Source organism: Sphaeramia orbicularis, chromosome 20, assembly GCF_902148855.1.
Source record: "Sphaeramia orbicularis chromosome 20, fSphaOr1.1, whole genome shotgun sequence".
In the NCBI taxonomy this organism is placed as follows: domain Eukaryota; kingdom Metazoa; phylum Chordata; class Actinopteri; order Kurtiformes; family Apogonidae; genus Sphaeramia; species Sphaeramia orbicularis.
The window spans coordinates 25,346,834-25,491,012 of NC_043976.1; the positions used below are offsets into that span (position 1 = coordinate 25,346,834).

At 36.6% G+C, this 144,179-nt stretch overlaps 9 protein-coding genes and 1 long non-coding RNA gene across 13 annotated transcripts in view; 4 read left to right on the top strand and 6 right to left on the bottom strand.

Moving 5' to 3' along the window:
• ipo4 (importin 4) overlaps positions 1-9,857 on the bottom strand; it is an 11,975-nt gene extending 2,118 nt beyond the window's left edge. The window contains exons 1-25 of the mRNA XM_030123765.1: positions 9,485-9,857; positions 9,128-9,214; positions 8,932-9,011; positions 8,769-8,810; positions 8,491-8,620; positions 8,015-8,194; positions 7,186-7,251; positions 6,976-7,077; positions 6,783-6,866; positions 6,326-6,481; positions 6,131-6,184; positions 5,792-5,901; positions 5,516-5,624; positions 5,238-5,367; positions 4,934-5,047; positions 4,609-4,722; positions 4,391-4,514; positions 3,695-3,806; positions 3,470-3,597; positions 3,303-3,380; positions 2,971-3,028; positions 2,617-2,722; positions 2,173-2,366; positions 443-493; positions 224-349 (exon numbers count right to left, since the gene is read on the bottom strand). Coding sequence (XP_029979625.1) covers positions 224-349; positions 443-493; positions 2,173-2,366; positions 2,617-2,722; positions 2,971-3,028; positions 3,303-3,380; positions 3,470-3,597; positions 3,695-3,806; positions 4,391-4,514; positions 4,609-4,722; positions 4,934-5,047; positions 5,238-5,367; positions 5,516-5,624; positions 5,792-5,901; positions 6,131-6,184; positions 6,326-6,481; positions 6,783-6,866; positions 6,976-7,077; positions 7,186-7,251; positions 8,015-8,194; positions 8,491-8,620; positions 8,769-8,810; positions 8,932-9,011; positions 9,128-9,214; positions 9,485-9,550 — 2,601 coding nt within the window. The 5' untranslated portion in view covers positions 9,551-9,857. The remainder of the gene's footprint in view (positions 1-223; positions 350-442; positions 494-2,172; positions 2,367-2,616; positions 2,723-2,970; positions 3,029-3,302; positions 3,381-3,469; positions 3,598-3,694; positions 3,807-4,390; positions 4,515-4,608; positions 4,723-4,933; positions 5,048-5,237; positions 5,368-5,515; positions 5,625-5,791; positions 5,902-6,130; positions 6,185-6,325; positions 6,482-6,782; positions 6,867-6,975; positions 7,078-7,185; positions 7,252-8,014; positions 8,195-8,490; positions 8,621-8,768; positions 8,811-8,931; positions 9,012-9,127; positions 9,215-9,484) is intronic.
• Positions 9,858-19,818: 9,961 nt separating this feature from the next.
• nanog (nanog homeobox) lies at positions 19,819-22,480 on the top strand. The gene is made up of 4 exons (XM_030123945.1): positions 19,819-20,221; positions 21,249-21,670; positions 21,744-21,887; positions 22,130-22,480. The coding sequence occupies exons 1-4, from the start codon at positions 19,819-19,821 to the stop codon at positions 22,478-22,480; spliced, it is 1,320 nt and encodes a 439-aa protein (XP_029979805.1).
• A 669-nt stretch (positions 22,481-23,149) lies between these two features.
• tm9sf1 (transmembrane 9 superfamily member 1) lies at positions 23,150-32,960 on the bottom strand. The gene is made up of 9 exons (XM_030123572.1): positions 32,439-32,960; positions 30,472-30,683; positions 29,845-29,976; positions 28,618-28,740; positions 28,033-28,391; positions 27,517-27,671; positions 25,316-25,501; positions 24,960-25,233; positions 23,150-24,307 (listed from the first exon to the last, which is right to left on the bottom strand). The coding sequence occupies exons 2-9, from the start codon at positions 30,676-30,678 to the stop codon at positions 23,914-23,916; spliced, it is 1,830 nt and encodes a 609-aa protein (XP_029979432.1). The 5' UTR covers positions 30,679-30,683; positions 32,439-32,960; the 3' UTR covers positions 23,150-23,913.
• A 102-nt stretch (positions 32,961-33,062) lies between these two features.
• On the top strand, positions 33,063-40,915 carry fen1 (flap structure-specific endonuclease 1). The gene is made up of 12 exons (XM_030123573.1): positions 33,063-33,166; positions 34,245-34,349; positions 34,458-34,560; positions 34,957-35,059; positions 35,244-35,307; positions 35,527-35,636; positions 36,714-36,850; positions 37,926-37,992; positions 38,694-38,825; positions 38,918-39,069; positions 39,396-39,510; positions 40,610-40,915. The coding sequence occupies exons 2-12, from the start codon at positions 34,268-34,270 to the stop codon at positions 40,685-40,687; spliced, it is 1,143 nt and encodes a 380-aa protein (XP_029979433.1). The 5' UTR covers positions 33,063-33,166; positions 34,245-34,267; the 3' UTR covers positions 40,688-40,915.
• An 8,948-nt stretch (positions 40,916-49,863) lies between these two features.
• Positions 49,864-69,267, top strand: LOC115410959 (B-cell receptor CD22-like). The gene is made up of 10 exons (XM_030122814.1): positions 49,864-50,000; positions 52,438-52,500; positions 52,608-52,991; positions 53,556-53,861; positions 53,938-54,204; positions 64,858-65,163; positions 65,240-65,506; positions 66,311-66,395; positions 66,518-66,557; positions 68,833-69,267. Exons 2-10 carry the CDS (start codon positions 52,461-52,463, stop codon positions 69,067-69,069), a joined length of 1,932 nt encoding a protein of 643 aa, XP_029978674.1. The 5' UTR covers positions 49,864-50,000; positions 52,438-52,460; the 3' UTR covers positions 69,070-69,267.
• Positions 69,268-78,511: 9,244 nt separating this feature from the next.
• Positions 78,512-99,366, top strand: LOC115410961 (myelin-associated glycoprotein-like). Its single transcript, XM_030122816.1, is given in 9 exon segments — positions 78,512-78,796; positions 79,238-79,648; positions 80,075-80,380; positions 80,457-80,723; positions 85,665-85,970; positions 86,047-86,313; positions 86,426-86,510; positions 96,688-96,721; positions 98,175-99,366. Coding segments are annotated over 9 exon segments (2,079 nt in total). The 5' UTR covers positions 78,512-78,705; the 3' UTR covers positions 98,487-99,366.
• Positions 80,489-94,403, bottom strand: LOC115410963 (uncharacterized). Its single transcript, XR_003934158.1, has 5 exons — positions 94,243-94,403; positions 88,819-88,915; positions 88,346-88,667; positions 86,140-86,196; positions 80,489-80,549 (listed from the first exon to the last, which is right to left on the bottom strand). It is a non-coding gene; the product is annotated as an uncharacterized LOC115410963 (long non-coding RNA).
• Positions 99,367-99,710: 344 nt separating the features above from the next.
• LOC115410958 (vascular cell adhesion protein 1-like) lies at positions 99,711-108,438 on the bottom strand. 4 transcript variants are annotated; one of them, XM_030122812.1, is made up of 8 exons: positions 108,059-108,438; positions 104,064-104,141; positions 103,568-103,951; positions 102,476-102,781; positions 102,135-102,401; positions 101,330-101,417; positions 101,110-101,152; positions 99,711-100,804 (listed from the first exon to the last, which is right to left on the bottom strand). In XM_030122812.1, exons 2-8 carry the CDS (start codon positions 104,101-104,103, stop codon positions 100,754-100,756), a joined length of 1,179 nt encoding a protein of 392 aa, XP_029978672.1. In that variant the 5' UTR covers positions 104,104-104,141; positions 108,059-108,438; the 3' UTR covers positions 99,711-100,753. The 4 variants fall into 4 exon arrangements, with proteins under 4 accessions (XP_029978672.1, XP_029978670.1, XP_029978671.1 ...); XM_030122810.1 differs by having other exon boundaries at positions 104,064-104,421; XM_030122811.1 differs by lacking the exon at positions 108,059-108,438 and adding an exon at positions 104,312-104,801.
• Positions 108,439-108,530: 92 nt separating this feature from the next.
• LOC115410960 (B-cell receptor CD22-like) lies at positions 108,531-121,165 on the bottom strand. Its single transcript, XM_030122815.1, has 10 exons — positions 121,051-121,165; positions 120,888-120,954; positions 120,303-120,692; positions 119,490-119,795; positions 119,147-119,413; positions 110,272-110,577; positions 109,932-110,195; positions 109,149-109,236; positions 108,888-108,930; positions 108,531-108,701 (listed from the first exon to the last, which is right to left on the bottom strand). Exons 1-10 carry the CDS (start codon positions 121,063-121,065, stop codon positions 108,651-108,653), a joined length of 1,797 nt encoding a protein of 598 aa, XP_029978675.1. The 5' UTR covers positions 121,066-121,165; the 3' UTR covers positions 108,531-108,650.
• A 4,987-nt stretch (positions 121,166-126,152) lies between these two features.
• Positions 126,153-144,179, bottom strand: part of LOC115410962 (B-cell receptor CD22-like) — an 18,163-nt gene continuing 136 nt past the window's right edge. The window contains exons 2-10 of the mRNA XM_030122817.1: positions 144,027-144,093; positions 143,449-143,838; positions 142,693-142,998; positions 142,346-142,616; positions 128,707-129,014; positions 128,364-128,630; positions 127,227-127,314; positions 126,958-127,000; positions 126,153-126,652 (exon numbers count right to left, since the gene is read on the bottom strand). Coding sequence (XP_029978677.1) covers positions 126,599-126,652; positions 126,958-127,000; positions 127,227-127,314; positions 128,364-128,630; positions 128,707-129,014; positions 142,346-142,616; positions 142,693-142,998; positions 143,449-143,838; positions 144,027-144,093 — 1,794 coding nt within the window. The 3' untranslated portion in view covers positions 126,153-126,598. The remainder of the gene's footprint in view (positions 126,653-126,957; positions 127,001-127,226; positions 127,315-128,363; positions 128,631-128,706; positions 129,015-142,345; positions 142,617-142,692; positions 142,999-143,448; positions 143,839-144,026; positions 144,094-144,179) is intronic.

The window sequence follows — 144,179 nt, forward strand, 5'->3', positions numbered from 1 at the left end:
AATCTAGGAAACATTCCATTTATAATACTGACAGACAACATAATGAACTAAGGTCCTTTCATGTGTTACGTCTCCACCCTGTGCAGGTCGATCTGGGTCGGACTGCACTATGAGGACACATTAGCTGCAGACTTGCACTGGCGTAATTACAGACCCAGAAAACATGGCTGATGAAATGGGCTGCTGTTAAACGGCTGTTCGTGTCAGTTGGAACTGGACTCACAGCTTTGCTCATGATAAGAGGCAGCAGGTCGTTGAGGAAGGGCGCGAAACTGTCTGCAGGCACAGAGGACGCCACCAGGGGAATTCCCTCACCGGCAAACTCCAGAAGCATGGCATCATACTCTGCCTAGAACACACAAGGCAAACAGCACACACAGCTCCACAGTGACACTCTGTGGCATGTTTATAGGCTTCTATGTTTAAAGGAAAGACTACAAACCTGTTGTTCATCATCATCTGCATCGTCACCACCACTGTCCTGACAAGCTGTCTAAAATGATGAGAAGGGAAAGAAAACAAAAGGTTTACACCAACAACTTCCAAAAACTGAATCCATGAACACTTCATTTTTACCTCCGCCAAGGAGGTTATGTTTTTGCCAGGGTTTGTTTGTCTGTCTGTCTGTTTGTCTGTCCGTTAGTGTGCAACATAACTCAAAAAGTTATGGACAGATTTTGATGAAATTTTCAGGGTTTGTTGGAAATGGCATAAGGAAGAAATGATTAAATTTTGGTGGTGATCGGGGGTGGGGGGGCCCACAGGGGGGGCCACTGATCAGCCTTGGCGGAAGTCTGCGCTCTCCGAGTGCTTCTAGTTATGAAATTATTTTAGGCAACTATGCTTTAAGTGTCAGTTTGGCGTTTTTTTCTTTAAATTGCAAATACAGAAGATTATAAGAAATGTCTAAAAATACATTTCAAGTAGACAAATCCAGACATACAGTGGTGGAAAAAAGTATGCATTTTTGTGCTCTGTAGGGTACAAAAGTATCAAAGTTTTACTTAAAAAATGCTGTCCAAACTGTATATCTAAATTTAAACCAGGCTCTTCTCCAGTGTTTCAAATGTAGAATATATGAAGGCAGCCTCACACATTGTCTCTGGTCATGCCCCAACATTCAGGGATACTGGGAGTCTGTCCTACTTGAAATTAGAAAAATTCTCAAAACCCACATTGATTTTGACCCTCTATCTCTTCTCCTTGGCTTACCAAATAGGTGTATCAGTAACAAACATAATAGGAAACTATATAATATTTTAACTTTTTGTGCCCGAAAGAACATACTACTACACTGGACTTCTGATAAACCCCCTTCTATTTCTGGATGGGGGAAGCTGACACTGGAGCACATTCCGCTTGACTTTTTGACATGCCTGACACACTCTGGGATCGACATATTCAATCACATTTGGAAACCCTTCCTGGACTATACTGAGGGAAATGTGTCCTAAATTCTGTCTCGAGCTTTCATCTGCTCTTGAATGAACTTTTTGTTGTATTGTATAGATATGAATGTGATGAGTATCTGTCTCCATGCTGACTGTGAATCTCTGTTTCAGTTTTGACTGTGGTGCTGTTTTGTTTTGTGTTGTTTTGAAAAAATGAAAATTGAATAAATATATTCTTAAAAAAAAAAAAAGCTGTCCATTGCAAAGGACATTCCATTAAAAAATAAATTAAAAAAAAGATAATTTTAAAAATGCATCTGAAAGAACTGTTGCATTACAGTTTCCAATCAAGACAACTGTTTAATGTAAAACAAGCTAAAACTTTCACTTTTCTGGGTCTCAGGAGGATACTGCATTAAGAATCATTCTAAAGTCATTGAACTGTGCCAAGTATTGTTAAATACTCCAAACCCTTATGCTTCCTTCTGCACGTGATCTGTTCCATCGAGGTCAAAACTAGACGTTTCAGCAAGATAATGAAGCATATCCAGGACATGACATGTTGAAACTGTCAAGCATCTAAGTATTGTTATTTTTTTCTTGTTAGCACAAAAAAAATATTTGCATCCAATTGTCTCTGATGCAGCCTCACCTTTTGAAACAAAAAATATTTTTCAGCAAATACTTCACGATAATATTTGAGACTGTAAAATTTTAAGGGTGTCCAAGAACCTTTTTTTTTTTTTTTTTTACAGCTGTAGCATAATGTGTTTTTTCTCACCTTTTTCTTGAGCACGTCACGGATAGCGTAGCTGATTTCCTTGAGCCGTTCTGGGTTTTTGAAAACCTCCCCCTGGCAGGACTTCACTACACCGTTCATTGTTTCAAGGATGCCCATCACAACATGTCGCTCCAGTTCTGTCTTAATCGCTGCCAGGAAACATGGCAGCACCACATCCAGCAGCTTGTGTAGGGCTGCATATTAAATACAGGAATGACATGGGAAAGTCAATGTTGGAGGTAAATTCACTGAACATGTTTTGTCTTAAAAGTCTTAAAACTGCTTGAGTTAGCTGGACTCTTACTATACTTCAGGCGTTTCCTTAAAATATCACTTGACTCTCTTAATTAATAATCTCCATCTAAGTAAAGAGGACACTGTCCATTCCTGTTTTCCCTAAAAATATTTACAATAACATGAGGCTCCAGAGGAGACAGACATTACCCTGGTGGTTTGCCTCAGTGGGATTCTCCTTCCACACTTTGTGCTGAGCTTGACAAAACTGGCCCAAGGCTCCAAACGCTGCCCTGCGGACGTCGTCATGGGGAAACTGGAGAAAAGAGGAAAGTGAGGAGGTTCTCTCTGGTTTATAATGGTAGAGAGTGGGCATCTTTAATCAAATTCCAGGCTGTTTGTTGCAAATTCTTATTAGTAAAGGTAATGTGCGTAAAGACATTTATTAAGTGACACAAACACATAGTGACACCACGCAGCACAAATATAGATCGCAAGGTGCCCTTCACAGCACATTAGGCAGACAGGGATCACAGGGCCCTGGAGCCCAGCGGACTGACTTACATCTCTCATCTCGTACACCTGCTGGAAGCTCGACTCCAGGAAGGGCTGGAAGGCAGTGCTGTCAGGAGAAACACAAGCTCAAACATGTACACAGAACTAATGTATTAGACCTTTTAAAAGCATATTTCTCAAAATAGACATGAAAGACATTACACTTTTTCTCCTACCATCCAAAAAACAGCCAAAGATTTTGGTCATAACTGCACACGCAATAATCAAATGACTAATATTCGTGAAAAAAAAAAAAAAAAAATCCCTCAGACTGAAACAAATACAAAAAAACTCAGTATAACCGCTTGTACTAATAGATCTCCTGTGTAAACTCCTATTACCCAGTGTTAAAGGCAATTTCTCCCAGGGCATCACAGGCATCCTCTTTCTCATCTATGTAGGCGTTTTCCACACTGAACCTGAAACAATGACAGATGCGTTATCAGACTCACAATGTTCCCCCAGTGACGGGAACGACGTCTGCATGTGTGTGGTGTGAGACTTTTACCCAGCAACATCATGGACGTCAGTCTCAGAGTCATCTTCCAGGAAATCGCTAACATCTTTTTCTTCCTCGTGGTCATCATCGTCGTCGTCGTCCAGGAGAACAAATGTCTTGTCCTCCTCAAGGTGTGCCTTTACAGAACCAAACAGAGTGATAAATGAAAAAATAAATAATATTAATATTATTATAATACTATTATTATTATTGTTATGGGTGCACAATTCATACTGTGATGCCTTCGTTGGACTTCAGGGCGAGCATCATGACTGTTGTTATGGCAACCAGGTGAGGTGTCAGGCACTCAGGACTGACTGTAGATACAGAGGAGTACAGACTGTACCTGATGGAAGGAACCAAATGGAGAGGTTATAATAAAACAAGAATATCTGCATAGTTTTATGTTTGTCTTTACAACGTTTCAGGAAAACTAGAACTACAAATAAAACAACAGCTGTATTGGGGTAAATGGACAAAGGAACAAAGACAAATTTAGTTGCAATATTAGTATTGATCTGGAAATCTTAAAGTGAGCTGTGAACCTACAGTTGGGCAACCAATTGAACAATCCTCACCCTAGCTTATACTACCTGAAAAAAATGAAAGCCCTTGGTAGACCACATGTTGCTTTTGTGGATTAAATTGAGATCTGGGATTAATTCATTGATGGAATATTCTGATCTGGTCTGGTCCAAACTCAAACATAACAGAAGATAATGCACCTTAACACTGGATGCCACTGGCTATACAACAGAAAAATGGAGATGAGGAAGTCTGTTTTGAGCTACTTTAGAAAGATGGTGGTGATTCTCCTAAATCCAAAAACTGGACCAAGTTTGTTTCATCTTTTAAACTGATAATGTTTGACAGATCCACTGAGTAGAGACAAAAATAGCTTTCACACAATTTCACACACAAGTCACATACGTGCAGCGCCTAAGGTCAGGGTCATCGATAGTGTCGGTGAGGTTGAGGCCCAGCTGAACACACTCTGCAGCGAGGGGACTGAAGACATCTTTGCCGATTGTCCGGGCAAGCACAGACAGAGTATCTAACAAAACAAAACAAAACAAAAATTAACATCTATGTGTCTGCTGAAGCTCACAGACAACAAAAAGTACAACAAATATATCAGATTTACCTACCCAGGGACTGAGTTTGCAGAGACCTCATTTCCTCTGTGGTGGTGGTCAGGAAACCCTTCAAGCTTTCGATAACTGGGGGGAAGTAGGGAACCAGCAGCTCCTTTGCAGCATTGGCTGAAAACACAGTGAAACACAGAAGAACCTGAGTCAGTCAGGTGTCCACGCTGATGAATACAAAGCAATGCCTTCAGAGATGGGTTTTCACACCAAAAAGTCTGTCTAATGTGAGATGTACAGGTTACCTAGATATGATGATGACAGCACACAAGAAAAAAAAAGAAAATCACACCCTGACCACTAAAACGAATGTCTGATCATTCCCTACCTATGGCACCTATTGCAGAAACGGCCAATTCTTTTATCTTGAGGTTGTCTGCATTGTTGAGGGCAGACAACATAGTTTCCATCAAGGTGGGCAGATAGGGCTCAATGTCTGTGCCTGTTAAGAAAGAAAAGAGAGGAAAATTAGTTGTTGAGTTACTAAATAAGTGTGTACCTAATATTCTGAACGAGAGACTCCACAGTGTTTGGAACAAAATCTGACATTTAAAAATCAAGTATGAATGATGTATTGTACTTTTAACTAATAATAGGGTAGTTGATCAAGTATGAATCCATCCGCAGCTTACCTAGATTCTCCATGAAGTTCTCTAGGGCATAAAAGGCCTTGGTGACATGACCGACTTTGGCCTGGTTTAATGATGACAGGTATCCCAGCAGGAGAGGCATCAGCTCTGAACAGTACTTACTGATATCAGGCTGGGCAGCAAAACAGAACAAGGGTAAACAACTGAGAGCCGAGAGGATTTCAATAGCAGTTCATTAAAAGTGTCCATCAATTTTTAAAGAAGAATATACTACACCATCAACGAAAACACGTTTTAGCAAAGAAAAACACCACATTCACCTGTAAATGTTCAGAGAACTGTCCAAGAGCGAAAAGCCCAGCACTTCGCACCACCTGGTTATTGTCAGAAAGACTCTGGCACACAGTCTGTAGCACTGATGACAGCATACTAACACAAAAAAAAACAAAAAAAATAATAATAATACAGAAACACAAGTAAAGACACTGATTTGGAATACACTATACACTTTGGGGGAAATTGTGGTCTCAAAAGAATAAATGAATTAAAAAAAAAGAAAAAAAACCCAACAGTTTTTCTTTGTCAACTGGACGTACTTGGTGCGTATGTGATCAGCACATCCTTCAGCCAACACAGCAAGGCACATGAGACCCCCCTTCCTTTGATAGGGGTCTCCACTGGTGAGGCAGGCCTGAGTGAGAGGCATCTGATACACAAGACACAACATAGCACTGTCACCAAGCAAGTACTTACTTACTTTCATCAATCACTCAACTGTTTAAGTTGGCATTTCTAAATAAATTTTCTAAAATCCCTGAATTTAATCACTCACTGCTGCATTTTAGAAATTTCTCGAGACCAAAACATAAAACTGAAACAGATCTGCTTACCATAAGGAGTTATTATTGCTCATTTTAATTATGCTGATTACTCACCAGTTGTTGGAACAGCTTCTCTGGAGGCATATGAAGCGCCATAGTGTCAATGATCTAAAAAGAGACAATATATTTAAGTTAACACAGTTTGTCTTATGATCTCATATTGCATTCTCAGGTTTGTTCTGAATAAGTGACTAACTTTAAAAAACGGAATATAATGTATGAATACAGTTTATACAACATATGGCCTACCTGAGCAGCACAGTGTTTGGGATTGTCATTGGCTGGCTCTCCTCCGTCATCATTCTCCTCATCCTCTGGGTCTTCCTCACCAGGTGGAGGTGCGGCACTCAGCACTGGGAAAATGGACTGCAGGATGGGGTTCAACAGCTTCTGCTTCATTACCGTCTGTAGAAGAGAAACTATTCATTTTAGTTTATTATTTTCCCCTTTCCCCATCTTACTAGCCAATGATGGCTTTTACCTCATCTGTACAACAACAGACTGTGTATGTCACCATGATAATATTTAGACAAGTTAGGCTTGAATATTGAATTTTTTATGTGACCATAAAATTTGGACAGAGATACCACTACCCAGTATCAGCTTAGGAAAACGGCATATTGTTCTCTTTATGACAAAATATAATAACAAAAATATGAAATATTAAAAAATGCTCTTATAAAGTTGTGAATAAGGGACACTTTACCTTGCTCTTTAATTTTATGAGGAAGGCAATGCAAGAGAGAGCTTTAACTCGCAGAGAGTCATCCAGTGTGGTGTCACTGCCCACCTGACAGAACACACACGTTAAAATCAATTTACACATTTAGCAGCTCAGTTAGCAAATGTAATAACTGAAACTGGGATGAACACAAAAAAAACAGATCCTCAGCTCCCACCTCCAAACAGAAGCTGACAATGTCAGCAACATGGGGAACGATGATAGAAACCTCACTCTCCATAAGCTCATTAAACACCTCCATGGCTTCACTGGCTTGGTCCTGTGTAAACACACTCAATATTAATGAACATTTTTCTCCAACCATTTACATTTAAAAATGACAGATGCATCAATAGTACATGTAAGTATTTAAAAGATTAGACTTTACCTCATTTGCCTTGATGAGGTGTTTCAGAGCAACAATCAGACTCGGGATGATAGACCGCATCTGGTTCTACATTAAAAAAAAAAAAAAAAAAGCATAAAAGCTCATTAAAAATAATTTTTTATGTGTAATGTGCTTAATTTGTACTGTATTATGTATTATCACATATAACTTCATCCCTATATCTTAAAGAGTCAAAATAAGTTAATTGCGTGAATACTATGAGTGAGGTTGAAAACTCCACTAAGTAGGTTGACTTTTGCAATGGTTCATCACTTTCTTCAGTGCCAGAGAGCCCCTGACTAACTTAGACTGGTAGCGGTTAAAGATAGAAAGATAGCATCCAATTAGTACCAAGTGACAAATAAGAAATAAGTCCACAAGTTTGATAGAATATTAACAGTTTTTTAAACGACTACACAGTTTTGACAAAGAAAAATAAGGAATGTGTAGCTGATAAACTTTGGTTTAATCATTTTGTGGAACAAGATGAAGAGTGGACTGCTGCTTTTTAGAAGTCTAAAGAGCTATAATTAATAATAATTATTATCATATTAATATAGTAAATATGTTGTTATTAATTTGTTAATACCTTTCCAAATGAATTTTCCAAATTCCCAAAACTCAAATGTACGGTTTTCGTCACAACACAAAGATATTCAATTTACATCAATTTAAGAACGAAAAATAACCATATTTAACCTGGGATCAGAGAATTTATTATTTTTATCTTTAAAAAATACTCAGTAGTCAGGTCTGTGCTCTTTCAGTGCCCTTATACTTAGAAGTCTGTCTCTGCTATATGCTCAGGCAGATGGTAATACATCCTCACCATCTCCTCTGTGCCGCTGTATGCAGTTATGGCTGTGAGCGTGAGGATACTGTAGTACAAGGCAGTGGGGTTGTTGACATCCTGCAGCACAGTTGCCAGCAGCTGCAGCAGCTGGCGGTAGTGAGGCTTGAAAGATTCAGGGTTTGATTCCACCACCTTATTCAGCAGCAGCAGGCCCACCTGGGAGGGGAGAGGAACATTAACCATCAAAAACTATTAAGAACTGGAACATAAAAATGAAAGTAAATTATAACTCGAGAAAAGTTCAATTTACAACGCCCCCATTTTATGTTGATCACTACTACAGGGAATATCTGAATGGCTTACAATAATTATTAATTAATAATGATGGTCGAATCTTTTCTTTTTTTTTAATTGTGTAATATTTTCAATTTTAACAGATTGTTAAAAAGCACTGAATGCAAATAAGATGTATATAGATGATCTTATCTGTGGCTGTGAAATGAGCCCTGTACCTGTCTGTCATTAGGATTGCTGCTTTTGGTAGACTCGTTCAGCAGCTGTAGCAGTGCAGGCCAATGGTCTGGTGTCTCATGTTTAACCATCACAGCACAGAGTTGGGAGAGTGAATGCTGAACTGTGTGCCTAAAATATAGACATGTATAAATGAGTCCATGCTCAGACTTTTGTAAGCAAGTTATATTTGAAATACAAAGTTAATTTTTTAACAATACATCTGTTGCAATTAATAAAAATGAATTCATTTGATTTTAGAAAATAATGAATAGCTTACTCTGTTTCCTGCATGAAGGCCTGCAACACCACTGCCTTAAGGCTGTATTAACAAATGCACGACACAATAGGCAAGTCATTTTCAGTTCCTACATTTCAGTTCTGACAGTTAAGTGGAGTGTTATGATGGTGTGAAATTTAACAGGGATAAAAATTCAGCAGACCTCTCTCTGTCATTGGGAATAATCTTCTTCCAGTGCTTCTTCACTCTCAGTCTCAGCATCACTGCAGCTGACTGACGGATCTGTAAGGTCAAGTAAAGTTTGCAGGGAGGACAGGAAAGCCAATAAAATCCCTCTAACTTCCACACATACAGTAAATGTACAGGCATTAGCTTTCTCTTTCAATCTCGCACAATACCTGTGGATTTTGGGAGCCACTCATGACAGCACACAGGGCTGGGATAATGGCAGGGTCTTTGAAAGCCTGTTTAAGCTCGGCTGTGGCCTGAAAGGGGACAAAGGACATTTCACCAAGTTAGTTCCTCATCAGTAAAAAAAAAAAGCACTATCTTCGTCCAGCTTGTAGAAGGAGCAAATCTTTCATGGTGATTATCATGTCTATTTTCTTAATGCGACTGCTGGTAAATATTAGTAATGAGGACAGCTCTTGGCCTTAGCTAGGTTAGCTAACCGAACTCAATTACTGTCAACTGTCATTTCTCTAACTGTCCAACTACCTTTACTTTACAGAATTAAAAGTTTTTTCGAGTGTTACCTGCTGAATAACTGCATTGTCCGGCTGTGTCAGCTGGGAAAGAATCTGTTCAAGTTCCTCTGTCATCTCGGCACGTCAAGGCTTCCAGTCACACCAGTTTTAACCGTTAATATTCCCAATAAATCTAAGTTTGATAACGGGCTTGTCCTTTAGCAGCGTCCAACTACAGCTAATGTAAACAAGGCTATGCTAGACAGTTTCACTCGCGAGCTTCCCAGTCTGAAAATCTACTTGGAAAAAGTCGGTTAAGTGTGAAGTTTTTCCGCTGGTGAGGAGACTCTGACAGGTCCGAGTGGACCAACCGGGTCTGGGTCGTTACCGTCTCAGATGCCAGCACGCGGGACCGTACCCGGCCAACAGTTCCATGTGAGTTCAGTTAAAGGGACCGCCGGCCCCAGTCTGACCGAAACGCACAGCGCCCCCAGGGGGACAGGAGGACACGGTGCAACGTTACTGCTTTCTTACCAATTATTTATTTTTATTTATTTATTTTTTTCGAATATCAAAAAAAAAAAAAAAAAAATTCGAAAATGAGTGGGATGAAGTAACTTATATACTCCCACCCCCTTACCCCATCTGTTTCTATTGATCACAAAGTCCCATGTCAGTTCCTCAAAGTACCTTAACAAATCCTACACGTGTCAAAATAAATTCTAAATAATCCTGCATAAAACTCAAAAAATATTGTACATATCAAAAATAAACTCTGACCATTTCATAAGTGTTTGACATATCAAAATAAACCGTCCATTTCATAGCCGTATTACACATGTTGATAGACTTCACCTCAAACATAAGTAGGCAAAAGAAATTCCAGATCCAAAAGGACACTCCAACACATAGACATAAATCAACCAAAAAAGAAAACAAATATCTCACAAATGTACAACAATTTCACTGACTCTTCCACAACACTCAGTGTCCGAAAAGGAATAGGAAAAAGTCGAGCCCAAATTGTCCCAACCCAATTCCACATTTATTTACTAGGGACAGTTCATAATAATGAACATCTACAATAACTGCAACTGTAAATATGCCAGACTGTAGCAACAGTGCTGATTTCCATCTGTCCTTAGGCAGGTGACAAGAAAGACAACTGACAAAAGACACATAAAAACACACAAAACAACACATGAGGACAAACTACTGATGGTCACAGGCTTGACCTGGCCGATCAAGCCAATGGATACAGTCCATTACAAAGAACAGGTCAGTCACTAAATTACAAAACAGAGAACTAATGATTACATACCATCAATAACCATTACTGTTGTACTTGTGTTCACTGCCACAATATCTCTGAAAAATAAGGTTTTTATATACAACTTTTTAAATTTCATGATTTTTGACATTTAGTTCCGTTCTATACGACAAAACCGCTCCACAACATGAAATGCACATCTTTTTAAGATTTGTGCTAGTGAATGTTGTTTCATATTTAGTCTCTGTCTGTAGTCATAACTTCCTCTCTATCTGTGAATATTTTCTGTATGTTACTTGAAAGTAATTTATTTCTTGGTTTGTACAATATTTGTGCTAATTACATTACCATTACCCTACATATTACACTTAAGGTAAGACCATGAGACCTTTATGCACAAGTGGTCGTAGCTAAATGTACCTCGTGGCCCTCTGTACACAGAGGTGGGCTTCAGATATGCATTTAATTTCTTTACAGCATTTAATTATATTTTACTGGGTGGTATACTACTACTACTACTACTACTACTAATAATAATAATATTACTGAACATTAATGTATAGTGTTGTTCAATCATGTGAGCCATTATACATTTCATCTTCAGTATTTGTCAATGTGGCCACAAAATGCCGCTTATTTCCAGTTCAGTAGTTCTTATTTGTAACAAGATACTTTTAATGTATTTGTGCCCAACTCTATCTATACAGTTGAGAAATAGTCAATACAGCTCATCATCTCTGAAGGAAAGACACATTTTAAGGGTTGTTTAGGGTTATAATGGTCTGCCTCACTTATTTTGATTGCAGTATGTAACATAATACTTGGTATGCACTATTGTCCAAATTATGCTTCAGAGGGTTTGAAGTGAATTAATAAAACTAGAAAAATGGGGTAATCTAAACTTTTGACATATTAAACAATAAAACCTAAGAATAAGAATAAAACCTCTAAGAAGCAACAAAGTATGAATGATTGCGACCTTGTATCACTGTGCACATTTAGTACTTTTTTCATCCTTTAGAGTGCACTACCTGAAAAGAACATAAGGAGTACAAAGTGGTATTAATAGAGGGGATGCAAATCAAAATGCCATTTGGATGCAGACTAATGTCAGAGGAGGAAAAGTAGGATCACCACCTCCACCTGTGGGTAAGGCAGCCATATGAAAGATCACATTAACACTGCCTACACAATAGACCACTAATTAGAAACTGACGACCTAATCATTCACCACAAAAGCACCTACAGCTGGAAACACCCCTCTAGCAGGTAATCTGCACTCCAGACACACAGACGTAGATTAAAGATGAGAGTTACTTAAAACACATTTTTCCCACCAGAGAAAAAAACATAAAAGAGCAAGATGACTTTTAATTTTAGAAAGTGCTATAACATAATATTTTCTTATTTCCAAAATATGCACTATGAGCTCATTCAAACACTGAACAGTTAGTGGAAAACATTATTCCACATAACATTGATGCTTTAACAAAGTCTCTGATCAGTGTTTCAATCAGTTCAAGTTAAACATGTATTAAGACAAGTTAGATATTGCTAAAATCATCTCAAAACAGATATGTTATGAATGGCAAAAAATTCAATACACCTACTGTGTGAGCTGTTAAAGTCCTAGGTCTTATGAATTAAACTAATACACTACATTTGACAGCCTTACTCAATTATATTCCATTTTACTAAATTGTCACCCAGTGTCTGATTTGTGTGTTTTCTTTTTCATAAACATATTGCTATTAAAAAATAATACAGAAAAGGAAAAACAATGCATTAAATTCACTACAATGCAGGAATGTAGGCTATGTAGGCTACCTTGTCATCTAAAAAGGGCTGCAAGAAATCCAGTCAGCATCAGTATTTAGATATTTGGTAAACAGTATTTACTAGTAAGTTAAACAATAAGTTTGATAATGTGACAAACAAAACAAGTGGTGATATATGCAGACAAAATACAGTAAGATAAATACATGGCTGAATCATTATTACAGTTCTGTAACAGCAATGCCTTTTTCTCTTATTAAAACAACTCTCCTAACACTATGGTTAATTTCACCCTGACTGCACTATGCAGTCAGGTCAGATTTACTGATCTTCATTTTTAGAAAATGTTGCTTGTATCAGATTCCAGTGTGAAATGGTCACGGTACTGAACTCAGTCATATGAGTAAAAGCAGATACTTTATATCATTTTGATCATTAAAAAGTATAAATACACACTTTGCAAGCAAAAATACTGTATTAAAAACCTTCAAACAAATCATGTCAGTGTCTTATCTGATCTTATTTATCTATTATTAGCCAAATGTGTGAAAAGTCAAAGCACTCATTGTGCCTCTCAGTGTTTTACTATTATAGATGACGATTAAAGGATTAGATTCCATGTGATTTGAGTCATGAGACAAACAGATCTAAGCCACATAAAAGACCAGATGTGGGACACTTTGGCCTGTGTCTGCATCTTCAAAGGTCTCCCCTGCAGTGTTCTGAACAAATACCAATGCTAATGCGCTCCACAGTGATTTGTCTGAACCTCAGATACACCTATACAGTCAATCCAGATAAGTTATGGCTCATACAACATCACTCAATGACACCCTAGAAGTGTAAATGCACCCATTAGGCCCCACGTCTTCCCACTGCCTGAAGCATTAGCATGTCAATGCAGCCAAGGAACAGGAATACAAACAACAACTCGTACTATCACTGTTCTTATACTGACTGAAATCAAACCAAGCTCCAACAGAGGGTGCCTGAACAGAAATATGTTACCAGGACCCAAAACCCTAACTATCCCATTGCAATGTGTTACAAAACAATGGCAACCCTAACCCAGACACTTGAACAACAGGCGTCCCCCACTATCATCTAAGTGACTGAAACAAAACAAAACAAAAAACGTTCGCACAGTACTCACGCAATGATACTGTGGCATATTTGTTGCATTGCACTGTGGGGACTGGACCTTTTTCTCATTGTGTTCTGCTTTATGTGCAGGGGTTCAAGGGGGTTTTGTGTTCATGTTTATTTCAGTTGAGTGTGTTTTACAATGTTTATTGGCCTTTCTATGTTTATTTTTATTAATGTGACACCATAAGTCAAACCTGTAAGCCAACAATGCCTTACATGTTTGTCGCTGTCAAACCTTTGTTTATGAGCTAATAATGTAGCCCTCACTTCACACATAATGAAGACACTTGAAAGGCTGGTCCTCTCCTGTCTAAGTCCCAGTGTGAGGGTGCACATGGATCCTCTACAGTTTGCATACCAGCGTAACATCGCTGTGGATGATGCTCTCATCCACATGTTACAGAGGGCCCAGGCACACCTGGACACCTCGGATGCAACTGTGAGGATCATGTTTTTTGACTTTTCAAGTGCCTTCAACACAATCCAGCCGGGGCTGCTTGGTGTGAAGCTGAGAGAGATGCAGGTGGAATCATGGATGGTCTCCTGGATCATGGACCTGACCTGCAGACCACAGTATGTGAGACTGCAGAACTGTGTCTCAGGAAAGGTCCTGTGCAACACTGGAGCACCACAAGGAACTGTTCTGTCCCCCTTCCTTTTCACTCTGTTCACATCAGACTTCCAATACAACTCAGACAGCTGCTTTCTTCAGAAATTTTCTGACGACTCAGCAGTTGTCGGTTGTATCAGAGGAGAGGAGGAGGGGGAGTACAGGGGCCTGGTGAAGGACTTTGTGGACTGGTGTGACCTCAACCACCTCCAACTGAACATTTCCAAGACCAAGGAAATGGTTTTGGACTTTAGGAGGAAGAGGTCCAGACTGGTGCCAGTCACCATTCATGACACAGAGGTTGAAGCTGTCTCCAGTTACAGGTACCTTGGAGTCCAACTGGACAACAAGTTGGACTGGTCCTGTCATATGGAGACTCTGCACAAGAAGGGGCAAAGTAGACTTTATTTCCTATGGAGATTAAAGTCTTTCAATATCTCCAAGCCTCTTCTGTGCAGCTTCTACCAGACTGTGGTGGCTGGTGCCCTTTTTTTTGGTGTGGTGTGTTGGGGAGAGGGAGCTCGCATTTCTGACAGAAACAGACTGAACAAACTCATTAAAAAAGCGAGCTCCATCACTGGGACTGGACTGGAAACAGTTCAGCAAGTGGCTGGGGTGAGAATGCTCAGGAAACTGGACTCTATTTTGAAGAACGCATCTCACCCACTGCACCATCTTGAGGTGTTCAGAGAGAGCACCTTCAGCCACAGACTGATCCCCCCTCGGTCCAAGACTGAACGCAGTAGGAGGTCCTTCCTGCCTGCTGCTATTAGACTTTTTAATATCGCTGTGTGATAAATTATTGTATGCTGTGCATACTTAGGTGTGTTAGGTGTTTTAGGTTATTGTATTATATACATTACTTGTATTGTACATATATATATATATATATATATATATATATATATATATATATATATATATATATATATATATATATATATTTATTAATTAATTAATTAATTAATTTATTTATTTTTATTCTGTTTATTATTTATTTGTTCCATTGATGGCTGTTTGTGGGATGTTCACGCGATGGGTCAGAGTGTTTTTCTTCTTGTACTGCTGCTGTTGTAACAAAGCAATTTCCTGCAAAGGATCAATAAAGTATCTATCTATCTATCTATCTATCTATCTATCTATCTATCTATCTATCTATCTATCTATCTATCTATCTATCTATCTATCTATCTATCTATCTATCTATCTATCTATCTATCTATCTATCTATCTATCTATCTAATCTAAGCCAGTGTTTTTCAACCTTGGGGTCGTGACTCAAGTGGAGTCATCTGAAATTCAAATGGGGTCGCTTGAAATTTCTAATAATTGATAAAAAAAATTTAAAATTACATATTAAAAATATATGGTGAGTTGAGAGAGACAATACATAAAGGACATGACAAACTCTGAAGCTGAAACTGAAGCACTGTGGTACTATTTATCTTTCAAATGTTCGTTGTGGTCAGTTTAAGATGCTGCAGCTCTTTCATAATTCATAGCATGAGTTATTGTTTGTTCAGTATTAATTTGCAGCCTTGTAAATACAAGGTCGACTGACTGTACAAATTGACCAAGGAAAGTTAAATTCTCACTTTTTGCAGTAATCTGCACCTGACTTTTCTGCCTCCGTCCATAATAATATATATTATATAACCTAAATATCGTCTAAAATTAACGTTTATTAGCAACATAGTATAGCAAACTATTACATGATCAAAAACAAATTAATTTTAGCCGAAAACTGTCTGAGGTTGCCTGAAATGTGTGATGTTAAAATGAGGTCATGAGCCAAAAAAGGTTGGGAACCACTGATCTAAGCTTTAAACTTGCAAAGAAAAAGCACTTCCAGTGTCTCTCTGAAATTACAAAGCAAACTTCTTACCTTCAAACTACTAGCGCTACAATGTTACCTTTAATCTGTCAAAATTCCCTCAGGGGTCACATCAGAGGGATTCTGGAAATCATCTCATGATCCCATGATGATGTTCTATAACCCCCCCTAGGGGTTGCATCCCCCCATTTAGGAACCCCTAAATTAGAATATCCCATCAACATCACAGATGTACGCACCCTGCTCTGCATAATGGAAATGCAAATGCACCATCAAGATTACAGTTTTCACACCTCACCCTAACTGACCATTACCATGTCAATATATCCAAGAAAGGAGAACACAAACAACCAGCAAGATGGTAACACGTAGCCTAATCTGTTTCATCTTTATGAAAAGGCTTAGTTAGTCTTAACTTCAACTGTAACAAAACACAATCATAATTCAGTTATCTACTTCATCTTTATGAATATGGCCAATGGACATCAGCAAAATTTGTATCAACATGTTCAACACAAATGTGACTGTAAATTACATCTCTTTCTTATGGTGTAACACGCTCAAATGAAAAAAAAAAGATGTTTCAAGCCCATTCATGAGTAATACATTAAAAATAAAAAAAAAAAGCCACAGTCTTATGTGACCATAAAGCAGTATATAAAGCTTATTCACAATATCTTAATGTCTGTGTAAGTTCTCATTTGCCCAGGTCATCATTTGGTGGTTCTTCTAGGTTCAACTGGACTTGTTTAGCTCTTTTGAAAATGTTTTGTCTCTCATCCAAGAGAGTTCTTCAGTCCTGAAGAAGAATCACCAAGAAAAAGTATCTTAATGTGTCTACATCTGAATAGCTTAATTTAGTTATTTCCAAATGTTCAAAGTTCAGCTTTTTATATGGTTTTATATTAAATGGAGAACAGAAAATTGTGTATTACACAAAAGTGTTTCTTTAGATTTTTCCTTCCCTCTATAGCAGGGGTCACCAACTATGGTCCTCCAGATCTACTATCCTGCATGTTTTAGATGTTTCCCTCTTTCAGCACACCTGATGATCCTTATCAGGCTTTTGCAGAGCTTGATGCTAGGCTTATCATTTGAATCAGGTGTGTTGGAAGAGGGATACATCTAAAACATGCAGGATAGTAGATCTCAAGGACCAGGGTTGGTGACCCCTGCTCAATAGGAATGTTTATTATAGCAAAAGAAATGAAGGCAGAGAAAAAAAATTACAAGAACAAATCATTGTGTTGTCCTGTTAGACATTATTTTGGGCCTTATTTTTACTTTGTTTTTCATGTTCTAGAGGCACTTTGGGTTTTATTTCAAAACCACACAAAACTACACCACACTAAACTGACAATATAGGTTGGGGAAAAAATTGTCATTTCTTTTAGATGTAGCTAAAACATTTAGTCAACTCTTGATTCAGTTTACACCCTTAGACCTATGAAGAAAAATGCACACTTTCCCTGTTAATAAACAAAATCAGTAACTAAATCACTTGTTTTGGACTCATTTAAGACTTGGGAGTAGGATTCTCCGAGTCACTCTGAAGAGTCCAGTTAGAGCATCCCCTGTGTCGTCCATGGGTTTTACCACATCAGAGAGGGACGCGTCCTGAAAATGCTCATGCTCCCATTAGACTTAAAATTCTCGCATATTAACTTAACTCAACTGTTATCACATCAATGCAGCCAAGGAAGGAAAACACAAACAACAAACGAGGTGGTAACACGTAGCCTAATCTGATTCATCTTTATGAAAAGGTTTAGTTGATCTTGAGTGTAACTCTGACAAAGCATAATCATACTTTTGAAGTCAGATGTGACAATACCTGATGAACCTTCTGTCAGCTTGCACCAACATTACATTACATAATTCTAATTGTAGGTATCAGATATGAGTTATGATGTCAAAACTGGATACCGGTAACCCTCTGCATTTTGGCTCCAGGGTTGAAATTTTCTCCCACTTTGTTGGTATTTCAGCATTCCTTTCTTTCAATATTCTGATTGTTCATAAATGTCACACAGCCAAAATGTCTGATGCATTTTAAACTCAGCACATCGTTCATTACTTCATGTCGTGATGATAACTAACTCATCCTTTGGTTTATCCATGATGTGATAAACTTAAATAATAGCCTCAGACTCCTTTTGGACATAGCCTAAGTAAATGTGTGAGGTAAGATTCTTCAAGTCACTGTGAAGAGTAGAGTTAGTGCATTCTTTGTGCCATTCATTGCTCGTCCAACATCAGAGAAAGCAGTGCCCTATTCAGCATCCTGAAAATGCAAATGTTCCCATTAGACTTAAAGAAAGTTCTCACATCTCACCCTAACTGATCTATTACCACATCAATACAACTGATGCAGGGGAACACAAACAGGCAGTGATATGCCAACACGTAGCTTAATCTACTTCATCTTTATGAAAAGAAAAGCAAATGGACATTAGAGTGAGGTCTGTATCAACCGTTCCCCACAAACTGTAAACTAGGTGTCCGAATCTGTACTTAGTGTAGGCTCAAATAAACAAATGCAGTTACTCTGTATAATCTGAACATGTAATTAAATGTTAGAAAAATGCCTGTGAGGGGATCTGACACAGTTAAAAACACAATTAACATCAGGTACTAATAAAACATTATATGATGCTTATGTGCAGCAGTTTTCATTATATGTACAACTTTGGAAATGAGACATATGTTATATATGAGACACATCAAACCATCAAGGTTTTGCTGTGTGCAAATGAGAATCACAAATGTTGCAAAACACAAATGAAATATTTAAAATAAGATATATTTAAGTTAAAAACAGTGAAATATCTTCAATTTAACTGTAATCTTTTACATTTACAATATATTCTGATATTTTGCATGACATTATGAATATCTGGATTTCTCATTTTGATTTTGGAGACCACTGGAGATATGCGTTATCTTTACCTTGGATACCAAAAATGTAGGCTAATTGTTTATGTCTGAAGTTCACATGTACAGCAATGGTAGAAATGCAATCATCTGAAAAATTAATTTGAAGTAACTATGTAGAAACCAGAGCAGATTTGTGCACAGAAATCACCTTGGAAAACATTTCCTAAAACTCAAACTGAGGTTAGAACATTTCGTTCATGCATTTGAGATATGAAGGCTATACGGCAGAGTATCATACAAGCCTACTGAAGAGCTGATTTTTTTTTTCTGTTTCTATAGATTCTATGTAATGAATCTCCAGTCAATGCCGTAAAACTACAAAAAGACACTTAAATGAGATGTAGATCTCAAAACAAAACTTCTTTCTCTATTTGTTGCAACTAATACTGAACTGAAAATAAAGACTAAATAAAAATAAATAAATACTCATACCTATAATCTATGACAAAAGATTTTTGTGAAAATAGTTTTAGTGTACATATATTGTTTTGTTTTTGGGGTTTTCTGCATAAATTTTGAAAGAAAAGGATTTACTTGGGCAGCCAATCAAATGCCTCTATCTTTACCTGTAGGAGGTGGCTCACGACGATTAGCTTAGTCAAGCTCCTCCCACTCCCATGTCCACACCCACACACGTCCTTATAACCAGCCTGTGGACAGCGGCTCAGCGTTTGCGTGTTACTGGTCCCGAAGTGGGTATTTCAATACAGTTTTTTGTTTTTTTTACTTTTTGTTGTAAGGCTGGATTTTTAGCTTAAGGCAGTAGCTGAGTTTCTCTCAGTTATTTTGCAGTTTTAATATTTTCGCCTCTATGCCCTAAACTGCCGACAATGGCAGACTGGAAGACACAGATAAGTTACAATTATAACCAGTCTTACGCCTATGCTTATGGGCTCATGTACCCACCCGGGCCGGAGCAGACCAACGGGAATCTGACTGGCTGGACCAACGGCGGACTCACCGATTTAAACAGCTTTAACGCGGGGGTGAACCAGGCCTACTATGCCACCCCTGCCAGGACCCAGGAGGAGACCCCACCTGAGAGCCCAGAAGAGGCATCCTTCAACGGCCTCTACCCAAATTCCGGGCTAGTCTACTTCGGGGACACCCAGACAAGCCGCTTGCTCCTGACTGGACCGCCCCGGGATTCCTATGAAGTACATGAAAATGAGGGCAGACGGGCCGGCAGCGATACCGCCAGCGACAACTCTGAGCATGCCTCCCCATCCCCTGGTATGTATGCTAAAGCTAATGCTGATACACAGGTAGCGCTGAGTAATCATTTACTGAACTGTTTGTCAATACTTACACCACGGCTTCTTAATTCGAGAAAGTCCTCCAAAATGTGTGAAGTCCATTTTGGATCCATTGCTAGCTCCATTTTTGGGTTCAAGTGTTTTTCAAATTGTCCCGCCGCTGACTTTGGTAAAGTTAAAATGGCGACATCTCGCGATAAAATTAGGGAACAACGCACACGTTTTCTTTCATTCTATTGTTACCTCCGCCAAGGAGGTTATGTTTTTGCCAGGGTTTGTTTGTTTGTCTGTCCGTTAGTGTGCAACATAACTCAAAAAGTTATGGACAGATTTGGATGAAATTTTCAGGGTTTGTTGGAAATGGGATAAGGAAGAAATGATTAAATTTCGGTGGTGATCGGGGGTGGGGGGGGCACTGATCAGCCTTGGCGGAGGTCTGCGCTCTCCGAGTGCTTCTAGTTTTGGTCAGATTTCAATTCGTAAATCCCAGCTATGGGTTTTCTGTCCACATTTGTGGACAAGAGTTTCACAACTTCATACAAAAAAAGAAAGAAAAGAAAACTGTCCACCACAAAGGACATTCCATAAAAAATTTTAAAAACTGCATCTGAAAAAAACTGTTGCATCATTATGTTTCCAATATAGGCACTTATTTAATAAAAAACAAAAAAAGCTTGTACTTTGCTGACATTTCCTGGGTCTCAGGAGGTTAAGTACTAAGGAGAAACTCTCATCATTATACCATGAACTTTATTATTTTTCATTCATTTCATTGTGAAATAAACGAAACTTGACAAATATTTAAAAAAGTGATTTGTTTCACAAAAAAAAAAAAAAGATTTGGTCATTAAATTAATGGAGTCAATAATGGAAACTAAATTTAATATAACAGCTTCCTAAGGTAATATGGTGTATATATGATGATGTAAGCTGTCATTGTGGTGTTGCACTAACACTCCAATTTGCTATAAAAACAGACATGTCCTTTTCCCCCTCTGAATTAGACTCATGGAGCTCTGGAAGTGGAAGCAGCCAAGAAAGCAGTCTTCCTCACGCGGATCCTGCTACTTGGGTGACAAAAAACCTTAATGATGAGGCCGACCCTGCGATGTGGGTGAAGAAGGAAATCAAAAGTGAGGTGGACAACAGGAGTCCTGATGCCACTGTGGAAGTTTCAAGCTCTCTCAAGAAAGATCCTCAGACCTTTGCTGCAATGGGGAATGAAACTGCTGATACCACTACATCTTCTCCACAAGCATCCATGACAGCCCAAAAGAATCCAAACTCTAATCCCAAAGGAAAGGTTCGGGTTGCTTTCACTGAGAGTCAAATGGATGTACTTCATACACGCTTCAATGTGCAGAGGTACCTCACCCCTGCTGAAATGAAGCAGCTAGCAGAGGTCACAGGGCTGACCTACAAGCAGGTGAGTAGAGAAAGTAGAGAAAGAACATACATAGTGTTATGAGTTATGCAACTCAATTCAAACTGTTTTGCAGGTGAAGACTTGGTTTCAGAATCGCAGGATGAAACTGAGGAGACACCAGAAAGACAAAAATTGGGTGTCTGAACGCTACGCTGTTCACAAGAGTGGCCCAGTTGGAGGACCAGTCTTCCCCAACTACTCCTCACACATCCAACCAGTAAGTACCCCGCCTCTTCTCTTCTCTAATATAGGCATTTTGTACAGTTGTGTTATTGTCCAGCTCAGGATTTCTGCTTGCTTGTAGCAGAAACGGCAGTTAGGACATAGAAAAATACGTCCATCATGGAGGCCTAAACATAGTCTAGTTATGGCCTTAAAGGCAAGACGAAACACAACCAGCCTTTGACTGATATTGCAGAGTATAAATCTGACATGAAGCATCACTTGTTTGTGTTTCAGTATCCGGGAGAAGCCAGGCCCCCGGTCAACCAGCACATGATGGAGGCGGCCTTTAAGAATCCTCCCCCAAACCTGGCCTTCTACCTGGCTGCTGTGGGCAGTGCTCCTGGATCTGCTGGCTACTCCTCATGGTCTCCTGGGACCCCTCAGACTACATTTCCCAACAGTCCTCAGACACCCAGCTGGCCTGTGCCTGCAGTCGTTGGTCCCTATGAATATCCTCCCAGTGCATTCAACCCAGTCATCGTTAACACCACCAGCCAAGATACCAGCTTCAGCAAGGATCAGGAGCAAATCAACCGTAGCCCCCTTGGTGCTGCCACAGAGCATAACGTCACTCATAACAACTAATATGCAGCTTTACTTTTATGAAAATGTCAACTAACAACTATGCATTTTTAGTCTAGAGACAAGTTTTCTAATTGCAGTTTGTAAATACTTAAGCCTCTTATCTGGGTGGGTGTACATACACATTGTTTTTACCAGTGTTCCGGTCTTTTTATCATGACGTTTTATTTTTATATGCGACTATTTAATGTATGTTTACATGTTCCTGCGCTTGCAACATGGATCCGATTTGAGAGGATTCTTTAACTTTTTTTTTTTCTAGGGGAAAGTTAGATTAACAAAAAAAAATAAAAAATCAAATAAATTGTGCACACTTTTTTCTATAAATGATTTCACTGCCAAATTGAAATATTGTCTGTATTTCACTAATTGTCATTACAAAACATGGAAAAACTTGAAACTTGTCTTTTTTTTTTTACACTACACACCATTCTGCATGAGTTTCTTCAGGTTTCAACAAGTTAAAGAAAGACTTAACTGATAGCCCTATGCAAGTACAGAAAATATTAGGTTACTGCAGTGTTTCAGTTTAAAGATTTGATCTCCAACTCATTTAAACAATTTTAAGTCTCAAAATTCATATGGACCCTGCTTTATGGTATACCCTTAGCAATTATTGCAAAGTCAAATGATATTCAAAAGTAACTAGCAAGAAATCACCGTCCATTACTGTTTTGCTGGCAAGATTGTATTAAAAAGCATTTTATTGAAAAGACTATATTTACATCAGAACCAAAATCACAGTCAATGGTGACCATAGAATACAATGACAATATTGCTCCCATCACCAACATCACACAAGGTTTCCAGTCTAAAAGGCATCTTTCTCTTACCCACTGTGGAATATGGCTCAATAGGGCCAGCTGATAAGTTTTTACCAAAATATTGTAATATTTTGCCAAAATTTAAAGAGTAGGGGAATGAGATTGCAGAACTACTGCAACACAATAAAAAGTCTGTGTATAACCAGCAAAATGCTGGAAATAAAGCATTTGTTGATCCTGCCAAGTTCTGACAGACTATGAAGAAGGAGCCAGAGCAAAAGATGCCACACTGCAAACCGTCGGCAATGATTACACCCACTCACATAATATCTCATTTTAATCATGTGCTCCAGATGGGACAAACTCATCCCTTTGTACTGCAGTACCCCATCGTATCCTTTAAAGCAACTTGTGATCAGTTCTATATATTCATCATGACCTATCCCTTTTTCCAGCAATGACAACTCCTCTTATCATTAGTTCCAACACAAGTTAAAGGCCCCTTTTTCTCCTCCCATTAACCCCATAGGAGGTGTGTGTCTGTGTGTGTAGTTAGGTGTGTCCGTGTATGACAAATAGCGAGACAGGAGAATGCGGATTGTCCATGTGTACTGTGTGGATGTGTGTTTGTTTAGAGCTGTGTGTGAATGTATATAAGTGAACACTTCATGTCTAGTCCATCTTGAGGCTACGATAGATGTAGCGAATAAATGCCAGTGAGGCCCAGAACGACACACTGCCCAACATCAGTGAGAAGACCAGCGCTGTAAGCAGAGAGTAGCCGAAGAACTCCGTGCTCTGCACCGCCCCGCTCATGGACGACCGGTTCCGATAGTAGAAAACGGAGTAAACGAAAATGAAGAGGCCAGTGGAACCAGTGCTCAACACGCTCCGCCACCACCACCGATAGTCCTCACCAGATAACAAGAAGTATGTGAGAGCCACAGAGATGCAGGCGCCCACTGAGAGGAGGATGGCGAAGACACATAGCAGGATACCATACAGAGTATAGTGCTCTCTGCCCCAAACGGTGGCGAAGATGTAGTACAGCTCGACTGAAATGGCACTAGAGGAGAGAAACAGAAGGAAAGAGAGTGCAGTAAAGGGTGTAGTCCGTTATTATTTCCCCCAGCTGTGTACAAAGCCTTGCAGAGGATTTTGTCTCAAACTGTTTAGCAGTAAGAATTACTAGACTTATGTCTTCAAAATATTATTCCATGATTATCATTGACAACACAAATAAACTGTCCAAAAGCAATTTAGAAATGATATTTGAGGCTTTGAACTAAAATGATAGAGACTGTGTTGTTAGTTCTCTAAAACCATGACTTTATGTACTGTAAATTATGCTTTATTAACAGAAACATTTTCAAAACATGAAAATCCCAAAAGTGCACAGATGTCACACAAACAAGTTTCACAAGAGCACACCCAAAAGTATAAAAGCATGAATGTGTAGATGGATGGATGTATAGTTAAGTAACAAATTTAACCAATTCATAATAACATTACCATATATAGAGGTCTGTGTATATATTTAAAAAAAAAAAGATAAAACCTGAAGCAAATAAATTCAAAAAATTTAAATCAAACTGAGCATAAAAAATTACCCTGCTTTTAACATAAACTACCACCTGACAAAATTAATAGTAATGCACAAATGAACAAAAAAATCTAAATTTCTATCAAATCCCCTCTTTTTCACACATGAACCTCACCTGAAAGGCAGGAAGCCGCCGATGGCCATGTGAACCGCTGTGTGTTTGTACCAGGGCTGTGCAGGAATCTGCCGAGGGATGTTACGTGTGCGGCAGGGCGCCTGGAAGCTGCCTGCACGGTTCTTTCCCACAATGCCACCAATGACAGTGAGGGGGAAACCCACAAGCACCCAGGCACCCAGCAGGAGGAACACCGTAGTGGCTGGCAGAGCCTGAGTGGAGCCGCTCCACCAGTGGACTGAGTTAACTACGCTCCACGTTAGGAAAAGCGGAGCTACAGGAAGGAATGAGTAGAAGTGACTAAAAAGTTGAATCTCAGTTACACCATCCTCATTCCCAGTATGATCAGGACTCACCAGAAAAAAGAGACGAGGTGAGGATGATGTTCCAAACCCAGCGCTGACCGTTTATTTGTGTGTAGAAGCTGCATGAGACGTAACCTGACACACAGCTGGTCAGAGCATAAAGGACGATGGCTGCCGAGTTGATGGCTCCATGACGGTGAACATTGAACATCCCCAGCAATGCCATAACAATTATACCTGTACACAGAGAAAATAACATGCACAGAATTATGTGATGTTATTATCATTGCTAGGTTTGCTGTTTGTTGATCCACGGTTCAGACTAAACTGACACTTCTGACCTTATTTGGGTAAATCCAACTAAAAAAGCTATAATGTAAACTATCAGCTGATGCAGCACATGAAATGTATAGGACACAGTGTTATTTTGACCAATAATAAACGGCTACAAGTTTTGTTTGAAGAAGAAAACCTGATGATACCATAATACAGATGTGTGTCAAGAATGACTTTTATACTTTATTCAGTGAGTGAGTCAGTCTGTGTATACATAGCATTGAATAGTTGGTTTTGGTAGTCTGTAGGGTGTTTCAGTACGTCATTTCCCTGTGCTGGTGAAAGTTTTGAAAATCAATTTAAAAAACAAAAACAACCCCTTTAAAGAAGTACACATAATGGAAAACTATTTCACATTACCTACAGAGGCATAGTTATGGTCAAAACAGACACAACTTTTATTAGTTATCAGAGACACAACCTTACTATCTGAGGAAAAGTTGCCTCATGTTTTTATTTACTTTCTTGCTTTTCTACTTCTATACATCTTTCTTGCCATGTCTTTCATAATATGCATAGTTACTGAAAATGAAACAGCTGAAATAAGGATAATTGGAGTGCAGATGTTCCATACAATATGTATTTATATCAGTGGTTCTCAATCTTTTTCTGTGGGGCCCCCCTTTGGAGGACGAAAAATCTCCAGGCCCCCTCAACCCCAACAACATTGTAACAGTGGTGCAATTCTAACTTTTATTGAAAGAAACATCAATATTGTAACAATACTTTTTTCTTTTCCTTGTATAATTTGTTGTGCAAATTAAAAATAACTTAGATTTTTGCTTGAACAACATAAATAAACTCAAGAAGACTGCCCGCTGACACAATATTTTTCAAAATAAAAATAGTAAATGCACAATTATCTTACAACTATGACAATAAAGTTGTTTTTTTTTTAGAACAACAAACAAATTTCAGTAACAAAGATAAACATTTGAACAATATCAGTGGCTGCAATGAGCCTGCTTACACTGCACATGTCAAAACATTAAAGTGCAAACTGTACAAGTTGTGCAAAAACAGAAACATTGCACATTTTTCTTTTCCAGTAAAATCCTTCTCCATTCTCCAAACCTAACACTCCAATGCTAAAACATTAGTTGCACCTGCTTCATGTATACCTGAGGAAAACAAAATACACCCAGGAGTGATCCCATGCCCCCCCTGGCAAGCCTTCGCGACTCCCCTTGGGGGCCAGCCCCACAGAGAAACACTGATTTATATGTATTTGGTGAAATGCGCTCAATTATCTGCAAAATAGAGTATATAAATAAGTGAAACATAGCTGCCTCAATCTGTATTTTGTGGCTACAGAAGTAAAAAAGCTAAAATTACAGCTTAAATCTCTTTAGTATTTGTCTTTTTAATTTATTTCATACGTCAGTTGAGGATTTTGGCTGAATATAAATTAATTGACTCAACTTTCAATTCTTTTAGTTGTGCCAATTTTACCAGTCAGCCCATACCTGGCATCCTGGTGGTCAACGTCCCATTTGGAATAACTTTGAAATATAATTGCCTTAGATAAGAATGAGGGGCAAAAACGAATTAAAACTAACCTCAGACTGAAACCAAAAAGTCATAAGCAAAATCAAAATTATTTTGAAAAAAAAAAAAAGCTTAATATTCAAAACCTTGAACATAATACTGTATCTGAAATCTTGTTCATCACAGGTGTTTGAAAGCATCATTCAGGTAAATTATAATACATCACACCAGTGACTGTAACATTCACACAGCATCAACTTGTGTGTATGCCATTATCAGGTTTCTAATTTGTTCTGTCACTCTGCTAAGGGTCAGTGCTGCTCAGGAAACATGTCCACTCAGTTTTCAGTCACAACAATAGTAGCCCCTGATTCTCTGCTACAACAAATGTACGTGTGTGTTTCTGTGTATATGGGAATAATACTCACCCGTGGCAAGAGTGAGGAACTGTGCCCCGACTCCCAGCACGGCACACAGCAGGCTTTTGTACGGGGGAAACCTGAAGACATCGGTGTGTATGATCTTCCAGCCGTTGTCTCCCTGGTCCAGATCATCACAGCCGCCCTCCTCCTCCACGTTGTACCTGTAGATGAGGAAAAAGTGCTTTCGTTCAGGATGTTACTATGTGCCTCATACAAAAGATCTACCGGGCTCAACATTAAATTCTTTGAATGTGATGGATGCTGGCACAAATAAAAACTACAAGTGAAGCTGTCAGCGCCTACAATTTAGTCTGTAATACTTCTTCGTGCTGTTTCCAGACTGAATGATGTCGGCTGACAGCTTCATTTATAGTGTCTCATATCGTGTACCCAACAGGCAAACAGAAAAGTGTTCCTCTCTACAATTACTCAGCAATACCGCTGCAGGGAACTAGTCTGCAAGTTTAACGCACTGGGATAAAACATTATGAATTAATCACTTGAGCTATATTACCGACTGACCTGGCAAAGTCATTCTTGAGAACCCGCATCAAGATGATGATGACAAAGCCCAGCAGCAGCACCACCAGCACCAGTGAGTTAATGATGGACAGCCAGTGGATCTCCAGTGTTTTGGGGAAGAAGGAGTAGTCACGGAGACGCTCAGCTCTGCGTGCATGAGCCAAAGGAGACTCAAACCAATGCACACTGTAGGTATGGGTAACCGTAAGGCTGCCTCCGCCCACCCCTACTCCGCCCACCGCTGCACCAGCCCCCTCCTCTAAGGGAACAGGTTTGACGTCTTTTACAGAGACATTTGCGAAGATCACGCTATCGCCGTTGTACTCTATGTTAAAATCGAGGTGAGTCCACAAACCAACCTGATGGTGACAAAGGCAAAAACAGAAAAGTAAAAAGAGAATGAGAGCCAGGAAGAATGACAACTGAAATTATGTGGTTTGAAATGTGGTTTTAGTCAAAGAGGAAGTCAGCATTATGACAGAGGCAGGAACAAACACACAGGTGCCTGTTTGTTTTCTTTGTCTGTCTTTCAATATGTCACCTACTGCACGAATCCTGCAAAGATCAAATCAAAGAAAGATTTACCTTGTGGCTATGAGGCAGGAAGCCGCTCTCCTCTATGTAACCCACAAACCCCCATATTGGGATATCATCCAGGACAAATTCAAAGTAGTACAGCTCCTCAATGGCCTCACGAAGCTGGTCCACCTGACACAGATAGAACATATTCAGGATGACATCTGGTGTGCTTTAAAATCAAGGCTATCATCTCCAGTTCAACCAGAATTTTAATGATTTGTTGAAAAGGATGAAAGACACAGCTTTATTTATCACTGATCAACTGTCAGTTTCTTAGATGTTGCATCAGATTCTCATACTGATACACATCAGTCTTGAGTTGCTGCTTTTTAAAAAAACAGCGACAAAAAGCAAGCACATGATTAAAAATTAATTTGGTTTGGCTGGTATTTAATGAGCAAAGACTGAAAATAAACTCAATGTCAATTAGTTCCAATTTGAGCAAAGGGCTGCACAATTTGGTAAAAAAAAATTCATTTAATTTGCTATATACATTATATCTCCCTGCTCAGCATTACTAAATAAACAATATGACCAAACAACCAAGATGGTGTTCATTTCATTTTCCCTGTGTGCAGTTGCATCACCCTGAATTCAGCCTTTTGTGATTAGGCTGATAGTGTGATTATAACTGAAATATGTTTAACTGTGCAGCTTCAGTAAGAGTCTAAATAATTACCTGTTTTGAGGCAAACCACACCCACATTTTTTGGTCCTGTATGAAAATTACAACTTTTTGGAAAGATGTTGGAATAAAAATAGAACAGATTTTGGGTTTTAAATAACAGCAACCCACTTTGTCATGATTGTTAGGAGATCTTCCTGACGATTTGACGACAAGTGATAAATACCTTCTGAAAATCTCGTAATGGCTTCAACTTGATCCACCAGTGCAGGAGGACTGGTTGAAAATTGTTGATGAAATTCACAAAATGGTGAGATTAACATTTATGCTGGGGCTGCAAGATGAACTTTCCATAATAAGATGGAACAAAGGAATTAGTTTCTTTAAATACAAATTAATGTGCAGTTTGTCTCATAGTCCTGTGAAATGCTATATAAACTGCTGCTCTAAAAATTTGATTAATTAGGTAACCTGATTGCAATTTCATAACTAACCTAAATTACAGACTGGGTCTATTATGTGTTGCAGATTGTTGTTTGTTATGTTCTGTATGACAAAATGATTTAAAAAAATAACTAATAAAAACTAAGTGTCAAAAAAATAATTACCTGTTTCTCTGAGAGAGTGAGCTGACAAAGAGTTCTTTTCTCCACATTCTCTCTGAACTGGATGTAATATAACGACTCTGCCATCCTGTCACCGTCCAAAACCTCTCCCAGACTCAGCGACTTGTGGTGCACCTGAGGAAGTGAGAAAACAGGGTGGTGGAGAAACACAAACCATTAGTTTGCAATAATTCACCTGACGTTGCAGCAGGTCATACTCCTAGAAGGTTGCAGTAAAGTCATAAGCACACATAGAACTGGTTCTAACGATACTTTATCAATGCTTGCTGCTGTAATATAAACAGCTGTTTAAACACCATGTAAGCGTGGGTAATAAGTTAGTGCTATTGTAAAAGACAATGACTCCTTCAAACTCTTTCAAGTCATAAATTAAACCTTAAATGTAAGAACACTTATCTTGACAGCTATGATTCCTCAACAAGGACTCTTAAACAGTTATTTCATGGACCTCTAACGTCTCAAATGAAAGCATTTAAATCCCTCATTTAGAAGACATTCAGAGGTAATATGACTATTCAGGTGTCATCTATAAAAAATGTCTACATTCAGTATGATTAAATACTCTCAAGCTCCCCTGTGTATGCACAGTGAGCCAGAACAAATACTGACCTTCTCTGGCCTGCAAACAGGCAGGGTGTAGTAGTGATATGTCTCCTGGGGGTTATGATAAGGGCCCACTTTGTTGACATAGAGAGTCACGTTGTCCCCATGTTTGTAGCCCACTGCCCAGCCTGAGAAAAAGCACAGGATCAAGACGCAGTGCAGACCCATCGTCCTCTGGCAGCCACCTGGCAGGTGTCCTATTCCACGCTGCATAACCCCTGTTGCAAAGACAGACAGTTCATCAGTGCATGTGAAGCAGGGTTTTTTTCATTAAACTGTCTTCATAAGATGACAAATAGAGCCCCTGTCCAAACCATTTAAGCCTCACATGTGTGGATTTTTATGTCAAGATGTATGAATGTGGAGCTTTATGCAGCACTATTCCTATAATGCAGAACAGCAGGAAATTGGGTGACAATCATACAGAGCTGTGAGACACTGTGTAACCACTTTGAATAACAATGTTCTTCATCAGAGTACAGGCTTTGTTTGAGCTTGGACATAAATGAGCTCTGTCAGTCTCTGTCTGCTTGTTATGAGTTTGTGATAAGGTTGTTCAAAGATGGTGCTTTGGGCATCTGTTTTAGACTTTACTGCACAGTCCTTGGTACTATCAATGTAAAAATTGTATTAAAAACATATTTCATGTGTACACTAAACCTGTAACCTGACTTGTATTTCTATGCTCGCTGTTAAAATTAAACAGTTATGATAATGTACCATGGTTTCTATTTTACCTCTTGGAAAGCAACAAATGAACAAGCTGCCATGATGTGGCTTCACAGTTTTACAGACCAGTGATTTGGTCAAAAAAATTGTCACAAAGGCCCTCAACCGTGGTGCAGACACCTCTACTGTTGCAAACAGAAGCACAGCTATGATCACTCCTCTTTTCCATATATAAAAGAGGTTGATCGGGGAACAACATTTCCTCTTACATGTCACGCTTAAAGTTTTAATGCAATTCAGTTCATTCAGTCTAATAGAATGTTACATTCTGTAGTGCATCTTCTTGCTGCTAAGTGTTGTTGACATAATGACATATAAAGATAGGTGACAAATTAAAAGAAAGAAGTATGTACTATGTAATGATTACTGTGTTATGCCTTGAGAACAGTTTCAGTGTACCTTGGTTGTAATTTTACATATTTGTGAACTTATGAGGAGAGATGAGAACTATTCTTCCAAAACATATTTCTATATTTTTTGGTTTGATGATAGCAGCAGAGAGTCAAAAATTCACAAGAGACGTTCAACATGAATGATATGTTTGGCTTGTGAACACCATTTTTCATCTTTAATCAAACCATTCCCTGATCCATCATGCTCTTTGAAAGAATAAACTGTCATCCTGGAAGAGACCACAGATATCAGGTTTTTCCTATAGTTTCAGAAAGCCTGGCAGCAAATAAAGATTACTATAATTTTTAATTCATCTGTTGATTATTTTGTGATTAACTGATTAGTTGTTTGGTCTATATAATGTCAGAAAATGGTGAATTATATATATCAGTGAGTCCCAAAGCCTAAAATTGGAATTTGGTTTAAAAGCCATGTATTATTAGTTGACTGCTGTTGAGAAAATATGATAATTTAATGAAATGAAAAAAAAAAAAAAGCTATGACGTTTTAACATTGTAATACTTGACTACTCGACTTAACTTCCTTACCAGAGGAGACTATCAGGTTAAATTTTATCTGCTGATCTTAGCTATAATAACAGCAGAGACAGGCACATAGACTAAATTGCACTGTTGGGTTGATAATTGTAAAGGTAAAGGATAGGTCAAGTGTCTAAATGTCAGAAAAGCAGAGTACAACCCATCTGTCTGGTAATTATTTCTTCAAATGAGGAGCCTCACTCAGATTCATGTAAATAATCTACATAAACACTGTTAAAATCCAAAGACACACACTGCATTTTTATTTCTGAGCCTAGGCAGTACATTAAGAAAGTGGAACATGTGCCATACCAATTTCACTGCTGTGTTACTTTAATCCCGATGCTGCAGATCCAATAAAACCTGACTGTCCTCCGGATTCCACGGGCTCCAGGCCCCGACTGTCTCCTCTTGACTCCGGTATGCGCCGATACTGGAGCTCAGTGTTAAGATTTACAGCTAAACATTATGGAAATGTTTGACGCGACGTTCCATCGTGTTATGTATCCATTACGTGCATATCCAAATACAAAGAGTACTTTTATTGACATAAGAGTCGGTTAGAAGACGGGGTCCGACTCCACGTCACCTTAAAAAATAAAAATAACGTCGACTCTGTTGAGTTTTCCGGAGTGGGCGGAGAAATTAAAACACACCTCCCGCTACGGTACCGGGTAATGGCAGCTGGAAATATTTGTCCCTTGGGATCAGTTTCGAGAAAACGTCGTTTATATCCGTGGATTAATGCTTCTTAGAACCAACATCTGTGCGCTGCGATTCCGTACCTGAAATTATTTTGCTCTATTGACCGGATTTCCTTCAACCTCATTGAGCCAATGAAATGTCCTCGCGGTGCTTCCTTGTTATGACTCAGACCTGATTAGCCAAACCTGCACTATCGATGCGCTGTTTCTCAGCTTCCTTGACATGGATCGATCGATAAATCTACACATAATGCCTGATTTTTAATTTCCCGCGAAACGCAGACACACACAATCCCTTGCTAGTGCACCAACTAACTCTAGTACCACAGCTAACTGGTAAGCTTTTTATCATGAATAAAACGGTTAATTTATCAAATCTATCAGGATGTTTGCATACCGTGTCCACTAGAGACATTTGCGCTGTGAAGGGATGTCATTTTGTTGCAGCGTTGTGAAGTAATCGCAAGTTTAGCCTTTTTGCAGTAAAGTTAGCTAGGTCACTCGTCTGGACATGTCGGTCTTATGGAAACTGCACCATCTTTTCATAACTGTTTTTTTTTCTCCGAGATCTACAGAGTTTTTTTTATGGAACTATCCCTTTATCAAACATTGTAACATACAGGTGCAGAAAGAAATGTTGTTTTACAGAATATTAATCTAGTGAAAGGAAAATAAGTGCTGGAATGTTGAATCTCCACCACGTTTGCTGTTATTTATCCTCCTGCTAGAAGTGTCAAGTATGTTAATGACATGTTCGACTTTTTTCCAGTGAGTGAGTGAGTTTAGCAAACGAATCAATTCAAATGAAAAAATTATGGCATTCTTTCTAAATCTTGAAAAGGGTTAAGTCAACAGCCTATGTGTATTTTACTTAAAATATTGCAGAAATGGTCTGAACATAAATGCTGTTTTTGTAAAATAACGTCATTTTGCCTAGAAACTCCAGTTAATTAAAAGAAAAGGAAAAACTCGGTCTCTCTTTAAGGTGATCCACTTAAACAGGTTCAACTTTGATCACTGTAGTTTTTTATGTTTTTAAATATAAATGTGGATAATGTTTTTTTCTGTCTTTATAGTAATCCTATGAGTATGTTTGTTTGGTTGATGTTATTTAACCAAAAACAGTGCATGTTAACATAATTATTTCATTACAATATTCAGAATACACACAGATTGTAGATTTTGACATGACCAAGAAAAAATGAAGTAGATGATGATAATGAAGGAAGAAAGTACGTCCTGGAGTAATACCTCACACTTTTCACTTTGAATTCAACCCTTTGGATAAGGTTGTATTCGGTAGCTAAAATATGGCTGGATGTAGCCAACAACTTTAGCTTTGTGGCATAAGTTTCTCCTTTGTCATAGTCATATTTCGCAGCAGTTTAACAAACCATATTTTGCTGTATTTCAGATATTGGAGACTTCCCTGTAACCATGGGAATACATGGACTTGCTAAACTGATTGCTGACCATGCACCTGGCGCCATAAAAGAACAAGACATCAAAAATTATTTTGGTAATGGCTGCATTTGTTTTCACTTCCAATATGTAAATTGTTGGACGAGATATTTGATGTTAGTGTGTTTTGGACATGCTAATTAATTACCTGTTGTAAATTTTATAGGCAGGAAAATAGCTATAGATGCTTCTATGTGCATCTACCAGTTCCTGATTGCTGTGAGACAGGATGGAAATGTTCTACAGAATGAAGATGGAGAGACAACAAGGTGTGATGCCTGCTTTTACTTTTTACACAGTTTTCACAGTTGTTGGCTCATTACTCCTGGAGTTATTGTTTTTTTGTTTTTTGTTTTTGTTTTTTTAAATGTGTAATCAACTTTGTTATTCTTATCTTACTTCTGATACATACACAATAAAACAGTATAACACAATGGCAACTTCACCATCCCAAACCAGTAGAAGTTTATGGACCATGCACACTTGCCTCAGTATTAATTGAGTGAGGTATTATGGCTCCATGTTGGGATTTTCAACATAAAGACAGCATCTTTTTGGCAGCAGTGATGCTTGTTAAGAGAATACACATTTTGTAGAATGGATGCAGTGTGTCGAGTTCAGGCACAGTGTTGTAATACTCTTTGCAACCTGTCTCTTTCTTGCAGCCACCTGATGGGAATGTTCTATCGGACAATCCGCATGCTGGAACACGGTATCAAACCAGTGTACGTATTTGATGGCAAACCCCCACAGCTCAAGTCAGCAGAGGTGAGTATGAGAGGTTCTGATTGACTGTGATTGCCACTATTTGATGAAACAACCATTCTAGTCTTTATAGGTGTTTAAATGGTTTGGTCTCCTATTTAGAATAGAAATAGTAGGTTTTTGTCGTATAACCTGTGCTCTCTCTTTCTTAACCGCTCTTCTTAATCTGTTGTCTTTTTCTTCTCAGTTGGAGAAGAGAGGGGAGAGGAGGGCAGAAGCGGAGAAACTGCTCGCTCAAGCTCAGGAGACAGGTACAGTTAAAGCTTTTTACTCTTTGTGTAAACAGTGAATGGTGCCAGTTCCCTGGCTGTGCTGATATGAGTGAATGAATGATTTCTGTTTGAGAGATGAAATCCAGCTGGGCTTTCAAACCAGTTTGAACTGAATATATTGATAGATGCAAAAATCATGTTGTGTTTGTTTGTATGTGAAGGATTGTAAACACATTTTATTTTGGTTGTATGTTTCAGGAGAACAGGAGAACATTGACAAATTTACGAAACGTCTGGTTAAAGTCACCAAGCAGCACAATGATGAATGCAAGAAGCTCCTGACCCTGATGGGAGTGCCCTACATTGAGGTTTGAAGAAGATTTACTGTATTGTTTCTGCTGAGTTCAGTTGTATGAATATTCAGGGACTTATTAACAATGTGGCAGTCTTAACCAAATGGCTAATTTTTAACTGTTGATCTTTTATCCAGTGAAACAACAAAACATTAAAGTTAGCGCAAAGAAAGCAGACAGAGGTGGAATTGGAATGACACAGGCAGCAAGTCAATTAATATAAAGCAGTGTACTACAAAGTTTATCAAAGGAATCAGGCAAGTACCAGGAAAAAAACAATGAAGAAAAAATGATCTGACACATTCTCAAAAAGTTTAAATGAATCAGACATATACCACACAGAGAATCTAAAGAGTTGCTAAAAATACTACTCAGCATTGACACAAGAAGTCAATAGATAGCAAAATGAAGTCTAATTACATAACAGAAGAGACATAGGAAGGATGACATAACTGTGACCGTGAGGCTTTTCTACATGAGCATAAAAATGCAATAAGTGGGAGTAATCAGGTAATTGTAATAATCATATCCGATGCACTTAAGAAATTAAAATGGTAGGAAACAGAAGTGATGTACAACAACAGGTAGTTTGAGCCTACCATCACTACGTATGTGCTTTGAAAGACATCAAATAATGGACTGGAGTGTCTAAACCAGAGTTTTTTGATTATCACATTTCTAAAGTGCATGTAAAAGTGTCAGATATGATTATTACAATTATCTGATTACTCCCACTTATCGAATTATTATGGTCATGTAAACAGGCATGTAACCCTAACCCTAACAGAAAGCAGACGAAAGAAGCATTGAAAGATTACGTATGATGACGAGTCTGATTGCCTTTTAACTAAGTTAATTTTATGTATGTGTTTGTATATTTATTAAAAATGTATTTCATAACTGGAAAGCACTGATTATGAAGGATGTCTGGCCAAAGGATGCTTTCCTCCTTGAGACAGCAATGTTTTTTTTTGTTTTTTGTTTTTTTTTTAAAGATATAAAGCCATCAATCCCTATGATAACTTTTGTTTTAAAGGGGCAGCTCAGTATGAATAATTCAGTGAAATGTAACTGGATGTGTTTGTGTTGTAGGCTCCCTGTGAAGCTGAGGCTAGCTGTGCCGCTCTGGTTAAAGCAGGGAAGGTGTTTGCCACAGCAACCGAGGATATGGACGGACTGACCTTTGGGACCAACGTTTTGCTCAGACACCTCACAGCCAGTGAAGCAAAGTAATGATGAATCTGCATCTTGTCTGGTAACAGGTTCTGTAGTCGTCATGTTTAGGATAATAATAGTGATGGATTAGATTTATATAGTGCTTTACTATTTTACATACATTAGGGTTAGCGTTAAAAATACTTACATTAGATCCATTATTCATTCATTCTCACATTCACGCACTGGTGGTGGTAAGCTACATCTGTAGCCACAGCTGTCCTGGGGTAGATGGACAGAAGTGTAGCTGCCAATCTTCTCCAACAGCCCCTCTGACCACCACCAAACATTCATACGTGTTCATACACCAGTGTGAGTGCTGGGTGTGCTGCTTACTTGATGTCGTCTGATATTTGCTCGCTGTTTTGGTTCACTCTTGGTTCAGATGCAGGGTGTAACTAAAACCAGGGCTCGTGTTTCAGTGGATAACTTTCACATTCACACAGCCACTGAGAAGCTTTTGTAAACAAATAAAATGGCTTTTGCTGATGTGCAGCTGTAAACACACTGGATGGAACTGCATTTTCTGTCACATGATAAAAAAACAAATGCACTTAAAGTTACCATTAAGAAATATACTGTTTTGGTTTGTTTGGTTTATTTTTGTTTTAATTATATATCAGTGATTGGTCGTAGAACTATCCACTTTTGTCCAAAGTGATTTCGGTCTGTACCTGTTGATAATGCTCTTCGGAAATCCAAAACACTTCCAGACAGGTCTCATTTGAACTGATGCCAGGCTACAATGAACTATCGTGACTACAGCAGTTCAGTTTGAGTCATTATGTTAGGTTTTATGTGGCTGATGCTATGACATTGTCCTACAACTTTTCACTCTATCTTGCCTGTAACTGTAACTTTAACCTGTGCTTCCTTCTCCTCTGTAATCTCATATTGAACCTTGAAGCAGATATTATTTGTTCCAGTCAAGAGAACTATACGTTTTGTCTTACATTGAGTAACTTGACTCTGATAATTGTCTTGGAAGAGAGGATGATATGTCTAGTATTGTAAATTATCATCATATTCATGACATTTAATAGCAATATATGCCTTAGTAATACAGCAGGTATGTTATCCTTTTTTTAGGAAACTTCCTATCCAAGAGTTCCACTTTAGTCGCATGCTGCAAGACATTGGCCTGACCAATGAACAGGTAAAGTTTTTTTATTACTATATGGACTTGTGATGAGAGTATATGTATATACGAGAGGATTAGTGTTGTGAAACTGAAACAGAATCCCTAATACAAACATCCATACTCGTAAGACACGGTGTACATGTTTATTTTTATCCCCTGAATATGATGTCAAGGCTCACTCTTAGTAGACAACTGCTTTTTTTGAGCTTGTTGAGAAATAAAAACATGATCTTTGCTGAATGCTGCATGTCTTTTCAGATTCTACACTTCTGAAGGATTTGAGTTGGCATTTTCAGTGAATATCAATGCTTATCACAACATGAGGCTCCTGAATAGGCAACCAAAGTGCTTTTAACGCTTTCATTTATAATCACGAGTGAAGCTTCTATAGTTCTTGACCCAGAAATACACTGAATGAATGTGTATAGAGAAACAAAAATACAGCAAATCACAGGTGTTGATTCACACAGTTGTAGTGATTTGCAGTAGAATTACAGAAATGGCAGATTTGTAAGTTTATGATCACAGGCCTCCTCCACAATTATTACCAATCATAAAAAGAGCCACAGGTGATACTAGGCATATATCAGTAGGATTTAAGTCATAAACCTCTTTATTTGCAGAGAGTAAACAGGAACTTTGTTTGTTATTAAAATGACCTACTTTATGGTGTGCTTTATGGTAAGCAATATTTTAACTTGATCTTTTCCTGCTAGTTCATAGACCTGTGTATTCTGCTGGGCTGTGACTACTGCGGCACCATCAAGGGAATTGGCCCCAAGAGAGCCATCGACCTGATCAGACAGCACGGCAACATCGAGGAGATCCTAGAAAATATTGACTCCAGCGTACGTCCATATGCTACATTACTGGACTTGAGTTCAGCAGAGTGCTTAGCCTTTTAATTATTTTGATTTTTTTTTTTTTTTCCTCTCTGTAGAAGCACCCTGCTCCAGAGGACTGGCTGTACAAAGAGGCCAGGGGTTTGTTTACAAGCCCAGACGTGGTGGATTGTTCCACTGTGGACCTGAAGTGGAATGAACCAGATGAGGAAGGACTGGTCCAGTTCATGTGCAGTGAGAAACAGTTCAGGTGAAACATGAGCTGTTGGCTTTATTTGCACTTGTGTTATTTATATGTTGAGTTTTTCCTCCGTTAATAATAGACATGAGTGGTGTTTTTTAGGGTGACATATTTTTTTCAGTATTTGACCACTGGGCTGTAGTGTTGGCCACAGATGTGGAGTTTCAGTTTCATTGAGTCTTTTTATGTGTGATAATGTGAAGTGTAGCCGCTGTTTCTCATATTTGCTTATTTATTGTTATGCATGACCTTGTTCTCAGTCTTTTATGTATGATTGTTTTTTTGTAATTGAGAAAATATTAAAATGCAAATAAATCAAAATTCTCTGTGCGCAGTGAGGACAGGATCCGTAATGGCTTTAAAAAGATCATGAAGAGCCGCCAAGGCAGCACACAGGGCCGACTGGACTCCTTCTTCACCGTTACTGGATCTCTGTCCTCCAAACGGAAGGTGAAGTGCACTTTTTTTTACTGTGGCGTAGTATATTATCACTGACAAAACAAACCAGGCAAAAGGCAGATTTGGGGAATTGCATTGAATATCAAATTATTAGCTGAGTATCAATAAAATGAAATAAAACAATGAAGTGCACACAATACTTATGAATGATTAAAGAGGTTATATGCAGTGTTAGTATTCTAAACTCAACAGTAGGGGCAAGTCGTATATTGTATCGCTCACTGAATAAAATGTAAAGGTCATTGTTAACATCTGTATTTACATTATACTTTACATTATAGTACTGTTAGTTTAGCCACAGTAAAACCATAAATCACCACTGTTTTCTGTACACTTTGTGTTCTTTCTTTCTTTTTCTGATAGTTTATCAGACATAGTGGAAAGAAAGGAAAAAAAAAAGGCAAATCAGCAAATGATGACAAACTACAACAATTACAACATCATATTACAATGAAAAAGATAATAAACGTAAAGAGCAACTTAACAATATAGATTGATTAGGGGTGCTAGGGAAAAGGGAAGGGGGGGTTGAGAGGGCAAATTATTATTATAATAATGATAATATACACAACATTATATAGTAATAATACTAATAGTCTAATTTGCTAGTATTACTGTGGTACAGTTTGTGTTGTGTTTTGGAATCAAACAAACAAGGTCAGAACTGTCAGTTTAGTTTGAACGGTGGATCAACAAACAACAATTTAGTAAAAAATAATAACATCACATAATAACTTTATACCTTCATAAGCCTTATAATCAAACTCAATAGTGTAGAAGAAACTTCATTCTTTTCATTTAGAGCTGTGTCCAGTGGTGAAAACAACAACAGTGATTCTATCCCCAGGCAAGTTAAAGCCAAATTAACTTGGTATTAAAGAGCAAACATGTAGCAAATATCCATCATCAGCCACTTTGCTGTATGGAAATTCCTTGAAAAGAGGCAAATGCATGTAAAAACTGTAAATGTCAAAGTGAAGAAACACACATCATGTCCAACTAGTACAGTACAGTCATGTTAGTTTTAAATGCACTGTCAATACTGCTTTATCAATTTCACTAATTTGCTGTATTTTCTCAAAATTCATAGGAACCTGAGGTAAAAGGATCAGCAAAGAAGAAGCAGAAGACCGGAGCCACGCTGGGCAAATTTCGGAAGGGCAAATAGACTGAAAAACAAACCCTTTAGATCCATCTACTAAAATAAATAAATAGAGAACATAAAAAAACCAAGGTCCTAGATGTGGGTGATGAAGATGATACATGGAACGAACAGCTGAACTGTAAATGCTCGATGAAAATGATTTGTTGAAGTAAAACATTAAAGCTGGATGTGTTTTATTAAGGGTTTTAAGAGTGCTTACTGTAGTGGAATAAAAGAAATGACGCTTTTTTTTTTGTAAAGAACTGTCATTTGCCTTTTTATTGACAGCAGGTAAGTCTATCATTAATCGTATTTGGCAAATACATGTGACCTGGAAAGACAAAATCCCTCTTCCTATAGAGAGCATTTCAGTTTATTTTTAGTTTTCATCTGCAGCCACTTAAACATACACTGACAGCAGGAAACACTTAAGAGTCTATAACGGGTGTCAAACTCAATTTAGTTCAGGGGCCACATATAGCACAATATGACATCAAGTTTGTCAGTCCAGTAAAATAACTTAAAATAAGTGGTTCCAGGCACAACAAACCCCGCCCCTTGCATGCATTGTATCTTATTTTGGCATCGATCCAGCTGATGTCATCATGTTTATGCATGTGCTGATGTCGGCATATCAGTCACCTCTATATATGTGCCAAGTAAATTGAAACAAAATTGATGTTTTTATAGACTTGAAATTTTGCCCATTATAAGTAAATGTGAGAAAAATAAGATTTAAAAAAATGTTGAACTTTGACCTACTGTTCCCAAAATGTAATCACATTTTTTCTGTCTCACTGGCAATCTGTAAACCCAATTTGGTATGAATTCAACCCATAGTTTTGCTGTTGAAGTGTTAAACAAACCAAACCAAAAACAATACCCCTTACCTCCCTTCACTGCAAAAATCAAAATCTTGCCAAGTGTATTTTTCTCATTTCTAGTCAACATATCTCATCACACTTAAAATAAGACAATCACTTAAAGAATAACTTTTCGGTGAGATATAAGAACTTATTTTTAGACAGTAGATCTTGAAAATCTTGTTTCAAGAAATCTTACCATGATAATTTCCATTTGTTCCTTTGGCAGATTTTTTTTGTTTTTTTGCTGGAATTAAGCAAAAAAAAAATCTGCCAATGGAACAAGATTTTCAAGATCTATTGTCTAAAAATAAGTTCTTATATTTCACTGAAAAGTTACTCTTTAGGTGATTATGTATTAAGTTTGATGAGATATTTTGACTAGAAATGAGGAAAAATATACTCGGCCAAATTTAGATTTTTGCAGTACTTTGGGGGTAGAGATATGAATCACATTGCCAACCATGAATAACCTGATATTTCTTAATAAAAAATAAGGGCAACTTTAGTGATATTATGCCTCAACTTATCATTTACACTTGTGCATTACAACTTACAGCTCACTGGTATATTCTGGATGTGAGTGTACTTTGGCCTGTTACACCTGTACTAAAATGATCACCCTTAACTGTTAACATCTTCAGTCTAATTTTTGCATTTGACAAATTCATCCCACACACTGGTTTTGGCCCTCGTCTACATGTCCATGTTTGACACCCCTGGTCTACAAATAAATACAGATAAAAAGCACTTGTACAGATGCATCTCAGTGAGCGAATTAACCTTCAGTTACAGGTTTCTTAAAACACACAACATTCACTGCAGAATAACTGACATCTACTTTCGATGTCCACTTTCTCACAGTGTTTTGTTGCTGAAGATGCAACTCTAAATGTGATGACCTGCAACTTCTGAAAATAGGTTACTGCGGTTAAACAACGAGAGTAAAAAAAAAAAGCAGTTCAGTGTAAGGTACCAAACACCTAAATGAAGCAGGTTAGTTTCTGTGTTCTCTTAACACCTGCACAGAAAGTGTTTAGTGCTACAGTTTTATTGGTGAGTACAACTTAATTTAATGTTAATCTTGTTTTTTTTTTTGCACTTTTCTCAAATCAAATTTCAATAACTAATATTCAGAATGATAATATCAGGTTCATTCTGTTGCTCATGAAGCTAATGCTGTATTTAATGCAAACTTTAGGTGAACTTGGTTGATATTAAATACAACTTAAAACATTAATTTTACAGTAACATCTAAAACTGAAGAACCTGACAACATGACAGTAATATTTCTAACAGGTTTGTCATCAATTTGTTGGTTTGTTACATTTATTCTATCATTTAATACATTTTTCAGTGATTAAAATAATTCGGAATCTATTTATGTGACAGGTCAGCTCTTACTGACAACTGTTGTGATGAGTGGAATGATAACTCCAAAAGCCCAAACGCTGAAATATATATGTAAGTACATGACTTTTAAAATGTGGTTTGACAATGAATGAAAATATGAGAAAAGTTATGCAGTGACAGCATCGTTAAAATAAATGTCAGAACATAAAGCATCATTATGCCATTTCAAGTATTGTTGCGTTTCATCTGCACAGCATTAAAAACGGCAAAGACTGAAAAGGAAATTAATATAAGGTTTATGTGAAAGTGGTGAGAATTATAATTTGAACAACATTTGATCTGGAGTTGACAGTCATTGGTGATTATCTACAATATAATTCATTTCAAAAAGGCTGCAGAGTAAGAAAGAAAGCCACATGCATGATAAAGAAGGTCTGGATCTCAGGTATTTCCTGTAAAAATACTTAGATCTTTCAGTCACTTTGGTACAAAATGTGACCCTTACTTCATTTTACAACTATTATTATTATTATTATTATTATTATTATTATTATTGTACTGTATATGCCATTTCCTGATAAAGAACAAAAAACAGCGCTGCCTTTTCATCACAGAATTATTTACAGAAAGACACTGTAAACGGTCTAAATTTGTTATTTAGCAGGAATTTAAATCTATTTTAAAGGATCAAGAAAAGAGTATGCTCAGCCCATGTGATGGCTTCTACATTTGCACTGAAAGCAATGACAAGTTTGTCCTGTTTTCATTTAGAATTTTCATTTATTGTATATAACTACATACGGCAAAACACATCTTGCTTGTTTGTTCCTTTTTGAAGTACCTGTTCATTAAAGCCTCAGGTCATGTAAAACTCTTAGGAACAGAGCAGAAGGCCCCATCGACTCCGACTTTCCCGAAGTGGCATACCTCTCTTGGTCAACTGGCAGCATTTAAAAGATTATCATACAGACTGTTAAATAGAGTAGATGATTACAATGACAAATGGGCTACTTTTCCTACACAGGTCAATGATGTATCCAACTCAAGAATTTGACTCAGTGATCAGTAATGACAGCTGTAACCTTGTATATGTGGATTGCTGCACTGCAAAAATCTAAATCTTACCAGTGTATTTTTCTCATTTCTAGTCAAAATATCTCATCACACTTAAAATAAGACATAATCACCTAAAGAGTAACTTTTCAATGAGATATAAGAACTTATTTTTAGACAATAGATCTTGATAATCTTATTTCAAGAAATCTTACCAAGATCATTTTCACTTGTTCCATTGGCAGATTTTTTTTTTAATTAAGCAAAATCAATCAATCAATCAATCAATCAATCAATCAATCAATCTTAAATTAAGCCAAAAAAAAAAAAAATCTGCCAATGGAACAAGTGAAAATTATCTTGGTAAGATTTCTTGAAGTAAGATTTTCAAGATCTATTGTTTAAAAATAAGTTCTTATATCTCACTGAAAAGTTACTCTTTAGATGATTATGTCTTATTTTAAGTGTGATGGGATGTTTTGACAAGAAATGAGAAAAATACACTTGGTAAGATTTAGATTTTTGCAGTGTGGCATCATCTTTATTGTTTTTGGGTTTTTTTTATGTTTTGTTTTGTTATTGTCCACATGTCCTCAGTGTACTTGCATTAACATCTGGCTGAAGATGTGTAATTGTATATTTTTTATGTTCTATATTTTTTTCTTTTTAAAAAAACACTTAATTAAGTTCAAGTATTAAAAAAAAAGTCTCAAGTCACGTTCTGCACTTTTTCACTCAAGTTACAGCAGAGTAACGACCTTCTACATCATGCATGTTGGTTCATTTCCTGCTTTGTCATTTTCTGGATATCTAAGAATTTGGAGTGTGTTTTTTTTTTTTTTTTTTTATAATTATTACTATTTTTTGATGCACTACAGTTTGACATTTCCATTCTGTGTAATTATTTAGCTCCAGTCCCCACAGTTAAAACCTCTGGTAAACTACAAGAGGGCGGCATTGTCAATATAACCTGCTCGACCACCACTCTCCGAACACAGGCCCCTCCTAAACTCACATGGAATCTCCATCAAGACCCTTTGAACACAACTGTGAAGCAAACCTTTACTAAAATCCAGGCAAGCGTTAATCTGACAGAGCAGCACAATGGATTCAACGTCACCTGTGTGGCCACATATCCTGTAAATGAAGAAGGGGGCACAGTCACTGCACAGAAGACTCTGACTCTCAGTGTTTCATGTAAGACCTACTTTTACTCAGTTCACCATCTACACTTGTATATCTGTAAAATTACCTAAAAATGTTGAAACTGATTCCTTAGTTTCATAACCTCTGAAAGACAATCATCAATAAAAAGCCCATTTAACATGTTAAATGCTGTTTTTTAAATTCAACATAGAGCACAGTCAGTGATGGAGTAATCGGATGCAGTACAGTGAAAATACTCCACTACAAATAAAAGTATGTAAATATTATCAGCAAATTGTGCTAAAGAATGAAATTGATATGGAATATTGAAATTAAAGTCTTGGAATATGAATTAAATAAAGAAAGATGCCAAACAATTAAGTATACATTTGTGAAAATGGGTTATAGTAAATTTCTTATTGCATTTAGAGAGGCTGCACACAGGTGTCTGCACTTATTTATTGGTTGGTTAATTTTAATTAGTCTTACAGACGACAAAGTTCCTCCTAAATCTGTTTGGTTGAGCAGTTTTGGAGGAAGAATTACAATCTTTTTCTGTAAAACATAAGCTTATACTTCAGTTGTCATTGTTATGCTTATTTTAGTACTTTATTTCAATTGTGTACTTTTTTTAGACTTTATTTTTGACAGATTTAAAATTTTTTGACAAGCAGACAATAAATCAAAAATGCAAAGATACAAGAATCAACAAGCACAGATGGGACAGTATCAAACCTTAAAATACAACGGTAACAAAGCGGGTCAATGAGTTATAATATTATCCCATCATGATATGAGGGTTGAGTGAGCTTGGGTATTGTCCTGTTTCAGTTCATGTCAGATCATTCAAACATATTCTCATGTTGCATCAGATCGTGTCCACGTGTGCAAAATGGTTCCTCTGTGACATCACTTTGCTTTCATTAAAGTGTTTCATACATTTTGCTATTACATGTATTTGAGGACATACATCCACCTACAAGTCTACAAATACAGGCGTATACAGATTGTTGTTGCACACAGACAACTACGTATTGGTATCCCAGTGGATACACATACACCTGCTGACATGATTATACTTCCACCGTTTTCATAGACATTTGTGCACATTTGCCTGAAGTGCATACTTAGTACAAGTGATGTGTGCATTTGCTGCACTGGAACAGAATGAAAAACTGTAATCTGAGGAGGAACTAAAGCTGTCAGACAAATATAGTAGAGTGAACTATACAATATTTGCCTTTGAGATGTGATAGAGTACAAATAACAGTACCCAATAAATAGGAATACTCAATTTTGGATAGCACTTGAGTAAAATTACTCAGTTACATTCCATGTAAATGTACATAATGGTTCAGGTGGTTGTAATTTCCCAGTTCATTTTTCTGTTTTTTTCTCTACAATTGGTTCAGACCCTCCGAAGGGCACCATGGTGGTCGTCAGTCCCACTGATCCGGTGTCTGTTGGCGCTGTGGTAAACCTGACCTGCTCATGCCGATCAAACCCCCCTCAATCTCATTTTTACTGGGCGATGCTTACCGACGGCAGACTGGCTATAATTAAAGAACAGCAACAAGTCTACAGCTTCAGAGTGACCAACAGCGACCGAGACAGACTATACTTCTGTGGATGTCCTCACATTATGGGGGATCACTTTTCAACAGGATTTCTGTTGACATTTGCTGGTAAAAACAGGGATTCAGATTTGTGGAATTTCATATTTGCCACTGAGATGTTAACCATGTTGTGATGTTACAGGTGGTGGACTCGCTCAAATACTGGGAAGCATCCAAGTCATAGTCAAGACTGTGGGAGTGGCACTGCTCTTCAGTACACTGCTGATCTTTGAATGGTGAAACTAAGCTTTTTTGGCTCATTTGTCTATTCAAAATGAGGGTTTTGCATTTACATAAGCATTTACCATCAAAATAAAAAAGCAATCTAATTAAAAGTATTATCATCTTTTTATTCCAGGTGGTTTAGGGTGAGAAAACACATCTGGAATCCACAAAAGGTAATTACTCGTGTTCACTATTTGAAGATAAAAAAACACCATCAAAATGAAATATGGTCAACACAGAAAGGTTCCAACTAGATACCAAATACAGAATCTTCAAGCCAAGACTTGAAAGTGCAAACCACTGAACCAAATAGCATTTTTACTAGCATTTTATTTTTACTTATGTACATTGAATAATTTTGAGTTTTTTTTAGCTTTTTTACTTTCACTGCTTGTTTATTATCTGATAATAATTAATTTTCAGTCACTGCACTTTACCCATGATGCACACACTTCACTTCCCATCTATATGATAAAAGCCAAATGGTCTCTGTGTATGTGTGTGTATGTGTGTCTTGGGATTCACACAAAATCCAGAATGAGTTGACTGCTGCAGTTTGGTATACTTACATGTTTTTGGTCAAGGGACAGACTAGCAAAAATGGCAGGTTGATGGGACCAGTATTTTGGAAGATATTAGCAATTTTGGAATAAAATCATATTGCTATGGCCAGAACACTTTGGCGGTGACTGCTGGAATAATGCGGTACAGCATGCATGAATACAGAACAGCATAAAAACTACCACATCTACAACCCGGGGATCTTCATGGGTCAACGTGCTAGTTAACATTAGCATTTTGCACATCAGGAGCAGTGAGCTGCCATTGAAGGTGCCCAGGGGCTAACTCCAGAGCTTCATTAATACCTTCTGAAGTGCACAAACAGGAGAATTCACCCACTTTTACTGGTTTTTGATGGTGGTGGAAAAAAGCACACCATCCAAATGAAATATAATCAACACAGAGAGGCTTGGTTCCAACTAGATGCCAAACACTGAATCTTCTCACGAACAGTTGAAAGTGCAAACCACTGAACCAAAGTGAATTTTTACCAGTATTTTTCTTCATGTTCCTAGTGCACATTGAAGAATTTTGAGCTTTTCATAAGTAAGTCGAGTCATAGTTGAGTGTAAGTCCTATTCATGCATTGCACATAAGTAACTCCACTGTCTGCTGCTTTATACACACATCTATCTGCTTTTGGCTCTGAAAGCTGTAGTTACTTTTTTTTTTTTTTTACCTTTCACTTTCATCCACTTCCACTTTAGCATAACCACACATCATCAAATGTGTTGTTTAGCTGTTTGCATTATAGGTCGACTTCCTCATCAGTTGCGTTATATTTATTTTTGCTGGAAAATGCATCAACATGAAGAAATCAGTCCTGTTTATCTGAGTTCATCATAAATCCGAGGCATGGCTTTCAGAGGACAGTGACAGAACATGGTTAAAATATATTCATTTACACATGTCATATTCATATTCCAAAAATATTCATGTAGAATAAACCACAGTATGAATTTGGTTGATTTGCAGCAGTAACATACTACATATGAATGCAGTTGTAAAATGAATGAAAAACCTCAAATATAACTGTAAAACAGGAACCATTCAGTTCATACCTTAACTATATTTTGCTGCTAATACTTAGAATACTTCCTCCAAAACTGGTTGTGTTAATCAACTAAACAGACTTAAGACAAGAGACTTCAGTTATTCTTCACCAGCCAGATAATAACAGCTGATACCTGTGCACACAATAAAACATTCATTTTGCACTGTGAAACTTTTTTTTTCTACAATTCATAAAACAGTTTCTGGTTATTCTCTAAGAGTTTAATTCATAGCAGTTCACGTCATTATTACTCAAATGTGGGTGTTGTGTTATTTTCAGCTTTCTTTTTTTATTTTTACAGGACACAAAGGACACCGACTATGTCAATGACTGAGTAGCCTTCATAAGTCACAAGTTTGATCAATCACTCTTTTAATTTGCCTTTTAATGTTTTTCTTCTTACTGTTTTTTTCTATTAACATTAAGTGTGATAAAAGTATTACTTATATTTGTTTGCACTGAATAAATCATTCAGTAAATTATGTTATACTTTAAGGTTTCATTCTGAATGCATCTTCTTGCAGTGCATTATAAATTACGGACAAAAATGTTTAACAACAAAAGAGAGCTTCTATTTAGTACTTAAGACAAATAAAAAACATAATAGGTCTGATCTTCTTGTGCATCTGTGGAATACTGTAATAAAAGCAGTTTAACCCTAAATGACATCTTGTTGTGAATTTCAAATTCATTTTTCCTCAACATTTAACCTTTTTAAAGCAATTTATCAACATTTATTGGAATTTTATCCCTGAAATTTTGCATTTTTACTGCAAGTCAGATATTTTGCTAGATTTAATTTACTGAAACTGTAGGCATTCATAGAAGCTGAATAAATACAAAGGTTGTATCATAACAGAAAGCTGAAAGAAAGCTGAAGGACTTTTTTGAAAAATATGTGAACTGAACATAAAAAAAGGTGACAACAACTACTGCCATTTGTCAAACTCCATGGGTTTAATTGGTGAATCAGTGCTGTAGAACATGACAGTGTTTCCATGTCCACTTCAGAGCCTCTGAACATTCAAACATACATCTGATGTCAAAAAACTGCATTTTTCCTGAATTACTTCAATGCATTAACAGTATTAGTGGCTCATAAGTTATTAAATATTTTAGATCAGTACATGCTTTTGGTCAGCCGTGGCTGTGAAAACCTAAATATGAGAACTAACCTGTGTAAACTAACTGTTATTGGGCTTCGTGTGTGAGACAGTCATTTATCTGATCACTTTAAGGATATAAAATATGACCTCTTCCTGGTAGGATGTGATGACTAAAGTCAAAAGTGCATGTACTTCTTCACTGTGTCAGTCATGTGATGTGAGGCTTCAGTGCAAGTGAGTTTAGACCTTTTGGAAACTGCTGCAGTTTTTGTTCTGGGAGAGACCTGGGTTCAGTTCATGCACCGACTTATTAACCTTTAAAACATCTTTTCATTTTCAATTTCCCTGTGACCTTCTTGGGTAAGAAAACCTTTTTTGTACTATCATTTCTTATATACTTAATTTAGTTATTCTTCATCTATTGCACCAAATCTACATTTATTATTTCATTTAATCGTGTTGTAATTTAAGTCTCTTCTTTCTCAAATGCAGCTGTCCAGGTGTTTTTCAGCACAACTTAACCATTAAATCAGGTTGTAGAGAGCAAAATTGAAAGCCAATATGTGCCATACAGAAATGTAACATAAGCTGTACCAAAACTAATGTCAGCACATATTATATATAATGAATTACCGATTTCAGAATAACTAGTTACATGTGGCCGATTATTGTAATGCAATTATATCTAACTGTAGTATGTGATAAAAAAAAATAGTGAAATTAGTCACTAAGTCAATGGTTTGTGATTACAAAGATGTTACATCTGAATATATTCTGTTGAGTTAAGAGCTCAGTGATATTTAGAATATAACAGCTGAACATGATATGACAGGTCATCATGTTATCGAACAAGAAAAACAAAAAGTATCTGAAATCTAACACCAGCAAAAAGACTTCTAAAATATGTGTTAAAAGTACTGAGCAAAACTCTGACACCAACAAATGGTTTTTTGTTTTAGCAAATCATAATAATCATGTATTTATCAGTCTGTGGGTTCAGATTTAACCAGAATGTACAGGAACAACGTATTACACAATAAAAAGTTTCAACAGACCAAAGTGGGAAGTATTTTGTGAGACCTCCCTCTGCACTTCTGCACTAATATTCAGCCAGTTTAAATACTGACTTTTGCATGTGGAAGCCTTTCAGTTCTGATGATTCTGCGCCTGCACATACAGTATTTATGCAGATATTTGCTTTAAATTCAAGTTACTTAATACTGACAATTAACCTTTTACAGGGCACTCGTTGAAATACTCTGAAATTCAAAATTTCAACCTGAGTGTGTTATTGGACATCGTCATCTCCCTCCTCTTGCCATAAAACATTTGGGCAGCACTTGCTAAAAAGTAAACACATGCAATAAAACAACTGTTATAAGGTCATAAACTGACAAAAATCACTCATACTCACTACTGACAGCTTCAAAATGTCTATAAAATCTCTCTGAATCACTGTATAATGTTACAAAAACCGACATGGTTCTGGACCTCAATGAGGTACAGGATTGGCCCAATATTTAATACTTGAGGAAATTACCAAAAACAGTCACTTGCCTGATAAAGGGTTAAATAAATGTGCTGGTGTTTACAACCCTGTAAAAACAACACTGAAGGTGGGCTTTAAGGTTGTAAATCTGATGTGATTAGGACTTTTGTTTTATATTCATTATATTTCATTGACTTGTTCACACAATTTATAACATAAATTCATAGATAAAATTTTTTCAACAGCAAGTGAGTTGTAAAGGGTTTTGTAGGGGGAAAAAAGAAAAATAAAATCTTTAACAGCCTCTTATTGCTTTAATTTCTACTTGATATTAGACTTTTTATTAAGTTTTCATTGTTATTCATAAGCAAAATGTTGCACAAGAATAACCCAGAGCGAGTTAAATACAGAGGAACAAAAACTGACAATAAAAAAGCAACTAAAATCCAGAACTAAAATATCAAAGCTGAAATGTCATTTAGAACCAAATCACGTACTGTGTTCACTACAGTGTGCATTTGGTCTGAAAACAGAGTTATGTGCTCTGAATGCAGTCATGAAAATATGCATTCAAAAAGCTCATAATGACATGAACATGTATTTATGAGTCTGTTGATTATGAGAGAATGTGAGTCATTGTATACCAGTTAAGTCTATGAGTTTATAGCAATTATGGCATGTGCATTTATTAAAAACCTATTTTGTATATAAAAAACTACACATGTTAGTTAAGGCTGGGACACATGGTCAAAAATGTTTTCACAAATGTTCATATCAGCTGACATCAATAATCAAAATGACAAATGTTAAATAATTTCATACTTAAAGGCCGATTTTTGTATTTGGGGGAAATTTGAAGACATTAGAGGGTGATTTGTGGTTTTAGACAGAACATTTCTGAAATTTGGACACACAAAAACAAATATTAGAAAAACTTAAATACAAACAAAAAAAAAAGTCAAAATGTCCATGAATAACATTAAGTAAAAACAAGATGTCTAAGTGTTGTAGCTGATGATGTGAACAAAATAGACTTGAAAGACCAAATTAACAGAGTATAGAATTACATTAAAATAATCAAAATAATAACATGAAATCAATTTATGCCATGATAATGTCTTCATCATTTTATTGCCCATGTTTAATGTCAATACATGAAATAGCTCAAATTTACACAAGATTTAATGTTTTATTTAATGTTTGTGCATATTGTATATTCATTTATGTTTCAGATATGGAAATATATTGTATGCATTTATGAATTTTCATATGGGGAGACAAGTAATTTTCCTGTGTTTGTGAATCCAGGTTACAAGTATCTGTGTCTAAACATGGTGGCGAACATGTTGCTCTTGGTCCTTTCTCTGTCGGGTAAGATGGATGTTCAGATTTATTTGGAGACGATGCTCAAATGATTTAGAAACTGAGCCCGAACACCAGTGCAGACAAAGATATAAGAAATATTTGTGCTTTTGCAGGTGCTTCATCTATGTGTGATGTTAGGCCAGACCTTTTCATCTCTGCGCCGAAGAGCATGGAGGTTCTGTCGGGATCTTGTGTACGAATTCCCTGCAGATTCAGACTTCAAAATAAAGAGGAATTCGACAGCTCAAAAACTTCTTTCGGGGTGTGGATCAAAAGAGATTCCAGATTTCGAAAACACCCCCAGAATGTCATTTTCAACAGCAGTGGGACAGTAAAAACCTATCCAATGTATATTACTGGAAACCTGGGTCAGAAAAACTGCACCACTCTGTTTTCAAATTTAACCTCAGTTTATACAGAAAAATATTTCTTCAGACTTGAGAACGGGGATTTCAAAGCAACAGCTTCTTGCAATTCTACTCAAATCACGGTGAAAGGTAAGAGAGATCCGTTTAATGTCCAGATTGATCCCCTGGTTATTTAAACATTAAATATAATAATCATAACAATAAAGTATTTTTTTATGGATATTATTTTTGTGCCACTATAGGCATGTGCATAAATCAACTCAAAAAGGCATACATTCTTTAATTAATCTTCATTTATCGGTATTAAACAATTTGGAATATCACTTTATTTGTATGTAGAGTATTTTTTAACAAATAATCTGCTTACAGTGCTCAATAGGCAACATTATGAACATCATGACTGATATTCTTCAGCGTTATTCATGATTAAAAACATTAAATCATATATAAATTACTTATTAAATATTAAATGTGAGCTGCTGAAATGTTACATACAAATACTAGTACAGATTCAAGTGTTATCTACATGCCTTTGTGATATATTTGGACGATTTTTTTGTAAACAAAATGGCTAAATTGGGGACTTGGATATTGATACAAAGTGTATAAAATACTGATCTCACTAATTTAACAGTGTCAGTACTGTTTATATGCACAGCAGCATTCAGTGTAAAGTTTGTTTTAAAACCACAGATTCTCCTCCCAGTCCCAGTATTGAAGTCTCCCATCAGCAGCTGAAGGAGAAGGAGTCTGTCACTATAACCTGCTCAGCTCTCACTCCCTGTCCACACTCCCCTCCTAAACTCACCTGGAATCTACAACAAGATGCTGCAAATAACATGGAAGAAAACACAGACCAAACATTTACAACTAAAATCAGACAGATCATCACTGTGTCAGACCAACATGATGGATTCAACATCAGCTGTTCTGCAGCATATCCTGTGGACGGAGGAAGAAACAAAACAGCAGAAAAAAACATCACCCTCAGTGTTTCATGTAAGACAAACACAGTTTAATTCATGGATTATCATCTGGTTTTCGGTGTTAAACTTCAGTTCTGTGTGTCCTTCAGATGCTCCTAAAAACACCTTAGCGTCCATCAGTCCCTCAGGTTCGCTGTGGGCAGGTATGTGGGTGAACCTGACCTGCTCCAGCAGAGCCAAACCTCCTGTCAGCAAATTCACCTGGTTCAAGACCAGCACACATGGACCCATCAGCGTGTCTGAAGGAGATGTTTACAGCTTCAGTTTGACCAATGACACTGAAGGAGATTATTATTGTGAAGCAATAAATGATCTCGGGAAAAAAAAGTCATCAGTGATTCATGTGAATATTGAAGGTAAATATTAAACCTTATTATTTTATTCAGTGTAATATTATTGGATGACATTTTTTTAAACATCAGAGACAATAGACAGACATCATGAATCATCATAAATCAATATCATTTTCATCATGTTATGTCTTTCACCAGTGATTTGTCTAAATATTGAAGGTAAACAATAAACCATATAATATTAACCAGCGTAATAATTCCCCTTCTTCTTAAGCTAAATAAAACCCAAGTGGCTTTATTGGAAAATGCATTGTAATAAAGATGACAACACGCTTGGTTTTTCTGAACTCATTAAATGTCATCTTTTAAACATTCAGTGCCCATATAAAGTATTAAACTCCTTAGATGTTATCCCCTTTGATTGCATTTATAAATGGAATCATGGTCTATACATATATTTGACTATAGTTTATTTAAAAAGTGTCAAACGGAAACATTTCTCTGAAGTTATGTCAATTGATTCAAAGTAAATAAAGTAAAATAAAATCTGTCTGATGTGACTGTATTATAAAGATGCCTTTATTTAGTAACACCAGTACTCTTGGTTACAATGACACCATGAAGGCAAAAGAAGACTTCAAGCAGCTCACAGAAAAGGAAAAATATAATGCTGAAAAATATAAGTCCATCACTAAGAAATTGAAGGAATATGGCACACAAACTCAAAAATCCTGGAAGACAATTTGATTCAGTCTGCAGCACAACAATGTGTTAGAACTCCTTGACACATGAAATGGAGGACTCAAATGCACGACTCACAAAAACTTAAGATTTTAACAAAAGTATTTTAATAATAAAAAAGTGATTAACAAAAAGTGCTCACAAGGAGGATATAAAATCTACAAACAAATCTCTATGAAAAACTCTTTACAGAAGAACTTGAAACATAAAACTGACAAACATGGCAAAAAAAACCTGGTAGGCAGCTTGACATGACACACCATGACAGAATCAGACGAACTGGCACAAGATAAAGGGAGACAGGACTGTTTATACATGAGGTAGGGGAACACAGGTGACACTAATCGGGGTTCGGGCTAACAATCACACTGGCGGGAAAACACACAAAGGGAGGAAGTCAGGGTCTGAAACAAGAGGGAAGAGATGTGTACAAAATAAAGCAGAAAGTGGAAGACAGGACCAAATGTGAAACTCTAACTGAACATAAAGTGACTAATGAAACAAAGACAAAACACTGAAAACCAAAGACGAGACATGAAACACTAAATATTAACATAATTAACAAATCTGACGAGACATGACACAATGTTGTGATGCATGCAGGGAAAACAGAAATGGTTTAAAGACAACGAGGTGAATGTTCTGGAATCAAAGCCCAGATCTCAATCCAATGGAGAATTTGCTTCACACCTGATCCCTGATGGAGTTTTATTAGTTTTATAGAAGGAGAATGTAGTAAAATTACAATATCCAGATGTTTAAGTCTGACTGAGCCCTACCACAGCCTACACAATGGCTGCCAAAGGGTTATCTACTTAATACTGACTGAAAGGGGTGAATATAAATGAAATGACCTATTTTCTTTACATATTGTAATTCATTTCCATTAACTTGTTGAAATCTTTTTCTACTTTGATATTGAAGGTAAAATCTGGTCAAAAAAACATATTTTATCGACCATGGTTTCATTTCTAGAAGCAGTAAAAGGGGAAAATATCCAAGGCGGTGGATACTTTTTATGGACATGGATTTGGTTCTCACAGGACAGTGACGCTACAAATATATGATGATCTTATATAATAGGTACAGTGGTGTAAATTAAATTACGAATAGCATATAAAGAAGATCAAATACTACGCCTTAAACATCTATAACAGTACAAGGCAGCATACACATCAACCCAAAACATCACATACAGTAGTAAAACACTGACCATTTCATTGCACAATTATTAAATTTAGAATGAACTTTGATGTGTAGTAGTTTTTGGAGTGTTTTCACTATTACTTTTATTTAAGTGAAAGGTTCTGAAGACTTCATCCATCACACATACACAGACTTTCTCTCTACATCTATAGTTTAAAAATACTGCTAAAGGTCTGTCTGACCTTATCTCTTCTGCAGCAGTTAGTAGTTCATCATCGTTGGTCGCCGCTATCGGAGGGATCATTGGACTTATCGTACTCATCTGTGTGGTTATTGCTGTTTGGTAAGTGTGTTGTTCAGACAGAAAAACATGAAACTTGTGTGAATAAACAGTAGTTAGTAAAGAAATGAAACATTTACTTAATAAAGTTGGTTTTAATAAATAAAAAGGTGATTTAAACATTCAATCTTAAACAGTTTCAGTTGAAAAAAAAAAAGGAAATTTGTAACATTGTGCACATTTAATGACAATAGGGTATTTATTTTTCTAATTTAAAAGTCATTGATTACACTTAGGTCATTTGAAAACATGATGATGTCATGACCAGTTGATGAACAATAAGTTGCTGTTTCTGTAAAAAAAAAACATTATTGGGCCATTGTGAGCTATTTCTGTAAATTCTGTGAACAATGAACGCTCTCATTGATGTCTAAAGTTAAGGAAATTTATGTAGAGCATTAGTGGACCTAAAATGTAAATAATCTTCATTAAATGTTTAGCAAATTTAATTACATCCATGGACAAGTATGTACATTTGAATCAACCTGTTGTGAAATCAGTTATTTTAAGTGTCTAGGTTCAGATTTTATAAAGCATTTTAATTCATATTTTTGCGACGTTAAATCAACACAAATATGATTATGTTTCACTTTGTTACCATCATTTAAAAAAAATAATCAGTGGCCATATATTTTACATCTCAGTATGTTTTAATCAAATCATTTGTGTCATTAAGTTTAACTGTTCCTAAATGTCTAAATAGCAGTCTCATTATTTCCAGGAGGTTGAAGTCAAAACATCTGACATCTGAACATCCACAGGTAAGATCTTCTAGATCATTACTTTTACTTTGTGTGCTTTAAATATATTTTGTGTCATGTGAAGAGGCTGAAAAAGTTCCTCATTGCTAAGTTGAATGCGAAAAACACAGGAAATGTGATGAAATGTCCAAACAGCCCCCACAAGATCCACTCCGGGAGAAAAACTCTGCTCATATTCAAACAACCAGATTATCTGCTGTTGGGAATAAAAACAAAAAAAAACACTTTACAAATTAATCAAAGTTAGTAAGTGCAGTAATAAACATTTACAGTTAATAAAAGTCCCCTAATGGATCTAACAACAAACTAAAGGCGCTTATATGAACTGAGGTAAAGTTGAAATGATTTTATTTTTAGACACATTTCTCTTTTTATTCCTTTATCTATACACATCAGTAACCACCTTTGACCTGATGTGGTGATTACATACTGAGTCCCAGTTACACTTGATCAATAAAATATCACATTGTCACAGTCATTTCATAAGAAGAGACAAAAATATTTTATTTCAACTTCATGGGCAACAGTGTTTAAATAAAATCGCACTGAGATGGTTATGATTGAGAAACAGGACTATTAAATATTTACATATGGACAAATGTTTAACTACTGGACCCATTATTTATATGCATGACATTAACTGCTGGTTAATGTGCATCACTGCTTCTAATGTAATTTTCTGGTCATAACCAAAAATGTTAACTAGACCAATAGTGAGAGACAGACCAACCTATAATAAAATATATAAAATTGATAAGATCAAAAATAACAGTATCAATATAATCATCACTACCATCATCATTATTATTATTATTATTATTGTTATTAGTAGAAGTAGTAAACTTCAGACCTAAACTTTAACAGCCACATTAAATCAATTACATCATCAGCCTCTTACCATCTCAAAAACATTGTCAGAATCAAAGGTTTACTGTCTAAACCAGACTTAGACAGACTTATCCATGCATTTATCTCTAGCAGGTTAGACTACTGTAATGGCCTTCTCACTGGACTGGCTGCTGCTCGGGTCCTGACTAGAACTAGGAAGTACGACCATATTAGTCCTGTGCTCAGATCTGTGCACTGGCTTCCTGTGGCTCAGAGAATAGACTTTAAAATAGCTCTGCTGGTCTGTAAGTCTGTCCATGGTCTAGCAACAAAGTACATCTGTGACATGTTGGTCTCATATGAACCATCTCGGACCCTGAGAACCTCAGGGACTGGTCTAAGAACCTCAGGGACTGGTCTTTTGCTGATGCCCAGTGTCAGGACTGTGTTTCAGTTCTATGCAGCTAAACTTTGGAACAGTCTTCCTGATGACATGAGACAGACCTCTACTCTGACAATGTTTAAGTCCAGGCTGAAAACAGCGCTCTTCAACTGTGCATAGAACAACTGAAAGGGTTCTCTCTGCACTCTTCTCTTTTACTTCGTTTTAATTGATTATTATTTATGTTTTATTGATTATGTTTTAATTGTAATTGTGTGTTTTAACCTGTCTCTTTTCCATTTTTGTAAAGCACTGTGAATTGCTCTGTGTATGAATTGTGCTATACAAATAAATCTGCTTTGCCTTGCCTAGAAGTATTATTATAGAAGGAGAAAGCTTTTTAGATCATTTATCATTTTATTCTTTTTTGCAGAGCATTGCAACTGAAGACCCAGGCACAACCACAGCAAAAGAAGACAACATCCATTATGGACAGATCAACTTCTCCAAACGCAGACCTGACCCACAATATGAGTCAGTGCAGGAGGCCAGAGGACAGCAGCAGCAGGAAACTGTGTACGCTTACGTAAAGGTGTCGAAGACAGATCACAGTTCTGATATCTACGCACAAGTGAAGAAGTAAGACAAGAGTCTAACTTAAAGCATGAAGGAGGTGATCATGTGGATGTTAGACAGGAGTAGTTCAGGGACAGTTGTATGAAACAGAATCCGAGACACTTGAACAAAAATGTATGTAACTGTGACAGGATTAGTGTGGGTTTTTGTTTTACCTCCTAAAAAATGAATACCCATTCAAGTGTGTGTTGTATTTAGAATAAACACTTAAACCTACCAGAGTTGAATGACAAAAAGAGCGGTTGTGCAGTCTGTGTTGTTGCGTCACCGTGATGTTTTCCATGTTATTTCCAAAGGACAAGGACCTCAACTCCAGAATGAAGCTAATGAGGAAGTGTCTTAATAGTGATACCACTGACTCAGCATGAATATAAGCCTGACTATACTCAGCCTGAATATAAATAACAAATACTCAGCCTGAATATCAATATTAAGTCAGTCATTTTTCCCAAGGAGTCACTTCGATGTCATTTAATTTACATGGACTCTAATAAGTAATTTGATGCTTTGTCTTCAAATTCTGACCAGATCTCAGGTCAGATAGTAGCTTTTGTGTCAGTTTATTTAATAAGACTGTTTTTTTCCTATCAGACAGCTCAAATGGTGGGTTATAAGTTATATCAACTAGACTGTACAATAACGTTACTGTTTTATTGAATCAGTAAGCTAGCATTTAGTATTATCCTAGTCCTTGCAATCCCACATCTCTGCTTGTTTTGTCCAAATATGGTCACTTCAGGATCCAAAAAAGGAAACATATAATATATAGGTACATCAGGGGGTACATCAGTAATTACCTAGACCCTGACAAATTAACCAATCAAGGCAGAAGTTTTATGAGGTGGAATTGCTGCTCTATTGTGAGTCCAGTCATTCAGAATGAAGTAATAAAACACTTTCACCTCAAAATGCCAGAAAATGAATGACTGACGGGCTGAACACCAGTGATTAGAGGTGGTAAGACTATTTTTAATGCAAATTTTCATTGTTCTACATTTTTGAAGTATCAAGCTGAGCCATATTTTTCCATATTTGTATTTTTTTTTCCATGTTCTACCACCAGTATTGATATGTTAATCCAATCTGCAGCTCAAAAAACATGTTTCAGTGTTTAGCATCACATTACATATCCTTGTACTTAAACTGTGAGGACGCTTTTTCTTTGCTGATTGTATTTCAGAGCTGTGAACAGGGAACTGCTGTTTCAATTTTGAAAGCTAACAGGATATGACCACACTTTTGCAGTAACATCAACAGTAAATGGTTAATGTGCTAATAGACTGTTTCCCTTTTTTTCATGTTACTAATGTGCACATGTAATATCATGAAATATACTGTACGTTTAAAATATTTACTTAATTTTATTTATTTTTTAAAATAATTTGCTTAGTTGAAGCAGCACCACTGTCTCTGCATGTTAAGTATTTATTCATTGCACAAAAATAAAAATCATGGGAAAAAACCTACTGATTAACTTTGAACTTGTGAGGTTTGTCATTTGTGGTAAATTTGAGATGCGTTTCCTCTGCTTGAGTCAAGATAAGTCCTTTAAGTATCCCTCTATTGTGTTTTCTTTACTTAATTCCAGATATTATCCAGATTTGCTTTATCTTTGTTCAGATTCGTCATGCAGATGTTTTCTTGCTGGAAGCTGTTTTCACCAGTACAGGAAATACAAAACTAAATGACGTAGTCTGTTGCAACATTTCCTTAGAGGGCTGTGGGCAAAGAAGCAGATTTAATCATCAAGCTTGTCATGGAACTGACACACAGCAATTTCCATAATTACCAATTACGGATATCTTTTGCATGTCCATACTGTCAATTTCGCAGACATATTTCACACCCGTTTCACTCGCAGAGCCTTCCGCATTACTGGTGACACCTCCCACCCCTCCCCTCCCAGTGTTCTGCCTTCAGGGAAAAGGTACCTGAGTCTCTGGGCCCAATCCACAGTTTTGTCCATCAGGCTGTCAGGATGCTGAACTCTGTCCACTTCTTCCCCCTTCTGCCCCCATATTTACACAAAGATTCTACCGCAACCATTTTTTTGCACATAAGACTCAGTAGATTTACATCCTGTGATTCTCTCACATTAGCTGCTGACTGTCTTCTGCACTTTATAAACATTGCACTACTGTCATATCTGCTGCTGTTTGGTTCCATTATGCACTTTCTCACGTCATAAATACTACTATATTGCTCTACTGCTACTGCTGTAAATAGATTGACATGTACACTTTATATTCTGCAATAGTTTATTCTTTATACTGTCATTCTTATTCTATTTTTACCTCTTTTTTTTTAAATGCATGACATTGAACTAGGTGAGAGAAATAGTATCTCAATTTTCTGTTTGTTCTGTGCATGTAATTAACAATAAAGAATCTTTGAATCTAACACAGAAAATCCATAATTAAATGATATAAACCAGGAGTATCAGACTCATTTTAGTTCAGGGGCCACATATAGCCTCATATGATCTCACGTGGGACAGACTGGTAAAAAGGGTGAAAAAAAGTAAAATTACATCATGAAAATGAAAGGTTGAAAAATGTGAACATCATGAACAACCTGAAATTTAACAGTTTATCATTTACACATGTGCATTACACCTCACAGATTACAGTAGAGCAACAAAGGTACAAAACATCAAATAACAAGCATTTGATTGTTAAAACTGTACTTTTGAGAAAGGACATTTTCATGCAATTTTAGTTTTTTACACTAAAACAAACTTGGAGTTGTCATAATTTATAGGTTATTATGCTATTGTTTTACTAATCTGATCCACAGGAGATTGACTTGTTTGTTATTATCTAAGTAATTTTTGCACAACACCATAAAAGAAAAACTCTCAGGGGCCTCTAAAGGCTCATATATATGAACTATATTTGAGTGGTAAATCTCAGTTATGTCTAACCTGTGATGGTAGTGCTGTGTTAGAACTAGAGACACAAGACTTGGACCCAAATGCACAACCAACGGACAGGAATAAAGTTAAAGAGTGTTTATTAAACTCGGACAAAATTAACAGTTCACAAAAAGGTTTCGTTAAGGAGTCTTCGCAGGTCAGACTGTGTGAATTCGTCACGGCGTCCGAGACCAGCAAGGGAAACTCTCTGCCCGGGTCGGGAGCACACGAGGGTAACCCGACTAGGAGGAAACAGAGGAGAGTCAGGGGACAGACCAGGCCATACACAGAGGATCCAGAAAACAGGCAATGGTACATAGGGATAAAGCAAAGCACTAACCGTGAGTCCAGGCAAAAGTCGAAAACCAGTGAGACAGAATCAGGCAGAGGTACAGGAAGGGATCAGGCAGGCTCGGGAGTCGAAGACAAACCGGGTCAGGAACAGACAGGCAGACGAACAGGTTCAGAGAATCGCTGGTAAGTAATCACAACACAAGGAAGGAATACAAACTGGCGACTAACCGAGGGGAACACAGGGTTTAAATACAGAAGAGGGCGGGAAGACAATTGGACACAGGTGGAGACAATCAGGGAGGAGTCAGGTAATCAGGTAAAAGGTGAACACAAAAAGGAAGTAAAGACACCAGACGAGACACATGAGGGAAACTACAAAATAAAACAGGAAGTGACACACAAGACAGACAAAACATACAAGAGTCCAGTACTGATATGACATGCTGTTGTATTTACATGTGGTTTAATCCTCATAAACACACAAGATTTTTTGCATATTTTGTCTAAAGAGGATACAAGGTTCACTGCACATTTCAGAGCCAACTGCTTGTTTTAACATTGACACTGAAGTTCCTCAGGTGACTTTTAGTTCTGTATTTACTTCTATCAGGTTATGGCAGAATTAAAACACTTGAATTTGGCCAGATTGTAATTCATTATGATTCTTTAACATTAAGTAGCTGTGTTTTTATTTGCACACCTACATTAATTACTTGTGGCTGATGCTTTGTGTATCAACAATTAATGGACAAATGAATTTCCCTGAGGACACTAATAAAGTGTTCATCTAACAATATAACGGGCTGAGTGAAATCTATATTAGCATTTCATGACTAAACCTGCTGTGGTGGACTACAACAACCTGACACTAAGAACAGAAGTTGTCAGTTTGGATCTGTTACACTTCAACTGAAATATAATAATAGTTTTGTATGTTTATTTAATTTAATTTAAATATTTTGTTCACTTTGATTCATGTTGTTGCTTATTTTGTTTGTTTTTTTTGTTTGTTTTTTTCATTCATGTTGTTGACGCGTATTTTGTTCAGTTTTAGCTCATATTGTCAAGTATATTAAATTATTAATTCAGTTTACATTCCCTTTACGTCAAATGAACCACCACCAGACATTAAATAAAATACAAGACTATATCTGGGAATATACCCCTGGTTTGAGAGCACCAAATATGGGCTCCTATCGGATGGAAAGTTTTACAGCTTCTCCAATAAACAAACGTCATCAGTCATTCATCTCCTTCTTACTAAAGAGGAAGGGCTCAGTGACATAAAAAAGACCATCTTCAGACAGACAGAGATAGATAGATAGATAGATAGATAGATAGATAGATAGATAGATAGATAGATAGATAGATAGATAGATAGATAGATAGATAGATAGATAGATAGATAGATAGGTTTTGTAACCAAATGTGTTCTGTAGGTTGCACCACAGAGGCAGGCATTATTTCTACAGCTTATAAAGGAAGTTGTCTGTTTGCTCAGTTGTGTTCAAGCTGGAATATGCAAACTGCACCACAGTGAGCTCGCCTGGTAAGAATCTGTCTAAAACCTACTTTCATTTTTTTTTTTGCTTTGTTAACTGTTTTATGTTGGCAGATCTGGATGAGTTTCATGGCAGGTCGCTCTCTGAACATGGGGACGTTCCTGTTACTTATTCTCCTGTTTTGTTCAGGTAAGCTGCTGTGAATTTTATAAATTGAAAATTTTACCAAAAAGCGAAATTTGTGTTGGATCGTTCTTTGGATACAGTTCTTTGTTAATTAAAAAATTGGTTTTACAGATGTTTTACCTGCCTGTATTCCTGATCTACACCTGACTATCACTAGACCGAGGGAAATAAAGGCACTGAGTGGATCCTGTGTACAAATCCCATGCAAGTTTAGTAGTATACCAAATGAGGACTTCGACAACACAAGACGTCATTTTGGCATCTGGATGAAAACCAACACAAATAAAAACAATGCAGTTTTCAACAGTAGTGGGAAAAATACCTATGGATCCAATTATCCAATGACTATTACTGGAGAGTTGAGCCAGAGAGACTGCACCACTCTGTTTTACAATTTAACCAAAGATTATGACGACAGATATTACTTCAGAATGCAGAACTGGCCATTCAGAGCAACAGCCTCCTGTGACCCTGTTAAAATAACTATTGAAGGTAAGAAAGATTTATATATTAAGTTTGGTGATGTTGACGACATGTAAAATAAGAGGTAACTATTATTTTTGGGCTGAAACCTTCATTGTGAAACTGAATTCTGTAATGAACAAACACATGCATGCATGCAGTGTTGGTATGTGCTACATTTACTCTTGATACCACTTGATATGCTCTGTGTGTTTCAGTGTTAATATATTTGGACTCTTTTTACTGTATACACTGTGATGTTATTATAAGAAAAGATCTGAGTAACACCATTTTCTCGTCCACAGTGTTTATGGTGTTATTTTCTGTATCAGTAGTCCCATGAGGAAGCCTCCTGTACATGTATAGTGACATTTAAAAGGGGAAGTCTCATGTATTAAATAATTTCAGAAAAAAAATTCTGTGAGTCACATGAGGATTTTCTACAAGCATTAAAGTCTGCTTAACAAAATGCATTTCTGTTAAACATTTATTTGATTATATTTATCATTAAATCTGAACCACAGATTCTCCTCCCAGTCCCAGTATTGAAGTCTCCCATCAGCAGCTGAAGGAGAAGGAGTCTGTCACTATAACCTGCTCAGCTCTCACTCCCTGTCCACACTCCCCTCCTAAACTCACCTGGAATCTACAACCAGACGCTGCAAACAAGACGGAAGAAAACACAGATCGAACATTTACAACTAAAATTCAACAGAACATCACTGTGTCAGACCAACATGATGGATTCAACATCAGCTGTTCTGCAGCATATCCTGTGGACGAAGGAAGAATCAAAGCAGCAGAAACAAACATCACCCTCAGTGTTTCATGTAAGACAAACACAGTTTAATTCATGGATTATCATCTGGTTTTCAGTGTTAAACTTCAGTTCTGTGTGTCCTTCAGATGCTCCTAAAAACACCTCAGCGTCCATCAGTCCCTCAGGTTCGCTGTGGGCAGGTATGTGGGTGAACCTGACCTGCTCCAGCAGAGCCAAACCTCCTGTCAGCAACTTCACCTGGTTCAAGACCAGCACACATGGACCCATCAGAGTGTTTGAAGGAGACGTTTACAGCTTCAGTTTGACCAGTGATCCTGAAGGAGGTTATCATTGTGAAGCAACAAATGATCTCGGGAAACAAAACTCATCGGTGATTCATGTGAATATTGAAGGTAAATATTAAACCTTATTATTCTATTCAGTATAATATTGTTAGATGACATTTTTTAAACACCAGAGACAATATAGTAGAACAGTTCTCCCTAAATGTACATAAATACATCATGAATCAGTACAGATCTGTATCATTTGAATCATGTTATGTCTTTTATATTGTTTTGGTCTTCCTTGTTTGTTTTTTTTTAATCACATATTTTTCATTTTGTAATTTGCATTTTTTTGCATCTTTTACATCTTCTAACTCTTGTCAGTCTTGTGTTGTTATTTTGGATATTTTATCCATTTTATTTCATCCTTTTATTCATGTTAAGTCTTTTACATCATAATTTTCATCTGTTTTTTTGTCGTTACCATCATACTAGGCTAGTTAGCTTTTACTTACTTATTTTTTATCTTGTGTCTTTTCCGTCTTGCCTGTCTTGTTAATGTTAAAGTAGAGGTTAAGATCACAGTTTATCTTCAGTACATGGAAACAGCAGCTGATTCAACTTTGTTCTAAATTTGTTCTAACTCTCCTGTAATGTTTGAAATATGGTATTTTCATTCAAGAACCTCAATTCATATCACTGAAGGAGGTGTTTATTAATGTGTGGCAGAAATATTCTGGAAAAACAGACATAATGAGAAATGCTTTTAATAATAGCAGGAAAGTGGATAATACAGCACTGAATGTGCATATTTAATATTTTATTTCCTATTCACCCTACTTCTTACACATGTACATGCATTAACACTTAATCTTTTTTTTTTTTTTAAATGTGCTCTTGTCTTTTTTTTTTTTTTTTTTTTTTTTTCAGTAAAAAACAGCTCTCTGCAATGGGAGGCAGTTCTTGGAGGAGTCATTGGGATCATCATAATCATCTGCCTGGCTGTCTGTCTTTGGTAAATACTACAAGTCATAATAAAATACACAATATAACCTGTTTTCTGTCAGCTTTGGTACTTCAATGGCACACTGTCAGTTTAACTAGTAACATGATTCTAACAGCCTTTCATATTTTCAGGTGTTTAGTATTGAAACGCCGACCACAAAAACAGACTGAGGTGAGATGAATCTTTGTTCTTCCTTTTTCTTTTTTCTTTTTTTTTTAATAAATATGCAATTTTTTAAAATTTATTTATTTTTTTATGTAACCTTTATTTTACCAGGATATATTCCATTGAGATTAAAAACCTCTTTTACAAGGGAGTCCTGGCCAAGATAGGCAGCAGCAAATACAACACACAGTTACAGGATTGGATGGTTAAAACACATCTAACAGACACATTTGATAATAAACAGTTAGTAAAAATAACATTTACAAGCAGATTAAGAAAAACAAGTACAAGTTATGGAGTTGTTGTAGTTGGAGTCAAGAACTCTCAGTTTGGACTTAAAAGCGCTCAAAAAAATTAACTGAGTTAGTTTTCAGTCTTTCTGTCGCTGATTCCATGTATAAGGTGCAGAGTAAATAAATGCCCTTTGACCCATTTCTGTGCAGGCAAATGGAACAGAGCAATATATGATCATTTGTACAGAGAGAACAAGTATCAGAATTTCTCTTCTCAATTAATGTGCAAATGTAGACCAGCAAGAGGCCAAAGTATTGTCTTATATAGAAACATATACCAATGGCTGATCCTTCTGGTGGACGGACTAGGACATCCAACCTGAGAGTACAACTCAGGGTGGAGAGTCGACACTTTACAGTTGGTGATAAACCTCAGAGAAGCATGGTAGACATCTGAAGACTCTGAGCAGAAGCACTCATGTATAAAACAGCTCCATAATCCAGTAGTGATAAAAAAAAAAGCCATTTTTTTTAAATTAAAAGAAAAACACAATTTGTTTCAAGAATAAAAACTTAGCTTTAGCCTCAGTTTCTTCTCAAGGTTTTCCACATGTGGCTTGAAAGTGAGGGAGTCATTTAGATATTTATAGATATGAAGCACCTCTATTTCATTTCCCTCCAGAGTGGTCACTAAGGGGAACGTTTATGGAAATTTCCTTGAATTGGAAAACAACACAAATTTCGTCTTGTCTGCATTAAGAACCAGTTTCAGGTTAATTTATAATGAGTGCTCGACAGCAACGAAGGCTCTCTGTAGAGATTCAACGGCCTGTACAAAAGTTGATCCACAGCAGTAAATAATTGTGTCATCAGCATGAAAGTGCAAATTAGCAATACACCCAGATCATTAATATAAATACTAAATAAGAGGGGGCCTAATATAGAACCCTGTGACACCCCCTTGTGGACAGCAAATCATGCATTTCATGTATTACGTAGTTCAATTATTCTGTGGTGTATTGCAATGAGTAATAACTGTCATTGATGTTGGTACTCCCATCACAAGGTATCGCCATGGTATAAGGTTGGTAGTAGTGTCATAATGAGTGTGAGCCGCAGAAAATACCTCACCCGAATTATAGCATTGTCTCAGTGTGTGATTCTTACTATTAAGAGCACATGAAGAGCCCACTGTTATATTACAGTAGTATAAGACATAAAGTCATAACATCTACAGTATGTGTGACTTTTGTCTTACTTCCTACTGGAGTTTAATGTTGCACAGCCCTGTTCTGCTATACTGGTTTTCACATTAATGGAAGCTGAATGACCGAATAAAGCAGACTTTTAATAGAAAAAATGAATAAAATTTTAAAGAAATGCATCTAGTTTTGTTTAAGAAAAATATTCCTGTTGATATTGAGCTAGACTGAGTGAGACACTTCTGTTTCAGAATATTAAATCTTTCTGTTGCACAGTTCGCATAATCTTTTTTCCAGTTCTTTTAAAATGTAAAGCTCATTACAGCCTTTTTTATTCTACTTTTTGTTCATAATCACTGTGACTTAACCTGCTGACACCGTTACATTTTTCTACCTTTTACATCGTTTTAACTTTAACCTGTCGTCCTCATGAGTCAACATGGAGTTAAACGTCTATAGCTGAGGTAAAAGCGCATGAAGTGGAAAAGATTTTATGGTTGATTTATGATTGAGTACATTTGTAGTTTTATATGCCATGTCCTTGAAATGAAGTTTGATTTTTTTTGTCACACACTGATCTTATGCAGTGGAATAAACCCATTGTCCACACATTTCTAAAAACAAAGGAGGCTTAGTTTGTATATTTATCAGGTCCTACTCAATCCAAATAACTATGAGAAAATCTAAACTGAAGGTTAATACAAGATAAGTTTGTTCTATTTATGAAAACTCCTCTTCTCTTTAGTACCTGCTATTACAGTATAATATGACCTGGAGGAACTTCTCACTAAAACAAACTCAGAAGTTCTTGTTCCTCACAGCCTTTTTGTTCCTCTTATTTCACAGAATCAGAGGCTTGAAGAGCTATCTGATGTTTCAGCAAATAAAACGGAAGACGAAATCCAATATGGACAGATTGACTTCTCCAAGGGCCAGTCTGGAGGGTCGTCTCCCAATGGGCTGGACAGTGGACATCAGCAGGAGACGGTGTACGCACAGGTCAAAGTGTCTGGAGCAGCACAAAGTCTAACACACACTGGTGACGGCTCAGAAGACCTGTATGCACAAGTCAACAAGAAATGAGTGTAGCTTCAACAGGAAAATACAACCAGTCTCATATCAAAATGAGAAATAGCTATGACAGTTTCAATCTGAATGTTTTTGTGTTAATATTGCTAATATTGCTAGTATAGTAAATATTTGTTATTTTTCTCATGCATTTATTTGTATTGTTAATACTGGAGAACTCAAATCTGAATAAAGAGTGTTGCTTATGATTTGGATCCAGAGACATGTTCTGTAATATGCGTTTAGATTCATAAGTATTTGGACTGTGACATATTTTTTGCAGTTTTTCTTCAGTACATCACCACAGTGGGTTTGAAATGAAGCAGCTGAGATGTGATTGAAGTGTGGACTTTCAGCTTTATTTATTATAACCTTTATTTAACTAGGAAAAAAGCTCATTGAGGTTAAAAATCTCTTTGTCAGAGAATCCTAGCCAAGACAGAAGCAGCAGCAGCAATTACACAAAACAGACATCACAGCCATACTAAAAATGTACATTAAACACAATGACAGTCAGTTCTAAAATCATCCATAAAACTCTAAAATAAGCACATACATATAAACCACTATCATTATTTTTAAACATTCTAAAAGTAAAACAACAATATTCCTTAAAAGCATCTCAAAGCAGAAACCGATTAAATTAGAAAAACATCTACATCCAGATTTATCCTTTTCCCATTCATTTAAAATGACATTGAATGTGTTCAAAGAGACCAGGGGCCTCATGTACAAAGACTTGCGTGGATTTCATACTGAAACCTGGTGTACGCCCAAGCAGATGTAAAATACATTTAGCTTTAGTACAAGTGGTTCAAGTATTTTAGAAGTACAGCCATTTTCATACAATGTCCCTCCATTTTCAGATGCTCAAAAGTAATTGGACAAACTAAGGTTGTTATAAATATGAGGATTGTTTTCAATGCTTGGATGAAAATATTGGCTGAAGTCTGGAACCCATGGACATTACTGAACTCTGAGTTTGCTCCTGGAGATGCTTTTCCAGGTCTTTCCTACAGTTCCCTTTAGTTGCTGCATGCTCATGGGGTTTTGTGCCCTCACTTTAGTCTGCAGTAACTGAAAAGCTGCTCTATTGGGTTGAGATCAGGTGACTGATTTGTCTGCTGAAGAATATTCTATTCCTTGACCTTCAAAGCTCTTGGGTTGCTTTTACAGTAATTTTTGGGTCATTATCCAAAGTTTTTGTCATCTGATAAAAGAAAACCCCTTTCTCATAACAAAACAAACCTTCATTGTAATCATTCCATGCTATCTGTTTCATGTATTAGTTCAGTTGTGCATTGTTTGACCTTCCACTTACTTCCCTCTGGAGTTTGTGTTGCACAGCCCTGCTCTGTGCTTTATTGTTCTTTACGTTAACGGAAGCCACGTGACAGAAAACACTTTGGTTCAGCTACGTTAAATGAAACCAGTCAAAGAATCACATGTCTCATTAAAAAAATGGAAGGACTAAATGCTAAAACAGTGTTTTGCATGTTACTCTAGAGTGAGCGAGACACTTCCACAACTTCTCAGTGTAAGAATATTAACCCATAAAGACCCAAACATCCACATGTGACCAAAAGCATCTACTGATCTAAACTGTTTAATACCTGTTGATCCACTAATCCTATCAATACATGTAAATAATTGGTGTAAAATGCAGTTTGTCATCTTTTCATGGTCATCAGATATAACCCATTTGGACATTCAGATTCTCCATAGTTACCGTGGAAACACTGTCATCTTCTACAACACTGATTCACCAGTTAAACCCATGGAGTTTGATATATGATTGTGGATGGACACACTTGGTTTATGTTTAGTTAATGACATATTTTAGTGAAAAAGTCACATTTTTTTCAGTTTTCAGTGTTTTTGATGTAATAACTCTCAACTTTAGTCTGAGCTTTAATGAACATCTACATAATCAGTACATGAAATATAGGAAAATATCTGATTTTCATTTAAAAATGCAAAATACAAAGCATAATATTAGAGTAAATGGTTATAAATCACTCAAGAAAGATTAAAAATAGAGAAAACTTCATTTGGGAACTGCCACAAAAGCAACACTGGGTCTTTATGGGTTAATTATGTCTAAAATAACTGTTTTGCTGCCTTCAGTCAGGAAAATTTACTTAATTTTGTGCAATTCTTTTTAAGTTTAAATATTATGATGTGTTTATTCTAATTTTTGTTAATCACCCTTGTGTAACCTGCTGAGACTCCTACATTTTATGCCTTTTACATCTTCTTAATTTCTGACTGTCCTCATTTGTTAATTTCTTCTTTGGAAACAAAAACACAACGCATTAATCTGTGTAAACACAATATGGAGTTAAATTTCTACAGCTGAGGTAAAAGTGCATGAAGTGTCGAACTTTAACAAATTTTATGCTTAAAACTTATTGATCCATCCATCCATGAACCACTCAGTCCTGGTGAGGGTTGCAGGGTAGGTCGTTATCCATCTGAAATCTGAAGTTCTGTCCTTGAAGTTTTGCAGCATTAGTTGAATCTGAGTGGAGATGAAAACCCTGGATGCTTCAGAATTCATCCTGTTCCATGAGCTGTTCCTCCTGGAGGCTTTTACCTTACCATCAAGTTAATCTTGGTTTCATCTGTCCAGAGAAACTTTTTCCAGAACTGGTCAGGATTGTATTTTAGATGTGTTTTGGTCAATTCTAATCTGGCCGTCCTGTTCCTTAACGTTATCAGTGGTTTAGGCGTCTGTGACATGGCAACCTTCTGAAGTGAAAGAAAGAGAAAAAAACACAACATAAAAGGACAAAAGAATTCTGCAGTCATCCACTTTAGCTATCTTCCATAGTTTTCCGGTCCTTTTGCTGTTGCTGAGCTCACTGGTGGATTCTTTATTTTGAAGATTTTTATCAAATTGTTGATTTGGCCGTTCCTAAAGTGTTCACTGTCTCTGAAAGATTTATCCAGGTTTTTCAGCTGAATGAATCCTTCTGCACTTACACTGACACCTCTTTAGACGTCATAGAGAATTCCAGTGAACATCTACCAAATGCAAAATTTACAAGTGGAATCAACCCTAGACCTTTTATCTGCTTCATTTGTTAAAGAATAACCAGAGAACAAACATCTGCACATGAAGCTACTTGTCTGTCAGTTGTCCAGATACCTGAACCCTTTAAAACCTGACGTGTCATCGCTCACACCAGACCACCCTTGTTTTCTTCAATTTCTTGTTCATTTTAATGCCTGCTACAACTAAAGATACATTTGTTTGGACAAATGTAATGATAACAACAAAAATAGCTCATAAGAGTTTAATTTCTGAGCTGATATCTATCTATTTTCCATGGTTTTCTTGATAATAACCAAAATCATTTCAGTTCTTACATGAATATCTATGGCATTGTACTGTCAAAAACAGTGCTTTTAGGCATTCTATGTTTTCTTTTCTATCTGTTTTAGCCACATGATACTCACAGGAGTTAGGACTTGATTGCATAACCATTGTTTTTGTTGACTTTTAATGGTCTAATAATTTTTTCTGTGACTGTATGCAGTTTGGATTGCTGTAACTCTTTCATTGTTTGTGCAATTGGAAAAATTCCAATGGTTTCTGAAACCTGAGATGTTGCACTTTATAGGCTGTATTGGATCATTATGATTATTTCACTCGCAACTGTACTAGAAGCTGGAGAAGAAGCTGTTTTAGCAGTATTATAACATGCAGTAAATTGTGTTTGCTAGATTTTGAAAGATCTGGGGAAAAAGCCCTTGGGAAAAATGAGTAAACAGACTCACTTACAGCAATTTTCTAACCTTTTTATAGTCAAAATTAAAAAAAAAAAAAAAAAGTCCAAGCAGACAATTTTAGGCTTAGGGTTTAAAGGGTTAACCTCGTTTTTTTTTTTTTTAGGTGTTTTTCAGTAAATTCTAATGCGGCAGCCTCTTTGAATTGAAGCTGAAAGTCCACACTTCATTTACATCTTGATTACTTCATTTCCAATCCACTGCTGTGTTTTACAGAGGAAAATTTACACAATTTGTGTCTGTGACTAAATACTTATGGGGCTGATCGTAACTCAACTTATGCTTATGTGGTGGTTGATGTTGATGCCAACATAAAATGAGGAAGTGGTGTGTAATGTCAACATTATCTGTCTGACAGACAAATTGCAACGTTTGTGCGGGTGAGAAGTGGTGAGAAAATGTGCACAGGAGAAGCTACATGTTAAGTAAGACTTTAAAACTTCTGCTTTATTTGGTCCAGAAAGGTGTTTTTATTTAATAGACACTAAAAGTGTAATATTCAGTAACAGGTCAGTTTGCCTCAATATGTTTTTCTTGACTTTTTTTTTTCCACCCTATTTACTGTGATCATTATCTCAGACCTTTAGTTCCAACACAAATCACCAACACATGTAGAATACCTGAGATTAATATTATGGTGTATGTCTCATAAAGATGTAAAAGTAACATTCCAGCTTAACATACAACAAAAGGTGACTTCCTTTTCCACTCTACTTGTGAAAAAAAAAACAAAAACAAAACACCCTACTTACACATTTCTGTAGAACTTGTTTCATGATTTCTGGGGGTGTTTTACGATAAAACTGAGGTAATTTTCTTGCAATTTCCTTGTTTAGTCAAATCTGCATAAAAAATTAAAAGCAGCCAAACACCAGTGGATCATTTAGTTTATTGTTCTGAAATCTGCAGCTTCATAAGACGCTGCTGTGACTCTGTTGGCTCATTTGGTAAATGATTCAATATGAGATTTTTATCCTTCTACAGAGTAAATATTCAGTTGCAGATGTGACTTTCATGGTGTCGATGTGTTTCATCTGTGTCTTCTGTCCATCATGTGAGACGTTCACTGTCAAAATTTCATTTAGAAACAAAAGGAAACAAACCAGTGTGAAAAGTTTTAGCTGAAATGTTACGAGGAAAGAGAAAAAAAATGTGATGATTTTGAAGAATGTTTTGCTGTTGATTCTTTTGTTCTCCCCAGGTTTTCTGTTACTTTTACAGCATTAGCCGCTTTTTTCTGATTTTATACCTTTTCATCACTGCAGAAACAAGAGACACGTGTTGTATGTAATAATAATAATACGAATATGAACCGAAGTGTTTGTATAAAAAGCAGTGAGAGAATACTGAGAACTTGAAGAGAAAAACAATTGAACACTTCATCATTTGGTCCAGAAATTTCTTTTTTATGTATCTTTCTGTCACAAAGGGGAAAAGAGGACTCAAATGCATGGTACTGAAGGGAAAAAATAAGTTTATTTAACAAAAATTGAAAACAACGAAAACCTAACACAAAAGCTAAGTCAGAGTCCATGGAAAAAAAAACCCCAAAACATACAAAACCTGAAACTGAGTGTGTAGATGAATATGGAAAAAATGTCCGGGCTATGGAAGGGAATGAGGAGAAATGGACCAGCGCTGCATGGCTGCAAACCAAAGCCTTAAATAGGCTAGAGGTAATTGGCTGCAGCCACGCAGCGCCAGCAGGTGAGTCTGATGAGGATGATTAGAAGACGGAGGAACTGAGGGTCACACCGGCACAGATCCATAACCAAGAGGGAGGAGCTGAGTCACACAGGCACAGATCCTGACAGGACCCCCCCCTCAAGGGACGGCATCCTGACGTCCCCAGAGATGCGAAAAAGCCCCCACGGAGACCAGGGCATCCTGGAATGTAGAGGGGATCCTGGCAAAAGGGGAATGAAGAACCACAGGGGAAACAGGCTGAAGCACCTCCCCGTGGGACGGCGTAAGAGCATCCAGGCAGACTGGCTGAAGAACCTCAGGGCGAACAGGCTGACGCACCTCCCGGTGAAACGGCGTGAAGAGCCTCTGGGCAGACTGGCTGCAGAACCTCAGGGCGAAGAGGCTGAAGCACCTCCCGGTGAAATGGCGTGAAGAGCCTCTGGGCAGACTGGCTGCAGAACCTCAGGGCGAAGAGGCTGAAGCACCTCCCGGTGAAATGGCGTGAAGAGCCTCTGGGCAGACTGGCTGCAGAACCTCAGGGCGAACAGGCTGAAGCACCTCCCGGTGAAACAGTGTGAAGAGCCTCCGGGAAGACGGCTGAAGCACCTCAGGACAGACCTCCGGACCAGGACGTGGAAAACCTCCAGACCAGGACATAGAAAAATCCACTGGTTTGTGGACCTCCAGGGCTGTGGCAGACAGGACTCTAGCTGGATTTAGGACATTGACTGGACCTCAAAATGGCTGGACTAGTGACTGAGACAAGACAGAACGGACAATGACTGGACTAAAGACATCGACTGGAATTGGTCTATGGCTGGACCCACGACTCAGGCTGACTGAGACTGAGCTGACAGGACTACGGACTCTGAGACTGGACAGACAAGACTACGGAGAGGGAGAGCGAGACGGGGAAACAGGGAGCGAGGCCGAGAAGGGGAAACAGGAACGCTGCGCAGACGGACGGAACCGGACTTCAGGAACAGACTTTAAAAAACGCTGCGCGAACAGACAAACAGATTTCAGGAACGCTGCGCGGACAAACTGAATCAGACTTCAAAAAATGCTGCGCAGCCGGAACCGGACTTCAAGGAGGGGAAACTACCAGACGGCGTACTAGCCTCCAGGTAGTACTGAGGAAAAGGGAACTAGGTCAAGCTGAGAAACACGGACAGACAGACAGAGACACGAACAGGCAGAGGGACAATCTACAAAACTGAAGAGAACGATAAAATGGAACTAAAGAACATGAACTGCACAGAAAGAGCTAAAGGACAAACAGGGAAAAGACAAACAGGATCTAGCAGAAATACAGGGGAAAAAAAAGAAATCTAACAATTGAAGGACAAAAAGGAATGACTGATTGGAAAAATAAAGAACAGAAGTTTCACGACAGAACAAAATAGAACGAGGGAAGGGAGAAATGAAACAAAAAAAGCACACAATCTAAAAAATTCACACACAGACTAAGAAACAGACTGAAAAATACACGGAGAGACAAATACAGACTGAGGAATACACTCGAAAACGGCACACGGACAGAAAGACAGGGAGGAACGAATAAAACAGGCAGAACGAACAAACTAACATGAACAGGCAGATCAGAGCTAATAAACTCACTCAAACCATTAGACACACGAAGGCAAAGACACAAGAAAAGAACCTGGACCCCACGAAGGCCCAGGTCCCCACAAGGAATAGCACGCTGGAAACACGAGGCAGGAAACAGACTAGAGACAGAAACGCACCGGAAAAAACACGGGAGGAGAGCCCGGACTCAACATGGTCCGGGGCCCCACATGACATGGGAACGCCGGTAATACATGGCAGGAAACAACAGGGGAGAGAGATACACCGAAAGGAAAAACCGGGGTGTGCACCCGACGGCTCCGGGACCTCCCGAACCAACCGGCATGGAGGAGACCGAGCCGCCCGAGCTGAAAACAAGGGTAAGTCTCGGAAACACCGGATATGGAGCTAGGAAGCGCAGAGCGACGGTACAAAGGAAAACTAAGGAAAAGCGAACGAAACCAGGAATAAAAAACTAAAACACGGAAAAACGGATCCCTTCAGTACCGGCTGAGTCCAGGTATGGCTGGTCCATTCTGTCACAATGGGGAAATGAGAGGACTCAAATGCACGGAACTGAAGGGAAAAAATAAGTTTATTTAACAAAAATTAAAACAACACAACGGGAAAACAAAACCTAACACAAAACCTGGGTAAGAGTCTGTAGAGGAAGACGGGTGAAAAAAAAAAAATACACAAAACCTGAGTCAGAGTCCGTAGAAAAGATGAACAAATGTCTGGGTTATGGAGAGAAATGGACCAGCGCTGCATGGTTGCAAACCAAAGCCTTAAATAGGCTAGAGGTAATTGGCTGCAGCCACGCAGCGCCAGCAGGTGAGTCTGATGAGGATGATTAGGAGATGGAGGAACTGAGGGTCACACCGGCACAGACCATGACCAAAAGGGAGGAGCTGAGAGTCACACAGGCACAGATCCTGACACATAGTCACTGAAGGGTGTGTAACAGTCACATCTGAACAGTAAAACAGATGAAAATATTAACATATGTGTGTGTGTGTGTGTGTGTGTGTAGGGGGGGTATGTTAATATAGACATCAAAGTTAAAACAGTGGTTTTAACTTAAACTTACTTTAACTTAAAACAGTGGTTCCCAACCTTTTTTTGGCTTGTGACCCCATTTTAACATCACAAATTTCTGGCGACTCCAGACATTCAAAACAGAGACTTTTTTTTTTTTTTTTCCTAAAATTAATTTGTTATTGATCATGTCATACTTTGCTATACTATATTGCAAATAAACATTAATTTTAGATGACATTTAGTCTGTATAATGTATATTATTATTATTCTGTCCTAGCGATGTGTCCCAACAATGCATAGACAGATAGCGAACGGTTGAATGATTGACAGAGCACAGTTGTTGCAATTAAGATGCTTTACTGATGAACTCTTCCACTCATATCCGTAAAACTAAAAGAAATACAAGATAAAACATAATCACAAAGGCGTTCCAGGTGTGCACGTTACTGGCACACTAGCATAACACAACTGGTAGCTGATGTTGATTTCTGACACAAACATACAGTACAGCATTCTACTCAAAAGTATTTCTCTCTTAGTTAACAGTGTCAACAGAATATCAGTCATAACAGTTAGACCGAAAAGTACAAATATTCAAACAGAAAATAAAACAACTTACGGGCATATCTACTCCGAGGTTCAGCGCACGCACAGCACAGCGTTCAGATGAAATCGAAACTTAACATTCCACTGACTAGGGGCGGTGACGTTGAACTAAACTTACAATGCAACACCTGTATAACCACTAGATGGCGCTTATACACCACAAATGAAATTTAAAGCTGGACTAAATAAAGAACTGAAAACACAAAAATTAAATTAGTCATGACAATTATGGACGAAGGCAGAAAAGCCAGGTGTAGATTACTGCACAAAGTGAGAATTTTATTTTCCTTGGTCAGGATATGTACAGTTAGTCCAGCTTGGATTTACAAGGCTGACAATTAATACTGAAAAAACAATAAGTCAAACTACGAATTATGAAAGAGCTGAAGCATCTTAAACCGACCACAATGAACATTTGACAGATAAACAGAACCACAGTGCTTCAGTTTGAGCTTCAGACTTTGTCATGTCTTTTAAGTATTGTGATTGTCTCTTTCAACTCACCATATATTTTTAATTAATAAGTTTTTTTTTTTTTTTTTTTTTTTAATTTCTATCAAATACTAGAAATTTCAGGTGATCCCATTTGAATTCCAGGCGAGCCCATGTGGGGTCCCGACCCCAAGGTTGAAAAACACTGAGTTAAAAGCATTTGCATCCTGGTGGTCTCAAGATATTAAATGATAAACATAACTTCCTCATGAACGGATGTAAACAAGGAGGAAGTTCTCTCCTTCCAGTTTTGAACTGTTTGATATGATAACAGCTGCTCAACACAGAAGTTTCTCAGTTTGTCTGTTGAGCTGAAATTCACAAACTGACAGACTTAAACTAGAAAACCACCAGACGTTGCTGTGTCTCTTCTTTACATGTCAACTTATTTGGTGAGTAAAGAATATGTTTATTTTTGTTTAATTACATGATGGACCAAATCAAAAATCTGTGGTTATTAAGTAAATGTTTTGTTTCATTTCATTCCAGATGTTAGAAATGACTTCCATGGCGTCACTGTGTGTGAAAATGTTTCTCAGTGTCTTCTTTCTATCAGGGGACGCGTTCACAGTCAAACATTATAATATTTAAAATATAATATTAAAATATGGTAAACCAAATGGAAGTGTTCTGTTGTTGATGTTAACAGCAACTGTGGACAGGTCAGGAGAAAATAGGAAAATTTAGACATAGTATTTTTGTGTTGATAATATCTTTTATTCTGATTTTGTTCCTGATTTTCTATTAACTGTAAATCTACTTTTCCAGGTGCTTTGGCTGATTGTGGTTTGCCTACAGACCTTTACATGACTGCACCGACAGAGATGAAACATTATGATATTTAAAACCAAAGGGAAATGATCTAGTGTTAATATTAATAGTAACTGTTGACAGGTCAGGAGAAAATAGTAATATTTAAACATAGTATTTTTGTGTTGATATTTTTTATGCTGATTTTGTTCCTGATTTTCTATTAACTGTAAATCTACTTCTCCAGGTGCTTTGGCTGATTGTAGAGCAGCTCTTTTCATCACTGCACCGACAGAGATGGAGGCACTGAGTGGATCCTGTTTACACATCCCGTGTAGCTTTAGTGATGTGGATAAAGAAGGACAAGTATTTGACAGCACAAAACCCATCTATGCAGTGTGGATTAAAAACGAATACGATTTTGGGAACTTAATGAATAATGCGATTTTTAACAGCAGTCTATAATTAATTATAATTAATTATAATTAGACTAATAATAAATATCCAATGAAAGTTACTGGAGACCTGGCTCAGAAAAACTGCACCACTGTGTTTTCCAGGTTAATCACAGATTATACAAACAAGTATTTCTTCAGAATTGTGAACTGGCCATTCAGAAGCACTGCTGTTTGTGACCAAATTCAAATCAATGTTATAGGTAAGTTTAATGCTTTGTATTAAATTTTTTAATCTTATCAGTTACTATAAAAATAAATGGGAACTCAATTTTTACTCGTACATTAACTGATAACAGGGAAACTGATCCACTTCTGATGATTGTGACTGAAAGGTATAAACATGAAAACACAGTAAACATGTTCTTTGCCATGACAAAAAAAAAAACCTACTTACGTATTATGTTAATAACAAATGTACAGTGAAACAGTCTGTGATCAGAAAATACATAAAGAAAAGAATCTGGATGTTTACACTGTATTTATTACCATAGAGACAAAAAATGTGTATAATATAACTGTGGTTTTCATATTGATCATTTTGATGCTGACTTAGTTTGTCTTCATTGTCCATATTTACTGTTTATTATGTGTTTAAGTTCATGTCTATGTTTGTTTTAAATCCACAGATTTTCCTCCCAGTCCCAGTATTGAAGTCTCCCATCAGCAGCTGAAGGAGAAGGAGTCTGTCACTATAACCTGCTCAGCTCTCACTCCCTGTCCACACTCCCCTCCTAAACTCACCTGGAATCTACAACAAGACGCTGCAAACATCATGGAAGAAAACACAGATCGAACATTTACAACTAAAATCCAACAGAACATCACTGTGTCAGACCAACATGATGGATTCAACATCAGCTGTTCTGCAGCATATCCTGTGGACGAAGGAAGAATCAAAACAGCAGAAACAAACATCACCCTCTGTGTTTCATGTAAGACAAACACAGTTTAATTCATGGATTATCATCTGGTTTTCAGCGTTAAACTTCAGTTCTGTCTGTCCTTCAGATGCTCCTAAAAACACTTCAGCGTCCATCAGTCCTTCAGGTTCGCTGTGGGCAGGTATGTGGGTGAACCTGACCTGCTCCAGCAGAGCCAAACCTCCTGTCAGCAACTTCACCTGGTTCAAGACCAGCACACATGGACCCATCAGAGTGTCTGAAGGAGACGTTTACAGCTTCAGTTTGACCAATGACACTGAAGGAGATTATTATTGTGAAGCAACAAATGATCTCGGGAAACAAACATCGCCAGTGATTCATATGAATATTGAAGGTAAATATTAAACCTTATTATATTCAGCAGCAGAAAATTGTTGAAATTGTTTTTACTTGAAAGAGCAGATACGAGCATTTACAATAATATAAATAAATATATAGATAAAGGATTTGCCGATAATGTGAGAGTAAATATGTTTTCTTACAGGAAATGTAGACTGTTGGCTTTTCATCTACAATAGAGTGAAGATCTGTGGAATAGTCCTGCTCATCAGTACTCTGATCATCTTTGAATGGTGAGACAAATGATTTCATGACATTAAAATATTAAATATACACCTGGTTTATGTCTAAATCTACTGTCAATATGTTTCCATGATTTAATCTGTAAATGCAGAGTTGTTGGTTTCTTTTAATTGTTCAAGTTTTACTACTTGTAACGGATCATAAGTGATAAATAAAAAAAAATCAATGAACAAATAAATATGACATAGACAAAGACATTTACTCCATCTCTTTTATTTTCAGCTGGTTCAGGTCAAGACACTCCAACAAACCAGTGCAGGTACAGGTAAGTATTTACACTTTACTCTTCAGGAACAAAAATGCATCAAAATAGACTTTATGTGTAGACTATTTCATGGACTGATGTTTAACGGTGATAAAGGACTGATCTGTCAGAAACATGTGACCAGCAGTGACACCAGACCAGAATGTAATTCAGTCATGTGTCAGTAGAGGAAGCTGTTCTCTGTGTAGATGAAGTGTCCATGGACAGAGGACACACACAGTGAACAGAGGGACGGAGCTCCATGGTTCATTCTCTGCACACACTAACACCACTCTGTGTCTGTGTTTGTTGTTTGTTTTCCACAGCCCACAGTGGAAGAAGTTTATGTCAACAGAGTGATTGAAAGTCAAGAATAATGAGTGACGATGAGATGGAAAAAGATTTCCACACCAATAATAACATCGCGTCTTCATTAAACAGCACATTGTATTTGTTTCATTTGAATATGTAAGTGTTTTTATATGTATACAGTACTGTGCAAAAGTCCCAGACCAACATAAGATTTGTTGGTTTAGTAAAGTTCCAATGTCCACACATATGCATTTCTCAGTCTCTCTAATGAGATCCAATCTGGATATATGTGAAATATGTACAGCAGGAAACACAAGAATTTCAGGGTTAAAAACAGCTTCTATGAAACAAAGTGGTTGTATTTGATGTGACCTCTCTTTACACAGAACTGTATAAGATAATGAACAAAAACAATAATAACTAGAAGCACTCGGAGAGCGCAGACCTCCGCCAAGGCTGATCAGTGGCCCCCCCCCGTGGGCCCCCCCACCCCCGATCACCACCAAAATTTAATCATTTCTTCCTTATCCCACTTCCAACAAACCCTGAAAATTTCATCCAAATCTGTCCATAACTTTTTGAGTTATGTTGCACACTAACGGACAGACAAACAAACAAACAAACAAACAGACAAACAAACCCTGGCAAAAACATAACCTCCTTGGCAGAGGTAATAATAACCAACCACATAGAGTTTGATTTCTTACTGCTTTCAAGAGCTTTAACATGAATGCATATAGTTTCATTAACAGCCGTAGTATGTTAAGACTGATTTCATTCCTTTTTTTTTTTCTTTTTCTGTCTGAATTATTAAAATTAGGAACTCCAGCTTTGCATCATATTGAAGTTGTTTTTTTTTTTTTAAATATGCTTTTTTGTAATAAAAGACAAAACCAAACGTTAAAATAATTGTTGGACTGATGGCACCTGCTTTTTCTGATGGAACATCTCTGTATTCAGCAGAAAATTTTTTTTTTATGAATCTCACTGTATCATGTATGAATACATTAAAGATATATGATGAAAAAACAAGCAGGACTGAAACATTCAATACACTGTTCAACTCATAAATTCACTTATTAAATCAGAAAGTTGTTAGAACAAGAACTGAACATGTCTGGAAGATTAAACATCTTAAAGGTTCATCTGGTGTTAATATAGACTCATTCACTCCACAGTATAAAACATTATCTGTATATTTTCTGCCTCCCTTCCATTCAGTGAAAAAACATTTAACACATGTGAGACTGTATTTTTAAAAACACAACATAAACAATAACAGGTCTTGTCTTTGTCGACAGAGTCCTGCATGTTTCCTTTAAAATACACCGAATGTACATGTTTCAGCATCTGTTTGTGTTGTTTCTAATTATAGAAGGTTCATTTTGTTCTAAGAAATTAAACGAGGAAAAATCAATATGCATAGATATGGTGTGTTCAACTTCAACCACAGTGTTTGTGAAAAGAGAAGTGTTGACACTAAACTGTTAAAATCAGTGAGAAAATCTTGAGAACTTGAAGACAACAAGACATTGACACTTTAACATTTGGTCCAGAATTTTCTTTATTATATTTTATTGTCGCTGAATACTGTGTAATATTCACATTTCAACAGTATAACAGATAATAGCATTAAGATGTGTCTATTATTTATATAAACATTAAAATTAAAGGTACAGTCTACTCTCGTTAAACCGCCCGCCGTTATACCGCCATTTCCGCCTATCGCCATCCGCCAGCCCAGTTCCATGCACAAACAACACTTATACCATTGATTTCCCGACCGTTATACCGCCAGCGTGATTGCCATCGAGTACACATAAATTTTAACAATGCACTGAAACAAACGCGCCAGACGCTGATCGCGACAAGCTACGAGTAGGTCTACGGAACGGCCACCGTTCATTTATCGCAGAACACTCAGTAGGTCAGGATGTCGGGAAGAGGACGTGGGATTAAGCCAAAGCCTCAAGATGATGGGGTGTCATTTCCCGACACGGTATAATAATGCTTAAAATGTTTCCCCACTTTAAATGATTCCTTACAACATAACAGAATCAAGATTTATTTAGAAACGCAATTAGAACGGGTTAACGGAGGCAGCATAGACATCATATAGTAAAGACATGCACATTATGGACGCAACCCGTTGTAACGCCATTTTCGCTATACCGCCAATTTGGCCGTGAACGGAAGTTGGCGGTATAACGAGAGTAGACTGTATTTGTATCGTGATGGTCTGAAGATGTGACTTCCTTATAAACAGGGTGTAAACAGGAAGGAAGAAACATGTGTGAACATGTGTCTTTAAGTCTTATACACACACATACGTATACGACAGTGGATTGATAGAAGTCATTCAGTTTGGCTGTTGGACTGAAATTCACGAACTGCCGGAATTAAACGAGAAACTCACAAGACGCTGCTGAGTCTCTTCTTTATCTGTTGCTTCGTTTGGTGAGTAAATGATTAGTTTCATTCGTTTTGATTTAACACCATAATTTGCTATTCCAAAGGTCTTCTGTAATGCTCAGGGTACGAAAACTGAACCCGGATGCACGACCCAGAGACAGACTGAAAAGTACAGTGTTTATTAAACACCAAGCTCACTGACAGTTTAGTAAAAATGATACAGTACAAAATCTTGAAGATAATGGTGATCTTCTCAGGGTGAGGGCCCCGGACCGGAGACGAAAACCCACCGTCCGGTTCGGTAGTACACGTCGGTTTCCCGACTGGGGAGAAGCAGAGGGAGGTCAGTGGCGGAACCAGGTCATACACGAGAAGACAGTCAAACAGGCAACAGGACGTAGGGACCAGGCTAGCTCACGTACCGTTTAAAGTCAGGCGAGGAGGTCAAAAACCAGGAGGTCAGAATGAGGCAGACAAAACCGACAGGGATAAGGCAAAAAAACAGAGATGGCAAACCGGGTCAAACACAGGAAGGCAGACAGACAGGATCAAAAACGCTGGTAAGTATCTCAAGAGAAAATACGAACTGGAAATGAACAGGGGAAAACACAGGGCTTAAATACACAAAAGGGAGGGAAGACAATGAGACACAGGTGGAACAAATTAGGGTGGAGTCAGGTAATCACACAGGTGGACACAATCAGGGACAGGAAGCAAAGACACCAGACATGACACACGAGGGAAACTTAACAAAATAAAACAGGAAATGACAGACAACATAAAAGACAGACAAACCCAGACTATCGTCTGGAGACAGGCTTGACATCTTCTGACATTAAAGAAATGTTGTGATATTTGTTTTTATTCCAGATGTAAGAGATGACTTTCATGGCATCGCTGTGTGTGAAAGTTTTTCTCAGTGTCTTCTTTCTATCAGGTGATGCGTTCACAGTCAAACATGATAATATTAAACATATTCTATTAGAATATGATAAACGAGAGGGAAATGCTCTATTGTTGATGTTAATGGTAATTGTTGACAGGTCAGAAGAAAATAGTAACATTCAGATATAGTTTATTTTTTTGTGTTGATAACATTTTTTTATGCTGATTTTGTTCATGATTTTCTATTAACTGTAAATCTACTTTTCCAGGTGCTTTGGCTGATTGTGATTTGAATAAAGCAGCTCTTTTCATCACTGCACCGACAGAGATGGAGGCACTGAGTGGATCCTGTTTACACATCCCATGTAGCTTTAGTGTCGTGGATAAAGAAGGACAAGTATTTGACAGCACAAAACCCATCTATGCAGTGTGGATTAAAGAAATCACACAATTTTTAAATGAACCAGAAAATGTGATTTTTAACAGCAGTGGGACTAATAATAAATATCCAATGAATGTAACTGGAGACCTGACTCAGAAAAACTGCACCACTCTGTTTTCCAGTTTAATCACAGATTATACAAACAAATATTTCTTCAGAATTGTGAAGTGGCCATTCAAAGCAACTGCTGTTTGTAACCAAACTCAAATCAGTGTTAAAGGTAAGTTTTGTGTTTATCTTACCAGTTATCACCAACAAACAATATGAACCCTAATTTGACTAAAATACTTATAAACCTGTCCTTTGAAAAACAGTGCTGACTTACTTTGTCTTCATTGTCTATATCTAGTGTTTATTATGTGTTTAACTTCATGTCTGTGTTTGTTTTAAATCCACAGATTCTCCTCCCAGTCCCAGTATTAAAGTCTCCCATCAGCAGCTGAAGGAGAAGGAGTCTGTCACTATAACCTGCTCAGCTCTCACTCCCTGTCCACACTCCCCTCCTAAACTCACCTGGAATCTACAACCAGACGCTGCAAACAACATGGAAGAAAACCCAGACCGAACACTTACAACTAAAATCCAACAGATCATCACTGTGTCAGACCAACATGATGGATACAACATCAGCTGTTCTGCAGCATATCCTGTGGACAAAGGAGGAATCAAAACAGCAGAAACAAACATCACCCTCAGTGTTTCATGTAAGACAAACACAGTTTAATTCATGGATTATCATCTGGTTTTCGGTGTTAAACTTCAGTTCTGTCTGTCCTTCAGATGCTCCTAAAGACACCTCAGCGTCCATCAGTCCCTCAGGTTCACTGTGTTCAGGTATGTGGGTGAAACTGACCTGCTCCAGCAGAGCCAAACCTCCTGTCAGCAACTTCACCTGGTTCAAGACCAGCACACATGGAGCCATCAATGTGTCTGAAGGAGAAGTTTACAGCTTCAGTTTGACCAATGACACTGAAGGAGATTATTATTGTGAAGCAACAAATGATCACAGGAAACAAAATTCATCAGTGATTCATGTGAATATTGAAGGTAAATATTAAACCTTATTTTATTATAACAGTAGAATATAGTTGGAAAATATATTATAGCATTAATGTGAACAGATTCTAACCACAGTATTACATGTGTCTTGTTCTAACAGATGACATGTGTACCTTTGTCAAGTGGGGTTCAGCTCTAGGTGTGGTCTTTGTATTCATACTCATCTGCCTTTTTGTCTGTCTTTGGTAAGTTTAACAAATAAAGCCAACTAATACATTAATAACAAATACTGTATAGTTCTGACAGTAACCCCCCTTTTTTGTTTTAGTTTCAAACATCGAAATCCAGGCCAGAGTCAGGTAAGAAACAAGTACATTTACCTGCCCTGCACGGCTTATCACCTCCGCCAAGGGGGTTATGTTTTTGCCTGCATTGGTCTGTCTGTCTGTGTGCAAGATAACTCAGAAAGTTACGGATGGATTTGGATGAAAATTTGAGGAAATGTTGATACTGGCACAAGGAACAAATGATTAAATTTTGGTGATGAGAACTGAATCGAATCGAATCGAATAGAATTGAATCGAATAGATTGCCCTTTATTGTCAATATACGGAATGTACAACAAAATTGGAGAGCTTCTCCTTTTTCAGTGTAAACAGTGCAAACAGGTGTTTTTATATATATAAAATATAAGGTGCCAAAATATGTACAAGATGAAGTCCTACAAGACAGTGCAGCTGGCTTTATGTACAAGCTGAAGATAGAAGGATAGAACTGAGAATATAAAAAATGTAAGAATGAATTGCAGAGGATGGTTGGATATATACAGGATAATTATAGTGCACATGGTGATTAATATTCACAGATGGAGATATCTCTCTCTCTCTCTCTCTCTCTCTCTCTCTCTATCTATCTGTCTGTCTGTCTGTCTGTCTGTCTGTCTGTCTATCTATCTATCTATCTATCTATCTGTCTGTCATGTGGGAACGATTATATTGATATTTCACCAAATAAATGAATGTTGAGGTGGTATGAATGAGGAAGCAACAGCAGTGACAGTGATAGATATATTGCACATTGTCTATTGCAGTCACGGAAAAAAATTCTTAGTCCACCCTTGTTTTCTTCAGTTTCTTGTTCATTTTAATGTCTGATTCAACTCAAGGTACGTATGTTTGGACAAATATAATGATAATAACAACAATAGCTCATCAGAGTTTAATTTCAGAGCTGATATCTATCCATTTTCCACGTTATCTTGATAATAACCAAAATCACTTCAGTTCTTACATCAATACTTATGTCATTGTACTGACAAAAACAGTGCTTTAAGGCATTCCATGTTTTCTTTTCTGTCTGTTTTAGTCACATGATACACACAGGAGTTAGTACTTGATTGGATAACCATTGTTTTTGATGACTTTTGACGGTTTAATAATTTTTGTGCTGTGGTTGTTACATGTAATAAATTAAATTACTGTGACAAACTTCCTTTAAGTTACCACCATAAATATAAACTATGAAGTTTCTCAATCACTACTGTAGCTGAACTTCAACTAAGCTCATTTTTATTAATTTAAAAGGAAAAAAAACCCCAAAAAACTGAAATTGATGTTTGTGTTGGTCCACAGTGTGTTCAAGCTTTACCTTCTTTGGTTCTAACTAAAATAACTCAGTCAGTTCCTCAAAATATGTGAAATGGAGGGGAGTTTGAGGATGTTACCTCATACTTACATTCTCAGTCTATATAATGGTTGTCTTCCTCTTTTTTTCTCTTTCTTGTAATCATGTAAAATTCATTGGTAAAAGTTGTCGTTGAATATTTAGAATTTTTTCATGTTTTTCATCCATGTCTTTCATTTACTGAATGATTATCATAGATTTATTTTTAATTGTTTTTAACTTATATATGAGTTGTGTGTTTCATCCTGATTGTGTTTATTGTGTTTTTATCTTTTAACATGATTCACATCTGCACGTCTTTATAAAATGACACTGACTCCATGAAAGAAGAGATTTTGTATCTCAATGAAACTCTCCTGATTAAATAAATACATAAATGTGGTGCTTTATTACTTACTTGTGTACAAGAACAGACAGATGTTGAATAATTAGTGACAGTCTTATAACTGAACAAGAGGATCCAGCTCATAATATTTCTCTCTGGGTTCATTGTTCACAGATCCAAACAGGTGAAGAACTCGTTCCTCAAGAAGCAGCAAGACAAAGTGAAGACGACATCCACTATGAAGACGTGACCTTCCGTCAGCAGAGTCCTGAAGCATCCTCTGTCACTGTTCAGGTCAATGCAGGGCAGCAGGACACAGTATATGCACAGGTCAAAGTGTCCGAGTCGACAAACAGCACAACACAGACGACCAGAGGCTCAGAGGATCTGTATACTCAAGTCCAGAAAAGATAAAAATGTACTCCAGTTAAATGGCACCGTCTACACAGATCATTCAACTTATAGATTAGTTGTCAAGTGTTAAATTAATCACAAAGTTTTCGTTGATTAATAATAGTATTTTTCAAGAAAAGAAGCCAAATTACCTGAGTCCAGCTTCTTAAATTGGAATATGATCTAGTTTCTTCACGCCTCTGTGACCAAACATCTTTTAGTTCAGAACAAAGCAGGACGTTTGAGACTCTGCGAAAAAGTAATCAACATTTGCCATCTTTATTTATTTATTTATTTATTTTACATTTTATAGACCAAATAACCAGGGGTGCTGCCAGAAATATTTGGGGCCCCCTAAAAAAAATATCTCTTTGGGCTCCTCCACTTTAATGCTGCAAATGATGCAAACCCTGTTCACAATAGATGTCATAATTTTGTTTAAGATAAATGAAAAAGGTGCCATTTTTTTCATTTTAAAAATATTTTTTATGAAAACAATTAGATTTTTTTTTTTTGTTACATCGATATACAAATAGAAATAAAATACAGTTTTACTTTTTGGGTGGAAGCATATTTACAAGTATCCGCTTAGAGCTCTGGCACCTAGACCAAATCATATTGTGAAATAAAGAGGGGGGGGGGCAGGAGGTAGTTACTGACTGGATTTTATTCTTTTTTTGCCAAAAACACAACAAAAAACAATGCAAAAAACTAATTTGTTTATTATGCTTTGTGAGGCAAACATTCTTTTATGGTGACAGACAAATAGTCTTTGTAAAAAAAAAAAAAAAAAAAAAAAAAAAAAAGACTCATGTTCTATTTTCTATGGCCCCTGTGATTCATTTGTCCTTACAATCAGCATCACTTTTCTCCCCCTCACGGTGCCCCAGTAAATAACCAATCCATTTATTACTGAAATAATCAGCAGATTAAATTGTAATGAAAATAGTTGTTAGTTGCAGCCCTACTTTCAAACATATATTGGCAGTGTCTTTATATTTTATATATACACCAGCTTTTCTTCTGTCTGTTAAATGTTAAAACAGATAATTTACTTGTGTTGTTCTATATTCAGTGAAAGACACATGTCTGAGCTTTTTTTTCTCTCGTTTTTTCCATGGTTTTTTCATCATAGTTGTTTTTTGTTCACTCACACTGATGGTGTTGTGTGATATTTAAAATCTGTTTCACATACTGTAGATGCAAAAACTGCTTTTAAAAAAATTTAATGTATCTATATTTACATAATTAAGTATCAAAAGCTTGTATTAGGACAATGTGCTGAAAATCACATATGCTTATGTATTTGTATTAATTTTATGTCTTGGTGTGTATATAGACACATAGAAATTAACATCACACATTTTTTCAGCTTTCAAAGATATCTATTCTCTTTTAAACACCTTGATTTTTTTTCCTCTTCTTTTATTGTGAGACTGTAAATGAAGGTTGCCAGGAATCGACCATGAACACCAGTTCTCATGTCCAGCCCATACTGGACTGAGGCCTGGACTTTAATTCAACCACTCTAGAACATTCACCTTTTTATCACTGAACCATTTCTGTGGACCACATGTTGTATACTTTGAGTCACTGTCTTACTGGAAAATAAATAATCTCCCTCTTGCAAACTGAATCATTTGTCAAACTCATTTTAGTTCATGGGCCACACACAGGCCAGTTTGATCTGAGGTAGGCCAGATCAGTGAAGTAATGATATAATGACCTGTGACTAGAGTCAACTCCAAATTTTTCTCGTTGTTTTAGTGAGAAAAAGGTAAAATTACATCATGAAATTGTTTACATTTACAAACTGTCCTTTCACAATAAATAGTGAATAAGCTGAACAACAATGTCATAAATATCTCTTCTTTTTTGTGTGTAAAAAAGCCAAGTTGTATTGAGTTTGATTCTATATTTACAACTGAAAGGGGGTGAATATTTTCTATAGGTATTGTAAATATAAAACAGGTTCTACCATTTTGTCTTGCAAGTCAGTGTTTCCTTCCAAGTAATTCAAATGTACGTGTTTCACCATCTGTTTTTTTTTTGTGATTAGTCTCCCACAGCGTTGAATATTTTCTCGCTGCTACTGAAATAAAATGAGGAAACTTCATAAATATACACAGGGCCAAAATTCTAGCACAAGTATAGCAGAGGGGATGTTCTTTTAAAGCATGACTTGTGTAAATTGCAAATACTGTATTTTAATGAGGGCATTAGATATTTATGTGTTCATATTTAAAGTAAATTTTTACTCAGTTACTTCACATCGTTGCTTTACTACTACATTAATTTGCTGTTTCTTTGTGTCAAATAGGAACATAAACTATGTGATCATCATCATCATCACTTTAGTGGTCTGTAACTTTCATACAAACAAGAGAATACTTCAGTTACATTCATAGAAGTGCATACACCTCTATGAAGTAAAAGTACCATGTTACTCATGGCCCTCCCCCTTAGCCCTCTCCCTCCATTTTTTCCAGCGCCATCAACGACTGCTGATGATGCAACAAGTCTCGAAGGATTATTTCATTTCATAGGGGAATATTTCAACCCTTACGTCTTGCAACTATGTTTCAAGAGGCAGTGCCAAGTGCAAGGGTCAAGGGGATGGGGTGAAAATGAGAACTGGGATTGGACCTTAGATGTCACCTGAACCTGACAATGAACATCCTATGACTGAGGACAGGATCTAGGCTTTCTGTCATTTTACTAAGCATAAGAACATTTTATCTACATCTTGAACCACAGATAGCAGACTGAAGTCAGTGCTTCTGCTAATTATAACCTATGATATGTGGTGCCATTAAGTCTCACAACTTCCTTTGCCAATATTAAACAGTACTCTATGTTATCACAAACCCTAACAAGAAAAGCAGACCTCTGCCAAGACAGATCTGCCCCCCCCCCCCCGCCCCCCGTGTTTGTTTGTTTGTTTGTTAGCAAGATAACTCAAAAAGTTATGGATGGATTTTCAGGAAATGTTGATACTGGCACAAGGAAGAAATGATTAAATTTTGGTGGTGATCGGGGTTGGGGGGGGCCCACGGGGGGGCCCCCACTGATCGGCCTTGGCGGAGGTCTGCGCTGTCTTTTCTAGAAAAGCACTCGGACAGCGCAGACCTCCGCCAAGGCCGATCAGTGGGGGCCCCCCCGTGGGCCCCCCCCAACCCCGATCACCACCAAAATTTAATCATTTCTTCCTTGTGCCAGTATCAACATTTCCTGAAAATTTCATGAAAATCCGTCCATAACTTTTTGAGTTATCTTGCTAACAAACAAACACGCATGCACGCAAACAAAGCAAAGCGATCACAATACCTCCTGGCGGAGGCAACAAACAACCACAAAACTACAAACAGGCTGTGAAATTGTGCAATCTTGCAGCCATACTAGGTGATACATGATGAGCTGGCTACGTGCATGAAGAAATGAATAGCAAAGAAAAAATGTGTGTGTTACTTCTTGAGACCTACAACAGACCTACAACACAGCAGCACTAAATACCATAATAAATAACAGTAATACTACAAAGTAAAAATCTACTCTTAAAAGTCCCCACCCTGCAGGAATGAGCATGATGCTGCTGAACATTACATGCTCATATGTGTAATAGTAAAGGTTATAGTCTAACTACAGGTCAGACAACAGGAAATGTTCACAGAAAGCAACAAGCAAAGCTGTGAAAAGTGGTAAGAAAGTACTGAGAATCTGAAGACTTTAAAACGTCATCACTTGGTCTATAGGCTTTGTAATATTCATGTAAGGCTCAGAAGTTAAAGTAATTTATGTTGAAGGAATGTAAGGTTTAACAATGCAGTAAATTACAGGGAATAAGTTAACTCAGGTATTTGTTAAAAAAAACTATAATGACAGTGTTTACACAAATAACTATTTACATTTATGTTGCAGAATTATTATTTACACATATACACATTTAATTATTTTCATTTGTTGTATATAAGCAGCTAAAATAATGTGTTGAATGTGCCTTTTCTAAATCATTTACATGTACCAGTCTAGGTACTGTTAGTTCCTGATTCGCTGGTTCGGTCATGTGAGTTGTTTCAGGAAGTGTTGTAGTTGTCACGGCACATGAAAAGTAAAGCGCTGTTGTGTGAAGAAATCCGTCTCCATCCTGCAGTCTCATTTTATCAAGAATGAACTTTTAACCACCAACGAACCCTTACGTTACATTCACATTTCAAGTCTAACATATGAACACATCAACAGGCATCTCTCTCTAATGAGAAGATCATTACTTATTATCCAGACTCAGGAAATGGGCATCGCTGCAGACCCCTCACACCCCGGCCACAACCTGTTTGAACTTCTTCCCTCCAGCAGACAATACAGAACACTGTACGCCAAAACAGCCAGACACAAGAACAGTTGTCCCCCTAGGCCGTCACTCTGATGAACACTTCATGACCCATCCAGTGTCAATACCCCCCTGACTCCAATCCCCCAACTCATAAACTTATATTTTTCCACTCGTTATAAAACTGTCTAATTTGCACTACGTAAAAAAACTGTATTTGCACTACAATAATTTATACATATACAGAAACATATTTTTACAGACTGTATTCCTGTACATATCCACTCACTGTATAAATTTCAATTTGCACTTTCTGTACATATTACAATGTAAAACCCACTGTAAATAATATAAACATAAGCATATGTTTTTAATAGACTGGACCCACACATCCACTCACTGTATAAAAAACTCCAATTGCACTCTGTACATATTACATTGTAAATCCACTGTACATCTCAACCCATTGTTGTCTCTATCCCTATAGTGGACTGTTTGTCTATATTGTGTCTAGGACCACATGTTGTCTGGGTTCATGTTGGAACTGTATGTCGTGAGCATTGTAAAAACCGAAGCCAAATTCCTTGGCCAATAAAGCTGATTCTGATTCTGATAATAACAGCATTAACAGTATTAGTACCCTGACTGTCTCAAGGTGCAACAAAAACTGACTCCCTTATCAACAGGAAGGATGAAAAGTCTGCACTTAAGATCACAAACTGCTAGACTTAAACAAACATCACCAGTGATTCATGTGAATATTGAAATATTAAAGGTGTCCTATGTAGTATTTATTATCCAAACTCTCACCATCTGGGAGAAGTCTTGCACCACAACACACTTAGGACCACCAAAACCACTAACGACTCAACACAGTGTATCACTCACTGAATAAAGTAAAAAGCTCATTGTTTACACACATCTGTATTGTGGTATCATCAAGTTTTATTCTTCAAACTAAAACTCATATGAATTTTAACAGTAAAAATAATAGCTGACAGTTTACATCATCACTCAGTTGGCTTAGTTTTTAGACAGAAAACAGCCACAGTAAAACCTCAGATCACCTCTATTTTCTGTACACTTTGTGTTGTCAATAGCTGCACTAAAGATCTGTTTGGAATCATCCAAATAAGGTCAGAACTGTCACAGCTGAGTCTGAACCGAGGATCATCAAACATCAACTTAGCAAACATAAAAACATCCCATAGTACCTTTAAACCTTCATTAGCCTCATAATCAAACTCACCTGTGTAGAAGAAACGCTGTGATTTCAGCATCAAACTCTATTCTTGTCATTTAGAGATGTGTCCAAAGGTGAAAACAACAACAGAGCTTCTAACTTTTATCACTTTGTCACTTTCTTTGACTCTGAAAGTTGTTTCTTATTGGTTCTCGTCACATCTGGTCACTTTCTGGGACTTGTGACATCAGTTTTCCTCTCCATTGGACAGCAGAAAAGTGACACACTACTCCCTCTAGTGGTCACATAAATCAGATTGTCTGTCTGGGAAAATATATTCAGTGCATAGCTCTATAATCCAATACATACACTTAAAAACTCTTTACCTTAAATACTCTAATGACATTTTAGGGTAATTTTTTAACATGTTAAGGTAGAAATACAACATATAGTTTAATATACTGTATGCCAACTGGATGCACGAAGCAGAATAATAATCAACAGTCTTAAGTTAATAGTAATTCTGTACTAATCATGTACTGATCAAAGTCACACATTTGAAAAGTTCAGTGCAGTACTGTATGTGTCAGTGGGTGTGTGCATCTGTGTGACTGCAGGAAATGTCTTACACCCACATATGTGCTGGCCAAATAAGGAAGTATGGGTTTCAGTGTGTGTTATCATTCCAAGAAGACTGTTTGATGTAATGATTCTAAATAAGTGTAAAAACTAAGATGTGTGAAGTCACATAGACCAGTATCAGATGGGAGGAAAGAGGAGGTTCAGGGTATAAAGTCATTCTAATCATTGTCAGTGCTGTTGGACCGTAGGTTTTAGGTCTTACAGAAACACTGGGTTGACATTATCCAGAAAGGGACCTTGAACACAGAGCAAAAATTACTGGGAATAAAATTTGGAAGGACTACAGCTCATCACTAAGGACTTCTGATGACTGCAGTGTTTTCAGTGGTTTCAGAGGCCATGGACTCAGGTAACCTCACCTAAACTAGTTAGGATGAGTGGGAATACTTCTCTCCTCATATTACCTCAATCTTTATCTCCCTTCAACAAATATTTACAAAATAAGACAGATGTTGGATTTTACTATGGTTTAAATATAACTGTAATTACAAATAGAATTTTAGCCAGAATCCAACTTTTGAAATTTACACAATTTTTTTTTCTAAATTTAACCCATTAAGACCCAAACAGCCACCAGTGACTAATACCATCTACAGATCTGAGCTGTTTAATACCTGTTGATCCACTATTCCTATCAATACATGCAATACATGTAAATAATCGGCATAAAATGCAGTTTGTTGTCTTCTCATGGTCATCAGATATGATCCATTTGAATGTTCAGAGGCTCCATAGTTACTGTGGAAACACTGTCATCTTCTACAACATTGATTCACCAGTAAAACCATGACACTGGATGGAGACACTTGTTTTATGTTCAGTTAATGATATATTTTACTGAAAAAGTCACTTTTTCTTCAATTTTCTTTGTTTTTGACATAATAACCATCAACTTTAGTCTGAGCTTTTATGAACATCTACATGATCAGTAAATTAAATATTGGAAAATACCTGACTTTCACTGAAAAAAATAAAAGATTAAAAAAAATACAGAGAACAATATTATAATAAATGGTGATAAATAACTTAATGAAATAAAAGGTTAAATAGAGGGAAAAATTTAGCATCAATAAGTAGAGTGGAAAGAAACACTTGGTTTATGTTCAATTAATGACATGTTTTGTTGAAAAAGTCACATTTTCTTCATTTTCTCTGTTTCTGATTTTATGATAATCAACCTTAACCTGATCTTTAATGAACATTTACATGATCAGTGAATTAAATATGGGAATAATACCTGACTTTCATTGAAAAAAAAAACAACAAAATACAGAGAATAATATTATAATAAATGACGATAAATTACTTTAAAAAAAAAAAAGGTTAAATAGAGGGAAAAATTTATTTGGGTTCTGACACAAAAGTAGCACTGGTCCTTTATGGGTTAAACATAAAAAACTAAATACATAAGGCTTATACTTTTCCTACGCTTTAAACTTTAACCTTGCAAATGACCCAGTACCAGGATGTAGAGGAGGGAAGCTGCCATTAACAGGTGCTTCTGATGGGGGTAGACGTCTGTAGTTACAACCTAGGAGGGTTTCCTCAACACAAGATTTATTCTTTGTAGAGTATCTGACTACAGTAACACTCATAGATGGAGGTGGAGTCAAGGCCCCTGTAACAGGATTCAATTCTGTGTTTGTTTTTAACAGATGATATGTGGCACTTCATAAAGTGGGGTTCAGCTCTAGGTGTGGTCTTTGGAATTGCACTCATCTGTCTTTTTGTCTGTGTTTGGTAAGTTTCACATATTAAGACAACTAGTACCATCATAACAACTTTTTAGTCTGATGTTTCACTTAATCTTAAACCTTAAATACTGTATAACTCTGATAGTGTTTTGTTTTTTCTTTATTTCTGTTTTAGGTTCAGTCATCCAAATCCACACCACCACAGTCAGGTAAAAGAAATTGCATCTGTCCTGCACTGTTTATCATGTCTATTTACCTATGTAACTAAACAGGTTGGTAGATTTCTTCAGAACTTACTTTAAATTCAACCTGATAAGTTACAGCACATTTCATATAAATAGAGGATAGATACACCACCAACAACTGCACTTTAAAAATTAAAGTGTTCCCATAAACTACTGCTTATTTTAATTTATTGTCTGAAATCTGTCTTATTACTTGTATTTGTTATTATGACATGTGCTGCTGACCTCTTGGCCAGGTCATCTTGCAAATGAGATTTTGATCTCAAAGTGTCAGACTTGGTTAAATAATTTTAAAATAAAATACAGTGAATAATTTAAAGATAATAGAATGGAAGACACTTTATTCATTCCCATAACATTCTGCTGATTTTTGGATATTTCTTGTTGACTGGAATAACTGATCAATAGCAGAATCAATAAAATAATCTTCATACCTGAGATTGGAAAATTTGTTTAATAACAGTTATGACAATTGTGCCTAAAGTCACTAATTTGCATCATAGTCATTGTTGATGTTCAATTTAACAATCTCCACTTAATTTAGCATCTGCATCACAGCAACAACACAAATCATTTAATCATTTTTTTCTGTAATTGTAAATAAATTTAGACAGCAATGCAATTAGATGGGTTGCTCTCTGCAGCTGCTTCTCCGACCAGGCAGTTGAGAAGGGGGTGGTTAGCATCGTCCATTATGACACTGAGCTTAACCCTTGTGCAACCCTCTACCACAGCTCCCACAGACTCCAGTCTCTTCTTGTACAATACCTGTATTCTCATTCTCAGCCCCTGTACTGGTAATCTTCCCTCCTCATTTTAACTCCCTGAAAAGAATTTTATTTGATTTCATGTTTTCATACTTCATACTTTCTTCATGCCTTATTCCTTCTACCAGTTGATCATCATTGTTAAAAAAGAAAAAAAAAAAGAAAAGAAAAAATGTGGTGTTTTATGAACGATTTACATACAACAGAGGAAAAGACATTTTGGACACCCTCAACGTTTTACACGATCTCAAATGTCATTAGGAAATATTTGCAGAAAAAGTTTTTTTATGTTTCAAAAGGTGTGGCTGCATCAGACAGACAAATGCAAATGATTTTTTATAGTTAACAAGAAAAAAATAACAAAACTAAATATCTTAACAGGTCTTGTCTTGGATGTGTTTTATTATCTTGTTGAAACATTCGGTTTTGACCTCAGTGGAACAGAGCATGTGCAGAAGGGAGCATGTGGGTTTCAGAATGGAACAATACAATACAATAAGAGTTCAGTGACTTGAGTGATTCTTAATGCAGTATGTCACAAATGCGTGGGGTGTCCAAAACCTTTTTCCACCACTGTAGGTAACAGAGTGAACCCTGGAGGTCCAAAGGCCTTTTATAAACATTGATATTTGTGTCTTATCGCTGAACAGGAGGATCCAGCTCAAAACATTTCTCACTGGGTTCACTGTTCACAGATCCAAACAGAGGCAGCCACAAGAACTGAAGACAGCGTCCATTATGAAGACGTGAGCTTCCATCAGAGGACTCCTGAACTGCCCTGTGTCACAGTGCAGGTCAACGCACAGCAGCAGGACACAGTGTACGCACAGGTCAAAGCATCCAAGTCGATAAACAGAATGACAAAGATGATTGTATGCTCAGAGGATCTGTACACTCAAGTCCATCCATCCAACCATCTTCCTTCACTTATCCAGGTCCAAGTCCTGGGGGCAGCAGCCTAAGCAGAGCCTGGTTACTCCACCAAGTTGCACCAAAAACAAACACCTAACCAGGGCATCTTGATTTTTCAGTCACTATTCATGACCATGTCAGTCCTCCGCTCCATCCGTCTTCCATTCATGACCAAGACCCTGAGATATTTAGTCTCCTCCACTAGTTCCTCTACAACCTGGGAGCTCTCCACCCTAATACAGGTGTGAGCCATGTTGGGGCTCTGAATAGGGGAGAAAAGTGATGACGACTCTAAGGACCCACAGCTGACAGGTACCCTTGAAAATAGTAGACTGTTTGTTAATTTTTTTAATGGAAATTATTGATCTGTTGCCATGAAAGACACAGTATATGGTTAAAGTATTGGGATGCATCATTGTCTTCATACGTCTCGCCAACAGTTGCATAAAATTAAGTGTCATTTGTGAAGCTGCTTCATGAGGTTAGTTTTATGGAGGGTGCTGTAAGGGGGAGAAAAGTGATGACGACTTTAAGTGCCCACAACTGACAGGAGCCCTAGAAAATAACACAACAGTTAGTGCGTTTTTTTGTGCAATAAAAGAATGTGTGCTTCACAAGCCATGAATAATCATATTTGTTCTTTACATTAGTTTTGCTTCATTGTCAAAAATCTAGTTAGCCTCTGACCCCTGTCTCCCCCCTCTTTATATCATGATATGGTTTGGTCCAGGAGCCAGAGCTCTTAACTGATACTAATAAATATACTTCCATCCAAAAAGCAAAACTATATTTTATTTTTATTTGTATATCATTGTAAAAAAAAATGTTATACTGTTATCATTAAAAAATATTATTAAAATGTTAAAGACGACCCCTCTCTCATCAAATTTTCATGAAATCATAACATCTATTGTGAGCAGAATATACACTGTTATATGTTTAGCTTATTATTAGCTATTATTATTAGTTTTCTGGCTGCTTGTCATGACTTGTGATAACATAGCATAACCATGTGAATCTCTTGGCAAATTAGCAAAGCATATTTCGTTAATTACCTGCAGGTCAGTGTGTACAGAGAAAGTCATCATTCTTGAATAAAATGACAGAAAACATAGACCATGTCCTCAGTCACAAGATGTTCATTGTCAGGTTCAGATCTTTATTACATTATTAATAGTAATGGGATGTTTTTTGTATATGGAAATGTATGCAGATATCATTGAAATGTTTCCTTGTCTGTATGATCTTTTCAGACCAATAAATGCATTATGATGATAATGACAATACAACAGGTGAAGTTGTTCTGTTTTAAACAGTTAACATGAAGCAAATTACCGGTGTGTAGCAGTAGAAGCAATGTGAATTTATGTCCTTACAATACAGGCAGCAGCAGTGTTGAATTACTGAAGTGAATGAAAATTGGGCTTCATTTACAACTACAACACTGTTGCCCATTAAGTTGGAAGTATTTTGTTTTTAGTAATCACCTGTAATCACCTTTTGACATAGTATAATGATTACATACTGAGCCCCAGTTACACAGTTATTTGTCAAGAATAAAACACAATGTCACAATCATTTCATGACAAGAGGTAAAAATAATGTAATAGTAATATTTTTTTCTTCATAAACATTAATTTATGCATAAATTCACTTCTTCTTCTTATTATTATTATTATTATTATTACTACTACTTTGGCAAAATAAAGAAAACAAACATGAATGAAATCCACCTGAACTTCATGGTCATTGAAGCTGAATGTGTTTGTGTTAAAGTGCATACAGTGCAGACATTCAGTTCAGCTCTTACAAACATTTTCATTTAATAAGTGAATTTCTGCATTGTTTAAAGCCAACAGTGTGGTGAATATCTCAGTCGTATCTGCAGTATTATCATATATCTTTAATACATTTATCAATGATGCAGAACATTTTCTGCTGATTTCAGAGATGTTCCATCAGAAAAACGGTGCCATCAGTCCAACGATCATTTTAAGTTTTGCTTTTGTCTTTTACTGTAAAAGGTGACGCAAAATAGGAATTCCTTAGTTTAGTCATTTGAACAGAAAAAAGAAGAATAATATGAATGAAATCAGCCTGAACTTACAAGTTATTAACTAAGCTGTATGCATTTATGTTAAAGTGTATAGAGAAACACTGACAAAAAGATTAGACTTTTTTTTTTAATACGTTATCTTTATACATCTAAAAACATTTTAATATTCAAATGAAACTATGATCTGACACAATATCCTGTTTTATGATGACATAATATTATTATTGGTCGTGGAAATCTTTCCCGTGTCCTCATCACTTATTATTCTTGACCTTCAAACACTGTGTTGACATAATCTGGTTCCACTGTGGGCTGTGGAAAACAAACAACAAACACAGACACAGAGTGGTGTTAGTGTGTGCAGAGAATGAACCATGGAGCTCCGTCCCTCTGTTCACTGTGTGTGTCCTCTGTCCATGGACACTTCATCTACACAGAGAACAGCTTCCTCTACTGACACATGACTGAATTACATTCTGGTCTGGTGTCACTGCTGGTCACATGTTTCTGACAGATCAGTCCTTTATCACCGTTAAACATCAGTCCATGAAATAGTCTACACATAAAGTCTATTTTGATGCATTTTTGTTCCTGAAGAGTAAAGTGTAAATACTTACCTGTACCTGCACTGGTTTGTTGGAGTATCTTGACCTGAACCAGCTGAAAATAAAAGAGATGGAGTAAATGTCTTTGTCTATGTCATATATATTTATCTATTTATTACTTATTATCTGTTACAAGATTACAGATTAAATCATAGAAATATAGTGACAGTAGATTTAGACATAAACCAGGTGTATATTTGACATTTTTATGTCATGAAATCCTTTGTCTCACCATTCAAAGACGATCAGAGTACTGATGAGCAGGACTATTTCACAGATCTTCACTCTATTGTAGATGAAAAGCCAAAAGTCTGCGTTTCCTGTTAGAAAACATGTTCACTCTCACATTATTGGAAAATAAGATTTAAATATTATTGCAAAGATTTATATCTGTTCTGTCAAATACAAATACAGTTCATCCGGAAGGCATTCACAGCGCTATATTTTATTTTTTTTAATTTTTTGTTTGGTTGTTTGTTTTATTTATTTATTTATTCATTTAATTTTCTAGGGTTATGTTCTTGTGTTAGCTTTATTCCAAAATAGATTAAATTCCTTTTTTTCTTCAAACTTCTGCACACAATACTTCATAATGACAAACTTGATATACTTTGTTTGAAACTTTTGTAACTTTTCCTGAATGCCAAACGTCATGTCTCATCACCTGCCCTGTAACATTCCTACAGTGAAACATGGTAGTGGCAGCATCATGCTATGGGGATATTATTCAGCAGCAGGAACTGACAGACTAGTCAAAGTCAGAGGAAAGATGAATTCAGAAATGTACAGACATCCTTGATTATAACCTTTTTTTAAAATTTTTTTTTATAAATTCAAAAAAGTTTCAAACAAACTTTTTTCACTGTCATTATGAGGTATTATACGTGTTATTTTGTGGTAAAAATGGATTTAACCTATTTTGGATTAAGGCTGTAACACAAAAAAATCTAAAACAAAAAGGTGGAGCCCTGTGAGTACGTTATCGTTGTACTGTACATTTTCCAGACTGATGGACAGACTGATGGTTTAATATTTACCTTCAATATTCGTATGAATCAGTGATGAGTTTTGTTTCCCGAGATCATTTGTTGCTTCACAATAATAATCTCCGTCAGTATCATCGGTCAAACTGAAGCTGTAAACGTCTCCTTCAGACACTCTGATGGGCCCATGTGTGCTGGTCTTGAACCAGGTGAAGTTGCTGACAGGAGGTTTGGCTCTGCTGGAGCAGGTCAGGTTCACCCACATACCTGCCCACAGCGAACCTGAGGGACTGATGGACGCTGAGGTGTTTTTAGGAGCATCTGAAGGACAGACAGAACTGAAGTTTAACACTGCAAACCAGATGATAATCCATGAATTAAACTGTTTGTCTCACATGAAACACTGAGGGTGATGTTTGTTTCTGCTGTTTTGATTCTTCCTTCGTCCACAGGATATGCTGCAGAACAGCTGATGTTGTATCCATCATGTTGGTCTGACACAGTGATGATCTGTTGGATTTTAGTTGTAAGTGTTCGATCTGGGTTTACTTCCATGTTGTTTGCAGCGTCTTGTTGTAGATTCCAGGTGAGTTTAGGAGGGGAGTGTGGACAGGGAGTGAGAGCTGAGCAGGTTATAGTGACAGACTCCTTCTCCTTCAGCTGCTGAGGTGAGACTTCAATCCTGGGACTGGGAGGAGAATCTGTGGTTCAAATTTAATTATAAATATAATCAAATAAGTGTTTAAGAGAAATGCATTTTGTTAATCAGACTTTAACACTTGTAGAAAATCCTCATGTGACTCACAGAATTATTTTATCTAAAATTATTTAGTACATGAGACTTCCCTTTTTAAATGTCACTATACATGTATAGGAGGCTTCCTCGTGGGACTACTGATACAGAAAATAACACCATAAACACTGTGGAGGAGAAAACGGTGTTATTCAGATCTTTTCCTATTGTAACACCACAGTGTATAAAGTAAAACATACAGAGCATATTAAGTGGTATCAAGAGTAAATGTAGCACATACCAACACTGCATGCATGCATGCAGTTGTTCATTACAGAATTCAGTTTTATAATGAAGGTTTCAGCCCAAAGTTATTCTGCTAATTCTTATTCTAGTAGTCTTCAATATTACTGAACTTATTATATAGCAATGTGAGTGATTCAGGGTTAACTCAGCTCTATAACAAGTATGAACTCAAGTCATGCTTGTGACTTTGAATGGCAATGTGATCACAACAGGATAGCGATTGCTCTGCCTAGGGCTCTCACTCAGGGTGCAACTTTAGAGATTACAAAAATACAAAAAAAATACACAAAAAGGCCAATAAACATTGCCATACACATACTAAGTCAAAACTAGTACTAACACAACAACCCCGCTGAATTCTTGCACATAAAAATAACACATTTACAACAAAATACCCACTACCCATAATGCACTGCAGCAAACATGCCACAATAGAAATCTTTCTTACCTTCAATAGTTATTTTAACAGGGTCACAGGAGGCTGTTGCTATGAATGGCAAGTTCTGAATTCTGAAGAAATATCTGTCGTCATAATCTTTGGTTAAATCGTAAAACAGAGTGGTGCAGTCTCTGTGACTCAGGTCTCCAGTAATAGTCATTGGATAATTTAATTTATTGGTATTTATCCCACTACTGTTGAAAACCGCATTGTTGTTATTTGTGTTGGTTTTCAACCAGATGCCAAAATGAGGTCTTGTGTTGTTGAAGTCCTCATTTGGACTTCTACTACTAAACTTGCATGGGATTTGTACACAGGATCCACTCAGTGCCTTTATTTCCCCTGGCGCAGTGATAGTCAGGTGTAGATCAGGAATACAGGCAGGTAAAACATCTGTAAAACCAATTTTTTAATTAACAAAGAACTATATCAAAAGAACAATCCAACACAAATTTCACTTTTGAGTAAAATTTTCAAATGACTTTTTTTCTGAGCAGCAGCTTACCTGAACAAAACAGGAGAATAAGTAACAGGAACGTCCCCATGTTCACAGAGGGGAACCTGCCATGAAACTCATCCAGATCTGCCAACATAAAACAGTTAACATTCTGTGTGTGAACAGTTTACCATCTGATTATTAAGAGCATCTGTAGAGCAGCAAAAAAAATTTCCCACAACTATCACTGAAAGTAAAACGTGACCAAAGCAACACTGGAGCTGAAAAATGAAAGTAGGTTTTGGACAGATTCTTACCAGGCGAGCTCACTGTGGTGCAGTTTGCATATTCCAGCTTGAACACAACTGAGCAAACAGACAACTTCCTTTATAAGTTGTAGAAATAATGCCTGCCTCTGTGGTGCAACCTACAGAACACATTTAGTTACAAAAATCTGCCTGTCTGTCTGTCTGTCTGTCGAGCGGGTCGTCCAATAACCGAAGGGTTGGTGGTTCGAATCCCGCTCTGTCCATGTGCTGTTGTGTCCTTGGGCAAGAGACTTCAGCCTCCTTGCCTCCAGTACTGCTACTCACACTGGTGTATGAATGTTTGGTGGTGGTCGGACGGGCTGTAGGCGCAGGTTGGCAGCCACGCTTCCGTCAGCCTGCCCCAGGGTAACTGTGGCTACTAATGTAGTTGACCACCACCAGAGTGTGAATGTGTGAGTGAATGAATAATGGATCCTCTGTACACGCTTTGAGTATGCATTCATAGAAAAGCACTATATGTTTATGTTTATGCATTTGGCAGACGCTTTTTCCAAAGCGACTTACAGGGGAAAACCAATCAAATCCCACAATCAATCAAATTTTGTTTATATAGCGCCAGATCACAAAAGTTATCTCATGACACTTTATATATAGAGTTGGTCAAAACCAGACTCTAAGCCAATTTACAGAAACCCAACAGAATCCTCCAGGAGCAAACATTTGTGACTGGTGACAGTGGTGAGGAAAAACTTCCCTTTAACAGCAGAAACCTGGAGCAGACCCAGACTCCTGGAGGATGGACGTCTGTCTTGACCAGTTGGGGTTAAAGAGAGAGGGCAAAGAAAGAGAAAAAGAGAGCGATAGAGATAGAGACTGGGGGAGCGGGGGAGAAGGGAGGAGTAGGGGGAGACACATGGAGGCAGTTGAGGATAAGTGAGTGGTGATGATGAGGGCAGGGGAGAGGCAGGACCACCGCAGCAGGTCCAGAGACAATCCTGGGAGAATCTGTGATAATCCTGGGAAAAACCTTATTAGAATATTTAAAATGGAATGTCTGAAAAGTGCTAGAACAGGAGGTGCTCTCGGAAGAGCTGGGTCTTCAGGAGCTTCTTGAAGATAGGCAGGGATGCCTCTGTTCTCGTAGCACTCGGTAGAGCGTTCCACCAATGTGGAACGACCCATGAAAAGAGCCTGGATTGTCTTGTACAAGGTCTGGGGACCACCAGACAACGTTCCCCAGACGAGCGGAGTGGTCGTGGGCAGCATAAGCTTTTATCAGTGCACCTAAGTATATAAAGTATATATATAAGTATATATAAATCTAATCCATTATTATTATTATTATTATTATTATTATTATTATTATTATTATTATTATTATTATTATTATTATCTATCTTGTCGGCTGTCTGAAGAGGGACTTTTTTTTATGTCATCAAGCCCTTCCTCTTTTGTAAGAATTACATAATAAAAATTCAAATGAATGACGTTTGTTTATTGGAGAAGCTGTAAAACTTTCCATCAGATAAGAGCCCGTATTTGGTGCTCTCAAACCAAGGATATATTCCCAGATACAGTATAGTCTTGTATTTTATTTAATGTCTGGTGGTGGCAGTGACAAATAGAGTTTATTTAATGTAAAGGGAACATAAAGTGAATAAATAATCAAATATAATCAACAATATAAGCTAAAACTAAACAAAATATTCAATAAAATAAACTCACAAAACTATTATTATATTTCAGTTGAAGTGTAACAGATCCAAATTGACAGCTTCCATTCTCAGAGTCAGGTTGCAGCAATACTTTCTACATCTGTGTTGTAGTCCACCACAACAGGTTTGGTCATGAAACGCTAACATACATTTCACTCAGCCCGTTATGCTGTTAGATGAACACTTTATTAGTGTCCTCAGGGAAATTCATTTGTCCATTAATTGTTGATACACAAAGCATCAGCCACAAGTAATTAATGTATGTGTGCAAATAAAAACACAGCTACTTAATGTTAAAGAATAATAATGAATGACAATCTGGCCAAATTCAAGTGTTTTAATTCTCCCATAACCTGATAGAAGTAAATACAGAACTAAAAGTCACCTGAGGAACTTTAATGTCATTGTTAAAACAGACAGTTGGTTCTGAAATGTGCAGTGAACCTTGTATCCCCTTTAGACAAAATATGCAAAAAGCTGGTGTGTTTATGAGGATAAAACCACATGTAAATACAACAGCACTACCATCACAGGTTAGACATAACCGACATTTACCACTCAAATATAGTTCATATTTATGAGCCTTTACAAACAAGTCAATCTCCTGTGGATCAGATTAGTAAAACAATAGCATAATAACCTATAAATTATGACAACAACATGTTTCTGTTTGTTTTAGTTTGAAAAACTAAAATCGCATGAAAATGTCCTTTCTCAAAAGTGCAGTTTTAACAATCAAATGCTTATTGTTAGACGTTTGTAGATCTACTGTAATCTGTGAGTTGTAATGCACATGTGTAAATGATAAACTGTTGCTCTTAAATTACAGGTTGTTCATGGTTGTTCATGTCATTCACATTTTTTAACAGATCCTTTCATTTTCATGATGTAATTTAATATTTTTCACTTATTTTACTGGTCTGTCCCACTTGAGATCATGTGGGGCTGTATGTTACAGGGGCCAATACAAATGACAGTGTACTGTAAGGAAAGAAAAACAGAAAAAAAAAAACTTATTTTCAGTTACTAAGCATGGCAGCTTTTAAAAACTCAAAAACATTCTTAACTCCATGTTTTGATAACTTACTTAGAATATCTTTTAAGATGAATTACTCTCCAGTGTCCTCTATTTTCCTTTTTGTATTGATTCTTTCCCTGTTATACTTTGTACAATTCATGAGAACATGCTCTACAGTCTCAAAAACATTACAGCGGCCACATTTTCCTGTCTCATGCTTACCTATTACAGTTTTTCTCAGTCGCTTTGGTACATTTCTCAGATCAGAATTGAAATTCTCTAAACTACTTGTTCAATTTTCACATTATTGTGTCACTTGTGCACATCAAAAAACAAAACAAAAAACAAAACAGTTTCTCATTTCTTTGAACAAGTTGCAAATGCTTTGGTACATGCATGCAAATGATTATGTACAATTCTCTGCCGTTTCCTACATTATCAGTTGCTTATATCATGTTGATCAAAATGTGTTATAATGGGTGTGTGTTGAATAGTCTCACCGCCCGCAACATTTAGGCATTAGTTCATCACGTAAGTCTGTTTGTGTTAAAGTGCATACAATGCAGACATTCAGTTCAGCTCTTACAAACTTTCTCATTTAATAAGTGAAGTTATAAGTTGTTTAGAGCCAATAGTGTATTAAATATCTCAGTCGTATCTGCAGTATTATCATATATTTTTAATACATTTATCAATGATACAGAACATTTTCTGCTGATTTCAGAGATGTTCCATCAGAAAAAAAGGTGTCATCAGTCCAACAATCATTTTAAGTTTTGCTTTTGTCTTTGACTGCAAAAAGTGACGCAAAATAGGAATTCCTTAGTTTAGTCATTTGAACAGAAAAAAGAAAAATAACATGAATGAAATCAGCCTGAACTTACAAGTTATTAACTAAGCTGTATGCATTTATGTTAAAGTGTACAGTGAACCCTCACACTTCGCGGTTAATGGGGGCTGTGACCCCCCGCGAATGGTGAAAAACCGCGATGTGGAGTACCACACAGTATATGCACATGTACATGTACGAGCGTACGCAAAATCTACGGAATGTACACTCACTTTGACGATCTCTCCTCTGTGCGTGGCTGACGAAGATCTTGATGATGACGATGATGACGATGATTCTTGATGATCGATGGTAATGAAGATGATGGATTGCCTGTGCAGGTGTGAAGTATGAAATGTGATACCTGCACAGGTGCTGAGGGAGAGCTTTACTGCTCTCCTGAGGACGCCTCCTCGTCAGCTATTAATATGGGCAGAGGAGACGGGTCGTCGACCAACTCTCCTTCCGAGAGAGTAGGAGAGACTGGCGGAGGCGTACGGGCTGCAGGAGGAGGAGATGAGCGAGCAGGAGTACGAGTGGGAATATTTTTGAAAAATCCGCGATGTACTGAGACCGCGAACTGTGAGGGTTCACTGTATAGAGAAACACTGACAATAACATTATATATATATATATATATATATATATATATATATATATATATATATATATATATATATATATATATATATATAACATTGTCTTATATATCTCATAAAACATTTTAATATACAAACAAAACTATGATCTGACACAATATTCTGTTTTATGAAGACATGATGTTGTTATTGGTTGTGGAAATCTTTCACATTTCCTCATCACTCATTATTCTTGACCTTCAAATACTGTGTTGACATAATCTGCTTCCACTGTGGGCTGTGGAAAACAAACAACAAACACAGACACAGACTGAATTACATTCTGGTCTGGTGTCACTGCTGGTCACATGTTTCTGACAGATCAGTCGTTTATCACCGTTAAACATCAGTCCATGAAATAGTGTACACATAAATTCTATTTTGATGCATTTTTGTTCCTGAAGAGTAAAGTGTAAATACTTACCTGTACCCGCACTGGTTTGTTGGAGTGTCTTGACCTGAACCAGCTGAAAATAAAAGAGATGGAGTAAATGTCTTTGTCTATGTCATATTTATTTATCTATTTATTACTTATATTCTGTTACAAGTAGTCAAACTTAAACTTTTAAAAGAAACCAACAACTCTGCATTTATGGATTAAATCACAGAAACATATTGACAGTAGAGTTAGACATAAACTAGGTGTATATTTAATATTTTAATGTTATGAAATCATTTGTCTCACCATTCAAAGATGATCAGAGTACTGATGAGCAGGACTATTTCACAGATCTTCACTCTATTGTAGATGAAAAGCCAAAAGTCTACGTTCCCTGTAAGAAAACATGTTTACTCTCACATTATTGGAATGTCAGATTTAGATATTATTGTAAAGACTTCTGTCTGTTCTATCAAATACAAATACAGTTCATCCAGAAGGCATTCACAGTGCTACATTTTTATTTATGTATTCACATTTTCTCAGGTTATGTTCTTGTGTTAGCTTTATTCCAAAATAGATTAAATTCCTTTTTGGCTTCAGACTTCTGCACACAATACTTCATAATGACAAACTTAATAAAGGTTGTTTGAAACTTTTGAAACTTTTCCTGAATGTCCGGAGGAAACCACACACCACTCATCACCTGCCCTGTAACATTCCTACAATGAAGCATGGTAGTGGCAGCATGATGCTATGGGGATATTATTCAGCAGCAGGAACTGACAGACTAGTCAGCGTCTGAGGAAAGATTAATTCAGAAATGTACAGAGACATCCTTGATTATAACCTGTTTTTTTTTTTTTTTTTTTTTTTTAAATAAATTTACAAAAGTTTCAAACAAACTTTTTTCACTGTCATTATGAGGCATTATATTGTATTATTTTGTGGTAAAAATGGATTTAACCTATTTTGGATTAAGGCTGTAACACAAAAAATCTAAAACAAAAAGGTGGAGCCCTGTGAGTACGTTATCGTTGTACTGTACATTTTCCAGACTGATGGACAGACTGATGGTTTAATATTTACCTTCAATATTCATATGAATCAGTAATGAGTTTTGTTTCCCGAGATCATTTGTTGCTTCACAATAATAATCTCCTTCAGTGTCATCGGTCAAACTGAAGCTGTAAACGTCTCCTTCAGACACTCTGATGGGTCCATGTGTGCTGGTCTTGAACCAGGTGAAGTTGCTGACAGGTTTGGCTCTGCTGGAGCAGGTCAGGTTCACCCACATACCTGCCCACAGCGAACCTGAGGGACTGATGGATGCTGAGGTGTTTTTAGGAGCATCTGAAGGACAGACAGAACTGAAGTTTAACACTGAAAACCAGATGATAATCCATGAATTAAACTGTGTTTGTCTTACATGAAACGCTGAGGGTGATGTTTGTTTCTGCTGTTTTGTTTCTTCCTCCATCCACAGGATATGCTGCAGAACAGCTGATGTTGAATCCATCATGTTGGTCTGACACAGTGATGTTCTGTTGGATGTTAGTTGTAAATGTTCGGTCTGGGTTTTCTTCCATGTTGTTTGCAGCGTCTTGTTGTAGATTCCAGGTGAGTTTAGGAGGGGAGTGTGGACAGGGAGTGAGAGCTGAGCAGGTTATAGTGACAGACTCCTTCTCCTTCAGCTGCTGATGGGAGACTTTAATACTGGGACTGGGAGGAGAATCTGTGGATTTAAAACAAACACAGACATGAAGTTAAACACATAATAAACAGTAAATATGGACAATGAAGACAAACTAAGTCAACATCAAAAATAGAGTTCACAGGTATATAAAACATAAACATTTTTGTCACTTAGGTAATAAGAATAATCTAAATATCCAGATTTGTCTTTTATCAAATTAAAAAAAAAAAATCTATTTTCATTGTAGATTCATTAACTTAATCGATTGTTGGTTTATTTTCATTGCAAAGGACACATTTACTGTATTTCAGCTTTAATACATCTAACAATCATTGCAAGAGACTGACAATTATTATTATTATTATTATTCATTATTATTATTATTATTATTATTATTATTAGTAGTAGTAGTAGTAGTAGTAGTAGTAGTAGTAGTTGTAGTAGTAGTAGTAGTAGTATTAATAACTCCTTTTACACAGACATGTATGTGTGTGCTTGTGCATGTGTGTGTGATTGAGTCAAGTATAAGCATCCAGATTCTTTATGTATTTTCCAATCAAAGGCTTTTTCACTGTACATTTGTTATTAACATAATAGGTAGGTGGTGGTGGTGGGGGGGGGTTCACAGCAAAGGACACGTTTACTGTGTTTTAATATTTATACCTTTCAGTCACAATCATAAGAAGTGGATCAGTTTCATTGTTATCAGTTAATGTTCAAGCAAAAATTCATTTGACTCACATTTGTTTTTCTCGTAAGTGATAAGATTCAAAAACAAAATTAAAACAAAAAAAACTTACCTTTAATATTGATTTGAATTTGGTCACAACTAGCCGTTGCTCTGAATGGCCAGTTCACAATCCTTAAGAAATATTTGTTTGTATAATCTGTGATTAAACTGGAAAACAGAGTGGTGCAGTTTTTCTGAGTCAGATCTCCAGAAACATTCACTGGATATTTATTATTGATCTGACTACTGTTAAAAATCACATTTGCTGGATATCTTAAAAAGTTGCTGTCTTCTTTAATCCATGATGCAGAGATGGGTTTTGTGCTGTTAAATGCTTCTGCTTGACCCACAACACTAAAGGCACATGGGATGTGTAAACAGGATCCACTCAGTGCCTCCATCTCTGTCGGTGCAGTCATGTAAAGGCCTGCCCTCATATCACAATCAGCCAAAGCACCTGGAAAAGTAGAACCACGATCAACAAAAACTCTTGGTCTTTTATGCTGACATGTTCAAAGATAAACAACAACAATGGAACATTTGGTCCTTGCTTAATCATATATTATGTCAGAACATATTTATTTTACTAATTTTATTTATTAGAATAAACTCTTGAGAATCTCATTTTCAATGGGGTCCCAACATACACCTCCAAAAAACAATTATTTTTGGACTGTGAACACGTCACCTGATAGAAAGAAAACACAGAGTAGCATTTTCACACACAGCGATGACATGAAAGTCAATTCTTATATCTGGAAGAAAAACAACACAGCAGCATTTACTTAATAACCACAGATCTTTAGTTCAGCACATGATGTAATTAAACAAAAATAAACTCTTTTTTTGCTCACCAAATAAGTTGATATGTAAAGAAAAGACCCAGCGACGTCTGGTGATTTTCTAGTGGAAGTCAGTCAGTTTGTGAAGAAACATTTCAAACTGCAAAGAGGAGAAAACTTCCTTCTCATTTACACCTGTTTATAAGGAAGTCCCATTTACTTGCATCTTGAGACCATCAGGATGTAAATGCTTTTAATTTTAATTTGAAATAAAACACACACACGTAAATATTTTCATCTGTTATACTGTTCAGATGTGACTGTTACACACCCTTCAGCGACTACATAATAAAGAAAATTCTGGACCAAAAGATAGAGTGTTACATTGTTTTTCTCTTCAACTTCTCAATATTTTTTCAATGCTTTTTACAGTTTAATGACACCACTTCTCCTTTTTACAAACACTTTGGTTCATCTTTGTAATATATTTACATAACGTGTCTCCTACTTCTGCAGTGTTGAAAAGGTGTAAAATTAGAAAACAAGCTGCTAATGCTCTAAAATTAACAGAAAATCTGGGAAGAAAAAAGAATCAGCAGCAAAAAAATTTCATCAGCACATTTTTTTCTGTTTCCCTTTTCTCGTAACATTTCAACTGAAACTTTTCACATTGGTTTGTTTCTGTTTCCTTTTCCTTTCGTTTCCAAACAATGTTTGACAGTGAACGTCTCACATGATGGACAGAAGACACAGATGAAACACAGGGACACCGTAAAAGTCACATCTGCAAATTGAGTATTTATTCTTTAAAAGGATAAAAATCTCATATTGAATTATTTACCAAATGAACCGACACACAAAGAAGAATCATAGCAGCATCTTATGAAGCTGCAGATTTCAGAACAATAAACTAAATGATCCACTTGTGTTTGGCTGCTTTTAATTTTTTATGCAAATTTGACTAAACAAGGAAGTTGCAAGAAAATTACCTCAGTTTTATTGTAAAACACCCCCAGAAATCATGAAACAAGCTCTACAGAAGTGTGTAAGTAGGGTGTTTTTTTTTTTTTTCACAAGTGGAGTGGAAAAGGAAGTCATCTTTTGTTGTATGTTAAGCTGGAGTGTTACTTTTACATCTTTATGAGACATATTTCTATAATATTAATCTCAGGTATTCTACATGTGTTGGTGATTTGTGGTGGAACTAAAGGTCTGAGGTGATGATCACAGTAAATAGAGTGAAAAAAAAAAGTCAAGAAAAACATACTGAGGCAAATTGTGAGTGTACGTAACCTGTTACTGAATATTACACTTTTAGTGTCTGCTAAATACAAACACCTTTCTGGACCAAATAAAGCAGAAGTTTCAAAGTCTTACGAAACGTGTAGCTTCTCCTGTGCACATTTTCTCACCACTTCTCATCCGCACAAACGTCGCAATTGGTCTGTCAGACAGATAATGTACACATTACACACCACTTCCTCATTTTATGTTGGCATCAACATCAACCACCACATAAGCATAAGTTGAGTTACGATCAGCCCCATAAGTATTTAGTCACAGACACAAATTGTGTAAATTTTCCTGTTAAACACCACAGTGGATTGGAAATGAAGTGTGAACTTTCAGCTTCAATTCAAGCGGCATAAGAACAATTTTGTACCAGCAGTTTAGGAATTACAACCAGGCTAAACATAATTCCTACATTTTCAGAGGCACAGAAGTAAATGGACAGCAACTTCATATCCAAATGATGCAAATGAAGCAGATAAAAGATCTATAGTTGATTCCAAATACTCAACTTGCATTAGTAAATGTTCACTGGAATTCTGAATATGACGTCTAAAGATATGTAAGTGAAGGAGGCACCATTCAGCTGAAAAACATAAAATGCATCTTTCAGAGAGATAGCAAAAACTTTAGGAATGGCCGTGGCAACAATTTGGTAAAATCTTCAGAAGAAAGAATCCACCGGTGAGCTCAGGACTGAAATGGAGGATTGCAGAATTCTTTTGCTTGTGAAGAAAAATTCTTTTACGACATCCAGCCATGTCCAGAATATGCTTGAGGAGGTAGGCGTGTCATTATCAAAGTTTACAATCCAGAGAAGCCTTCATGAATGTAAATACAGAGGGTTAACAGGACAGGACAATCAGACTAGAATTCACCAGAAAACATCTAAAAAAAAAAAAAAAAACCCTAACAGGTTTTTGGAAAAAATATTCTCCAGACAAATAAAACCAAGATTAACCTGTAATAGAATGACTGCATGAGAAAAGTGGAGAAAAGAAAATGAACAGTTCATGATTCACATCAAAGTCAAGTTTATTTCTATAGCACATTTAAAACAACACAAGATGCACAAACTGTTGAACAAAGACATAAGATACATGATATAGTAAACTAGCAAGAATAAGAATAAAATATACTGAAACAGATAAGAAGAGATATAAAACAAAAAAGACAAATAGGATAGAACATTTCAAGCACAACCAGTATATAAATAGATAAAAGTCACACCCTTGTATTAAAGAACAGACCACGTCAACATGGAGGAGACAGTGGGGGGGCTTATTTCAGGAGAATTTTCAGATTCAACTTTAGCCCTGATTTTCTGTTACAACAAGATGTTCTAAGCACTCCTGTGTAATTTTTTTGAAATTTTCATCCAAAAAACCCCCCCTACCCTGAAAATTACTTTTTCAACCCTGAAGACGTGGGGTTTTTGGCAACTTTCAGGCCGTCTTCACTTTTAATAAAGTACAGTGTAACAATCTACTCATGCTGGGCCCTTAAATGTTTTTTTGTGAGATATGTCATGTCTTAAGAGTGCTTTGCACAATAAAAGGTGTAGTGTCAAGGTCAAATTATAGGTCAAAGGTCACCCAAATGGTCCAAAATGCATATTCCATGGAATGAAGCTGTTAATGGGGGTTCTTCCAAATGTTGGGCTCAGGTTCTCTCCTCATAACACATCTATTGACCACAAACAACTTCCATTCAATAAGACACATTAAACAGAACTATTTACTATTTAGTATCCATATAGACATGTCAAAAAGAACAAACGGTAGTTTCACATGACTTAATCTACATCGCCCATAGGTGTGAATGCGACATTGATTGTTTGTCTCTATATGTTCAGCCCTTCGATGAACTGGTCACATGTCCAGGGTGTACCCCGCCTTCGCCCATAAGCAACTGGGATAGGCTCCAAGTGACCTAGTGAGAATAAAGCGGGTTCAGAAAATGAATGAAGTGTTAGTGATTCCCGCTAAAATGTGTGCTAGTGTTTCCTGCCACACTAATGGTGGCAAATTCAAATGGAATGTACATGTTGCAATATTCAGTCTCTAATGTGGTTTTGAAAGGGCGAAAGACCTTGGGGGATCCCACCAGGAAACCAGAGGGAAGAGAACTGAGGACATATTTGATAAAATGTCAGAATGGTATGAATTTTTGAAAAAACTAGGCATTTTGGTGACCTTTAATCTACAACATGACTTTGACATTAGACTTTTTATAGTACAAAGTACTCTTATGATACAATATGACACTTGCAAGATCATTAAATGGCCCATCATGAACATATTTATACATTGCACTGGACAAAAGAGTGGAGAAGCTGTGAAAGTGGCGATTTTCAGAGTTAAAAAGTAATTTTTGGGGTAGGGGGGGTTTTTGGATGAAAATTTCAAAAAAAGTACACAGTAGTGCTTAGAACATCTTGTTGCATCAGAAAATCAGGACTAATGTGGTATTTGATATTAAGCCCCACCCCCTAATGTCATGGGCATGTGTGGCTGCAGGTGGACCTGTGTCACTGGGGTTTACTGATGATGTGATGCTAAAAGAAGGAGCAGGATGAAGACATATTCAGGACTATTCTCTCTGCTCAGATTCAGACAAATGCTACAAAACTGATGAGATAGTGCTTTACATTACAGAAGAATCATGACACAAATAATACTGTAAAAGCAGCCCTGTGAAGGTAAAGTAATAGGATGTTCTTCAGTGGTTAAGATAGTAACCTGATCTCAACCGAGTTGAGCAGCTTTTCAGTTACTGCAGACTGAACTGAGGGTATATAGACCCACAAACATGGAGCAACTAAAGGGAACTGTGGGAAAGACCTGAAAAAGCATCTCCAGGAGGAAACTCAGAATTTGTGAATGTCCATCAGCTTCAGATTTCAGGCAGTATTTTCATCCAAGTATCAAAAACACTCCTCATGTTTTTGCCTATCTTAGTTTGTCCAATTAATTTTACATTTCTGAAAATGGAGGGTGGTGGTGTACAGACATAAAACTACAAAATGTGTGTCACACTCCAAATACTTATGGACCTAAATGCATATTGCAGAACACATCTCCTGGTCATAAGCAACACTCTTATTTTCGTCCAAGTATTAATAATAATCCTCACATTGATAACAATCCATATTTATACTTTTGATCATCTGAAAATGGAGGGAAATTGTATAAAAATGTCTGTACTTCCAAAATACTTGAACCACTTGTGCTAAAGCTGAAAGTCAACACTTTAAAACATCTCAGTTACTTAATTTCAAACCCACTGTGGAGATATACAAAGGAAAAACTACAAAAAACTATGTCAGAGTCCAAATACTTATGAATCTAAATGCATATTACAGAGCATGTCTCTGGATCTAGATCATAAGCAACACTCCTCATTCAGATTTGAGTTCTCCAGTATTAACATATAAATAATTGTATGAGAAAAATAACAAATACTTACAATGCTAGCAATATTAACAATTTTAACACAAAAACATTCAGATTGAAACTGTCCTGTGAATGTTATTTTCCCGTTGAAGCTACACTCATTTCTTCTTGACTTGTGCATACAGGTCTTCTGAGCCATCACCAGTGTGTGTTAGACTTTGTGCTGCTCCAGACACTTTGACCTGTGCGTACACCGTCTCCTGCTGATGTTCACTGTCCAGCCCATTGGGAGATGACCCTCCAGACCGGCCCTTGGAGAAGTCAATCTGTCCATATTGGATTTCTTCTTCCGTTTTATTTGCTGAAACATCAGGTAGCTCTTCAAGCATCTGATTCTGTGAAATATGAAGAACAAAAAGGCTGTGAGGAACAAGAACTTCTGAGTTTATTTTAGTGAGAAGTTCCTCCAGGTCATATTACACTGCACTAACTGGTACTAAAGAGGAGACGAGTTTTCATAAATAGAACAAACTTATCCTGTATTAACCTGTATTAGAAATGTGTGGACAATGGGTTTATTCCACTATGTAACATCAGTTTGTGACAAAAAAAATATAACTTTATTTCATGGACACGGCATATAAAACTACAAATGCGCTAAGGCAAAAATTTACCAATTTAAGCCATAAAATCTGTGAAGATTTAGCACTTCCTGCACTTTTACCTCGACTGTAGAAGTTTAACTCCATTGATCTCTATCGTTTTTACACATATTCATATGTTGTGCTTTTGTTTCTGAAGGAAAAAAATTAACAAACGAGAATTAAGTAAATTGTACATATTGTAACAAACACAGACAGACTTAATATTCTTACACTGAGAAGTTGTGGAAGTGTCTCACTCTGGAATATGATGAAAACCATTGTTTTAGCTCTTAGTAACTAAATCTGGCTCAGTATAAACAGGAATATTTTTCTAAAATGAAAATAGATCTATTTCTTTAAATAAATAAATAAATAAAATAAAAACACAGAGCAGGGCTGTCCAACATTAAACTCCAGAGGGAAGTAAGACAAAAGTCACACAGTGTATAACTGAAGTAATACATGAAACAGATAGCATGAAATGATTCAAATGTCATGACAGTTTGCCATATTATAGGTCATTCTCCAGTTTCAAATAGAACTTTTTCTAATAAACACTGTCTTTTTTACAGCTGTATGTGTCGATGCACGGAGGTTCACGTCTCTGAGGTTATGATGAAAGGCAACCCAATTAAATACACTTTGAGTTTTTATATATAACATACATCTTCCCAATATTCTGATGGTCACATTGTATTTTGTTATAAATATGAACAGCCTGTAAATATTCATGATCAGACACAGGTTTTCTTCTAACAGATGACATGTAACTAACTTTTGCGGTCCATTCTTAAATAGTCCAAATATTTGTGAAAACATGACTCCTGGAAATTAAGAAAGCAGATGATTTCTGTTCTTTTTTTTTCTCTTTTTTCAATGACAGGTTTGTGGAATGATTCACATCTCACCTCAGTCTGTTTTTGTGGTCGGCGTTTCAATATTAAACACCTGAAAATATGAAAGGCTGTTAGAATAATGTTCCAGGTTAAATTGACAGCATGCCATTGAAGTATCAAAGCTGACAAAAAACAGATTATATTATGTATTTTATTATGACTTGTAGTATTTACCAAAGACAGACAGCCAGGCAGATGATTATGATGATCCCAATGACCCCTCCAAGAACTGCCTCCCATGGTATTTCTGCCACACATTAATAAACACCTCCTTCAGTGATATGAATTGAGGTTCTTGAATGAAAATACCATATTTCACACATTACAGGAGAGTTAAAACAAATTTAGAACGAAGTTGAATCAGCTGTTTTTGCCATGTACTGAACATAAAATGTGATCTTAACCTCTATTTTAACATTATCAGGACAGACAAGATGGAAAAGACACAAATTGATAAAAAAAAAAAAAAAAAAGTATGTAAAAGCTAACTACCCTAGCATGATGATAACAACAACAAAACATGATAGAAATGATGACATAAATATTTAATATGATAAAAAGGATGAAATTACAGATGGGATGCAAAATGACGACACAAGACTGACAAGAGTTAGGAAATGTAACAGATGTGAAAATATGCAAATTAAAAAATGAGACAGATACGTGATATAAAAAAAAAAAAACACAAGGAAGACCAAAACAATATAAAAGACATAACATGATTCAAGTGATATAGATCTATGCTGATTCATGACGTATTTATGTACATTTAGGGAGAACTGTTCTACTATATTGTTTCTGATGTTTAAAAAATGTCATCTAACAATATTATACTGAATACAACAATAAAAAAATAATGTTTAATATTTACCTTCAGTATTCACATGAATCACTGATGACTTTTCTTTCCCGAGATCATTTGTTGCTTCACAATAATAATCTCCTTCAGTGTCATCGGTCAAACTGAAGCTGTAAACGTCTCCTTCAGACACTCTGATGGGTCCATGTGTGCTGGTCTTGAACCAGGTGAAGTTGCTGACAGGAGGTTTGGCTCTGCTGGAGCAGGTCAGGTTCACCCACATACCTGAACACAGCGAACCTGAGGGACTGATGGACGCTGAGCTGTTTTTAGGAGCATCTGAAGGACACACAGAACTGAAGTTTAACACTGAAAACCAGATGATAATCCATGAATTAAACTGTGTTTGTCTTACATGAAACACTGAGGGTGATGTTTGTTTCTGCTGTTTTGATTCTTCCTTCGTCCACAGGATATGCTGCAGAACAGCTGATGTTGAATCCATCATGTTGGTCTGACACAGTGATGATCTGTTGGATGTTAGTTGTAAATGTTCGGTCTGTGTTTTCTTCCATGTTGTTTGCAGCGTCTGGTTGTAGATTCCAGGTGAGTTTAGGAGGGGAGTGTGGACAGGGAGTGAGAGCTGAGCAGGTTATAGTGACAGACTCCTTCTCCTTCAGCTGCTGATGGGAGACTTCAATACTGGGACTGGGAGGAGAATCTGTGGATTTAAAACAAACATAGACATGAACTTAAACACATAATAAACAGTAAATATGGACAATGAAGACAAACTAAGTCAGCATCAAAATGATCCATATGAAAACCACAGGTATATTATATACATTTTCTGCCTCCAAGGTAATAAATACAGTGTAAACATCCAGATTCTTTTCTTCATGTATTTTCTGATCACAGACTGTTTCACTGTACATTTGTTATTAACATAATACGTAGGTAGGTTTTTTTTTTCATGGCAAAGAACACATTTACTGTGTTTTAATGTTTATACCTTTCAGTCACAATCATAAGAAGTGGATCAGTTTCATTGTTATCAGTTAATGTACAAGTAAAAATTGGGTTCCCATTTATTTTTATAGTAACTGGTAAGATTAAAAAAATTTAATACAAAACATTAAACTTACCTGTAACATTGTCAATTTGCTTCACGTTTATTTTTATAATAACTGATAAGACTAAAAAAATTTAATTAACATTAAAAACTTACCTATAACATTGATTTGAATTTGGTCACAAACAGCAGTTGCTCTGAATGGCCAGTTCACAATTCTTAAGAAATATTTGTTTGTATAATCTGTGATTAAACTGGAAAACAGAGTGGTGCAGTTTTTCTGAGCCAGGTCTCCAGTAACTTTCATTGGATATTTATTATTAGTCTGACTGCTGTTAAAAATCGCATTATTCATTAAGTTCCCAAAATTGTGTTCTTCTTTAATCCACACTGCATAGATGGGTTTTGTGCTGTCAAATACTTGTCCTTCTTTATCCACAGCACTAAAGTTACACGGGATGTGTAAACAGGATCCATTCAGTGCCTCCATCTCTGTCGGTGCAGTCATGTGAAGGTCTGCAGGCAAACCACAATCAGCCAAAGCACCTGGAAAAGTAGATTTACAGTTAATAGGAAATCAGGAACAAAATCAGCATAAAAAATATTATTACAAAAACACAAAAATACTATGTTTGAATGTTGCTATTATCTCCTGACCTGTCAACAATTACTATTAACATCAACAATAGAGCATTTCCCTTTGGTTTTAAACATCATAATGTTTGATTGTGAATGCATCACCTGATAGAAAAAAGACACTGAGTAGCAGTTTCACACACAGTGACGCCATGAAACTCATTTCTAACATCTGGAGTAAAAACAGAAAAACATTCACTTATTAACCACAGATCTTTGATTCAGCACATGATGTAATTAAACAAAAATAAACATATTCTTTACTCACCAAATCAGTTGACATGTAAAGAAGAGACACAGCAACGTCTGGTGGTTTTCTAGTTTAAGTCTGTCAGTTTGTGAATTTCAGCTCAACAGACAAACTGAACAACTTCTGTGTTGAGCAGCTGTTATTATATCAAACAGTTCAAAACTGGAAGGAGAGAACTTCCCCCTTGTTTACATCCGTTCATGAGGAAGTCACATTTATTATTTACTATCTTGAGACCATCAGGATGTAAATGCTTTTGATTTTAATGTTTAAATTAAACACACACACACATGTTAATATTTTCATCTGTTTTACTGTTCAGATGTGACTGTTATACACCCTTCAGTGACTATGATACATAAGAAAGAAAATTCTGGACCAAATGATAAAGTGTTAAATTGTTTTTCTCTTCCAGTTCTCTTTATTTTTTCACTGCATTTTATACTAAATGTCACCACTTCTCTTGATACAAACACTTTGGGTCATCTGCATGTTGTATTTACATACATGTGTCTCCATCTTCTGCAGTGATGAAAAGCTGTCAAATCAGAAAACCACCTGCTAATGCCATCAGCAGCAAAACATTTTTCAACATCATCACATTTTTTCTCTTTCCCTTTTCTCGTAACATTTCAACTAAAACTTTTCACACTGTTTTTTTTCTGTTTCCTTTTCCTTTTGTTTCTAAACAATGTTTGACAGTGAACATCTCACATGATGGACAGAAGACACAGATGAAACACAGCAACACCATGAAAGTCACAACTGCAATTGAATATTTATTATTTTAAAAGGATAAAAATGTCATATTGAATCATTTACAAAATGAACCGACACATGAAGAAGAGTCACAGCAGCATCTTATGAAGCTGCAGATTTCAGAACAAACCAAATGACCCACTTGTGGTTGGCTGCGTGGTGCCAAGGGCCCCGTTAGGTCAATCTGCCTTTGCATGTTAATGTAATTATCTGTTATACTGTTGAAATGTGAATGTTACCCAGCCTTCAGCAACTATGAAATATAATAAAGAAAATTCTGGATCAAATCATCAAGTGTCAAAGTCTTGTTCTCTTCAAGTTTTCAATATTTTCTCACTGCTTTTTACAGTTTAGTGTCAACACTTCTCTTTTCACAAACACTGTGGTTGAAGTTGAACACATCATATTTATGCATATTTATGATGTTTCCTCATTTCATTTCAGTCTTAAAACAAAATAAACCTTATATAATCAGAAATAACACAAGCAGATGCTGAAACATGTGCATTTGATGTATTTTAAAGGAAACTTGCTGCACTCTGCCACAAAGACAAGACCTGTTATTGTTTATGTTGTGTTTTTAAAAATACAGTGTCACATGTGTTAAATAAATGTTTTTCCCTGAATGGAAGGGAGGCAGAAAATATACAGATAATGTTTTATACTATGGAGTGAATAACACCAGATGAACCTTTAAGATGTTTAATCTTCCAGACATGTTCAGTTCTTGTTATAACAACTTTGTGATTTAATAAATGAATTTATGAGTTGAACAGTCTATTGAATGTTTCAGTCCTACTTGTTTTTTCATCATATATCTTTAATGTATTCTACGGAAGCGTATTGCATTCACAAAAAAAAAAAAAATTTCGGCTCTGTTTTTCTGAATTAATGAGATAATTATCTCATAATTACGAGAAAAAATAAGTTAAAAAAAAAAAAAATCGGCGCTGTTTTTCTGAGTTTATGAGATACTGTTTGCTGGAAAAAAAAAAGCTCTGTTTTTATGAGTTTACGAGATACTGTTTTCCGGGGGAAAAAAAGCTCTGTTTTTATGAGTTTACGAGATACTGTTTTCCGAAAAAAAAAAAAAAAAAAAAAACTCTGTTTTTATGAGTTTACGAGATACTGTTTTCCGAAAAAAAAAAAAAAAAAAAAAAGGTCTGTTTTTATGAGTTTACGAGATACTGTTTTCCGAAAAAAAAAAAAAAAAAGCTCTGTTTTTATGAGTTTACAAGATACTGTTTTCCGAAAAAAAAAAAAAAAAAAAAAAAGCTCTGTTTTTATGAGTTTACGAGATACTGTTTTCCGAAAAAAAAAAAAAAAAAAAAAAAGCTCTGTTTTTATGAGTTTACAAGATACTGTTTTCCGAAAAAAAAACCCAAAAAGCTCTGTTTTTATGAGTTTACGAGATACTGTTTTCCGAAAAAAAAAAAAAAAAAAAAAAAAAAAAGCTCTGTTTTTATGAGTTTACAAGATACTGTTTTCCGAAAAAAAAAAAGAAAAAAAAAGCTCTGTTTTTATGAGTTTACGAGATACTGTTTTCTGAAAAAAAAAAAAAAAATGTGTCTGTGTTTCTCTGTCAGTGGGACAGTGGTCCCTGGTCCAGGCAGGAGCTCCTTCTGTCTGTGCTGCTGAAAGCCTCTCGGGGGAGCGTGAAGTTGTTTCCGTTCTCGTAACCGGTTCCGATTACTGATCATGGAACTGGTTTCGTTCACAGAAATCAGAACCAAGCCCCGCTTCGTGCACGGACCAAGCCCTTCAAGCACACCGGCGCTCGGAGCCTGTAACCCGGCTTCCTGACAGGGCACGACCGCGGTGATGGGAGTTGGCATTAATGAAGTCAAATAAAATGACATTCACCAGCATTAAAGAAAATATACACAGCAGAAGAGTGCAAATGTGGATTCATTTATTTGTCGGACCTGATGGAAAGCATTAGTCAGAACTAGATCCATGGAGGAGCGGCTTGGTGAACCGGTTCGTCCCCCCTCCAATAACTTTCCATCAGGTCCAGGTGGACAGCTATCCGCTCCCCGGTGTGTAAGCCGGACTGGAGCGGGTGGACGGAGCAGCTCAACTCGACAGAACCCCGGCGCTCGGAGCCTGTAGCCCGGCTTCCTGACAGGACAGGACGCGGTGATGGGAGTTGGCATTAATGACTACCACTACTACTAGGACTCCTGCCATGGAGCGGGTGTCCTGTCCCGGTGCATTGGGCCGACCAGGTGAACCAGTGTTTTCCATGGCTGGTGGTCCTGTGCCAGCTGCTCTGCGTCCTCCATGGTAACTCCATGTTGTTGGAGGTCGCCTGCAATGACGTCGAGCCATCGGGTGCGGGACTTGCCTTGTGGTCGTTTGCAGTCTGCAGCCTTTGGGTCAAACTGAAGGATGGCTCTTGTTGGATGGTCAGGAGGGAGGCGGAGGACATGACCGAACCAGCGGGGGCGACGTTGCGGGCTCAACTCGACAGAACAGCGGCGCTCGGAGCCTGTAGCCCGGCTTCCTGACAGGACAGGACGCGGTGATGGGAGTTGGCATTAATGAAGTCAAATAAAATGACATTCACCATGATTAAAGAAAATATGCGTCTTGGTGTCCCGGTTCACGGTCGAGTTGAGCCCGCACACGCCAGCCCAAAGCATCCAGCCTGGCCGCGCAACGTCGCCCCCGCTGGTTCGGTCATGTCCTCCGCCTCCCTCCTGACCATCCAACAAGAGCCATCCTTCAGTTTGACCCAAAGGCTGCAGACTGCAAACGACCACAAGGCAAGTCCCGCACCCGATGGCTCGACGTCATTGCAGGCGACCTCCAACAACATGGAGTTACCATGGAGGACGCAGAGCAGCTGGCACAGGACCACCAGCCATGGAAAACACTGGTTCACCTGGTCGGCCCAATGCACCGGGACAGGACACCCGCTCCATGGCAGGAGTCCTAGTAGTAGTGGTAGTCATTAATGCCAACTCCCATCACCGCGTCCTGTCCTGTCAGGAAGCCGGGCTACAGGCTCCGAGCGCCGGGGTTCTGTCGAGTTGAGCTGCTCCGTCCACCCGCTCCAGTCCGGCTTACACACCGGGGAGCGGATAGCTGTCCACCTGGACCTGATGGAAAGTTATTGGAGGGGGGACGAACCGGTTCACCAAGCCGCTCCTCCATGGATCTAGTTCTGACTAATGCTTTCCATCAGGTCCGACAAATAAATGAATCCACATTTGCACTCTTCTGCTGTGTATATTTTCTTTAATGCTGGTGAATGTCATTTTATTTGACTTCATTAATGCCAACTCCCATCACCGCGGTCGTGCCCTGTCAGGAAGCCGGGTTACAGGCTCCGAGCGCCGGTGTGCTTGAAGGGCTTGGTCCGTGCACGAAGCGGGGCTTGGTTCTGATTTCTGTGAACGAAACCAGTTCCATGATCAGTAATCGGAACCGGTTACGAGAACGGAAACAACTTCACGCTCCCCCGAGAGGCTTTCAGCAGCACAGACAGAAGGAGCTCCTGCCTGGACCAGGGACCACTGTCCCACTGACAGAGAAACACAGACACATTTTTTTTTTTTCAGAAAACAGTATCTCGTAAACTCATAAAAACAGAGCTTTTTTTTTTTTTTTTTTTTTTTTTTTTTTTTTTTTTTTTTCGGAAAACAGTATCTCGTAAACTCAGAAAAACAGCGAGGATTTTTTTTTAACTTATTTTTTCTCGTAATTATGAGATAATTATCTCATTAATTCAGAAAAACAGAGCCGAAATTATTTTTTTTGTGTGAATGCAATACGCTTCCGTAGTATTCATACATGATACAGTGAGATTCATAAAAGCATTTTCTGCTGAATACAGAGATGTTCCATCAGAAAAAGCAGGTGCCATCAGTCCAGTAATCATTTTAACTTTTGGTTTTGTTTTGTACTACAAAAAAAAAAAAAAACATATTTATTTGTAAAGAAACTTCAATGTGGTGCAAAAGTAGGAGTTGTTTATTGTAACAATTCAGGAAAAAAAAGAAAAACAACAGAAATGAAATCAGTCTTAACATACAATGGCTACTAATAAAACTAAATGCATTCATGTTAAAGCTCTTAAAAACATTAAGAAAGACATAAACTCTATGCATTTGTTTTTGGTTGGTTGTTTTTTGTTTGTTTGTTTTTTTTTACATTATTTTATACAGTCATGTGCAAAAGTCTTATGCCACCTCTAGCTTTGTTGTGTTGCAGTGTTGAAATGAGTACACATATTTATGTCTCACTCTTTCTTCTTCAGAGATAACAAGAAAATACAGAAAATATGTGCACAGCATTAAAATACAGAAAAACTGAATTAAATGGGTCCTAAAGGTTAAAGTCACTATTTAGTGTGACCTCTGACCCCATGACAAGACGCAGCACAAACAGTTATAAACATCTGACATGTGTTGAATGAAACCTGGTATAAAACATCAGAAAATGAATCTCATATTATCAGAACAAAAGGGTTAAAGAAGTTCTCAGTGCAAAGGGAAGTCACATTAAATTCTAAGAGTTTGTTTTATAGAGGCTGTTTTTAACCCTGAAACTCTTGTGTTTCCTGCTGTACATATTTCACATATATCCAGACTGGATCTTATGAGAGAGACTGAGAAATGCATATGTGTGGACATTAGAACTTTACTAAACCAACAAAGCTTATGTTGGTCTGGGACTTTTGCACAGTACTGTATATATATAAAAAACACTTAAATATTCAATTGAAACAAATACAATGTGCTGTTTAATGAAGACACGATGTTATTATTGGTTGTGAAAATCTTTCCCATCTCCTCGTCACTCATTTTTCTTGACTTTCAAACACTGCGTTGACATAAACTTCTTCCACTGTGGGCTGTGGAAAACAAACAACAAACACAGACACAGAATGGTGTTAGTGTGTGCAGAGAATGAACCATGGAGCTCCGTCCCTCTGTTCACTGTGTGTGTCCTCTGTCCATGGACACTTCATCTACACAGAGAACAGCTTCCTCTACTGACACATGACTGAATTACATTCTGGTCTGGTGTCACTGCTGGTCACATGTTTCTGACAGATCAGTCCTTTGTCACCGTTAAACATCAGTCCATGAAATAGTCTACACATAAAGTCTATTTTGATGCATTTTTGTTCCTGAAGAGTAAAGTGTAAATACTTACCTGTACCTGCACTGGTTTGTTGGAGTGTCTTGACCTGAACCAGCTGAAAATAAAAGAGATGGAGTAAATGTCTTTGTCTATGTCTTATTTATTTATTTATTTACTTATTTATTACTTATGATCTCATGCAAGTAGTAAAACTTAAACAATTAAAAGAAACCAACAAGTCTGCATTTACAGATTAAATCATGGAAACATATTGACAGTAGAGTTAGACATAAACCAGGTGTATATTTGACATTTTTATGTCATGAAATCATTTGTCTCACCATTCAAAGATGATCAGAGTACTGATGAGCAGGACTATTTCAAAGATCTTCACTCTATTGTAGATGAAAAGCCATAAGTCTACGTTCCCTGTAAGAAAACATGTTCACTCTCACATCATTGGAGATATTACTGTAAACTGTATATAACTGTAAACTGTATATATATATATATATATATATATATATATATATATATATATATATATACACACACATATATATATATACACACACACACACACACACACATGTATATATATGTGTGTGTGTGTATATATATATATATATATATATATATATATATATATATATATATATATATATATATATATATATATATATATATAATTAAAATTTAAAATATTTAAAAATATTTTCTAGTGCTATGTTCTTGTGTTGGCTTTATTCCAAAACATTGAATTTTTTTTTTGCTTCAAATTTCTTCACACAATACTTCATGATGACAAACTTTTTTTATTTATTTACTTTTTGTTTTGTTTTTTAAGAAAACCATAACACAAATACTTACACTAACAAAACAAACAGACAGAAGGGGGGAGAGTCCAACATTAGAGCAGCATCTAGACCACACATGCATCAATATACTCGTATACCCATATTAATGCCTTTACTGTAAATTTTGAGGGTCCATTAAAATTAAATAAAATCTGGCCTCACAGTTACAACATAAGTGAACCACTCTGACCAATTTTCAGCAAAAATATCTTATAAATATCTCATAAAGTTTTACATCTTAGTTTAAATGGGATTCTGTCCATAACATATATATTGTACACTACATCAATCCAGTCATTAATGGTAGGTATGTCTCTTTTCAGTCATTTTCTGGTCAGGGCCTTTTTACTTGCTACTAAGAGTAATTTCAATCAACATTTATCTCTCTTAGTACACTTGAGTTCTTCTAAATCACTGAGGCACATGGTTTTAAAGTCAAAACAATTTTTAAACTTAAGAACTGCCTCCAGGAGGCCATGGACACATCTCTGTTTTTTGTTGTTGTTTGGTTTAGGTTATTTCAAATATGCAACAAGACAAAGTAATCTTACTTAGTCCTTAGAAATAAAACAAACAAAAAAACATGTATACATACGGTATATAATAAAGTTTAATATTTACCTTCAATATTCATATGAATCACAGATGACTTTTGTTTCCCGAGATCATTTGTTGCTTCACAATAATAATCTCCTTCAGTGTCATTGGTCAAACTGAAGCTGTAAACGTCTCCTTCAGACACTCTGATGGGTCCATGTGTGCTGGTCTTGAACCAGGTGAAGTTGCTGACAGGAGGTTTGGCTCTGCTGGAGCAGGTCAGGTTCACCCACATACCTGAACACAGCGAACCTGAGGGACTGATGGACACTGAGGTGTTTTTAGGAGCATCTGAAGGACAGACAGAACTGAAGTTTAACACTGAAAACCAGATGATAATCCATGAATTAAACTGTGTTTGTCTTACATGAAACACTGAGGGTGATGTTTGTTTCTGCTGTTTTGTTTCTTCCTTCGTCCACAGGATATGCTGCAGAACAGCTGATGTTGTATCCATCATGTTGGTCTGACACAGTGATGATCTGTTGGATTTTAGTTGTAAGTGTTCGATCTGTGTTTTCTTCCATGTTGTTTGCAGCGTCTGGTTGTAGATTCCAGGTGAGTTTAGGAGGGGAGTGTGGACAGGGAGTGAGAGCTGAGCAGGTTATAGTGACAGACTCCTTCTCCTTCAGCTGCTGATGGGAGACTTCAATACTGGGACTGGGAGGAGAATCTGTGGTTTTAAAACAAACATAGACATGAAGTTAAACACATAATAAACAGTAAATATGGACAATGAAGACAAAGTAATTTAACCTTAAAACAATACATATGAAAACCACAGGTATGTATATTATACACAATTTTTGCCTCTAAGGGAATTAAATACAGTGTAAACATCCAGATTCTTTTCTTCATGTATTTTCTGATCACAGGCTGTTTCACTGTACATTTGTTGTTAACATAATACGTAGGTGTTTATTTTTTTCATTGCAAGGGACACATTGACTGTGTTTTAATGTTTATACCTTTCAGTCACATTCATAAGAAGTGGATCAGTTTCATTGTTATCAGTTAATGAACAAGTGAAAATTGGGTTTGTGTTTCTTTTTATAGTAACTGATAAGATTAAAAATTGTAATACAAAATACAAAACTTACCTTTAACATTGATTTGAATTTGGTCACAAACAGCAGTTGCTCTGAATGGCCAGTTCTCAATTCTGAAGAAATACTTGTTTGTATAATTTGTGATTAAACTAGAAAACAGAGTGGTGCAGTTTTTCTGAGTCAGTTCTCCAGTAACATTCATTGGATATTTATTATTAGTCTGACTGCTGTTAAAAATCACATTATCCATTAAGCTCCAAAAATCGTATCTTTCTTTAGTCCACACTGCAGCAATGGGTTTTGTGTTGTTAAATTTTGGTCCTGATTCAACCACAGCACTAAAGTTACATGGGATGTGTAAACAGGATCCACTCAGTGCCTCCATCTCTGTCGGTGCAGTCATGAAAAGGTGTGCCTTCAAATCACAATCAGCCAAAGCACCTGGAAAAGTAGATTTACAGTTAATAGAAAATCAGTAACAAAATCAACAGAAAAAATATTATCAACACAAAACTACTATGTCTAAATATTCCTATTTTCTCCTGACCCGTCCACAATTACCATTAACATCAACAACAGAACATTTCCCTCTTGTTTATCATATTTTATTAGAATATGTTTAATATTATGATGTCTGACTGTGAGCCACCTGGTAGAAAGAAGACACTGAGAAACATTTTCACACACAGCGACGCCATGAAAGTCATTTTTAACATCTGGAAATAAAAAGAAACAAAACAACATTCACTTATTAACCACAGATCTTTGATTCAGCACATGATGTAATAAAGAAAAAAATACAATATCTTACTCACCAAATAAGTTGACATGTAAAGAAGAGACACAGCAACGTCTGGTGGTTTTCTAGTTTAAGTCTGTCAGTTTGTGAATTTCAGCTCAACAGACAAACTGAGCAACTTCTGTGTTGAACAACTGTTATCATATCAAACAGTTCAAAACTGGAAGGAGAGAACTTCCTCCTTGTTTACATCCATTCATGAGGAAGTCACATTATTTAATATTTTGAGACCATCTGGATGCTTTTAACTTTAATGTCTATATTAAAATACATACACATGTTAATATTTTCATCTGTTTTGCTGTTCAGATGTGACTGTGCTTTTTACACTTTAATGTCACCACTTCTCTTTATACAAACACTTTGGTTCATCTTCGTAATATTATTACATATAACATGTGTCTCCAATTTCTACAGTGCTGAAAAGCTATAAAATCAGAAAACAAGCTGAAAATCTGGAGAGAACAAAAGAATCAACAGCAAAACATTTTTCAACATCACATTTTTTTCTGTTTCTCTTTTCTCGTAACATTTCAACTAAAACTTTTTACACTGGTTTGTTTCTGTTGCCTTTTCCTTTTGTTTCTAAATGATGTTGGACTGTGAACATCTCACATGATGGACAGAAGACACAGATGAAACACAGCAACACCATGAAAGTCATATCTGCAGCTGAGTATTCATTCTTTTAAAAGGATAAAAATCTCATATTGAGTCATTTACCAAATGAGCCGACACATGAAGAGTCACAGCAGCATCTTATGAAGCTGCAGATTTCAGAACAATAAACTAAATGATCCACTTGTGTTTGGCTGCTTTTAATTTTTTATGCAGATTTGACTAAACAAGGAAATTGCTGGTTCAAATTGTTGAAGAATAAAACTACCTTAGTTTTGTTGTTAAACAAGTTCTACAGAAATGAGTGGGTAGAGTATTTTTTTCACAAGTAGAGTGGAAAAGGAAGTCACCTTTTGTTGCATGTTAAGCTGGAGTGTTACTTTTACATCTTTATGAGACATATTTCTATAATATTAATCTCAGGTATTCTACATGTGTTGGTGATTTGTGGTGGAACTAAAGGTCTGAGGTGATGATCACAGTAAATAGAGTGAAAAAAAAAAACAGTCAAGAAAAACATACTGAGGCAAATTGTGAGTGTATATGATCTGTTACTGAATACTACACTTTTAGTGGCTGTTAAACACCTTTCTGGACCAAATAAAGCAGAAGTTTTAAAATCCTGATATACATGCAGCCTCTCCCATGCACATTTTCTCACCACTTCTGATTTGCACAAACACTGCAATTTTTCTGTCAGACTGATGATGAAGATCTTATTTAGTGTTTCCTAATATATATATATATATATATATATATATATATATATATATATATATATATATATATATATATATATATATATATATATATATATATATATGTAGTAACAAGAATAGGATACCAAATTATTTATTAATTGAGTGTTGATTTATTGATTAATTTAATTATAGATTTATAACCAAACTTAAACTTAAATCAACTCAAAACAATAATTTGGAAATCTTGCATAGGTGATAGTTCGTTGACTGCACAGTGAACCCATGTGTGAATAACAGTACACAAAGCACAACTGAGGCAATGGATTTATATACATATAAATACTTTATTAACTAAACTAAGACACACAAATAACATAAAGACAAGAGACAAATACAACAAAAGGAGCAGGAGATTATGGACAGGAGAATATGTAAATTAAGTTGGCAGATAGCTATATTCAAGAGATTATAATGTTAGTGAGGTTACGTTGAGGTAAACCTACTTAAATTGGAATAACACCAACTCAGATAAATCAGGAGCAAGTTTTCTTACAAGTTATTGCGGTGCGGATGCAGCAACTGGCACAGCCTTGATGGCGGATGGATGAAGTCTTCTGATGTAGTTCGAAGCAGGAACAGGCTGTGAAGCGACGTGCTTGCGCTGGAGGCCTGAAGGTCTGGAGTTCTGAAGTTCTGAAGCTCTGAAGTTCTGAAGTTCTGCTGGCTGGAGGAGGTTCACAGCTGGCTCTGGCGGCTGGTTCTGGAAAGCTCGCCAGGAGAAGATGGAACAGCTCTGAGATCCAAGGAGATGGTCAAGACTCCTTGGAGAAAGCTCTTTGCGTAGGTGAGAGCCCAGAAGATGGACAGGACTCTGCCCTGCTCTGTGAGAGCCTGGGAGAGGTGGAAAAGACTCCCGAGATGGAAAAGACTCCCAGAAAAGTTTGTTTCATTCATTTTTATAGTTCTGTCCAAAAACCAACCCGGAACGCCTTCCTCATGAATATAGATGAGTCATCGATGCCTTGGGGCGTTGCCTTCTTTGTCTGTTTTCGGCGGGAAAACGCCTCCTCGTGAATATTCAAAAATATCACGTTTCTCTTCCCTCTTGGGAAGACAGAGGGGGAGAGGACTGTGGCCTTGTAAGAAAACTTTAAATCCTTAGATAAGATCGTTAAATAAGATCACTTAAACTTTATACATCACCTGTAACCTCACTTAAGCATCAGTAAAATAATAGCATGATTATTCAGACATGCTATAAGCAGTGATACTCTTACTTTCACATAATTCACCGTGAACATGATCAGGACACACATATGTGAAACCACAGGTCGGGCAAATGGCTTAAGTATTACATGCATAAAAGAGTTAACGTGCTGAGTTAATCAACATTAACACATAATGTAATACATTATTAACATGGCACATATAGGGATTTTATCATTCAGTCCTTTGTTCGTTTCTGGGTTCATCTTCACCTCTGGATAAGCAAGAATAATGGGACACAGATGTTTAGAGGCAAAAGTCAGCTTAGTGTCAAAACCGAGTCCATTAGGCTCATTCTTTAAGATCATCTGTCATTATAAATGTCGCTTGTAGAGGATGTCCCAGCTTTGACCTGGTGACGGACCAATCAGCATAGTTGTTCAGGAATTTGGTTTGACACAGAGAGGAAGATAATATAATTTATGATTCTGTTTTTGAGTCTGTTCACTCACTCCACCGTCATGAGACTACAATATATATATATATATATATATATATATGTATATATATATATATATATATATATATATATATATATATATATATATATATATATATTTATTTATTTATTTATTTGCGTTAACGTCAGCTACTACATAAGCATAAGTTGAGTTGCGATCAGCCCCATAAGTATTTAGTCATAGACACAAACTTTGTAAATTTTCCTCTGTAAAACACAACAGTGGATTGGACATGACGTAATCAAGACGTAGATGCAGTGTGGACTTTGAGGTTCAATTCAAAGAGGCTGCCACATTAGAATTTACTGAAAAAACATCAAAAAAACATGGTTAATCCTTTAAACCCTAAGCCTAAATTGGTCTGCCTGGACTTTTTTTTTTTTTTTTTTTTTTTTTTTAATTTTGACTATAAAAAGGTTGAAAATGGCTGTAAGTGAGTCTGTTTACCGATTTTTCCTGAGGACTTTTTTTTTTTGCTGATCTTTCAAAATCTAGCAAACACTTACAATTTACTGCAATTTACTGCTAAAACAGAGTTTTCCCCAGCTTCTAGTACAGTTGTGAGTGAAATGATCATAATGACCCAATAAAGCCTATAAAGTGCAACATCTCAGATTTCAGAAACCATTGGAATTTTTCCAATTGCACAAACAGTGAGTTACAGCAATCCAAACTGCATACAGTCATGGAAAAAATAATTAGACCATTAAAAGTCAACAAAAACAATGGTTGTGCAATCAAGTATTAACTCCTGTGTGTATCATATGACTAAAACAGATAGAAAAGAAAACATGGAATGCCTAAAAGCACTGTTCGTGTCAGTACAATGCCATAACTATTGATGTAAGAACTGAAGTGATTTTGGTTATTTTCAAGAAAACCATGGAAAATGGATAGATATCAGCTCTGAAATTCAACTTTTATAAGCTATTTTTGTTGTTTTCATTATATTTGTCCAAACATATATGCCTTTAGTTGTACCAGCCATTAAAATTAACATGAAATTGAATAAAACAAGGGTGGTGTCATAATTTTTTTCATGACTGTATGTACAGGGTGTGTGAGCGATGACACGTCAGGTTTTAAAGGGTTCAGGTATCTGAACAACTGACAGACAAGTAGCTTCATGTGCAGATGTTTGTTCTCTGGTTATTCTTTAACAAATGAAGCAGATAAAAGGTCTAGGGTTGATTCCACATATAAATTTTGCATTTGGTAGATGTTCACTGGAATTCTCTATGACGTCTAAAGAGGTGTCAGTGTAAGTGCAGAAGGATTCATTCAGCTGAAAAACCTGGATAAATCTTTCAGAGACAGTGAACACTTTAGGAACGGCCAAATCAACAACTTGGTAAACATCTTCAAAACAAAGAATCCAATGGTGAGCTCAGCAACAGCAAGAAGGACTGAAAAACTGGAAGACAGCTGAAGTGGATGACTGCAGAATTCTTTTGTCCTTTTATGTTGTGTTTTTTTCTCTTTCTTTCACTTCAGAAGGTTGCCATGTCAGAGACGCCTAAACCACTGATAACGTTAAGGAACAGGACGGCCAGATTAGAATTGACCAAAACACATCTAAAATACAATCCTGACCAGTTCTGGAAAAAGTTTCTCTGGACAGATGAAACCAAGATTAACTTGATGGTAAGGTAAAAGCCTCCAGGAGGAACAGCTCATGGAACAGGATGAATTCTGAAGCATCCAGGGTTTTCATCTCCACTCAGATTCAACTAATGCTGCAAAACTTCAAGGACAGAACTTCAGATTTCAGATGGATAACGACCTACCCTGCAACCCTCACCAGGACTGAGCGGTTCATGGATGGATGGATTAATAAGTTTTAAGCATAAAATTTGTTAAAGTTCTACACTTCATGCATTTTTACCTCAGCTGTAGAAATTTAACTCCATATTGTGTTTACACAGATTAATGTGTTGTGTTTTTGTTTCCAAAGAAGAAATTAACAAATGAGGACAGTCAGAAATTAAGAAGATGTAAAAGGTGTAAAAATGTAGGCATCTCAGCAGATTAAATCAGGGTGATTATTAACAAAAAATAAAATAAATATGTCACAATGATCTTTAAATTTAAAAAGAGCTGCACAAAATTAAGCGAATTGTGCTAATTGCAGGCAACAAAATACAGTTATTTAAGACATACTTTAAGTGACAGTTCCCAAATTAAATTTTTTTCTGTTTTTAATCTTTCTTGAGTGATTTATAACCATTTACTCTAATATTATGCTCTGTATTTTGCATTTTTAAGTGAAAATCAGACATTTTCCTGTATTTCGTGTACTGATTATGTATAGGGGTTGGACAAAATAATGGAAACACCTTCACCTCAAGATGATAATGCCCCAATCCATACAGCTAGAATTGTTAAAGAATGGCATGAGGAACATTCTAATGAAGTTGAGCATCTCGTATGGCCAGCACAGTCCCCAGACCTCAACATTATTGAGCATTTATGGTCAGTTTTAGAGATTCAAGTAAGATGTCGATTTCCACCACCATCGTCTCTAAAAGAGTTGGAGGGTATTCTAACTGAAGAATGGCTTAAAATTCCTTTGGAAACAATTCACAAGTTGTATGAATCAATACCTCGGAGAATTGAGGCTGTAATTGCCGCAAAAGGCGGACCTACACCATATTAAATTATATTTTGTTGATTTTTTAAGGTGTTTCTATTATTTTGTCCAACCCCTGTAGATGTTCATTAAAACTCTGATTAAAGTTGAGGGTTATTACATCAAAAACACTGAAAACTAAAGAAAATGTGACTTTTTCAGTAAAATACCTAAACATAAACTAAGTGTGTCTATCCACTATCATTTATCAAACTCCATGGGTTTAACTGGTGAATCAATGTTGTAGAAGATGACAGTGTTTCCACGGTAACCATGGAAAATCTGAACATCCAAATGGGTCATATCTGATGACCATGAAAAGATGACAAACTGCATTTTACACCAATTATTTACATGTATTGATAGGACTAGTGGATCAACAGGTATTAAACAGTTTAGATCAGTAGATGCTTTTGGTCACATGTGGATGTTTGGGTCTTTATGGGTTAATATTCTTACACTGAGAAGTTGTGGAAGTGTCTCGTTCACTCTAGAGCAACATGCAAAACATTATTTTAGCATTTAGTCCTTCCATTTTTTTAATGAGACATGTGATTCTTTGACTGGTTTCATTTAACGTAGCTGAACCAAAGTGTTTTCTGTCACGTGGCTTCCGTTAACGTAAAGAACAATAAAGCACAGAGCAGGGCTGTGCAACATAAACTCCAGAGGGAAGTAAGTGGAAGGTCAAACAATGCACAACTGAACTAATACATGAAATAGATAGCATGGAATGATTAAAATGAAGGTTTGTTTTGTTATGAGAAAGGGGTTTTCTTTTATCAGATGACAAAAACTTTGGATAATGACCCAAAAATTACTGTAAAAGCAACCCAAGAGCTTTGAAGGTCAAGGAATAGAATATTCTTCAGCAGACAAATCAGTCACCTGATCTTGACCCAATAGAGCAGCTTTTCAGTTACTGCAGACTAAAGTGAGGGCACAAAACCCCATGAGCATGCAGCAACTAAAGGGAACTGTAGGAAAGACCTGGAAAAGCATCTCCAGGAGCAAACTCAGAGTTCAGTAATGTCCATGGGTTCCAGACTTCAGCCAATATTTTCATCCAAGCATTGAAAACAATCCTCATATTTATAACAACCTTAGTTTGTCCAATTACTTTTGAGCATCTAAAAATGGAGGGACATTGTATGAAAATGGCTGTACTTCCAAAATACTTGAACCACTTGTACTAAAGCTAAATGTATTTTACATCTGCTTCCATCATATTTGCTGGTCTACATCTGTTGGAATGACTTAAATAACTACAGTCTCTGATCCCAGGTCTGTTGTCTCTACGAGTTCCAAAAGTCAGAACAGAACTAGGAAAGAAAGCTTTTAAATGTTCTACTCCAACTGCCTGGAACAACCTACAGAAGGAGGTAAAACTGAAGGACCTGGTCTCTTTAAATACATTCAGTGTCATTTTAAATGAATGGGAAAAGGATAAATCTGGATGTAGATGTTTTTCTAATTTAATCGGTTCCTGCTTTGAGATGCCTTTAAGGAAAATTGTTGTTTTCCTTTTAGTATGTTTTAAAATAATGGTGGTGGTTTATTATGTATATGCTTATTGTAGAGTTTCTTTCTTCTTCTACTGCTGCTGCTGCTGTCTTGGACAGGACACTCTGAGAAAGAGATTTTTAACCTGAAAGAGCTTTTTTCCTGGTTAAATAAAGGTTATAAATAAATAAAGCTGTAAGTCGACGCTTCAATCACATCTCGATTGCTTAATTTCAAACCCACTGTACCATGAAGGGTGTGAATGATTGGGTTTCAGTGTTCAATGCTGAAGGGAAAAACGGATTTATTAACAGAACACAAACGGTGAGGAGCAAACAGAAAAACCTGATGAAGTCAGTCGGAGTCCGCAGAAGGGTGATGAGAGTCCAGGTTATGGAGAGGGTGGAAATAACAATGATCCAACAGGATTAGTGCCAAGGTTATAATAGTTTGGGATTTTTCATTATAGTTTAGTTTAATTTAGTTTTGACTTTTTTTCTCTAATTCAGTTAATTCATTTTTAGAGCAGGTTTGTGAGTTTGTATTAGTTTTCTTTTTTTTTTTTTTTTTTTGAAATGCTTAGTTTTAGTATTTGTTTTAGTTTTGTTGTATCTTTTCTCTTCTTCGCCGTCGTATTCAAATAAATCCCTTGCAGGACTCTGCTGCTTTCTCCCAACTTTAGCGTCCATGTTTCCAGGTAGAGTGGGGACCAGAAGACGACTAAACAAGTGACGAGAAGTGACGGACCCTGAAGTGCCGTAGGATGCTGCTAGCTAAAATTGCTACAGCGAAATAAATTGCTTTCGTATCAGTCTGACATTTAAAAAAATGAAACGAAGGGAATTTTATCCATAATTTTTACATGTTTTACTTAGTTTTGTAAGCACACAATACAGTTTCAGTTAGTTATCTTTTTTTTTTTTTCTTTTAATTATAGTTTTTATTTATTTCAGTTAACGAAAATGTTTTTTCAATTCTAGTTTTCATCATTTCGTTAGTTTTCATTAACGATAATAACCTTGATTGGTCAAAAATTGACTCTTCGTGTAAGTTGAATTTTCAATACATTTTATTTGGCCTATCACAAATTGATAAAATAACTCCAGAAAAAAAGATATATCATCAACCTGTTGATTATTTTTGCCAAATTTCACATTCATTGCTCCAAATTTGCACACCAACGTCCAAACATTACTGTTTTCAAAGCCCTTTTTTCTAATTATTTAGACAATTTGAGGAACAGCATAAATTCTAAAGCAAATAAAACAAAAAAAAATATGTCAAGTGTATAATCTTATTTAATTTGTATAATTTCTATTTATACCTCAAGCGATTTTTTTAGTCTTTTTTTTTTTTAATTATTTATTTTTCTAATGTTTTTACTTACATGTATTTCTACATATTTGTAATGTAAAATATTCTGTGAATTATGAAACTTTCTATCCTTGTTTGTTGTATACTATTATGTATTTATACTGTTCAATGTTCATTGTTCAAAAATGAATGAATAAATAAATAAATAAATAAATAACCTTGATTGGTGCTTCCACTTGCCATTGAGTTGTGTGATAAAATAGTGTTCTGCCCCTTTAAGAAAGTACTATAGTTGTGGGAATGATGTTGTTCTGCTCTTCCCAGTTGACCTTGCCAGTTCATGTGGTAGGTCATGAGTGTTTGGCACTGAGTAATATTTTGGAAGCTGATTGTTTTTATTTGCATGTTTATTCTTATTATGCATAAGTACATAGACTCAAATAAATCTTTGTGTGAGAACAGAATTTTGTGTTTGTTGTATGTGTCCAATAAACAGACTGCTACTCGCTTGTGATGTACGCTTACATGTGTGTTTCTGTATTTTTTTAGCTGCAGCATTGCCAGGTTTGCTGGACAGTTGAGTGATTTTACTTCTTTGTCTATTATCAGAATAAAAATGCATTCAACTTGGAGTTCGCCTGTGCCGTTTACAACACAACGCAGATTTCCTCTGTTACACCAGCACCGTACAGCTGTGGGACCCAGCCTTAAATGGGCTTGATTGGCTGCGGCGCAGGTGAGTGTGAAGGTGGAGGAAGAATAGAGAGGAACACACCAGAGCAGATGGTGACCCACTGTGGTGATGTACTGAAGAAAAACTACAAAAAACTATGTCACAGTCCAAATACTTATGGATCTAAATGCATATTGCAGAACATGTCTTCATGGATCCAAATCATAAGCAACACTCTTTATTCAGATTTGAGTTCTCCAGTATTAACAATACAAATAAATGTATGAGAAAAATAACAAACATTTACAATACTAGCAATATTAACACAAAAACATTCAGATTGAAACTGTCGTAGCTATTTCTCATTTTGATATGAGACTGGTTGTATTTTCCTGTTGAAGCTACACTCATTTCTTGTTGACTTGTGCATACAGGTCTTCTGAGCTGTCACCAGTGTGTGTTAGACTTTGTGCTGCTCCAGACACTTTGACCTGTGCGTACACCGTCTCCTGCTGATGTCCACTGTCCAGCCCATTGGGAGATGACCCTCCAGACTGGCCCTTGGAGAAGTCAATCTGTCCATATTGGATTTCGTCTTCCGTTTTATTTGCTGAAACATCAGGTAGCTCTTCAAGCGTCTGATTCTGTGAAATATGAGGAACAAAAAGGCTGTGAGGAACAAGAACATCTGGGTTTGTTTTAGTGAGAAGGTCCTCCAGGTCATATTATACTGTAATAACAGGTACTAAAGAGAAAATGAGTTTTCATAAATAGAACAAACTTATCTTGTATTAACCCTCAGTTTAGATTTTTTCCTAGTTGTTGGGATTGAGTAGGACCTGATAAATATACAAACTAAGCCTCCTTTGCTTTTAGAAATGTGTGGACAATGGGTTTATTCCACTGCATAAGATCAGTGTGTGACAAAAAATCTAACTTTATTTTAAAGACATGGCATATAAAACGACAAATGTACTAAAACATAAATCAGCCATAAAGTCTTTTGTGCTTCATGCACTTTTACCTCAGCTATAGACATTTAACTCCTTGCTGACTAATAAGGATGACAGGTTAAAGTTAAGAAGATGTAAATGGTAGAAAAATGTAAAAGTGTCAGTGGGTTAAGTCACAGTGATTATGAACAAAAAGTAGAATAAAAAGGCTGTAATAAGCTTTAAATTTTAAACGAACAATAAAAAAGAATTAAGTAAATTGTGCATATTGTAACAAACACAGGCAGACTTAATATTCTTACACTGAGAAGTTGTGGAAGTGTCTCACTCTGGGATATGATGAAAACCATTGTTTTAGCTCTTAGTAACTAAATCTGGCTCAGTATAAACAGGAATATTTTTCTTAGACAAAATTAGATGTATTTCTTTAAAATTTTATTCCTTTTTTTAATTAAAATATCTTCTTTTTTTCAGTCACTCAGCCTCCATTAAAATAAAGGCCAGTATAGCAGAGCAGGGCTGTGCAACATTAAACTCCAGTAAGAAGTAAGAGAAAAGTCACACATTGTATAACTGAACTAATGCATGAAACAGCACAGGATGATTCAAATGTCCTGACAGTTTGCCATATTATAGGTCATTCTTTAGTTTCAAAAAGCACTTTTTCTAATAAGCACTGTCTTTTTTACAGCTATATGTGTTAATGCACGGAGGTTCACGTCTCTGAGGTTATGATGAAAGGCAACCCAATTAAATACACTTTGAGTTTTTATATATAACATACATCTTCCCAATATTTGACGATCACATTGTATTTTGTTATAAATATGAACAGCCTGTAACTATTCATTATCAGAGACAGGTTTACTTCTAACAGATGACATGTAACTGACTTTTGCGGCCCATTCTTAAATAATCCAAATATTTGTGAAAACATGACCCCTGGAAATTAAGAAAGCAGATGATTTCTGTTCTTTTTCTTCTCTTTTTTTCATTGACAGGTTTGTGGAATGATTCACATCTCACCTCAGTCTGTTTTTGTGGTCGGCGTTTCAATATTAAACACCTGAAAATATGAAAGGCTGTTAGAATAATGTTACTAGTTAAACTGACAGCGTGCCGTTGAAGTATCAAAGCTGACAGAAAACAGATTATATTGTGTATTTTATTATGACTTGTAGTATTTACCAAAGACAGACAGCCAGACAGATGATTATGATGATCCCAATGACCCCTCCAAGAACTGCCTCCCATTGTATTTCTGCCACACTGTTGCCACTGCTGTTTTTTACTATAAATAAATAAATAAATAAGAGCATATTATAAAAGACATTATAAAGTTTAAAATGTACATGTGTGAGAGGTTTGGTAAATAGGAAATGAAATATTCAACACTGTTATCCATTTACTCTGAAAGGAATTTCTCATTGTGTCAGTTTTTTTTTTAATATTTCTGCCACACATTAATAAACACCTCCTTCAGTGATATGAATTGAGGTTCTTGAATGAAAATACCATATTTCACACATTACAGGAGAGTCAAAACAAATTTGGAATGAAGTTGAATCAGCTGCTGTTTCTATGTACTGAAGATAAAATGTGATCTTAACCTCTACTTTAACATTACCAAGACAGACAAGATGGGAAAGACACAAGATAAAAAATAAAGTCAAAGCTAACTAGCCTAGCATGATGGTAATGACAAAAAAACAAGATGAAAATGATGATGTAAAAGACTTAACATGATAAAAAGGATGAAATTACAGATAGGATGCAAAATGGTGACACAAGACTGACAAGAGTTAGGAGATGTAACAGATGAAAAAATATGCAAATTACAAAATGAGACAGATACATGATATAAAAAAACAAGGAAGACAAAAACAATAAAAGACATAACATGATTCAAATGATACAGATCTATGCTGATTAATGACGTATTTATGTCCATTTAGGGAGAACTGTTCTACTATATTGTCACTATGTTGTTTAAAAAATGTCATTTAACAATATTTTACTGAAGAAAACAAGGTTTAATATTTACCTTCAATATTCACATGAATCACTGATGAGTTTTGTTTCCCGAGATCATTTGTTGCTTCACAATAATAATGTCCTTCAGTGTCATCGGTCAAACTGAAGCTGTAAACGTCTCCTTCAGACACATTGATGGGTCCATGTGTGCTGGTCTTGAACCAGGTGAAGTTGCTGACAGGAGGTTTGGCTCTGCTGGAGCAGGTCAGGTTCACCCACATACCTGAACACAGTGAACCTGAGGGACTGATGGACGCTGAGGTGTTCTTAGGAGCATCTGAAGGACAGACAGAACTGAAGTTTAACACTGAAAACCAGATGATAATCCATGAATTAAACTGTGTTTGTCTTACATGAAACACTGAGGGTGACGTTTGTTTCTGCTGTTTTGATTCTTCCTTCGTCCACAGGATATGCTGCAGAACAGCTGATGTTGAATCCATCATGTTGGTCTGACACAGTGATGATCTGTTGGATGTTAGTTGTAAATGTTCGGTCTGTGTTTTCTTCCATGTTGTTTGCAGCGTCTTGCTGTAGATTCCAGGTGAGTTTAGGAGGGGAGTGTGGACAGGGAGTGAGAGCTGAGCAGGTTATAGTGACAGACTCCTTCTCCTTCAGCTGCTGATGGGAGACTTCAATACTGGGACTGGGAGGAGAATCTGTGGATTTAAAACAAACATAGACATGAACTTAAACACATAATAAACACTAGATATGGACAATGGAGACAAAGTAAGGTCAACATTAAAATGATGCGTATGAAAACTACAGGTATGTATATTATAAATGTTTTTTGCCTCTAATGTAATTAATACAGTGTAAGCATCCAGATTCTTTTCTTTATGTATTTTCTGATCAAAGACTATTTCATTGTACATTTCTTATTAACATAATACGTAGGTGTTTTGTTTTTTTGTTTTTTGTTTTTTTTTCATGGCAAAGGACACGTTTACTGTGTTTTAATATTTATACCTTCCAGTCACAATCATAATAAGTGGATCAATTTCATTGTTATCAGTTAATGTTCAAGCAAAAATTAATTTGGTTCACACTTATTTTTATAGTAACTGATAAGACTAAAAAAAAATGAATTAAAATAAAAAACTTACCTTTGACATTGATTTGAGTTTGATTACAAACAGCAGTTGCTCTGAATGGCCAGTTTACAATTCTTAAGAAATATTTGTTTGTATAATCTGTGATTAAACTGGAAAACAGAGTGGTGCAGTTTTTCTGAGTCAGGTCTCCAGTAACATTCATTGGATATTTATTATTAGTCTGACTGCTGTTAAAAATCGCATTATTCATTAAGTTCCCAAAATCGTGTTCTTCTTTAACCCACACTGCATAGATGGGTTTTGTGCTGTCAAATACTTGTTCTTCTTGATCCACATCACTAAAGCTACATGGGATGTGTAAACAGGATCCACTCAGTGCCTCCATCTCTGTCGGTGCAGTCATGTAAAGGTGTACCTTCGAATCACAATCAGCCAAAGCACCTGGAGAAGTAGATTACAGTTAATAGAAAATCAGGAACAAAATCAGCATAAAAAAATATTATGAACAAAAATACTATGTCTAAATGTTTCTATTTTCTCCTGACCAGTCAACAATTACTATTAACATCAACAATACAACATTTCCCTTTGGTTTTAAATATCATAATGCTTGATTGTGAATGCATCACCTGATAGAAAGAAGACACTGAGTAGCAGTTTCACACACAGTGACGCCATGAAAGTCCTTTGTAACATCTGGAGTAAAAACAAAACAACATTTACTTAATAACCATAGATCTTTGATTCAGCACATGATGTAATTAAACAAAAATGAACACATT

What these genes read in the sequence shown, in the direction of transcription:
- nanog (XM_030123945.1), top strand. Translation starts at nt 19,819, where the DNA reads ATGGCAGACTGGAAGACACAGATAAGTTACAATTATAACCAGTCTTAC. An exon ending in CAGGGCTGACCTACAAGCAG is followed by an intron (nt 21,671 to 21,743) that starts GTGAGTAGAGAA and finishes ACTGTTTTGCAG; the next exon opens with GTGAAGACTTGGTTTCAGAA. An exon ending in ACTCCTCACACATCCAACCA is followed by an intron (nt 21,888 to 22,129) that starts GTAAGTACCCCG and finishes TTTGTGTTTCAG; the next exon opens with TATCCGGGAGAAGCCAGGCC.
- LOC115410960 (XM_030122815.1), bottom strand. An exon ending in CAGTGTCTTTTTTCTATCAG is followed by an intron (nt 120,693 to 120,887) that starts GTGATGCATTCA and finishes CTACTTTTCCAG; the next exon opens with GTGCTTTGGCTGATTGTGGT. An exon ending in GATTCATATGAATATTGAAG is followed by an intron (nt 109,237 to 109,931) that starts GTAAATATTAAA and finishes GTTTTCTTACAG; the next exon opens with GGAACGTAGACTTTTGGCTT.
- fen1 (XM_030123573.1), top strand. Translation starts at nt 34,268, where the DNA reads ATGGGAATACATGGACTTGCTAAACTGATTGCTGACCATGCACCTGGC. An exon ending in GAAGATGGAGAGACAACAAG is followed by an intron (nt 34,561 to 34,956) that starts GTGTGATGCCTG and finishes TCTTTCTTGCAG; the next exon opens with CCACCTGATGGGAATGTTCT. An exon ending in TGCAGTGAGAAACAGTTCAG is followed by an intron (nt 39,070 to 39,395) that starts GTGAAACATGAG and finishes CTCTGTGCGCAG; the next exon opens with TGAGGACAGGATCCGTAATG.
- LOC115410958 (XM_030122810.1), bottom strand. Translation starts at nt 104,151, where the DNA reads ATGTTGGCAGATCTGGATGAGTTTCATGGCAGGTTCCCCTCTGTGAAC. An exon ending in TGTTAAAATAACTATTGAAG is followed by an intron (nt 102,782 to 103,567) that starts GTAAGAAAGATT and finishes TTTGAACCACAG; the next exon opens with ATTCTCCTCCCAGTCCCAGG. An exon ending in GATTCATACGAATATTGAAG is followed by an intron (nt 101,418 to 102,134) that starts GTAAATATTAAA and finishes GTTTTCTAACAG; the next exon opens with GAAACGCAGACTTTTGGCTT.
- LOC115410959 (XM_030122814.1), top strand. Translation starts at nt 52,461, where the DNA reads ATGGTGGCGAACATGTTGCTCTTGGTCCTTTCTCTGTCGG. An exon ending in CATCACCCTCAGTGTTTCAT is followed by an intron (nt 65,164 to 65,239) that starts GTAAGACAAACA and finishes TGTGTCCTTCAG; the next exon opens with ATGCTCCTAAAAACACCTCA. An exon ending in GATTCATGTGAATATTGAAG is followed by an intron (nt 65,507 to 66,310) that starts GTAAATATTAAA and finishes TTTTTTTTTCAG; the next exon opens with TAAAAAACAGCTCTCTGCAA.
- tm9sf1 (XM_030123572.1), bottom strand. Translation starts at nt 30,678, where the DNA reads ATGCAGCGTGGAATAGGACACCTGCCAGGTGGCTGCCAGAGGACGATG. An exon ending in CTCAAGAATGACTTTGCCAG is followed by an intron (nt 27,672 to 28,032) that starts GTCAGTCGGTAA and finishes CCTCATCTACAG; the next exon opens with GTACAACGTGGAGGAGGAGG. An exon ending in GGCGGCTTCCTGCCTTTCAG is followed by an intron (nt 24,308 to 24,959) that starts GTGAGGTTCATG and finishes TCTCTCCTCTAG; the next exon opens with TGCCATTTCAGTCGAGCTGT.